This window comes from Protopterus annectens, chromosome 1.part1 (assembly GCF_019279795.1).
Source record: "Protopterus annectens isolate FY-2018-M chromosome 1.part1, PAN1.0, whole genome shotgun sequence".
NCBI classification, from domain to species: domain Eukaryota; kingdom Metazoa; phylum Chordata; order Ceratodontiformes; family Protopteridae; genus Protopterus; species Protopterus annectens.
The window spans coordinates 1,641,099,446-1,641,243,624 of NC_056726.1; positions in this window are offsets into that span (position 1 = coordinate 1,641,099,446).

Here is a 144,179-nt window from a genome sequence, read left to right on the forward strand (position 1 = left end):
CTGTGTACACACTGCGCATACTGCACATACTGTGTACATACTGTGTACATACTGCACAATCTTAATCCTCCAATATCAATAAAATAAACAGCATATTAGTGATTGTACAGTTGGGTGTCACTAGTGTCTTAAATTTAAACTTGGTACCTCCTCAATCACTTCTGGTCCTTGTGATGTCCATACAACTACATGGGTGCAATCAATAACCACTTGTAGATATACGACACCATGAAATATCTCTGTTTTGATCTACTTTCAGGGTACTACACTTTTTAACCAAAAATACAGTTGATCCATGGACAGGCACCTAAGGATGATGCAATTAACTTATAACCTGGGATTCAATAAACTCTGTGCAAGAATAGCACTATTCTTTCACAGAGTGGTTTGTGTCAGTATAGCACAGCAGCACCCCTTGCATATTCATGAAGACGTGCTGCTGTTCAACTATATGGACACAAACCGTGAATAAGTGCAGGGGGCATGTCCAAGTAGTGCACGGACATTGAACATGCCCCTGCACTCAGAGAGTGCCGTACGGCACTTTCTAATAGGATCTGGATTAATATTAGAGAATTACTCTAATGTTATGCCAGTATTTCAGTGTCCGTGGACACTGAAATGAAATAAATGATTATTTCATTCTCTGTGGACACTGAAATAAACACGACATCAGGAAAGATATGCAGGGGGGTGTGTGATGGGTTCTGTGACACACCCCTTGCATTGTAAAAGTGCCGTACGACACATCCAAAATCTGCTAAAGGAGGAAGTGTGTGTAAATGCACAAATAATGAGGGATAAATCCCTCAAAAGGGACACAACATACATATTGCCTCACAAACTTAGAAAGTTTATAAAAAACAGGTCATGCATTAGCATGAATTACCGAAGGATACAAGTCTGAAAGCAATTAAATATACTGATCCCAAGGATATTGCTAATATCCTGGCAGATCGATTCAGTGCCAACTTCATCCCCCTCTCACCCCCTAAAGGGCCCATCTCAATACCAAAAGATTGTCAAATTCCACTAATCATGGCCACACAGGTAAAAAGCGCACTCTCCAAAGCTAGGAATATAGCATCCATGGGACCAGACGACATCCCGGGCTGTGTACTACATGAACTGGCACCTCACCTACGTATCATGTTTAATCATAGCCTCACCTCAGGCTTCATGCCCAATGAGTGGTGCACAGCTACAGTTATCCCACTCCACAAGGGGGGATTCACCTTGGATCCCGGGAACTATTGTCCCATTAGTCTGATGAGCCTGATCTGCAAAGCCATGGAATGCATTATCATGAAACTTATAAATAAAGACAATGACAACCTTCAAACACTGGACCCCACCCAGTTTAGTTTCGTAATGGGACGATCTTGTCTCCTCAACCTGATTAACTTCTTTGAATCAGTCTCCAGAACCATGGACGAGGGTGAGGCTGTCCACGCAGTCTATCTGGACCTCAGCAAGGCCTTCGACACCATCACCCACTCTGGTATCATAGATAATCTAACTAAGCTGGGCATTAATTCCTATGCCACTTGATGGGTTGCCAACTGGCTTACTGACAGAGCCCACACTGCAAAAGTAGCCATGTCAAAATCCAGCTCCAGACAAGTGAAAAGCAGAGTACCTCAGGGTTCAGTCCTGGGACCACTCTTGTTTGGCATCTACTTCTCTGAAGTACAGGTCAGCACTAAGGGGCTCTGGCTAACAAAGTTCGCAAATGACTGCAAACCGGGAGCCATTACTGAATCCCCAAATTATGTGGATATTCTACAAAAGTCCCTTACAGAAACAGATGCTTGGTGCCAGAGCCATGGGCTCAAGCTCAATGGCAAGAAATGTATAGTTATACCCTTTAGGAAAAAACATTTACCCATGAATTACCACATAAGTGGCAGTACACTAAACACCGAAAGTGTGATAAGGGACTTAAGGACACAGGTGGACAGTGGTCTCACCTTCGATAACCACATTGCCACAACAGTCAGGAAATCCTTCTATGTGGCACACATCATCACTAAGGGCTTTTCATCCAGAAAAAAGGAGGTCTTTGTCACACTGTACTCATTTCTCATTAGACCCATTATAGAGTACAATGTCCCATTTGGTATGTACCTCACAGGACATCTGCAACAACTGGAAAGGCCACCGAAATACCTCACTAAAAGAATCACAGGCCTAAAGCAGATGCCCTACGCTGACCGTCTAAAAAAACTCCAGCTATAGTCTGTCGCATTTCGCCTACTCAAAGGTGATCTCTGTTTAACATACAAGGCCATGTCAAACCCAGTGCTGTTGCACATGATACACTTAAATAAATCCCAATCCCTCAGAGCCACATGCTCCAGGGATCTAAACCTGGTCATCACAATGAACAAAACATACTGGAGGGATAAGTTCCTGACCCAGAGACTCCCTATACTCTAGAATAGACTGCCCATACATGTCAGGCTGAGTGCCTCTTTAGCTCTTTTCAAAATGAACCTTGACGATTGGATGGGAGATAGGAAATTCACCCCAGGAATCATGTCAGTCACCCTGCTAGGCAGGGGACCAGGGAAGTAAATATTGTGGGAAGAAATAGCCAGGGAATTGTTATGGCTAGGCTTGTATAGGCCCTAGCGCTGATATCCTAATACCAACCTATGAACCTGTGATATGAACCTATAAATGTATGCCAATATTTCCTGACAGCAGTCCTTGTGGACAAAGGCACAAATAATGGTGGGAAAAACAATAAAATAGGGGCACGTCTGAAAAAATTGCCCTCACACACTTGGAAAGTTGATAGAAAACAGTATATGTATTAACAGGAGTCTCTGAAGGATAGACCCTGAAAGCCAAATGTATGCCATTATTTCCCAAATGCAGTCCTTATTGACTTGTCAGAACACCACAATACTCACTTAAATAATATAATAATATAATAATGATATTATAATTTTTTGTTTCTAGGGTAAGGAATGTTTAAGCGTATCTAAGTGGCCGTGCTTATTATGGCCCTCTGCTTACCATAGCTTAAATATCCCATAGGAGATAAATACAAATAGACAGGTGAAATTTCAAAGCTGCAATAGTGTAGTGGTTAGAGTCCTGGCTTTATATGCAGGCATTCACAATTCAAGTACCAAGACGGACAACTTAATTCTATATGGCAAAGTAGTGTTAAAATTATTTTTGTAAACTTAAATTATGTAGCAACTGTTTTTTGTCAACCAGGGTAGTGTAGCTGGTGTACAATGTAAGTGTGAGTACATATAACATGTGAAACCACCCGTGTACACACAAGTGCCCCATACAAGTATAGTCACACCCCTTGCCAATGTAAGGAAAGCACATAGAGGGATGTCATGTAAACTATATCATACACACTTAATAAATGAAATAATACCTCTGATATATTTAAAAAATTAAAAGTGAGCAATGGTTAGCAATGGCCAGCTATGCTTAGCAGGTGTAACCATTGCTAAGAGAGGAATGCTAAGCAGCAGGTAGCTCAGCTAAGTGGAACTGTGCACAGTTAAGCACTGCTCAACAACTTCCCCTTTAAGCAGTGTTAAAACTGGCTTAGCGGATTTGCGCACTGCTTAGCAGAGCTTAATCTTTTCAAAATGGTCCAATGACAGCAAAGGGTGGGAATATCACACTATTTAAATGGCGCAGGCAGGGATACAGCCATAATCTGTTATAGTCCATCTGTGCAGATACAGTGGCTGGCGTAGGAGAGAGATTGTGTTTTTGGGTGCAACACTGGAGCATTCTGGAGTCCAGGGTCATGGTTGGACTCCTAGTTAAAAACCATGAGGATAAACTGCTGCAAGGCCAGTACCAGGGTTCCCAGTAGAAAGCAGGCCTGGGACTGTCTCACATGTGACCTCACCAGTGCCACTGGCATCCCCTGTACTGGTGAGCAGGTACGGCACCACTATGCTGACCTAAAGTGTAGGAAGGGGACACTCTTGGACCAGTTGATCCAAGATGGGTGGGCCCAGAATGCTCCAGTAGTGTGTAAGTATCACTATCAAGTAGTTTGTAGCAAATACTAGCCTGAGAATGTGATGGGCAGATATGCAAAATGTGTGTTTTTCTCCCCTACAGCTGCAGCAGAGAGGGCTGTGAACATCAAAGCCCATGGTGACAGACTGCTAAGACTGTGCTGACAGGCTGGTGAGTACAAATGTATTTTGCAGTATTTTGTAAAAATAGCTAAGAAGGAGTACATTGCTTACTGCTAGTAGGTATACTGTTACTGTGTGAACTGTATAAATAAAAAAGTATGACTGATGAATATTGAAGCTCAATAAAGACCTTTAAAAAACTGTTTGGTTTATTCTGGTATGTTGTTGTAGACATAAATAGAATGTATACAGGTTCTTCACAGCAAATATGGCTGTGACAGCATACATTAACTGAGGTGCATCTGTGAACAAGCTGTTAGGAGAAACTGTAGATGGTGTAGCTGTAAAATGAAATATAAATGAAATGTGAAATATAAACGCAACTAAGCTCTGAACACTGAATAATAATATGTCAAGTATAATGTGTGTACCATGCAGCATTGCCTTGTGTTAACCTTTGCTTTTCAGGTTGTAGTACTTCAAAAGAGTAATGGACAGTACTATAACTATTTGTCATGCATGCATCACAGAATTACAAGTTCAGACTGGAACCTTGCTGGCTAGGCTTATGTAGGCCCTTGGGCCGATAGCCTAGTACCTGCCTATGAACCTATGAACCTATGAACCAAGAGACTATTAGACAGAAACCATTGAAAGCAGAAACAGCAGTTCCCCAGTAGCTCAGTGTGATGAGAAATAGCTTAGTTATTACTTTTGCACACTCAGACATGGTTTGAATCCAGGGAGTGGTACTAAGATGTGTGCATATCCACACGCAATGAATCAGGAATAAATGTAAAAACAGGCAGTGTTAACAGATATTTTCCACACAGGTTGTACAGGTATATTAATTTTGCCAGTAGCTGTATGAAGGGTGTACTAATAAACTGTGTACAACAGTTAAATTGTCCCACCACATGCCTGCAAATAACAACAGAGTAGGTACATACAATATGCACTTTTTCCAAATCATACCTCTCAACTGTACAGATATTCACTAAATGTGCAGCTCTTTGTCTGAGATTTGTGGTCTGTTTTACATAAAGTAGTGCTGTCATGGCAAATCAGTGGCAAACCATTATAGACTGAAGTTAGAAAATAATGGTAGACATACAAGTGTCAGATGTCATATCCATCAGAAAAGCCATGCAAATGCAAAATCTGTTATTTTATCAACTTTCTAACTTTGTATGAGCAATATCTAAAAATTGTCCATATTTAGGGGCCTTTGTCCCACTCTTATGTATGGCTTTGTCCAGATCTCATGTTCTAAGAGGTTGAGAGGTATGTTTCCGATACACATCTCTCAAGTGGCATGCTGTTACGGCTAGTGGTCACTGCTGCAAATAATCTTGGACACAGATAGAAAACCAGTTGATGCATGCCTGTAGCACACTCACATAACAGTAGTTTAGGGTACCTTTCCTGTGCCAGATATGTAAGCCTGGGATGTACGAGTCCCCTCTAGTCATGTACCCAAAGTTGTCACAGTTTGCCTCATACCATTCTAGGCTTACAGTTTAATAGGCATGTTTGTACTACAGAAGCTATGGCCATAGGTAGATGTAAAGTGAGGGCAGACCCATAGAGTATTAAGTAGTACTGTTGTGGAAAATAGAAGCATAAACAGTTGTTAATGGCTTTTCTATCCCTCCTCCTTCCTCATCTGCATCAATAATTATTACTCATATACTACAGGTATGTTGTGCTCCAACTCAATGCTGGGACTTGTGTTATATTATTCTTAATATGTTTGATTGCTTGCTTTACCAGAAAGGCTCATCCAGACTCTGCTGCACTTTGCTGTGAAGGAAAGGTTAGTTTGCTTTTATTTTTTGTATTTTTGTTACTTTATTGCCTTTCTATATTTTGAATACTGTGGTTTGTTTTCTTTACCTTGTGTTGTACTTGCATTATGCTTCAACAGCATATTAAAACTACAAAAGAGACCACAGCTCTCTCTCTTTTGTGTCAGGCGGAATTTTTTTTTCTGCCCTCCCACCCAGTTACAGTTGTCTTGTTAAATACCACTGTCTTTCTAGTTGCCTGCCTTTTATGTTAATCTGACCATATATCTTATTTCCTCTCTACTTTCACTGGCTTGTGTGAGTAATCACAAAATCATCATTTTTGAAATCCCTCCCCTTCAACTATTTAAATTTATTGGCCATCCTACTGCATTCCATAGTACCAGAATACAAAAGTGACCACCCCTTTCAATCCATCTTGCTGTTTTAAAAATAGTAACTCTCCACTAAACCTTAACTTTTTAAACAGGTATAACTTAAGTTACCTAATTTCACATCTAACTTCTCTAGTGCACACAGCAGTGTGCATTTTTTTTCATCTTACCTTTAAGCATCCCTGTGACTAGCACTTTCTCTAATACCTGCTGGAAAGCACTAGGAAACCTTAAACTGATACAATCACTCAACTCTCCTTGTTAATAAGGAGAAATTAATAGTAGGCACTAAACAGCCTATAATTGCAAAGTACCTTGCTAAGGTAAGGGAAAACAGCTCCTGTACTTTACAAAAAAAAAAAAAAAAAAAAAAAAAAAAGCACCAAACTAGGCATGTCCAAGGGTCAGCTTCCAGTGATTTCTCCTGTCCACCTGGTGAATCTCGGCATGTACACAGACAACCCTCTCCTATCACCCAACACTACAACCTGTGAGAGATGCACTTACATAGCCAAAATGGAAGTAAAGCTCTCTCCACCAAAGATTGTGCTAGACAGTCAAGAGGAGAAGGTTAACACCCACACTACACCTCAAGAAACACATAGCCCTTCTAAACCCACACCACCAACACCCACATATAGCAACACTAAATCCACATATGCAGAGGCCCTTAACTGTAACCTGCCCAAGCAACAAGGACCTCTGAAGCTGAAATGCAAACAAACACCAATCACAACCAAAGAGTCGCATAGTCCACAACACCAGTGTGCCACCCAGCAACCGCCCCTAAGGCAAGACAATGTACCTAACACTTTAGTCATAGGTGACTCTATAGTCCGGCACACTGATGTCCCTCTCACCAGATTGAACAAGGAGAAAATTACAGTCAGCTGCCTGCCGGGTGCCAGGATCCGCCACATAATGCATGCACTCAAGTCACTCCACAACAAGTACAAATATGACTCTGTCATTGTCCATGATGGAGTGAATGACTTGAGACGTACCTCCCTGGACTACATGAAAAGAGACATGGAAGAGCTCTCAGATCATGTGGCCCAGGCAGGTATGACCCTAGCCCTGAGTAGCATCCTGCCTTCGCCCAGAATGATACCACAATATAAGGACAAAATGATTGACTTCAACAATTGGCTAAGCTTCTGGTGTCATTCAAAGGGGATCCAGTGTCTGTCTGCCTGGGACGACATGATTGACAGACCACAATGCTTTGCCAGAGATGGTCTGCACCTGTCACCCCTGGGATTCAGGTTACTGGCCAAGGCTCTTGCCACCCCTATAGTGCCTTTTTTAGGCAAAGTTCAAAGGACAAAACCACCACCATAACAGGTACAAGCATGCAAAATCTAAAGGGAATGCTACTCAATGCTAGAAGTCTAAACCTCAAAATGCACTCTCTCGAGGCACTCCTAAAAATGGAGAACATCAATATCTATGCAGTAACTGAGACCTGGTTCAAGGCTGCAGAGAGCACCCCTGCAATACCAGGCTACAACTCTTACCACACTTTTCGGCCACCAAACCAGGACCGAAACACTAAAGGTGGAGGAGTGTCAATATTCACCAAGGATATTCACACCACCAGGCTAGTTGCCCAACACAATGCATCTGAAATTCTCCAGGTGCAACTAAAACTAAGTAGGACTGCAATCCAAATTGTAGCTTGCTACAGATCCCCCACCATACCCCAAGATTCTCACTACACCTTTTTAAACATACTGAAAAATATTTAGAACCAAACACCCTAATACTGGGTGATTTTAACTACCCTGCCATTAATTGGGAAAACTTTACTCATGTACCAACACCTTTGCCCAACGGTTCTTGGAATTCATAAATTCCAACGCCCTGGATTTACCAGGGAAATAAAATAAATGAATCTGTGGAACAGACCAGAAATATGAGCAATAAACCTGGACATTCTGAAACAATCCAGCCAGTTGAGAGGTAGGCTCAGAACCCCTTACTACAATAAATATGGACCAAGCCTGACAAAGTGGGTGGAGAAAGCCATGAAAATAGGGACATATCTGAAATACTGTAGTAGATAAGGTGACACAGTTGCTGCAGTAACACCGTCCTGTCTGTCCTAACATATATTGACTGAAATAGCACATGTCCAGCACTTAATTACTCCTCACTAATTAGTGACTTAAATCCTCACATCATCCCACTGAGGTGTCAGAAATGCACAACACGTATGGGGGCCAGGCAACAGTACATCCTACAAGTAACTGGACATAATATCACATTAGGGAAACTACACTCAGCTGCTAAGCATGTCACCAAGCACCATCCAAACTACAGTCAGACTGACAAAACACTAACCCAAATCCACTATGGGGAATTACACATGTATTTGCAAATATATCAGACACTACAGGGATGTAACAGCACTGAAAAATAGACACCAGTGTGAAAGTGCGTACCCACAACTAATTCCACCACAGTCACAGTGACATACCAGTAAGCCAAATGAACAGTACAGTATTATAAGGACTGTGTGAACAAAAACATCTCTACATGTTAGCTAGTCACACACTACCCCTACATATACTGGCCCAATTCACAGTGTAGTATGATGCCTGACCAAAGTATGGGACATGTCTCAGTCTTCCCCTACTAACATATACAACCGATAGACCTCTAGAAACTGGAGCATCATGCACAGGCAGATAGAAAAGCACCCATAACACATACATATATCCCCTTCTTACACAGGCCAGATAACATTGACACACTACACTGCTACACAATCCTGACAGTCTGTCCCAATCCCCAGAAATACACATACCCCCCTACTGTTCAGATTTCACAGAATGTCCAGGCTTAGTCCTTATATATAAGGCCTCTTACACATAACATGTCTGGCATTCTGACACATCACTGGTATGGTATCAGGAATGAAGGCACTAAATAATGATATACCCTACCTATCAACCTCTTACTGCATGACATCTGGACAAAGCCTAACAAATTGGGGGACAGAGGCCCAAACACTGGGGCATATGTGAAATATTGCTGTTATAAACTGAGACAGTTGCTGGTGTAACAGGTTTTGTTGTAACATATCTTTTCTGAGGGATATGAAGTCTGAAACACAAATGGATGATACCATTTACTGACTGCAATCCCCACAATATGCTACTGATTTTCCAAAGACAAAAAATGTCTGAAGAATGCATCAAACATGAGACTCCAAAATCTAGCCATTCTGCGGATAGCCCTACAGTTGAAAGGTATGTCAACCACATAACACTGTCAGACTTAAAATCAAGCAGAAAAGCCATGTCCACATATACCTTGTTAAACTAGCACTCATTCAACTGTATAAAACCTATACACACATACTGTCCCTACGTCTGGAACATTCTCCTCCAGTTTGTTGGGCTGTCTCCACAGTTTTTGTTGTAAGAGGTATTTCCAACTACCCTCTGTGATACTCTTGTTCACACACCTCCATGAAGTCCTTTTCACAGGCAAGGAAAATGGGCAACACCCACATGAAGTTCTCAGTTATAGGAGTGTGTTGCCATGCCATTGACTATAAGAATAACACCACAGCTGTTGTGCATGCAATTAGCAAGTGAGAGACACCAATTGGTGCACAGTTCATCAGCTGTTCATGAGCATCACCTACAAAAGGCAAGCTGCTGCCTCTGCAAAACAGATGTATATCCTACATCTGGGGGGGGGAGAGAAACAGACAGACAGACAGACAGACAGACATACAGACAAAGACAGCAAACAACACATATTAGAATCAACCAACCATACTTGGGGAAAAAAGGTATGTCAAACAAGTAACCATGTAATGGAATGCAGTAGGGGATATGTAATAATGGGAAATAGGAAGTTCAACAAATATGCTGTACTGATATATTGCTGATCAAAACCTATGGACATAGCATCTGGGTTTGTCTGCAGTGATATAGATCACAGCTCAGGCCCCTGAGTCACCCCAGGAAAGGATGGCTCACATATGACTACTTCTGGAGTGTGTGTTGAATAATACTGAGTGTGACACTGCTAGACCAGCTACTGGGATGTCATAGATATGTATAAGTTAATTGTGAATACAACTATGATATACATGTTTGTCTCAGAAATGTGAGAGACCTATACAGGGTATATGCATAGTGAAATACTGCTGCAGATGTGTGTGTTGAACTGCATGTGATATACTGAGCACATGCCATTCAACTGTCCAGTGTTATGCACAATGACCATATGTGTGCCTGATATTTGTAGTCATTTACTCATAGATTTGTGCTATGTCTGGCAAATCATTGGCAACCTGTCAAGACTGACATTACAACATCTCCTACTCTTTCTTTTGGCTGTTCCCATTAGTGGTCTTCACAGCGGATCATCTGTCCCCATTTCTTACTGTCCTCTGCATCTTGCTCTGTCACACCAACCTCCTGCATGTCCTTTATCACCACATCCATACACCTTTTATCTTAGGCATTCCTCTTTTCCTCTTACTTGGCAGCTTCATCCTTACCATCCTTTTCCCATTATACTCAGCATCCCTCCTCAGCACATGTCCTAAACAAAATAATCCTGCTACTCTCTGGCTTTGTCTCCAAACCATCCAACCTGGGCTGACCCTCTAACATACATATTCTTAATCCCATCTGCCCTTGGCACACAAAGTGCAAATCTTAACATCTTTAACGTGCCAAGTCCAGCTCTGACTCTTGCATTTTTGTCAATACCACTGTCTCCAACCCATATAACATAGCTGGTCTCACTACCATCTTCTAGACCTTCCATCTCACTCTTAAAGGTACTCATCTGTCAAAAATCACTCCTGCCACTCTTCTCCACCCTCCCCATCCTGCCTGTACTCTCTTCTTCACCATCCCCCACATTCGTCATTACTCTGAACTGTTGATCCCAAGTGTTTAAACTCATCCACCTTTCCAAACACTACTCCCTGCATCCTCACCATTCCTCTATGCTCCCTCCCACTCACACACATATATTCTGTCTTAGTCCTGTTGGCCATCATTCCTCCCCTCCCTAGAGGATATCTCCACCTCTCCAGGGTCTCTTCAACTTGTTCCCTACTCTCACTACAGATCACAATGTCATCTGCAAACATCAGAGTCAACGGGGACACTTGTCTGTCAACCTGTTCATCACCACTGCAAATAAGAGAGGGCTCAGAGCTGTTCTCTGATGTAATCCCACCTCCACCTTAAATGCACCTGTCACTCCCACCACAGAACTCACTGTTGTCACACTACCCTTGTACATATCCTGTAGCACTCTTACAGATCCCTCCACCACTCGTGACTTCCTCATACAATACCACAACTCTTCTCTAGGTACCCTGTCATATGCTTTCTCTAAGTCCATAAAGACACAGCGCAACTCCGTCCGATCTTTTCCGTACGTCTCTATCAACACTGTCAGAGCAAACATCACATCTGTACTGCTCTTTCCTGGCATGAAACCATACTGCTGATCACTAATCCTCACCTCCCTTCGTAACCTAGCTTCCACTACTCTTTCCCATAACGTCATGCTGTGACTCATCAATGTTATCCCTCTGTAGTCACTACAGTTCTGCACTTCACCATTGTTCATATAATTGGTACCCAAACAATTTTTCTCCACTCCTCATGCATCCTCTCATTTTCCAAGATTACATTAAACAATCTGATTAAAAAGACCACTGCCATTTCTCCTAAATACCTCCATGCGTCCACAGGTATGTCATCTGGACCAGCAGCCTTTCCATTCTTAATCCTTTTCATAGCTATCCTTACTTCCTTCTTGCTAATCCGTTGCACTTCCTGATTCACCATACCCACATCATCTAAACTTCACTTTCTCTCATTCTCTTCATTAAACAGCCCCTCATAGTACTCTTTCCATCTGCTCAACACACTCTACTTACTTGTGAGTATGTTTTCCCTTATTATCGTTTATTAGCCTTATCAGCTGCACATCCTTCTTAGCTTGGTCCCTCTGTCTAGCCAATCATTACAGGTCCTATTCTCCATCCTTAGTGTTCAGCCTTTCATACAACCCTTCATACACCAAATCCTTAGCCTTTGCTACCTCTCTCTTTGCCATGCACCTCATCTCCTTATACTCCTGTCTACTTTCTTCGTCTCTCTGACAATCACACTTCTTCTTCATCAACCTCTTTCTCTGTAAACTCCCCTGCATGTCCTCATTCCACCACCAGGTCTCCTTGTCCCCCTTCCTCTGTCCAGCTGTCACACCAAACACCTTTCTAGTTCTCTCCCTTACTAGCTCTGCTGTAGTTACCCAGATATTCGGTAACTCTGCACTGCCATCCACTGCCTGTCTTAACTCTTCCCTGAACTCAACCTCACAGTCACCTTTTTTCAGTTTCCACCATTTGATCCTGGGTGCTGCCCTCACATTCTTCCTCCTCTTCTTCATCACCAACATCATCTCACAGACCAACATTCAATGCTACCTAACTACACTTTCCCCTGTCACTACTTTATAGTCTCCAATCCCCTTCAAACAGGCCCTCCTTAATTGGAGATAATCCATCTGTCTGCATCTTCCTCCACTCTTGTATGTCACCCTATGCTCATCTGCCTGGTTAAAATATGTATTAACCACAGCCATGTCCATCCTTTTTGCAAACTCCACCACCATCTCACCTTCTGCATTCCTTTGCTTAACACCATACCTAACCATCACTTCCACATCCCCTCTATTGCCTTCACCAACATGCCCATTGAAATCTGTTCAAATCACCACTCTCTCACCCTTGGGTACTGTCATCACCACTTCATCCAGCTCACTCTGAAATTTTTCTGTCTCATCCATCACACATGCAACTAGCACAGCATATGCACTAACAACAGTCATCATTACACCATCAATTTCCAGATTCATAAACATCACTCTATCTGACAATCTTTTCACCTCCAAAAACACTCTTGGCATACTATTCCTTCAGGATGACCCCTACGCCATTTCTCCTCCCATCCACTCCATGATAGAACTATTTGGACCCGACTCCAATACACCTAGCCTTACCCCACTAACATCTGGTCTCTTGTGCACACAATATATCAACCTTCCTTCTGTCCATCATATGAGCTAGCTCTGTCCCTGTACCAGTCATACTGCCACAGTAAAAGTTCCTAATCTCACTACCACATTCCTAGCCTTTCTCCTCTCTTCCTGCCATATGAGCATCAGACATCCTCCAGGGTATGTCTGTGAATGCAAAGGCTACTGTGCTATGAAATGGCTTAAGTGTGTTACAGCAATATTAAGAAAGTGTCGCTAATTTGGCCCATCACCCCCCATGTATGCATGGTGTCCTCCAGATGTCCTGCTCTAACAGGTTGACAGGAATGACTGAGCAGCAAGAGTCTAAATACAGTGTGCCAGACTGATAAAGAACAGAAATGTATATCAGGTATTACCTGTGCACATGTATGTATGAGTAGGTGTACCTGGCTGCCTCATAACAACAGACACGGGATGAAACATGTCAGATAAATAAGCTGTACATGTTGTACATGTGTGTAATCTCAGTTTCTGTGCATCCAACAGAGTTAGATTTCTACAGCTACTGGTTGTTGCATTACCCTGACACAGACATGGGTACTAGAATAAGCATGATTATCAGGCTGAAATTGGAGAGGTGTCCAACTGTGTTATGACCTTATGTCCATGCCCACTACAAACAGCTATATGACCACCAACATAGCTGTATGGACTCAGCAATGGCTTACCTGTAAAACCTGTCTCCACCAAAATAGAGTAATCCCCTTTGATGGACAACAGCAATACACAAACCACATAATTTGTCACTATATTGACTGTACAGGACAAAGTAGGAGTAGGCACCAACTTGGCAGCAAGTCATATTTTGTCTGAATGAGCATATAAGGTCACAGGTGTATTACTGCAAGGCTAACTATGACTACAAATTGGACACATCCACCAAGGGCAATCAGAAGGCTGTCTTCACATATGTCTGCAATCTCAGAAGCAACAACCCAACCCACTCTGTAATGGTGGTCAGTTATACCACATACACACACACCATAGCTATAGCCAACCTGCTGCAGACAGGTTTAGGGCAAACATTACCCCCCTAGCTCACCATCAGTGTAGGTGGATATGCACAGCACCTGCACCCCTCCCCACATCATCAGGGAGCAGGTGCATACTGCAAAATCAAAGTCAACAAATGCAAGTCTCCATGGGACCTGATAACATTCCTGTCTGCATCCTACATAAACTCAGGCATTACACACTGTATGCAAGCAAAGCCTGATCACCATTGACATCCCATGTGCAAGGAAGACACCCACTCTCATCCCCCTACACAAATATGAATGATGAATGGTGATTTATGCAATGTACTGGCCCTCATTGGGGGGAACATGACAGTTCAGGACCAGGAGTGCAATGCAGGGTCATACAGTAAGATAGATTATAGGAGTATGATGTGGTTGTAAGTGGTGGCTAATGATAGGCAATATTGATGTGCTAGCTCTGTAAATAACTCTGGGCAATGTATGAGGTCCTGTGATGTGTTTCCCTGTTTATGTCTTCCAGATGCCATGCAGTGTCAGCCGGCATACACTGCAGAGGAGACTACAGCTATTACTGAAGCAATAATACAGCGCCATGCGGTGCTGTTCGACGGGAGCCAACAAAATCTGTGGGAGCAGACTGCCCTGTGGGATGACCTTGCCCACAGAGGGAACATCTTGGGCCACCATGGCTGTACATACGATCAGGTCAGGCATCAGGCAACTGACCTGATACGTTGTGCCCAGCAAGGGGCTGCTGCCGTGGCCAGGGACCATACTGCTAAGGGTGGGCTTCAGCCACACAGGCCCCACTTACAGCAACAGAGGAGCTCCTTGCCAACCTTGAGGCAGCCCCCACACAACACCTAACACATGAAACACCAGTCGTGGAGGTGGGTGGCACCCAGGCAACAGGCGAGGAGCGTCCAGGTAAGACCACAGTGCACATCAATTTATTCATGTATCAGTCATACTGTCTTCAGTTGAGTATCTAGATGCATATGTCAGTTCAAACTGCATTTGTGGGTGGGGTTTACTAATGTACACAAGTGCACATCTATGGTGAGGGACAGCAAATTGTGGACTATCATAGATTTTGTACTGTACCTGTGCAGACACGTAGCATTCATCTTGTAAAAATGCCACATGTGAGTTTGCTGACAATAGCTCTCCCCAACAACTATATAGGTACCTCTGGTCTGCATGTGGGACAGCAGCCTGAAGCTGGTGAGTATGGGATTTTCCTGTTGTGGCTCACCAATACCCCAGGCATGTTAAGGTCATGCATGTGACTATGCACACAACTGTTACTCTCAGCTATTTTGCAATACCTGCATGTTCACTTGTGATGTGGTTAACTGCATTGCATCACAGTGCTCATCACAGGGGCCTATTTGTAGGACATGTCACATATATGTAGCATACCTCACAACCTGTCATTGCAACAAATCTGGACAAAGAGTGACAAAATGGGTGGATGAAGGCCCAAAACTAGGCACATATTTTATAAATTAGTGTTATACAGTGCATATAAATGGTGTACACATACCTGTTAGAATGCCAAGTATTTGTGAAATATAAAAATGACTGCACAATAACACATTTCCAAACCCTTACAGCCTTTCATGTGACCTATAACCTGTACAATTCAATTGTAAAACAAACAAATCTGTTAGGGGAATAATTATGACACATAAAAAACTTACAAGAAGCTAGATCCACACGTGTGCACAGACTGAAGCTAATACTGTGTTGAAGCAGCTGTCGATATTATTACAGCATTACATCTTCTTGGGTACACACCTGCCATCAATTACAGAGACTCTTTGATTAACAGCAAATAACAGTCAGCTATCCTACCAGGATTATCCTAAATTTACTCAGTTGTCTGCTACAGCAACAGCCATGATTTGCATACAGCTTATGAAGCAGCAAAAGGATCTCATTTATGAAAGCCATCACCCCAGAGAAGGGTAAACACACGTTTCCCCAGCATTGCATATACCATGGAACACAGTGAAGACAGTCATCAAATGGTTGTGGAAATATGGGGTAGCAGTGACATTGTAAAGAACTGGACATTCTTCTAAATATGTGGAAAAGAGAAGACCCAAACTGATCAGGGAGGCTGCCAGGAGACCTACAGCAACACTACAGGAATTGCAGGAGTCACTGACAAGTACCGATTCTGTACTACATAGGTTCATAGGTTCATAGGTAGGTACTAGGCTATCAGCCCTAAGGCCTATACAAGCCCAGCCAAAAATTTATCCTGGCTTTTGCCACCCAAGAAAATTATTTTCCTGTGCCACTGTCGAGCAGAGCCACAGAGGTGATCCTCGGGGTGAATTTCCTATTTCCCATCCAATCATCAAGTGTTTTCTTGAAGAGTGCTAATGAGGAGCTTTGTTTGATATAGATAGGTAGTTTGTTCCAGAGTATGGGAAGTCTCTGGGACAGGAATCTATCCCTCCGGCATGTTCTGTTTATTGTGGTGACAAGGTTTAGCTCCCTAGAGCATGTAGCTCGGAGGGATTGGGATTTTAAGTGGAGCATGTCCAGCAGCTCTGGGTTTGACATAGCTTTGCATGTTAGGCAGAGTTCACCTCTGAGTAGGCAATATGCGACGGAGTAAAGCTGGAGTTTTTTGAGACGGTCTGCATAGGGCATCTGTTTGAGGCCGGTAATCCTCTTTCTGAGGTATTTCTGCGGCCTCTCCAGTTGTTGTAGATATCTTGTGAGGTACTCTATAATGGGTCTAATGAGTGATGAGTAGAGGGGAACAATTACCTCTTTTTTTCTGGATGAGAAACCTTTTGTGATGAGGTGTGCCACATAGAAGGGTTTCCTGACTACTGTGGTGATGTGATTATCATAGGAGAGACTACTGTCCACCTGTGTCCCAAGATATCTTATCACACTTTCGGTGTTAAGTACACTACCGCCTATGTTGTAGTTCATGGGTACAGAGTTTTTACCAAAGGGGATGACAATGCACTTTTTGGCATTGAGCTTGAGGCCTTGGCTTTGACAGCAGGCATCTGTCTCAGTGAGGCCCTATTGTAGGATGTCTACATCATTAGGTGTTTCGATTATGGCTCCTAGTTTGCAGTCATCTGCGAACTTCGTTAGCCAAAGACCTTCTGTGTTAGCCTGTACTTCAGAGAAGTAGATACTAAACAGGAGAGGACCCAGGACTGAACCCTGTGGTACTCCACTTGTCACTGGTCTGAAGTCGGATTTGGAGTCTGCTACTTTCACAGTGTGGGTTCTGTCAGTGAGCCAGTTGGCAACCCATCTTGTGACATAGGGATTTATACATAGTTTAATGAGTGTATCTATAATTCCAGAGTGGGGGATGGTGTTGAAAGCCTTGGCAAGATCTAGATAGGCTGTGTGAACCACCTTACCCTTGTCTACAGCTTTGGTGACTGTTTCATGTGACAACAACCTCCCGTATTCCCCACATGTCTGGCCTATGGGGTAGGTTTGGAAGATGGAAGCCTTCTCATACACAGAAAAATATCCAGGTCTGGCAAATTTCTCAAGAAAAATACATCAGGTCCCCAATAGCATGTGGGGAAATGTGTTATGGTGTAATGAGTCCAAAGTTGCCCATTTTGGCCACAATACCAAAAGGTTTCTTTGGCACAAGAACAACATTGTGCGTAACCAAAAGAACACCATCCCCATTGTGAAGCTTGGTGATGGCAGTGTCCTGATTTGGGCTTGCTGTTCATAAGCTGGAAGTGGGCTTGTAGCCAAGGTGGAGGGGATTAGGAACAGTTCAAATTACCAGTCCCTTTTGGCACAAAATTGTCATGTGTCTGCTAGAAAGCTGTGGATGGAGAGGACTTATACCTTTCCACACAACACTGACCCATACCATACATCAAAATCCATAAAAGAATTTCTTCACCAGAAGACAATCAATGTTTTGGAATGGCCCAGCCACAGCCCACACATACATCCTACAGTGAATCTGTGGGGTGCCCTGAAGAGGCTTTGCAGAAGTGATGCCCTCGCACTCTGACAGAGTCAGAGAGCTTCTGCGAGGGAGAGTGTACAAATATTGCTAAGTTGTGATGTGCCATGCTGATACACGCCTTCCCAAGAGGACTGAGTGCTGTTATGAAATCAAAAGGTGCTTTAACAAGGTATTAGTTTAAGGGTGTGCACCATCATGCAACCAGCCTATTGTACATATTTCAATTTCTACATGTTACCCCAACTGATATGTTTGTTCTTCAGTTGGATTGCACAGGTTATAGGTCACATTAAAGACGGGAAATGCTATCACATGATTTCTGTGGTCTCATATTATATATCAGACAAACCTGGCATGTTAACAGGGGTGTCTACACTTATAATATCCACTGTAAGCTGAGAAGGTTGTTAGAGTAACCAGTTCTTTTGTAACACACTTGTATAGCAGGTTTTAAAGTGTGAGACTCAAAATATGTCATTAAATAGTGACACCAGTCCTCATATCATCCTAGTATTGTGTCAGACAAATACAGGATTTATGACGAACAGACCAGAAATATGAGCCACACATGTAGACATTCAGCAACACTCTGCACGGTTGAGAGGTATGTTCTGTAGGAGTTGCCACTGTGCTATAAAGGTGAACAGCAATTATATGTACATGGGTGCAGTGTGCGCTACTTGAAGGCCCATCACCTACCAACTCTACTCACATATCACAGATGTGTATATAAGTTGTAACAGGAAGTGGAAAAGTCTGCACTGCATGATGTTGAGGGCCTGTCCAGGGTGCGTATGTAGTGTTCTGACTGTGTTGTTAATGTCACCAGTTGGCTATTGTGAGGTCTGTGTAATGCCTGTCTGCTACCTCACCTGAATGTGTGTGTCTGCATGTATGTGCATGTGTAGAAGCAAATGATATAGTGCTGGAAGTAATTTACATATGTTGTCTTTCCCCCACAGATGGTCATGGTGGTCACAGTCCCTCCTGCTCAGTATCTTATGTCAGTGTCTCTGCAAATTCTGGCAATGATGATGGTCATATTCAGGCACAGGTGGTGTTGTCAGTTGATGAATCTGGGCCATCGGTTGGCATCCCACAGTCATACACATTGTCCCCTCACACAGTCATAATGCCCACACATGCCCCATCCCCAGCAGCCACAGATCATGGACAGTTGGCAGGTGCTGGCATGGAACAGGCTAGTGTGTTGACTATGGCAGGTGTGAGTGTAGACACTGTCCATAACCAGAGTGCAAGCAAGGTCCCACACAGGCGGATGGACAGGTGTGCTCACAGGAGGACCGCTGCTCATAAAGCCACTGTTGCAAGTGCCACAGCAGGTGTCACTAGACACATGTTTTGGGCTGTCATGGATGCACAAGCATGTAGTGAATACAACACCAGACAAATACTCAGGGTGGTGGATGCAACTCTTCCTGGTTTATGTGGCAACATATGTGACCTTGTTGAGGCCACAGACCAAAATACTAATTTCATGACTAGATGGTGGGGTGAGACTTTGGCAATCCTCGACTGGGCAAGTCTGTGCTAGAGCATGTGGTGGGAGATGGGCATTGGCCATGTGAATTTAGGTCAGCACCTACATCAGCTGAGAGTTTATGGGGCCATGCACCATCACACTCCCATTGTGGCAGTGACACCAGCACTACTAAAGGGGGGTTGCTGTCTATATCACAATGGAGCAGGCTATGGGCATGTGGTCCTGGCCAGTCCTGTCAGGGACACACATCCAGTAAACAGCAGTCACCATCAGGAAGCAGTACTGCATCTGGCCTTGGGCCTGGTAGTGCCAGTGAGAGACCTTGCAGGACCAGTTCATGTGTCCATGGCTGGAGACGGTGAACTGGACACCCTGCCATGTACGGTCCACAGCAATCCAACATACCCCTGTGTAGGGCAGCCACATGGCGTGACTGTGTGAATACTCACACACACAAACACACACACACACACACACACACACACACACACACACACACACAGACACACACACATGCACGCATATGCACACACACACACACACACACACACACACACACACACACACACACACACACACACACACACACACACACACACACACATCTGTATCACAGGCAGGTCACCTCCAGACACACACAGCACCTCTACACAGCCCATCTATAGGATACCCCTCCAAACACACACACACATGGATGTCAAGTGCATGGGCCTGCTTAGGCTTCTGGCAAACCCACACCACACCCTGTGCATATGATGATACGTGTGCCACATCCCTGTCATCCATACCATTGATACATGGACAGGCTAATATGGGTCTGATGCACAGGGTAAATATAATACAGTCTAGCTATGTAATACTATGTAAGGTGCTGTCTGCTTGCAGTTGTTATTGGTAAACATAAAGGTGTATGTACCTTATTAGCCATGATGCATTATTGCTGTTAGTACCACTGACTGAATGTAGTCTGACATGCTGTATTCTGTTTGTGTTCCAGGTGCCTGTGTGTCTGCAGCCTGTGGCCCTGCAGACATTGCCAACATGGAGTATGGCAGAGTGGAGATACACCAGCCATTATATAGGCAAGGTACAGCTTTATATGTATGTTTACAAGGTGTGTAGGCATGCAACAGTGTGTGATGGGCACCATTGTCAGACAATGTGACCTGGCATACATATCTCTTGTCCGCTAGAAACAAGTCACACATTTAATGGTAAAGCTTTCGGGTTAACACCCTTCATCAGTACATAGATTCAAATTCATTACAAAAACTTTTAAATAGGGTAAAAATTAAGACACATGATCCAGCCAGCCAAACAAAATAAATATATTAGAAAGGAAAAAGGATGTCATTAGGTATGTGACAACATATAACGCCTATACTAAAGATATTTGTGATATTGTACAAAAGAACTGGGTAATTTTATTAGCTATGCCTGAACTTAGGAATATATTGGATGTAAGACCAAGTTTTTCCTTTAGAAGTTCAGAAAATCTTAAGCAAAAATTATGTTATAAAGATTTTAAGGAAAATAAAGTAAGGAGCCTAAATAAAACACTCACACAGAGATGTTTTAATTGTACATGTTGTGCTGATATTCTTGATTCAACAAATGTTTTTGAACATCCCATAACCAAACAAAAATTTGAATTTAAATGTCCAGCAAGTTGTAACACCTCATGTATAGTATATTTAGCTACCTGTACGAAATGTGTAGCATTTAACGTAGGAAAAACAACTAGAAAATTGAAACAACGGATTATAGAACACAAATCTGAAATCAGAAGGCTCTCATTGACTAATGCATTAAGCAAACATATAATAGAAAATGAAGGCCATAGTTTTAAATTCAGAGTAGTTAATGAAATTAAGCTAGGCATGAGGGGAGGTGATATTAACAATGCAATAGAACTTAAGGAACTTTAATGGATTATCAGGTTAGATGCAGAAGTAGAACCAGGCTTGAATGTAGCTGCTAGTTTGAAGCCAGTGTTGATTCAAAAACAAAGGGCTTGTATTTAATGAAATTTTATTGAATATATTTTATATTTAATTTCATTTAATCAATTATATAGTATGTAGATATACAAATACATATATTTTAAGTATGCAAATGATTTCTTATATGTAGATTATAAATAATATATACATTTTTAGAAAAGTTTTATTTAGGAGACTTTCCCTAAAATATTTAATTGATGGAGTGTTTTGTTTGGCTGGCTGGATCATGTGTCTTAATTTTTACCCTATTTAAAAGTTTTTGTAATGAATTTGAATCTATGTACTGATGAAGGGTGTTAACCCGAAAGCTTTACCATTAAATTTGTGACTTGTTTCTAGCATACAACAGTGTATTCGTATATTTGGACTATTCAGAGCTGATACCAGTTATTTGTTGGACTTATACATATCTCTTGTCACAGACAGGTAGCCTTCAGACATGCCACCTCAGTGTTGTGTAGTACCACAGGCTCATACATATGGAACAGATTACTGGGGTACTGTCAGTAGGTCCCTCACCAGCTTAGCCATTAAACTGACTGCAACAGATTCATGTGTCAGCACCTGTTGACCCTGCCATTTCTTTCTCATACACCCAACCATGATGCAGTTGGTGAGGGCATGCATGGTTCTTTTGTATGACAGGTTTGTGATATGTATTCCTGAGTTCACAGGGTGGAACAGGGAGACACAATGATATATCCTTTGCATACACACAGTAAAGACTGAACCAGGGGATGTGCATACAGTAACACAAACACAGCTGGCAATGGACAGATTCGTAAACCTACATATCCACTTTAATGTACTATAGTGCAACATACACATGACATGCCCCACATAGATTATATGCATGAGACATAACCCACTACCTCTTACAGCACATAATGTTGTGAATACCTTCATGGATGGTGAGATAACCCAGTAGAAATAGCAACTGGAGTCATCTATTGCTCCTACAAGTGATATGGTAACAGACATTGTATCAACATGATGTTTCAGTCAGGTATGATATCTGATGCTGGCATGTGTGTCAGTACACTATGACTTATTTGGCAACAATATCACATACATGGCCATTGTTAGGGGACACAGACCACATATGGTTTGCAAACATCGAGATATTCCGTAGACATCAGTACAGATGACTGGAATGACCTGTACAACAGTTTAACATGCTGCATGTGAGGCAGTTGCCATTAACACACTATATAAAGTAATACCATCGGGAGGTGGTAACAGGTGTTGATGGTACACATATCAGAATGGTATAACCCACACAGGATATGATTCTCACCAAAACACAGTTGCCAGTATTGAGATTTTTTTTTTATTTAACATTTGTTAACTGGGAAAGTCTGACTTGGAACAAAGCCAATTTTCAGCAGATCCCCAGGGAGAAACACTCCAGACACATGTTTTTGGGGTGACATGGGAGGAAACCGGAGCACCCAGAGAAAACCCACACAAATGGAGGGAAGACATGCAGACTCCATACAGAAAGCACTCCAGCCAAGAATCGAACCAGAGAACTTCTTGCTGTGAGGTGACAATGCTACTACTGCACCACTGCACTATCCATTAGATTAGATTAGAACCCCTACTTATCTAGTTATGTCTACTATAGTGTTATGCAGTTATCAGACATGCCAGAGAGCTTATATGAATTCACCTAGTCCCAAGGTACTTCTAAGGTGAATGACATCAGCAGCCTTATAAAGTAGGGTGATGGGAACTGTACAGGATGGTGCACAACTCAAAATGGTACAACCCACACACGATATGATTCTCACACATACACACACACACACACACACACACACACACACACACACACTTACTTACCAGTATTGAGATTAAATCCCCTGCCTATCTAGTCATTTGTACTGTACTGTTACACAGCTATTGCATAAGCTACAGAGCTTACTGGGCTGACAACTGGCAAAAGGTGCCGATAAGGGGAAAAACATTAGCAGGGCTGATAAACTGGGGCACTGGGTGGGGAACTTATCAAAATGCTTCTTCTTACAAACATGCACACTTATACACACACACATTTGCCAGATCTGAGAGTAGAACCCCAACCTATGTAATGATTTGTACTATAGTGTCAAACAGTTATTGCATGAGCTATGGAGCTTACTGGGCTGACAGCTGGCCAAAGGTGCTGATAAGGGGAATGACATCAGCAAGACTGATAAAGTGGGGCACTGGGTGGGAAGCTTATCAAAATACTTCTTCTTACAAGCATACATATACACACACACACACACACACACACAAATGATAAAGTTGGGCACTGGGCGCACACACACACACACACACACACACACACACACACACACACACACACACACACACACACTCACACACTTGCCAGTATTGAGATTAGAACCTCTATATCTATGTATTTGTACTATAGTGTTATGCAGTTATCACATGAGCTACAGAGCTTATAGGGGTGATAGGTGTCCAATGGTACTTTTAAGGTGAATGACAGCAGCAGATCTTGTGAAGTAGGGCAATGTGAAGTCTACTGAGTGTGAACAGTCTCCTAATACTTATAACTACAGACACAGACACACACACACACACACACACACACACACACACACACACACACACACACACACACACACACACACACACACACACACACACACAGAGGCAGGTGATGTGATATTATAAACCCAACCTCAGTACTATTACATAATGGGGCTCACCTTTTATGCTGGAATGTGCAACTGTTTAAAACTGGTATGCCACTGTCCCAGCAGGATATCACTGTATGCCATTCAGGGTATCCGTGTGTGAGACTCACTCTGTCTGTGTCCCCCTGTGTGTCTCTCTCTATCACTGTCTATCTCTCACTATGCTTAACATATGTCATCTGTTGCCTATATGTGTGTGTGTGTGTATTTCTTGCAACAGATGCAGATTTATCACATATGGGCCACCTACAGCAAGCTGAGGGTAACCCTGTCTGATGTGTGTATGTGGGGGCAGTTGAGATGTACATAGCTGTCTGTATGTGCAGACATATATACACAATACAGTCATATATTCTGATGTGGGTTCCAACATGCCCTCTGATTCTCTAAGTGTAGAAGCATGTCCAGTGTGACCTTCTATAGTTAGAGTGGAACTCCATTCCAGAGATAGGTGTACTCCAGTCCAAGGTTTTGTGTGCTCTGGCCATACCTTTCAGGAGTACACAGGACTTTCCTCAGGGTACTGGGTTTGTTTAGCAGACATTTTCTGACATATCTGTAATCTGACACTGCAGTGTATTGTGTCATTACATAAGTGGCAGACATCCTCAGATCATCACAGTGCTTTACCAGAGGAATACTAGTTGTATGATGCATAGACCAATATTATGAAGGCAGCTATGTACATTCTTGCCCAACAAGGCAATTTTGAGGTGTGGCTACAGCCATTTCAGTGATGACACACTGTGTAAACAGTCCAGAAACCTGGTGATATATGGCTGGGGATCTCCTGCTTGTGTGGTATCTTTCTAACCTGAGATGTCATACCCATGTGTGGCCATACCTCTCACCTGTACATTTTTTGGCAGGTTGTCCAGGTGTTTGGCTAGAGGTTTCATCCTGTCTATGTAAAATTGTGTTTTTATGGCAAGTTAGTTACATATATTTGAGGAGTGATGTTACAAAATAATGACAGACATTACTGTTTCAGACTACATAAGCTTGAGACAATTCCCGCCACTGCAGACCCCTCACCCTATCAACTTTCTCAGTATGTAAAGGTGATATTTACAACACATGCCTATCATTGTGCCTTTATTCCACTTTTATTTCTGCCCTTGTCCAGACATCTTGCTGTCAGAGTTTGGGAGTTATGGCTTTGGGTACAGGATGTATTCTACTGTGCAGGCATGTCCATTATATGTAAAAGCAAACATAAGAAAAAAGGATTATTGAGAATAACCACTGGCAACAGTACCAAAAATAATTTATATTCACCAAAACCTTGGCACCTCAACTATACATCCTTCAAGATGTCCATTATATATGTAGTATATTCCACATAGCACTGTGACTTCACGGTATGCCAGTGGCAGAGCAGTGGGTGCCGCTGACATGCATAACAGTTGGCACTGCAGTTATCTGCACATGGCCCTGTCAAAGACAATACTGTACCTATGGCACTACAAGATGACTGCTAGGAGAATGTGCTGGCCAGATCCTGACAGTATTAACAGCACATGCACATAGCTCATTGACCCCTGCATATTGTGGACAGGCAACATGTTTTCATGTGTACTGGTACAGCCCTGCCAATGTGTGCTATGCTGCTATTTCCCTAAAAACATACATCTTACTGCATTGCTGTGGGTATATGGGGGGGCACACCTGTCAACTGTACACATTTGCACAGACTATGCTGATATTTGCTTTACATTTTGGTTCCATTTACCATAATATTGTGCTCTGTGTTGGAGTCTAGAGGCATATCAGTAATGAGCACAAGTCAGATTGTATTGGCATATATCTGAGTTTCAGACTTCTTACCCTTCATAGCCTTATTGCAACTGTGAGTCCTGCTGTGCTATCACAGTGTGAGTCTGCAGGAGGTAATTCAACATTGCTGCCATTTGTGTGCCTTTACCAGACATTTCTCCCTGTTTTTTAAAGCTAACTTGCTGTGTGTGTGTGTGTGTGTGTGTGTGTGTGTGTGTGTGTGTGTGTGTGTGTGTGTGTGTGTGTGCATGCGTGCGCGTGTGTGCGTGTGTGTGTGTGTGTGTGTGTGTGTGTGTGTGTGTGTGTGTGTGTGTGTGAGGGGTGGGTATGGAACACCCACACTGACATCTATGCCTATGACCTATGTCCCCACACATATACTGCAGTGGGATTTGCCACCTTGGGTACTACTGCATAGTGTGTGGAGGCCGGGTTTGGCCAGGCATTTCTTGATGTCCCACATAGCTGGCAGTTGTGTGCTGCTATCCCAGTAGGCCACCCTATTCCCTTGCATGCATGCAGTATTTCCATAGATATGCTAGCAAAACATACTAATCCATTAATTTATTGTTAAGAAGACTGACTTACCTTGTGCCTGCAGCAGTTGTGAGGACAGTGCTTGAGGGCTGCCTATGTTGGATGCATACAGTACAGTGCCTATACATGTTAAGTTACACATAATGTGATGCGTGTTTCATCCATTTTACTGTGTGTGTGAGTCAGAGAGAGGTGTCAGTCCCTAGGGTCCCTAGAGTGTTAGTGTGTGTGTGCTATGCATTGCCTCTTTGCCAAGGCGTGAGCATACTGGGCATGCCTCCATCTGCCTACAGGAGCTGGCTCAGGGACCTCCTCCTGTGAGTCCCTCTGTTCTTGCGGGACCTTGGCAATGGTGGTGGGCTGTGTGTCCCTTCCCTGTGCTGTTCCTGCTGCAGCTGTTTCCACAGGATCATATTGTGTAGCATGGCACATACTATGAACATGTGCACACATGTAGCTGGAGAGTACTGCAAGGCTCCACCAGATATGGCAAGGCAGTGGAACCGTGACTTGAGCATCCCAAACACAAGCCCTATAATGATCCTGGTTTGTGCGTTTGCCTCATTATGGCATTCGTGTGTGTGTGTGTGTGTGTGTGTGTGTGTGTGTGTGTGTGTGTGTGTGTGTGTGTGTGTGTGTGCATTTCTGATGGATGTCATTATCCATGGCTCCAGTGCATAGCCAGCATCCCCCACCAGATGACCATACGGAATGTGCCCATTGGCAAATGCCTAGTACTGTTGTGATGAATGCCAGATGTGGGAGTCATGATAGCTTCCAGGGATGCCAGCACAAACATTCATGATAATGCGCTGGGCATTTCACATGACCTGGTAGTTGATGGAGGGGAATCACTTGCAGTTTATGTAGATCCTACCCTGTTCACCAAGTGGTGCTCTGATGTGGATGTGCATGCAGTCTATTGCACCCAGTACCTCCGGGTATTCTGCTACACAATGGAAGAGATGCATATTGCTGGTCCTCTCCTCATGGGTGTTGAGGAAGTAAATGTGCTTACCAACATGTGGTAGCATGGCATTCAGGAACTGGTGAAGTACCCTGGATACAGATGCCTGTGACACCACCATGATGTCCCCAGTAGGTCTTTGGAAAGTACCTGTAGCTAGAATTCTTAAGGCTACACATACCTTGGTATCCACTGGGATGGGTTCCCCTCTGTTGGCTCTAGGTCTGAGTTGAGGCTGCCACAGCTCAGTGATTTGCTGAAGTATGTCTCTGTTCACCATGTAGTGCTCTACTATCTCCAGATCATGTAGCCCCTGGTAAGTTACCCTCAGTCTGAACACTCTTCTCCTCCTCCTCGGTCTGTGGCTGTTGTCAGCATTATTCTCCTCACCGCCCTTAGTCTGTAGCACATAATGATGGATCAAAGCAATTGCAGCCCCTAACATTTTTCCAGTTACAATTCCTCTGCATGTGTACACCAGTGGTGCAGAGTTTGTGGGAAAAAACAGACTGTAAGTTGTTTGCATAATTTACTTTTACAATGTTGTGCTGCAGATGCTGCCTGTATGATTGGCTGAATATGATGCAGTCCATCTGCTAGGTATGTAATTTGTACTTGATTGCTTTTATTCTGTTATTTTCCTTTTTTTTCTTTTTTCCCCGTCCCATTTCCACCCCTTTTAAGTCCCGAGACATGCCGCGCAAACCAGGTGCTCAAACGTAAAACAGTCCTGCTATTTCTGTTTTTTTTTTTTTTTTTTTTTTTAAGACCTGGTGCACACCATGCAAATCCGGCATAATGTAAACAAGAAGAAATGGCCCTCCCTGGACACGAACATGCTTTTCATTTCACTGAATAATTCAAAACAATCTCAGACACACACCCTTGCTTAGCTGTGCTTAGCTAAGCTTATCTGGGGGCCATAGGGCTCCAATGTGCTTACATCATGCATGACACACCCCCTTTTCATGTCTGTTGCTCCTCCTGCTTACATGATCATGTTATAACACCTACATGGTTAGGTGCAGTTTGGCACATAGAAGAATTTTGTGATTCAGTAAATTTCCCCTCATTTGCATACCCACTGCCTTAGCCCATAGTCACTGCAGTACGCCAGAGCCTTTCCATTTAACAATCACTGTTCCTTGGTATTGTTTTGATTCTGCATGCCATAATCTATAATGGCAAAATGTGAATTTGCCTTAAACTTGAGTTTTCACATTTTTTTTTCAGCACTATCCCATTTGCTCGCTGCTGCCCTATGTTTAAACGGCCAAGATCAGCAAAAAAAAAAACTTTTAATTTATGAAAATTAAACACTTTTCCATGCCAAAGGCCATATATTTGGCCATTTGCATGCCTAAAGATTATAATACATGCTTTTCTTGGAGATGTCATGCCTCCATTTTCATTTTTGCAGAAATGTATTCGGCTAGTAGCCGAATACATTTCTGCAACTAACACTATTCTTGCACGGATGCCTGCCTACTTGCTGAATTACTAATTCACCTCATTTGCATGGTTTTCACTAGCAAATGAGGTAATTAGCATTATGCAGTGGTGTCCATGCAGGAATAGGCAGGCTCGTGCACAGTAAATAAGTAGTTTACTGGATCACTTGGCATCCATATTCTGTGCAGGAGTGGCTACACTGTTCCTGCATGGAAATATTAGTTTACTGAATCCCGGGGATAGTGTATGTTCATAAACTCTGCATTTGCTGAGAATGTAATCAGTCACCAATATCCTTACCCATTCATTCTCCACCGTATGGTTTTCAAACAGACAGCAATGTTTCCTATCACTTTCCAAATTTTTGCAAATATTTGATAAAAATAATTGAAAAAATATCACATGCTTCTAGGTGCTGGGACATACCATCCAGCTATAGTTTACTTTTTGACAAACTACAATGATTGTGAAAAAAAATATAACACATTTATAGCACTGCTACGAATTCTTAAGCAGATCCTCTCCAATATTAACAGTAGCTTGCTTACTCCTTACTCATGTATCTATAAAGAACATCTGATGAGGGTGCTTTAAAAGTATAGGTTCATTGTTTGATAGGCTCATACTAGACAAATTCATTAAGGACATCTTTACAAACATAGCCACAGCCAGTCTGACTTTTAGTACCCTCTGTCAATAACAGCAAAATGGGGATTCTCAGGGTGACATTTTGAATCCCCTTCCCCTTGTCAGTATTCATTTTAAAGAATGATAGGAATATACCACTCAAAACTTCTTTGCTCAAAAATTCTGCACAAATCAGAAAAATAATGGAGTATCAAAGGCCAGAATCAGGCACAATATTTTGACACACAAAAATACATGTATTTCTATATATGCCATATCAGTAAAACTATGCATCTCCCTTGAACATTTAGAGGGCAAAAACAACTAGGTGAAGATGCTGTTCATAAACTTATATATATATATATATATATATATATATATATATATATATATATATATATATATATATATATATACGCATACATATATATATATATATATATATATATATATATATATATATATAAATATATATATATATATATATATATATACACACATGTATTTCTATATATGTCATATCAGTAAAACTACGCAATTCCCTTGAGCATTTAGAGGGCAAAAACACCTATGTAAAGATGTTGTTCATAAACTTCAGCTCTGCATTTAATAAGATGGTACCAATACTAGCACATTTAGAAATCAATAAACATCTCTGTAACTGGATCCTGGACTTCCTAATTGAGAGACCACAGAGGGTGTGTTCAAGTAAGAACTGCATCACTATTAACACCGGGGTTTCACAGGAATGTGTTCTCAGCCCACTGATATTCACCATCCTGACCCATGAATGTTAAGCACAAGTCCAACCATATCATCAAGTTTACTGATGACACCACAGTCATGGGGCTCATCATAAAAGAGAATGATAGGGCATACAGAGAGTAGGTGGCATCTCTGATCAAGTTAGTGCGAGGGGAACAACCTTGACATGAATGTAAGCAAGACCAAAGAGATTATCATTGACTTCAGGAAATGGAGAACAAACTACCCAGTGCTCAGGATCAATGGTGGGAGTGTGAAGAGGGTTAAGAGTACAAAATTACTGGGTGCACACATATCAGAGGATCTCTCATGGTCAGCAAACATCAAACAACTGGTCAAGAAAGTGCACCAATGCCTCCAGATTTTAAGAATGCTCAAAAAGCTAAGCTTCCTTCTCATATTCTCTCCACATTCTCCAGAGGAGCAATAGAGGGCGTCCTCGCCTGTAACTTAACAGTGTGTTTTGGAAGCTGCACAATTACAGAAAGAAAGGTGCTACAAAGAGTGGTGAGGGTTGCAGAGACAGTAATAGGTTCCAGTCTTCCATCAACATATCTTTATTCTGAAAGAAGCATCTGAAAGGCTAACAAAAATAATACAGGACAGCACACATCTTGCGCATGGTAAGTATCTGGCATCAGGCAGGAGATATCACAGCACATGCTGTAGGACTAAATATATATATATATATATATATATATATATATATATATATATGTTTGTATTTATATATATATATATATATATATATATGTATGTATGTATGTGTGTGTGTGTGTGTGTGCGTGTGTGTATGTGTGTGTGTGTGTATATATATATATATATCTATATATCTATATATATATATATATATATATATATATACAGTGGATATAAAAAGTGTACAAACCCCTGTTAAAGTGACAGGTTTTTGTGATATAAAAAAATGAGACCACAATAAATAATTTCAAAACTTTTCCCACTTTTAATGTGACCTATAACCCATACTATTCAATGGAAAAACAAACAAATCTGTTAGGGGGAAAATATAAAAAATAAAAAATGTACAATACGCTGATTGCATAAGTGTGCACACCTTTAAACTAATACTTTTTTTTGTGTGCACACACTTAAACTAATACTTTGTTGAAGCAAGTTTTGATTTAATTACAGCATTTAGTCTTGTTGGGTGGAAGTCTATCAGCATGGTCTTGACTTGGCAATATTTGCCCACTCTTCCTTGCAAAAGTGCTCCAAATCTGTCAGATTGCAAGGAACAGGTCCTTAATGCTCTCTCTAAGACCAAGAACACTGCATCAATGGGCCCAGACAATATCTCAGGATACCTTCTAAATAACATGAAGCATGACCGATCAGGGCCTTTTGAATTACTATTTAACTGTGGGTTCTAAACAGGCTTCATGCCTCATAAATGGAGAAAGGCAACAATCATCTCTCTGCACACAGGTGGGCAATCTACAGTCCATGGAAATTACAGACCCATAAGTCTCACTAGTCTTATATGTAAATCCATGGAAAGAATTATCATGGAGATGATCAAAAGAGATATAGTAAACATCCAGGCACTGGACCTAACCCAATTTGGTTTCGTCAGTGGCAGATCATGCCTACTCAACCTGGCGGACTTCTTTGAGAAGGTCACCAAAGCAATGGATGAGGGCAAAGTCGTTCACACTGCCTACTTTGACGTGGCCAAGGCATTTGACACAATAGCCCATTTGGATATTGTTGACAAACTCAAGAGGCTGGTTCAAACCTGTATGTCATCCAGTAGATAGCCAACTGGCTCACAGACAGGACGCAGGAAGTTAGAATTGTGGCATCCACCTCTACAGAGGCAAGTTACAAGTGTAGGCCCTCAAGTATCAGTCCTTGGACCAATCCTTTTTGGCATTTACTTCTCAGAAGTCAAGGCCAATGTCAGTGGTCTCTGGCTGACTAAATTTGCAGATGATTGCAACTTAGGAGCTGTCATTGAATTTCACACTGACACAAATATTCACCAGGAGGCATTGACACAGACAAACAACTGGTGTCAGAGCCATGGACTAAAACTAAATGCCAAGAAATGCATAATAGTATCCTTGGGAAGCCATCCATCCCTGGTAACTATCATATTGACAACACACCCCTTAGAGCTGACCCAGTAGTCAGAGACTTAGGGACACACATAGATAGTAATCTAGTCTTTGATCAACACATGTCTACAGTGGTGAGGAAATCATTCTATGTTGTGCAAGTTATAAACAAAGGTATGACATCTAAGTCCAAGGAAGTCATTGGATTCGTCATTCATCAGACCTATCATTGAGTACAATGCCCCCTTTGGTATGTACCTAAACAGGCATATTGGAATGTCCACAGTGGCTCCTCACTAAAATAATACAGGGCATAAGTAATATGTCCTATGCAGACCGCATCAAGGCCCTATCCCTGTATTCTGTCTCCAACAGGCTTTTGAGGGGAGATCTATGCCTGGCATACAGAGCATAGTCAGACCCCACTCTGATGGACCTCCTGCATATCCACAAAACAAACAGCACCAGAATTACCCATTCTAAAAACATAAATATTGCCTGTGATATAAGTATCACCTGCTGGAGAGAGATAGGTATGTATCCCAGAGACTACCCTATCTATGGAACAGGCTCCTTATCCATGTGAAACAGAGTTCCTCCCTAACCCAATTTAAGTACAACTTGGGCAACTGGATGGAAAACTGGAAATTTATCCCTAGTTTGGCACCTATGTCTCTGATGAACAGAGGTAACCTGTGAATGGTTCTTCTCCCAGGCCCATGCTTATACTTATCAAGGGTATCAGAACTTGTCAGAGATTTGGAATGCATGGCTAGACTTAAAAAGGGCCTTGTAGCCATTAGCCTAATAAACACTTATGAACCTATGAACCTATGAAGAAAGCCACAAAAATCGGGACAAAGTTTAAAGATTGCTCTTATATAGTTGCTGGAATAAAAGTTTTGTGTCACCATGCATTTTCTGAAAGATATAAAATCTGAAACTCCAATGCCTGTCATTCTTAGTGAATTAAATCCTCACTGATTTGCCACAAAAGTCCAAAAATGCACATATTTTATGAAGAATACACCAAAAATATGAGGCAAAAATCTGGACATTCTGCAGAAATCTGGACAGTAGAGCAATATGTCAATAGTTCATGGGTGGTCGGCTACAATTACATATGGACTTTTATGAATATATTTACAATCTTTACATGCACCACACATTGATATTTTTCCCACTATTAGGAGCCATTAAAGTCTGTTCTTTCTTCTTTTCAAAATCCATTTCAAATTCAAACCTCTCTTAAACAAATCTAGGGCTTGTTCCTAAAATCTTAGTGTTGGCATCTCTTATCACTGCATTCTTCCATTTTTTTTTCTAATACCTTCCATTACTAAGAATTTGCTCCACTATCCATACTTGGAATAACCATAGTGTCAGAAAAATTGCTATTGTTTTGATTTAGTGCCCTTGAACTAACTTCAATGCTATGTAATAAAGACGTCTTTATTCCTACTTTCCACTATTTCTACAGATAACTCTTCGATGCATTTGTATGGATAATCCCTTGCAATAAACATCTGTTTCATTTTAGCAATATTTTTCAAAAACACCTGATCATTTGTCCTTTTAACATGTTAATTTCCTTCCATGTAGGTAGGTTACTAGAAACATACAGGAAGGCATTGGAATAAGTTGGTTTTCTATATATCAAAAGAAAATAATCTCCTGTTATCATGTCCTTATACAATATTACATCGAAATAATTAATATTGGATGCGTTCTATACAAATTTTAAAAATTATGTGGTAGATTCTAAATATGCAAAAAAATTCTGCTAAAACTATTTCATCCCCTGACTACAATAAATATGATTTAATATGGTATTTGTAATGTGACTGAAATATATAAGTCCCTTCCCATTGCAATAGTAATACATTGGCATATACTGGGGCAAATGCAGTCCCCATAGTCACACCTTGTAACGGATAATAAAATTCACCCTCTAAATAAAAATAGTTGTAATCCAGGACATAATGCATAAATTGTTCAACAAGTCTAATGCCAATGTTTGTTAAGTTATTGTTACTCTTAATAGCTTTCAAATATAATTCCATAATGATGTATTTTGGTATTACTGTGAACAGATTTTGTACATCTCCTGTTATCAACAAACTATCACAGTAATATTCTACTTTCCTGATATGTTGTAGAAAATGCCAAGAATCCTTTAATACATATTTACTATGACTGAAAAATTATTTTAACTTATTGGGCCGGATTCACGATGGCTTGCACGGAGTCTAAGAGTAGAGTAAAACTCCATGCAGCCATCATGTCCGACGAGCGATCCAGGAACAGCCTGTAGGGGTGTGTAAGAGAGCTCCTAAAACGGCTCTTACACGGACAGGGCTGGGACATGCAAATCACCTCAATTGCAGGCGAAAGGCATGCAAATGAGGTAGATTTGCGATTCAGGAAACCCGAACCTGTCTGAGTAACAGCGGTGTTATTTGCAGAAATGTACTCAGTTGACAACTGAGTACCGTTCTACAAATAGCAAAACGGAGCCGTGACAGCTCCAAATAAAGGTTGCATCCAGTGCAAGAAGCATGCCAATGGCCAAATATACGGCCATTGGAAATGTTCCCGGATACAAAATTAAAATAAAAATAAGTTTTTTTTTCGCCGATTTCCAAAGTTTAAGCATAGCGCAGCGCCGCGCAAATGGGCTGGGCTTTAAAACACAGAATACTACAAATTAAAACCCACAAATGTGGATTTTATTGAAAGTGGTAATGTACAATGCAAGGGAATGGCAGGCTGAAGACAAGATGGCCACTGAGTAAAGGTTGCTAAGGGGGAAGCTCAGTCTAAGACATGTAACCAAGCATTAGTAGGCAATCCTATGTAAATGAGTGTTAGGATAGTGAATCGCTAGTTTACATAGCAAATGAGCAGTCAGTGGAGTGTAGGAGTAGGATATGGGGAGTAACAGAGTAGAAGGTAGGTGACATCATGAGGGGGATATGTATGAAATAAGTGAAGCTCATTGGAGCAGAGTGGCATGTGTCCGCTGTCATTTAGACATCATGGAAAGAGGTGTGTCAACAGGTAGGCTAGGGAAAGCCAAGAAATGGAAGGTGTATACTGTGGATAACACCAAAGTTTCTTGCTGAGCATGCATGCATGCGTGTGTGCGCCTGTAAACCCAAGTAAGACAGAGTGCACGTGTGTAAGCGTGAGTCCGCATGTTTAAGCCAGAGTAAGCATGTATAAGGCTGTTTAAAGAGTTGTAAGCGTGTTTGCACTGGTGTGCGCGCGTTTTAACCCGAATAAGCAAGTTTTAGTCCGTGTAAGCACGTGTGCGCGCATGTTAGCTGCTGTGCGCATGTTTGCGCTTGTGTGCGCGGTGCTCCCCCCTGAGGAAACAGAAAGGAAAAAGGAAGCACAACAAATAGTAGGACGCTACCAGGGAGTACTAGCAGAGCTAGCAGGTGAAAACAATCAGAATCAGGCAATTACACAGGCAGTGCACTAGCCCAGCCCAGCCTAGCACTTAAAACTCTACCAACAACAGTCCCTTATGATTCTCACAACAGACACTGCAGTAAGCTAATAGAAATGAAAACTGAAAAAGCTTTACTGAGACAAAGAAATGTTATGGGCTGCCATTGCTGTTATAAGGCGACATATGCAACATGCTGAGGGTGGTGACAATGGAAATGCTATTGGACAACCCACAGTGAGGAGACGGAGTAGACTGCACAGGCCCAGGGAAACCTACCAGGGGCAACATGAGCTGGAGATAGTGGAGCGCTATAGAGTGGACAGAGACCTCCTGCAGCAAATTGTTGAGCTGTGCAGGCCACACCTCACACACAGAACCAACAGAGGGGAACCCATCCCAGTGGAAACCAAGGTATGTGTTGGCCTAAGAATATTAGCAACAGGTACCTTCCAGAGACCAACTGGTGATATGATGGGGATATCACAGGCATAGGCATCCAGGGTACTACACCAGTTCCTGGATGCCACATCAGCACATGTTGGTGATCATGGATATTTCCCCAATTCCCATGAGGTATTGGCCAGCAATATGCGTCTCTTCCAGCAAATAGCAGAATACCCTGAGGTAGTGGGTGCAATAGACTGCACGCACATATGCATCAAAGCACCAGCCGGTGAGCAGGGTAGGGTCTACTTCAACTGCAAGGGCTTCCCCTCCATCAACTGCCAGGTTGTGTGTGATGCCCAGGGCATAATACTGAATGTGTGTGCAGGCTGCCCTGGAAGATACCATGATTCCAATATCTGGCATCTAAAGCAGCTGTACCAGACATTTGCCAATGGGGACATCCCACATGGTCACCTAGTGGGAGATGCTGGCTATGCACTGGAGCCGTGGTTGATGACACCCATCAGAAATGCACACACACCTGAACAGGAACGCCATAATGAGGCACACGTACAAACATGTAATGTAATAGAGCATGTATTTGGGCTGCTCAAGTCACGGTTCCAGTGCCTGGACACATCTGCTGGAGCCTTGCAGTACTCACCAACTACATGTACCCAAATTGTCATGGTATGTGCTATGCTACATAATATGATCCTGTGAAAACAGCTGCAGCAGGACCAGCATAGGCCTGGCCCAAACAGCCCCCCACCATTGCCAAGGCCATCACAGGCAGAGCATGACTCAGAGGAGGAACAACCTGAGCCTGCCCCAGTAGGCAGAAGGAGGTGTGCCCAGTCTGCTTTGGTTTTGGCAAAGAGGCACCGCATAGCACATACACTGGCTGAGTAGGAACTCTGGAAATGATACCCCTCTCTGACTCGCACATAAAGTAAAAGGGATGCCTAAGTTGACACTACCTGCTTCTAAACATTTGCAGGGATTGTAGTATGTGCATCCGACATAGGCAGCCCTGCAGCACCACCTAAGGCATGAATGCAATGTGTTAAGCAATATAAAGCAGTGCTAAACAGCAATTACCACCATGTAGTATATGCAAACAAAATAGCACACACCAACTAGCACAACTGTGGTCAATGTTCAGTAATATTGGGCAATGTCCAGCAATGTTGGTGAATATTGAGCAATGTAGGACAAGCCTGGTCTAAGCAGGGCATAGCTCATATTTGCTTAACAGGCTCTTAAGCAGTCTGGTCTGCTCAGTATGAAAATATAAAGCAGTGATGGGCTTTGAACCCAGGATACTGTGCACTATAGCCAAAGTACTGAACCACTAAACCATGACAGTATTGCAGTGGTCCTCCTGTATGATGGAATGTTGATAAGTCTATGCAAAGTATTCCATGGAAACCCTGCAGGCACAGCATAATCCTTGTTGAGTTATGACACAAAGGTGAGTCCTGCAGTGAGAACAGAACCTGACTTCCAACACACAAAGTATAAATGTTAATATTGGTCATGTTTGCACGCATCAGCAAATGTAGTGGACCTCAGATAGCAACATACTGAAAGGTCACACTGGGCATGCTCACACACTTGAATAAATGAGACAAATGTCAGGCAACAAAACATGGAATATCAGAACTGGGCATGCTCACACACTTAGGCCATGTCTGAGTACAGCAGTGGGCCACGCATATCTGGCAGCTGCATGTGTTAACCCAGGAATCTGTCACTATACAGCAATCCACCCTGTGCACACAGTTATATGACAACAGACACATCTACAATATAGTGTAACCCTGTCATACTCAAGTATGTTCTGCAGATACTGAAGTTCTTCATGGAAACTGGTAAAGCAAAGATGATAAAGACCTGCAAACAGTATCAGCAATAAACATTGTGCATCTTGAACATTAGTATAGGTTCAGAGTTTGATACTAGGCTATCTGCCCTAGGGCATGTACAAGCCTAGCCAGAATGTATTTGGCATTCGCAACCCTGTCAAATTACTACACTGTGTGTGTGAATAGTAGGTCACACAAGATTGCCCATGTACGTTTATGCTAGTGTGCCTCTGTCTAGCAGGGACACAGAAGATATCCCAGGGGTAAATATACAATCACCCATACAGTCATCAAGATGTTTCCAGTAGGTGGTCAGTGGGTGGCTCTGCCTATGTGAAACTGGGATTACATTCTGTAGTGAGTGGAGCCTCTGGAATAAGAATCTGTCCCTCCACAATGTCCTATTAACATCTGTGCTGAGGTATATGTCCCTGCAGTGTGTAGCTCCAAGGGAGTTGGATATCCTGAGGTGGATCATGTCCAGAAATTCTGGTTTGGGTATAGCTGTAAACAACAGGCACACATCATATCTGAGTAGGGGGTAAGCGACTGAGTAGAGCTGGAGTTACTGCATCTGAACTATGCAGGGCATCTGTGTGAGTCCCTAGATCTGCTTGGTGAGGACTGTCCATGTCCAGTACAGTTGCTGCAGGTGTCAGGTAAGGTATACCCCAAATGTGGCATTCTAACCAAGCATGGGTGTGATGAGTATAGGGGCACAATGACCTCACTCGATCTAGATGTGAAACCATATGGGATAAGGTGGCACACATAGAAGGTGTGTCCAACCACTTTGGCAACGTGATTGTTAAAGGTGACAATATGAACAAGTGATGTCCCCAAACCCCTAACAACTCCTACCATATGTAATGGAGTACTACCTATGTGGTAATGTGTGGGCATGTTGTTACTCCCAAAGGGGATGACTATGCAACAAATGGCATTTAGCTGTAGGACATGGCTCAGGCACCAGTCATCCATCTCTGTGAGACCCTGATTGAGTATGCATGTGGCAGCTGGAGAGTTGATCATGGCACCCAGTTTGCAGTCAAGTGCAAACATGTTCAGCCATATTCCCCCATGATAGCCTGTACGTAAGACAAATATATACTGAACAAGAGAGATCCCAGGACCAAGCTGTGTGGGATGCCATGTGTAACTGGTGTATAGTCAGACATGGCACCTGCAATTCTGACCATGTGGGTGCTATCCCTGTTCTAGGTATCAATCCATTGTGTGAGATATGCGTCCAAATTGACGCTGGTGAGCCTATGCATAATGGCCTAGTGGGTTATTATGTTGAATGGTTTTGCAAGTTTCAGGTAGGCTGTGTGGATAGCCGTCCCTATGTCGATGGACCTGTTAGCCATTTAAAGAATACCTACAGGTTCAAGAGGCAAGATCTGCCCACAACAATGCTGAAATGAGTAGGACACAGTGTCTGTAGGTTCCCAATGTCTATGTGTAGGAGTCCAATGACAATATTCTCCATAGCTTTGCAGAACAGGCTACATAGGCTTATAGGGCAATATTGGCTGTGTCCATTGTGACACTAACTCTGTGGAGCGGGACCACTGTCACAGTACGTCATTCCTTGGGTACATATCCTGTGGTAACTCCAATATTGAACAGTGATGTAATATGAGGGTTGCGTTTGTCATGATGCTCGTGTATGATGCAGGCTGGGACACCATCTGGTCACATTGATACTGTGATGTCCTTTTTGGAGACTGTGAAAACACACTAAAAGAGGTACATTACTCTTTGGAAAGTCTGATGATGTCACCATCCTACAAATACTGCAGGAGAAGGGAAACCAATCAATAAAGCAAATAGCGTGCCGTGTTAGTGCATCTCTCTCTAGTAGCATAACATAGTTAGGTAGGGGTTTGAATACTGCAAACAGTAAGTATGAGTGTGTATGTGTGCAATTGTCTTTGAAAGGAGTGCCCTTTTTGGAGACTGTGAAAACACACTGAAAGAGGTACATTCCTCTTTGGAAAGTCTGATGATGTCACCATCCTACAAATACTGCAGGAGAAGAACAACCAGCCAGTAAAGCAAATAGTGTGCCGTGTCAATGTATCTCTCCCTAGTATCATAACATAGTTAAGTAGGGGTTTGAATCTTGCAAATGATGACTGTGTGTGTGTCACTGTTGGTCAACACGGTGTGGGTTTTGCTTTTACTATGGTATGACATAGTATGATGACAACAGTAAGTGCATTGCAGACATCAGGTATCTGCGTGGAAAATATATATGTGTACATGTCCCCTCAGTCAGTACATAGGTGTGAAGCATGCATACTACATGAATACATTTGTTTCCATTGACAGGTTGTGCTGCTGCTACTCAGATCGTAGGTCACATATGTATGTATGTGACACGGCCATCCACTGTCGTGTTCTGTGGCCATGGTCATCTGTGGCACACACACCCATGACAGTTACTTAAGAGTAGTGTGAGTGAGGGTATATGCCTGGGGTATATGTCAGACATGGTCATACACAACAAAGTCTGCCAAGAATGGACAATCTTTATAGGTGTACGACTGCCTTGTGGATATGCATTCAGGCCTCTAATGTCTGTGATACACCTTGGGACTCCACAATACCTATGGATATGTGGATACCAAGGGACACATGACATAACATGGGTCCGTATGTACACAATGGTACCCGACATACATGTTGAGGGTTACCACCGGTGTGGTACTGACGGGATAGTATGTATAGTACATGAGGATGATTATGCCATAGTCGGCTTACTACTATACAGCATGTATCAGACAACAGGTATCTGTCTGTATGATACCCTTGTGTAGGATATGCGTCCCATTCAGGGAATGCACTGTAGGCCATTCCATGCATTCCCAGATTTGGATGGACACATCCCTAGTGTGTCAGCATGTACCTAAGGGGGCTATATGACACACAGGTGTGGTCACAGTAATGGGTGGCGGTCATCACCACTGGTTAATGTTATAGAGTAGCACCGGAAGGATCCAATTAATACTGGGTTCCCTACTACTGTGTGCCATTTGTCAGGACATCATCCAATGATTGCTTATAGTCATGCTGTTGAGGTTGTGTATACTACCAGACTGCAAATCATTGACTGATATTAACGGTATCACCCGCAGCATAGTGTCAACCCATGTCATACACACGTCTACCCATGTTAGTACATAACTGTAGTAGAATGCCTACTGGCCATTGAAAGATGCAATGGGATGTTAATAATGTGTATGACAGGGTATGCCACACATCCCATGTGTCCACTATGCACATACATCCAGACAGTGCGCACCCACCATGTTCACAGATGTACACTTGCTAATCTGTACTGCACACATCACACACGTACTGTCCACTCGCTAACACATGTTGGCAACACATCAGACATCAGCCAAGTGGCACATGGGTGGATAATACTTACTCAAACCTAACAGTGGTGTAAACAAAGCTACATTGACAATCAGAGCTTTGATGCATAATGTCTGCTCAGATATGCCTACAAGGATGTAGTTAGACTTCCTTGTTGACAACTCGCTATTATTGCTACACTGCTATAGTGTCACCCTGTGCATCAGCACCATGTTAGCCTGTCCCTCCGTTGATAACGCAGATGACAGGAGGCGGCACAGGTATCATCATATGCATAGGACATTTTGTTGTTTGCAAGAGCCTGACATTGACCCATCCAATCAACATATCTGTGTGTGTGTGTGTGTGTGTGTGTGTGTGTGTGTGTGTGTGTGTGTGTGTGTGTGTGTGTGTGTGTGTGTGAGGGACAACAGTACAGCATGGGCCAATGTTGATGTAATGTGTGTGTGTGTGTATGTGTGAGCCCTAGTTGTTTGCTTATTGTGTGTGAGTCTGCATGCACACAGCTCCACCATGTGGCTGCCATATATGGTGGTTTGTGGGACAGCCACAGACTGTACCTGCTTGGGTGTACAGATCACTGTCTCTGGCCATGGACACAGTACCTGTGCCTGGCAGTGGTGCTACGGACTGTATCGGATACCAACCCTGACTGGGTACTGTCATCAGAGGCAGAGGTATGATGACTGGACCCATGTCCCTTATGGGACTGGCCAGAGCCACATGCACATGGTCTACTGGGACGGACAATGGACAGGCCAGCCCCAGCATTGTTGGGGCTGGTACTGCCACTATGGGAGCGGCTGTGAGCTGTGGGCCGTCTGCGACCACTGCCAGCTGTTGTTGTTGCTGGCATACATCCACATCAATGTCGCAACCATCCCACATGGTCCTGGCTCGAGGAAGACATGTTGTGGAGGGCATCTATTGTCTCCCCCCAATGTCTATCAATAACCTCGGTGTATGCCCAGATGGCACCGACAAGGTCACGGATGCTGTCATTGATAGTGGTGTTATGTGCCCTATGCGCCCTAAGTCCCTGCCTGGTGTACCGTTCCATATGTGCCTGAGCCTGCATTACAGCCCGGAACATAGTGGTCATCGTAAGACCTATGAGGGCATGCCTGCCAGGGGCAATACGTCCAGTGGTGCTCCCCCCAAGAACCCCTGGACCTCCACCTATGTGGTACCATTCCAGGTCTATGGCTATGGCTGCTGTGAGGGGATGCACGTGCCATGGGTACCACACTCTCCTGGTCAATGCCAACTGTATGCTGTCCCTCCCCTATGGCCATTGGTGGTGAGGGATGTAATGGCAGTACGAGTGTGCGCATAGATGGGGTTGAACGCTGTGTACTGTCGATTGGTGGACCAACAACAGACCCTGTCAAATCTCCCTGTGCCAAAATACAAGTGTCATCATCACCACTATTCGTGGCAGTGGCTTCAGGTCACCTGCTGCTTTTGCCAAGCCCTACCTCAGCACCTGTGAGAAGAAGACAGGAAACACACATTACTGTCTGCACATGCACTCATGCACACACGCACACATGCACACAAGAACACATGCACACATGCACACATGCATACATGAACACATGCACACAATAACACATGAACATATGCACACATGAACACATGCACACAGGCACACAGGCACACAGGAACACATGCACAGAGGAACACAGGGACACATGCACACTCCTCACTACAGCAGATACACGCACACAACAGAAATCCAAATCATACTCAATACTGCTTGAAGATGGGTGACAGTATCACAAGGTAAACAGTCACGCACGCATGTCAGCATGCAGAATAAGTGTTGATCAAGTCCATGCAGTGTGAGTGTAGACAGCCATAGTTAATGACAATGTACATGGCTGTGGTGCATGTGTGTACATGTTCAGTGATTGCCTACACCCTGGAACACAATGTGTACAAGGACACGACATTTCTGTGCAAGTATTATAAGCTCTGCAATGCCCTGTGCTCCATCACACACAGGTATACATACCATGGCTGCATGTGTTATCTGTGTGTCACATGGATTTCCATGTCTGATTGCAGTGTATGTGTCTGTAGCAGATAATTGTGGACATGCATGCTATGTACACGCACGGGATGAGTGGTGCATGTATACGTGATGGGATACCAATCCTGGATATGGCCATTGTAACAGTATGGGGTGTAGTACCATTAGCCATCATCTTCATGCATCATGGTCACTCAAGGCCACTAAAGTGTGCTAGACCACTGCCTAGCATGCTGTACCTGAACCGCAGTGCCGTGGCTAAGTTCACAATTACACAGCCACGTTGCACAAGGGTGTGTGAGTTGTCCAATAGGGAGCATTGCCTAACATGTCTGTGTTATGTGTTGAGGAGTGTTGCACAGCCCCATGCTAGGCCCCTACCCCTCAGGTATAGTATAGTATATATAGTATGTGTGCTGTGTGGATGACATGTGGGATACTGAAGTGTGACTTGGCAGCGGGTGTCTGGTTACACTATGTGTAGTATGTTGAGGTGTACTGCATATGACAAATGTGTTATGTTGTGTACATGTGTGTCAACTATGCCAATCCAATGTGCAGTACAGTGTTGCCACATTTGTGTCTGATGCTCTGTGCATTGCATGTGATTGAGGCAGCTACTGGCATTACTGAGATGTTTCATGTCTCAAAGCAAACATGCACACCATGCATACATGGCCTACACCTCACCTATGACATGCACAGTTCAATACCAAGTTTAAAGTGTTAACACACTCACCAGCATGTAATGTCTGCCCTGCTGTCATACCAGAGGGACCTGCAAGAATATGAGACAGTTTGTCAGTGGCCACAACTGTGGCATTGCTACTGTGAGTGTGTTAAACTACAGTAGAACAGCAGGCATAGGTGTACAGATACTATTCAAATTATCAGTATTGCACACAATAGGCAGTACAACTGCTAAACACAGTACACATCTCACACATGCATAATCTAACAATACAGGTAACAGTAGTCTACAGCTAGGGCATGTTACCTGCATGCTTCATGTCACCATGCTGGGTGGCTCCGGCCTCCATGACGACACAGGTGTGATGTTGTTGTTGCTGTAGGCCAGAAGCCACCACACTTAGCAGCAGTTCCTCCACTCTGGTGAGGGGGGGATGTATGGCCACCCCACCACCTGTGGCAAGCTATTGCCTGTGGATATCAGATGCACACCGCTGGACATGTCTAATTAAATCACTGCAGTGATGGCGTACCTGCTCATATGTCCGGATATGCATGCCTATGTCATTTACCCGATGAACAAGTTCCTGCCACAGTGCACTACGCTCCTGCTGGTGCTGGCTGGCCCTTGGAAACAGCAGGGTATAGTGCTGAACCAGGCTGTGGTGGATTTCCTGTTCCTCTGCAGCTGTGTAGCAGGGGTTCCTATGATGAGCCATAAGCCTGGAAGACAAGTAAACGATATGTGTGAGCAAGTCATGTGGCACACTTAACATTATACAGTACAGATATCAGTTAACTGCCATATTATAGCATCTGTTCGTCTGTCAGAGGATACACACATTCAATACCACATATTAGTGCTCAGCCCACAACTGGCTGACAGTGCCTGCCACACTCCATATGACACACCAGTATACACCAGTACTTGGCTCACTGTTTGGGGTCCAATGCACCGCCTTGCCAGGGGGGTAAATATCAAGATAATGCATGCAGAAATATGTCATCCATTGCAATGAATGTGAAGTACGGTTACAGTATAACCAGTAACCCACCCTAGTCATTGATGCCATACCCTTACCTAACATATGTGCACAGTTGTTAATATAGCTGGCATACTGCTGTAACAGAGTATACATGTTGCTAGGTACACACGCAAACCCTGCATCACACATGTGATTGCGGACATGGTACAAGCATCATTACACACATTACAGACATTCGTACAACACACAAATGTATGCTAACACAGATGAGCATTTGCTATGTACCTTACAGTACTGTGTGCCCCTACTTACAGATACCTATGCCTGAGGAATGTAATCTGTGAAGACTACAGGAACACACAAGACAGTGTTACCAGGGAATGTGAACATACACCATACTGTGCTGCTTAGGCCTACAGCTTCAGGTGGTACAACAGTTCAAATGTTGGCTGGATTCACCAGCAGTACCACTTACTGAGCATACATGTATTGCTTCAGCCTATGATGGGACACCACAGTCGTATACAAGGAACTACATCACAACATATACCATCCTACTATGTCTGCATCCCAATAACTGATACATCTTTCTCTGACCTCACACTTAGGACACAAACAGCCATGACAGAAACAATCTCACACTTAGATATCACACCATCACAGACCTTGCACACATTCACTGTCACACTCATTCCACCTCACATAGCAGGTATTGCACTGTGTGCATGTCTGTGTGCATTGTGTCATAAGTAGCTAATACGCTATTGTCCCTGGGGCTTACAGCAGCCTAGCCATATGCTACCCTGGCCTGAGACACACATGTAATTAGATTTCACTTCTTCCTGTCAACCAGATACACAGAGGTGATTCCCAGGGCGTGTTACCTATCCCCCAGACAATCATCAGTGGTATGTCTGACATCTGCTACTGAGGAGCCTTGTTTGTTCATGCTGGGTGGTTTACTCCAGAGTATGGCATATTTGCCAATAGGAGCCTATCCCTCCAGCATGTGCTGTTTAGTGAGGTTGCAGAGACTAGTGAACTAGGCCATGTAACCCAGTGGGATTATGAGGTGTTGACATGGTGGTTGTCTGACTGCTATGGGTGTGGCATACCTCTGTATGTTTGGCAGAGGTAACCTCTGGGTGGCTGGTATACAACACACTGTAGTTGTGGTTATGTGAGTCAGTCTGCATAGGGTGTGTATTTCAGGGCAGTATTACCCTTTGTGAGGTATGTCTGTGGCCTTTCCACTTGCTGTAGTTGTCATGTGAGGTACATACCACACGGGGCATTGTGGTGAGTACAGGGGAACACTGAGCTATATTTCCATACATGGCACATCGTTTGTGATTACAAGTGCCACGCAGACAGATTACAAGACTAGTGTGGCACTGTGAATATCAAAGGGGAGGCTACTGTCCACCTGTGTCCCATGTTCCCTTCTGACACCTTTAGTGTTAGTCAGGCAACCACCTATCTGGTAGTTAGTGGGTAAACTGTTTTGGAATGGGGTATGGCACTGCAGTATCAACACTGGTGTTCAGTCCATGCCGTGGTCACCAGGCACCTGTTGCAATACGTCTGACCCTGTGTCTCCCTCTCTCGCTATATATAAATATATATATATATATATATTTATACACATATATATTTATATATCACTCTATATGTACATATCTGTATATATCTATATACATATATGTATATATATATATATATATATATATATATATATATATACATACATATCTATATATATATATATATATATATATATATCTATATATATCCATAGATATCCATATATATCTGTATATATATATATATATATATATATATATATATATATATATATATGTATATATCTATATATCTACATATCTATATATCGATATATATATATATATATATATATATATATATATATATATATATATATATATATATATATATATATATATATATATATATATATATATATATATATATATATATATATATATATATATATATATATATATATATATATATATATATATATATATATATATATATATATATATATGTGTGAGTGTGTGTGTGTGTATATACACATATATATATATACATGTATATATATATATATATATATATATATATACACACACACACACACACATACTTGTAAACAGCCACTGCTGTACATATACATGCACATATATGCACATATACTGCCCACCTTTCATGGTTGGAATATAAATTATGGAACAGTTGTGAGACATACAATTATGTAATAATATTGCACAGTGTTGTGCAGAATGCATTTTGCTGTCCTCAGGCCGTATAGCCATAGCACACCTCACTGGCTGTAACTCAGTCCCACAGCATTTAACCACCACATGACATATGCCTGCAATGCTTGCTGTTTTCAATGCCACACACTACAACCTACATAGATATGTGCACATAGCAACCTTCAAATACATATATATGTCCAGCCTTCACTAACAGTTGCAGTATGTCCCTTGCCCTATGCACATCTGCATATGCATATAGATACAGACTGCTACCATATAAGGAGTGTTCACAGAATGTAGAGTACCCTTCAGACACATCATTCGGATGCCAGCAAATACATCTGTGTTACATACCTTACCTTTGTATTTCTCACCTCAGTCTGTTGTACCTGTTGATGTTTTTTTTTTATTTGTTTAGGTTGGTGTCTTCCACTGCCTCTGTTTGTTTTATTTTTTGTTTTGGTTGTTTGGTGTCTCCAACCGCCTCTGTTTTTTTTTTTTTTTTTTGGGGTTGGTCTCTCCAACTGCCTCTGTTTGTTGTTATTTATTGGGTTGGTCTGCAACTGCCTCTGTTTGTTTATTTGTTTGTTTGTCTGTCTGTCTGTCTCACTCACTCTCTCTCTCTCTCTCTCTCCAGTTTCTGCAATGATATCATTGCATGTGTGGACAGCAAGTACAGGCTGCTTTTGCAGGTATCTGCACATGTGCATGTGATGGACTCTGCACCAATTGGTGCCCACCATTTAGTAACTGCATGTAGCCTGCTGTGTGGTAATTGCAGTTCTCACTGTGATTTCAGGACACTGCTATAAAATGATAGGTTAGGTAGGCGTAGGCCTTTCAGTTTTGCAAGTTGGGGACCATGCTTGTTTGCTGTGGACACTGTTGTGTCAGTCAGAAGGTTGGTATATGTCTCATATCTGAAGCTGGGTTGTAGCCAGTGAAATGCATGTTGTACTGAAACCTGACTGTTGCTTTTTCCAGTACACTCTTCTCAGTCTGTAAGTTTACTCACACCTCCTAATGCTAACACTGGATACATGGGAGTATGTACTTTCTTTTGGAATTAGGAGATTAACTGGCATACAACAGTAGTTATTGCAATGTATTCCTATGGCTTTCCTATTTTCCCTTTACATTCAGTCCTTGTAATACATGTTATATTTCTTTATTGCAATGTATTCCTATGCCTTTCCTATTTTCCCTTTACATTCAGTCCTTGTAATGCATGCCGTATTTCTTTTTTGCAATGTATTCCTATGGCTTTCCTTTTTTCCCTTTACATGCACTCCTTGTAATGCATGTTATATTACTTTCAGCACCAAGTTATTGTATATTTGCTGTGGCTTAGTGGTACATCATGCAGACTGGTGAGTCCAAAGTGTGGTGTTTGAGACTGACAATAGAATTTTATTTTGCTGCTGAGCAATACAAGACCCTTGTCATACAGAGTGACAGAGGCACTTTTAAGCAGTTGTAAGCGAGTTGGCACGGGTTTGCATGACACTTAGCGATGCTAAGCGACGCTTAGCTTAGCTTACTGTATTTTAGCAATACTAAGCTAAGCTTAGCTTAGCTTACTTTATGTTAGCAATAGTAAGCTAAGCTTAGCAGAGCTTATCATATCTTAGCAATGCTAAGCTAGGCGCACACATGCGCACACTGGTGCAAACCCGCTCCCTACTGTTTACAAGTGCTCACTCCCGCTAACCCCCACACTCATGTCTTTGACAGAAATGTAAATGGGGAGATAGGAATGTGGTGATACAGGGTGCTCAATGAGGGGAAGACAGTAGGGAAACTAGCTTGGGATATACACGATGGGTGTGGAAAAGGTCCATAGCTGCCCATTTCTTTACCAGCAACAGCTGTGCATATGCAATACATTAGGTGGGATATTTGAAACCTTCCACCCCTGAGAGAGTGGTGAGGACATCTAAGTATGTTGTACTACCAATTATGAATATCAGGCACAGTGAACTGCTATACTGTCATTAGTACGTTATTCACATCTGAACAGTTTGTGGTTTGTGTTGGCATTAGCACAGTCTGCTCAGGACGACTGGACATATATCTGTACTGTGTATGCCTACCTACATCCTTGGTTGTGCCTGACTACACGGGTATATAGTACCTTTGGATAGGGTGCAGAACTGCAGTGTGCATTATTTATTATCGTGTGATGTTTATCTTGCTGAGCATGCAGAGTTGCTGTGTACTTGTAAGTCCATAAAGGCTTGCAGTCTGTCTGAGTAGCTCCCACCTGTGGACATATCCAGATGGTATACAGAGGTCAGCCTAGTATTCTTTGACTGTGCACCACAGCAGTCTTTTCAGCACCTGAACAATGGCATTGTCACAGGTGGTTGCTAGCAGTACATAGCTACATCTTTTGCTATTTCTGTGTTGTACTTCTACATAAGGGCATGCTTGTGGGATTCATTCTACAGCTATTTGCAGAGTGTGTAACAGCAGACAAGCTGATATGCCTGTGTGTTTCTGACTCTTCCATGCCTCAGATACTCTCACGTATATATTTGAACAGCCTCAGGGAAAGGTACATATAACTGGGATACACCTGTGATATAGTTCTGACATTTTTCAGTTCAGACTTTGGGTGATTCAGACCATTTCTATTGCTACACCTTTTCTGACGTGCAAGCAGTGTCTACTCTCACTTATTGACATTTGTTATTAAGTGAGATTCAACACCTTTCTGCCTACTGTTAGTACATTTCGCAGGGAGTCAGAGGGGCACAGCTAACTTTTGTTTACTAATCAGGGTCATCACTGTAGAGCAGTCACTGCTGGGAGGTCTGGCCTGTGACCTATGCTAATATGCCAGTGTATATCCTGCTCTTATACTGTATGGGGTTTGTAAGCTGCTACTGTAACCTTATTCCCTACTAGCATGGCTGATTCTCTTTTCACAGTCATGTCATGCAATTCAACAACACCTGCTGGTTAAGGCCCACAGAACAAGATTTGTGTTATGCCATTCCTATTTTCCCTTTACATTCACTCATGGTAATGCATGATAAATTGCTTTCAGCACTAAGTTATTGTATATTTGCTGTGGTTTAGTGGTACTTCATGCAGACTGGTGAGTCCAAGGTCCCGCGCTCGAGACTGACAAGGGTATTTTTATTTTGCTACTGTGCAATACAAGGGCCTTGTCATACAGAGTGACTAAGGCACTTTTAATCAGTTGTAAGCAGGTTGGCGTGGGTTTGCGCAACACTTAGCAATGCTTAGCTAAGCGCACACAAGCTCATACTCGCGCACCCCCGCTAACTACTGCTTAAAAGTGCTTACTCCCGCTAACCCCCACACTAATTTCTTTTAAAGAAAAGAAAATGGGGAGATACGAAAGTGGTGAAAAAAGGGGGCACAGAGAGGGACAGACAGTAGGAAAACAAGCTTGGGATGTGCAGGAAGGGTGTAGCTGCCCATTTCTTTAACAGCAACAGCTGTGCATATGTTGAAAATATGGAGTGAGTTTTGAGACCTTCCACCCCTGAGAGAGGGCTGAGGACAACATAGTTTGTCGCACTGCCAATTAGCATTATCGGTGTACATGTCCTATGGACATGTGTGCAAAATCGGAAGCTATGTATGGGGCGTAATTTTCTGGTACTTTTTTCAGGTGAGAGTGGTAAGTGAGGTAGGGGAAATAGGTATATTTGGGGAGGTAGGTTGGGGAGGTAAACAGACAAGACAAATAAGGTGCATACAGGGATGGAATTTGACACATGGGGTGCATGAACACAATTGATGGGGAAGGTTGTTTGGAAATCACAAGCCCATGAGCCCACAGATGGTAACAGTGGAACTAAGATCCCCACCCATGGGCAGTCACCACTGCACCTTCACAGCCCCGGGGGTGGCTGTGCTGGGGGCTGAGTAGGACTGGCAGGCTCACACATGAGACGCGCCACTCTTGCCTCAAGCTGGTGTAGGGGATCAGCGACTGAACGCTGGATCTCCCTACACACCACAGCCCGGACCCTTCGAAGGGTGACGGGTGGCCCTTCTCCACCCATGCTTGCACGGGGGGGACGAGCCCCATCCCCTGCAGCGCTTCCATCTGAAGGTGGCACAGGACCAATGGAGGAAGGGAGTCTGGGCTGGGCACCAGAGCCACTGGTGCCAGGTGCACTCGCCAACTGAGGAGGGACAGGTGGGTCCACTGGGACCGGCCTTCCCATACGTTCTGTGATTCGGTGTGTTTCATTACAACATAAACAACAGCATTCCAGATTAGTTGTAATAGCATGCAGTAATATTCCCATTAACCCAACACACCACAGTTCCAATAGTTGAACAGCAAACATAACACATGCATATATTGAACAACAGTGGTTATTCCAAGCGCATGCAGGGATGATTGGTAGCAACATGCCACCATTAACATGGTGTTTGAACAGGGCACATGCATCAACATGAGTGCAAATATTTATGGAACAATAGGACATATATCCTGAAAAATATTTAAGATTACACATACCCATTGAGGTGTAGAATTGCATGGTTTATGCACAAACAGTAGGGTGTAGAAAAATCCTCCATTAACATCTTATAAACACTTTTACTCTAGACTAAATTCCTAGTGACTTCAGGTGTATATTCCCTACTTGTATTATTACACTTGCCACCATGCATTTGGTTGTGTAATGGGTTTGGCTAGTTCAAACAATACTTGACCTATATCTGACATACTAACTGTCCAGGATGCAGATGTTACTGCTGCACATTTCATGGTTGCATTTATATTTCTTTATCTACATATCTGGATGTTTTCACATGACATTTTCACTTCTAATTGTACAGAACCCTGCATTTATTGAAGCACACTTACATTTCTGGAGAACATATTCGCATGCTAATCGTGTGCCAGATTTACTTATGCATACCAGCCAGTAACTGAGTGTTGAGGACTGTATATTTACTTCACAGCTACTAGCACTTCCATCACCCACTTTAGATGGGAATGCAGAACTCTGGGTTGCCAGCACTTTCTAACACATTACTATTTGTATAATGCAAGGGTACAACAACATTTCATACTAAGTGAAACAGACACACTCTGGGTTTTAGACCTTTATTAATGACATTACACACTTTTCCACAGGCTCACTCCTTTATTTGTTTTAACGGTATATATGGCAGACATGTTTATGACATATTATCCCTTTATTAATAGGTTAACACACTCTTTTTTCAGGCTCACTCACATATTATTTTATATGACAGTGCCTGCAGAGATATTATTCCAGACATTTGTTACCTTTCTTAATGGGTTACTACACTCTTTTTCTGCCTCTCTAACGTTTTTATCTGACAGTACATGCAGAGGAGTTATTCAGAACATTTTATGGCTGTATTATTGGACTACAACACTTTCTTTCATGCTCTCTCCCATATTTTATATAACAATACATGCAGAATAATCACTAACTTGCCTGGCGGTGCAGCCTTAGCAGCCTATCATCATAGGCTTGCTGATTCGTAACACAGTCACCTGCAGCTGTAAAGTAAATGAATGGATATTGAGAGATTCCTATCCATTATACATACTCCATTTTAAATCCTTACATACTGCATTCCATGGCTACATACTCAGTTATGGGGCATCCTGCATCCCACGGGCCTCCTGTATCCACTGGTTCAGGCAGTCCTTCTTTCATCTCTTCAGGTCCGCATGGTGGTGATGGACCTGCTCACCAGTCCGGGGAATGCCTGTGGCACTGGTGAGGTCATGAGCTAACCGGTTCCAAGCCTCTGCCTTGTACTCCATCCCTTGGAACTGGCCCTGCAGGAGTCCTGCCTCGTGACAGTGGACAAGGAGCCAAACCATATATTTGGACTCCTCGATGCCCTATCTCTGTGCTCGGAAGCGCACTCCCTCTCCAACACCAGACATTCTGACCGCAGATGTGAGCTACAATCAGTTAGGGTGTGTATTCCTGCCTGTGGGGCTTAAATATGCCACATTTCCCGCACTTTTTTGTGATTGACCATTTTGTAAAATTCTCGGCTGACTATAGACCTGCTTAGTAATGGTTAAACTACCATTCCTAAGTTTATGTATGTTAATAGTTGCTGGTTCACCTATGTTGTCATGGCTTAGTGGTTCTGTACTTTGATTATGATGCAAAGGGTCCTGGGTTCAAACCTTGTCATTCTTTTATTTTAATACTGTCTAGACAGGCTAGGGGGTGTGGCTGCATTTAAGCAACTTAGCTCTACATTGCTCCCCTGTGCCCTACAGAGCCCTGGTTGGCACAGTGCGCACGTCCGCGCAAACACATTGCACTGGGTAAAGCATTTTTAAATGTTGGGCAACTCTATTGCACTGGGTAAAGCGCTATTACACTATGGGCAACTCTGTTTAGCTTGGTGAAGCGCTATTAAACTATGGGCATCTCTGTTTAGCTGGATAAAGCTCTATTAAACTATGGGCACCTCTATTTAGATGGGTATAGTGCTATTAAACTATGGGCACCTGTGTTTAGCTGTGGAAAATGTTGCTTAACGGCAGGCTATTATATATCTGGGTCTTTTAAAAATATATATTTTGTTCGCTGATACATTGGCCATGTCACTGCTTTTAATAACATTTTAATCATATTTGTCTGGTATTATTTCAAATACTGATTTAAAACATAAATAAGAAGGGGAGTGGTGGGACTCGAACCATGAATGCCTTCTCTTTGTGCATACGCTCTACCATTACACTATTGCTATTTGGATTAATTTGCATAAGTAGTTCTTATATGCTCTTCAATGTCACAATTGCTAACTGTGGTTAAGCAATGGGCACACCAATGCAAATAAGCCCAAATACAGGCAGCTATATCGTGGATTTAAAAAAAATAATATTTTTTTCCGTTTTATAACTCTGATGGGGGTTTACAGTGTCAGGGAGTGTGGCGTTGGGTGCAAGTACATTTGAGCAGACTCGCTCTTGTCTTTTGACATTATGCTTTTTAAAACCTTGCAGGGGCGTGGACTTTTAGACTGCTCAGCAGTCGGACACGCCCCCTGCTTGCCTACTCAGTCCGTGTAAGAGTTACAGATGAGTCAGCATGCCCTCATGAATATTCATGGCATGCTGACATCATACCATTCAACTGCAGCCTCCGAGTAAGACATATTAAGTCTTACACAGAGGTTTTGTGAATCCAGCCCATTGACTATAAACTTAGTGAGAGGTTCAGTCTTCAGTCCTGAGTCAGAGACATTGGGTTTTAGTGTGTGTGTGTATCTGTGTGTGTGTGTGTGGGGGGGGGGGGGGGGGTATCTGTACTCTTATCTATCTTAGATATTCAAAAATGTCTGGAATTATTGGCAATGTTACTTTCAAAAAGGTGTACAATTTAATGTCTATTATTTTTTGTAATATCAAATTATTCAACATCCAGTCAATAGTCTTGTAAAATAGATATGTACATTTTATTTATTCTTTATTTTTGAAGAAAAATGGTATCTGCCAACATACAGTCCAGTCTGACGATGTAATCAGTACCATCCACTAAGACCACACCTCCCCCATTGTCTGGTTTGATGATTCTTTGTCAACTGCTAATATACTAAAAATTGATTTTCTTCTTTTGTCAAATTGTGGAATCTCTTTTCTGAGAATTTTGTGGGAGGGGGTTACTGGCAAAGTAAGAATAGTCACGATAGTCAGTGGCCTTGGGATATTTATGAATCTATATTCATAATAGTTGTTGAAAAAATATTATTTTCTTATGCACAGAGTATCAGTATCCCATTTGTCTAAGGAGCCATTCCTGACTTCTGTGGTGACTGGGCATGGAAATGCTCTTTCACAATGTGACCAAGTGAGTGATGCCTGAGATATTTATAGAAATATGATTTTTATACATATATTCATACTCTTTTACTAAACAAGAATAAATATCTGCACAATAGTAACAAAGAGGAAGAAGGTCAATGACATATTTTGCAGTATTAAATAACCTTTCATTTGATACCATGAAATATACTCGATTTGGGTCAAGTTATTAACATAAATCTTAATATTGCACATATTCATAATTTGCTATAAAAAGTCACACTTTCTCACTTGCTGAGCACTGCATGGTCACTAGCCATTCCTGAGCTGTTTGCTCAGTAAATAAAGGCATGAGCTAACTACTGTCCAGTACATATTATCTTGCCATTGCTTTGACACACCAGGTTAGGGGTCTCATTATTTCTCTACACTACATCATCTAAAGCCCATTGACCTTTGTCTCATTAGTTCCATAAGTAACAATTTCTATAAGCTCCATAACTAATTCTCATCTGCTTGCTTGTCTCATATTTTACTTATTATTTTCCTTACAACTCACCTCTTGTGAGACATTCTAAACTTCTTTTAGTAAGTCATAATTATGAGTTTTAGCTGTATCAAAATCTGTTTTTGCCAAAGCATTTCTTTGCATATATCTATTCTTATTGTGCATATTCTGTGTATCATTCAGGCTATTGTTAATAACCATGGTAAATATTTTGTTCTATTTTCATTCATTTTTTACTGTGTACCAGGATTATACATTAAAAGGCCCCATAAACCATCTACTTGCCCATTCAACAAATGTAAAAAATAATACAGGTGTGTAAATAAACTTATCATAACAGTAGATGTCCAAATGATCACTGCTGCAGATGCTTTAGTTATATGGGTTATGTCCTGCATAGGTTCATAGGTAGGTACTAGGCTATCTGCCCAAAGGCATTTATAAGCATAGCCAGAATGTGTTGGCTTTCGCCACCCCCTTAGATTAGTTCCATGTGCCTCTGTCCAGCAGAGTCATTGAAGTGATCCCCGGGGTAAACTTTCTGTTTCCCATCCACTCATCAAGGTTTCTCTTGAAGAGGGTTAGCGAGGAGCTCTGCCTAATGTAGATTGGAATCTTGTTCCAGAGCATGGGAAGTCTCTGGGACAGGAATCTATCCCTCCAGCACGTCCTTTTTATTGTTGTGGTGAGGTTTAGATCCCTGGAGCGTGTGGCTCGAGGGGATATCATTTTCTTTAGGTGGAGCATGTCCATCAATTCTGGGTTGGACATGGCCTTGTATGTCAGGCAGAGATCACTTCTGAGTAGGTGGTATGCAACCAAGTACAGCTGGAGTTTCTTCAATCGAGCTGCATAGGGCATCTACTTGAGGCCAGTGATCCTCTTGGTATGGTACTTCTGTGGTTTTTCCAGTTATTGCAGGTGTCTTGTAAGGTACATCCCAAATGGGGCATTGTACTCTATGATGGGTCTGATGAGTGATGCATAGAGGGGCCCAATGAACTCTTTTGATCTGGATGCAAACCCTTTTGTGATTAGATGGGCCACATAGAAGGATTTCTAACCACTTTGGCAATGTGATTATCAAAGGAGAAGTTACTATCTACTTGGGTCCCCAGATCCCTTATTACATCTTCTGTATTTAGGGGGCTACTACCCAAACCCACTTCTAAAACTAAAGGGCACATTTCATTTGCCAAAACAATCAGTCAAAACAATATTGAGCTTACAAAAAAGACAGATTTGGACAACAAGACTTTCACAGCTTTCCTGCCACAAAAGAATGTGCTCCTCTGAATATGCGTCTCTGAATCTTTTGAGGCAATACAGTCAGCTTGTGCCATTCCTTTGCTGGGCAGGTAAGTTCCCTCTGGGGAAAAACTTTAATTAAAAAAAAAATGTTTTGTTTATTAACGCTTTTCTGTTCAGTGCAGTGATGCAACACTGCAATGATCAATATGATGAATATAAATTAAATAAATACATTATAAACTCCCTAGGTCATGTAACTGAGTCTATATTATATACTTGAACGTTTAGCTTGTAAAATACCTAAATGTTGACAGCTAAACAGAAAAAGCTTACAGATGCGAATGGTCACTTCGGCAAATTTTTTCATAGGGAAATAATTTGTTTGGCCATTGGACACTAAAACAAACTTTCAAAACCTAATTAAGTGGGGGGCTTTGCCCCCCCCGATGTGGAGGGCTGTGCCCCCCACACCCCCATTAAATAAATATACCAACTCCAAGATCGCTCTACATTGGGGAAAAGAGCAAATTCCTTATAATGTCCAGGCAAATATTTTCCCTGTGAAAAAGTTGCGGAAATAACCGTTCGTGGTTGTAAGCTTTCACTGTTAAGCTGTTGATGTTTAGGTGTTCGATGAAATAAACCTTTGCTGTTCTAATATAGACCCCATGTAACTACCTTAGAACTTAGTATTTAGTGTTGCAGTTATTTCATAGTTATACCATGAAATACCTCAGACTTGCAGCATTGCTTCCAACTACTACAACCAACTATAATTTTAATAGAGCTATGCTTACATTACATCCTTAAGGATCACTGTTTATGAATTGCCACATTTTTAACATATAGTCCTATTTTGTATTAACTGTTCATTGTTTGTATATCTATTAATATAATATGTGTCATTGCAGTGGATTGTTGCCTGAAATGAACTTTAGGCCAGGCTAATACCCAGGTAACAAATGAATAAGTGAGTGAATGAATGAATGAATTAATTCATAATAAAAGTATGAGATGATTTCCATTGAAAAAAGGGCATCAGTATAGTTAAACTTATGAAGTTAGTAATGTTAATTTATTAAAATAAACAAGAGCAATTTCAAAATAGAAGCTGAAATTTATAACTTTTAATACATGAAAATTGACTCTACCCTTTCAAATACAGTATAAGTCTGATATCAAATGATATGATAACATTTTTGAGGAAATGTTCTTAACAAACAATGAAAAATGATTAAACAAGCTTAGGAAGGACTAGTTAAGACACCACTATTTTCTATATGCATGAAAGACTATAATGAATTAGAATAGTACCTATAAGAAAGACTGGTTTGTGAATTACATTCAGGTATGGATAATATAAAGGCTTGGTTTGTGAATTACATCCAGTTATGGATAATATAAACACTACTCTCTGTGACATAAATAGTTTATATCTGACTTTATGTCCCATGCCTGAATTTGTTAAATCCAAAGGTGCTAAAATCTGACCTCATGATCCCATTGTATCTAATAGTGCAGTTAGAGAAGATATTGATACTGACTGCAATCAGTAAAAACTGACAATAAACCAAAAGAAGTCAGAAATTCAAACATTAACAAATACATTTTGAAAAGTGTTGTTGTTGGGGGTGGCATAGCGATGGGAACTGTATCAATAATTTAGACTGTTATATTAAAACTTCAAGAGTGTACATGCATCACAAAGGGGGGATATATTTATTTATTCATTGATTATGTTGTTTTAATGTTATTTTATACATATCTAAAGTATTTGTGCCACAAATCTCCCAGGAGAGGGGATCTGAATACAACGATTCAACATTATTTTGTTGTAAAAATAAAAAACACTGGTATTATTGCTTTGTGTTTTGAGATCAGTATTTAATCAAAGTGACTGACATAACACACTGGACTTGATAGGGTGATTCTTTGTAAATCCTGAGTGAGCAAGTTCATTTACACTGATTATGAATATATATTTAGTGAATTATTTTCTAGCATTTCTCTATCCTGTAAGCTGGTAAATACCAGCTGTGATTAATTTTGTAAGTTCCATCCAGCAGGTAGTGACTATTTACTTTGTCTGACAAAGAAAAGAACTGTGACAGAATCCAGAGGTGGTTAAGTTTCTTTTCGACCTTCTCCAAGACGATGGGTTCTTACACTCACCCAAAGTGTGCATACATCAAATTATGAAAAAAATAAATAAATAATTGTTCCTCAAAAAGTGAAAGAAGTACTTTGAGCCTCCCTGAGTAAAAATGAAAATATTTACAGTACTGCACAGAAGAATGACGACCTGCATACTGACATACACATACCTGTATACACACAGATGCGCACATGCACACACACACAAACACACACACACACTTGAAATGATCAAGACTCGGTGCATTATTCTTTTACCTACCGCATCAAATAAACATAATCATTAATAATTATCTTTCTGTAGTTAGCCTCATCCCTACAAAACTGTTGGCAACAATTCAAAATAGGTATCAGTCAAGTATACAGCATTTTCAGACTAATCTGATAATTCCCTAAAGCTAGTGTCTACATTGGTTAGAATGATGCCCTCACTATTTGAGAAGCAGCACACTATAATTACTGTAATATCTATGTTTCAGAATACTTAATGCTCCATTTTATTTAACCTACCTGCAATCTGAGAGTTTTTTCCTGTCATTTTTTAACTAGGTAAACTAGTTAATTTCCAAATGTGACCCAGTACCATTATTTGGCTAAGTGACTTTCTTAGATTTACACAGTAGGGAGGTGGAGACTGAAATAGAATAAACCCAGACGAATTCCCAGACAAATTAATGAAGTTCCTTAATCAACTGCATTACACTACCTGATTTTCTAATTTGACTGACCTCTTCAAATTCAGAATGTTTAGATTCTCTCTGCATTGCATGCACATGCAAATATAAATGTTAAGAGTGTTAATCATTCAGCTTTTCCTGAAAATATTCTCAAAATGTCAAAGTTGCATGAAATGTAAGTCACAAAAAAATTAAAAATAGCACAACAAAAAGTTTCCACTTTCATCAAGTTTCTTAGATACCTTCAGTTGAAATGCATGTTATATTTATAGATGTACAACTGATCAATGCACCACGGTAAATTTGAAGCAGTAATACGTTATCAAGAAACTCGTAAGACAATGAAAATAAATAACTATACAGCACAGGTATAAGTGAACAACTGAAAAGCTTTCATGAGTTTTAAGAACTGATGGAAGAAGTATTAAATTAATTTACAAAGATTTGACGTGAAAGGTAATGCATTTTCGCAAGGTTACCCTCTCCAAAATCAATCTTAAGAAGAGTTTATTTAAAGAATAACAGCTGCTTATGGACTGCATCCAAAAACTAGATTATCACACTGTAGGTATGACCAAATATGCCTGTAGAGCTGCAATGTGTTTCTGTGCAATATGTTATTTGCTTATCGCTAATCTCTACAGCATGAACATAATTAGTCTCTAGAAGATAATCTGAACAACTTTCATATGCATGGATTATGCATTTATCGAGGTGGCAGATGGAAAATATCTGCAGTTTAGTGCCTGGTCTAGACTAAAACAGATTCTGATACAAAGAGGTAGGATGTACAAAGAAAATATTTAACATCTGGTTACATTTTCATGTATGTGAAAATTGTTATGTGACAAATCTCAATGAAGTATATTGCTCCATCATGTCCAATGAACACACAAACATTTTCTTGTAAAGTTATACCCAAATACTAGGTAAGAATGCATCCAGCAATGTAGATAGCTGTAGAATAGGGCAGAAAACCACAGGGTCATCTGGAAGAACCCTGCACTTGATATATCCTTTCATCGAGCTGTGGGAAGTTCAGGTTATTACTAGTAATTTTTTTTTCAGTAACTACATTGTCTATTGTTTCCTTAGTTAAAAAATGAAGCTGAGAACAAAAATTACAATATTACTGATGGCAAAAAGTCTAATTCAACTAATTATTTAATGCGATCTCATAGCCTTTAGGAATGGGAGCATCTTTACTGTTCACTTTAAATGAGTTTAATCTTAAAAGGAAAATCTTTATGAATGACTACAGCTTGATTTTTAGAAGTTTTAGCAAAAATGATTCAGCATATAATGCTGCCTTTTCTAAGTGACACTCTCTTATAATTTGTACGTGTGTAACAGCAGGACCTTACTGAAGAAAGGCACCATACAGGATGCAGAAGGAAAACTCATAAAGGCTTAAAAAAGCTTAATTACAATGGAATAGGAAAGTCCTCTTCCATGACAATACTGACAGCAAGAGGTAAATCAGACAGTGGATCAAACGCCTGACTCCTAAATTAGAAGAAATGCTGGGGTATAGAAATCAGTTGTCAAACTGTGCTAATAACAGTGAATGTGACCAGCAAGCACCTGTGCCTTGGCAAGTTGACACCTTTTGTTTGCCAGAGTCAGGAATTCCAAACTGGCATTTCCAGACGGAGATCACTGTGACACAGCAGGTATTTTTTCCTACCATGGCAAATGCTGCAGTTTAATTACTGGCTCAGCAAAGAGCACATGTTGAGTGGTCATAGATCTAATTGATGTTTTTTTCACTCCCAACAGTCTCTGTCTTTTTACTTCTGTTACTTCCTGCTGGTGAGAGCCAGGTTTCTTGTTAATCCCTGTACAACATGGGTAATAGCAGAACATTTTTCAATCAGCTATTCTTAAAAGAGTTTGTTGATTTATGTCTATTTTTAACCCTGACTTTGTCAGATCTCATGGACTGTGATCTAGTATGGCACTTCTATGATTAAAAATGTCAACACAACAAAAGGATAAATGAAAGAATTTATTTATGCTTCTTCACTTTTTTCCCAGAACACTGTAAAACTACTTACAGAGCTAAATACCATATTATGTTGAGTAAACACAAAGAATGCTGACTATTTTTTATTTAATCTTAGATAAGCTTGACAGGTAATAAATTCAACAATGCAATACTAGAATCTTGCTGCCTAAGAAACATTGACATTTGAGGAAGTATCAGTTTATTTAAAATACAAGGAGTGAATACTTAGAAGTGAATCTTAACTTTCTTGTTTTTAAATAAAAAATAAGAAAAAGCAAAGGATAAATAAGCCCACAAATATATAAAATGAAATAAATACTTGGACAAACAAAACTAAGTTTGTGCCACACTAAGGGAAGCAGAGACATAGCAATTTTATGGCACTGTGATAGCAAAGACGCAAAAATTATGGTTCAAGCAAAGGATATTTCTTTTGAAGAAAATCTTTTTTTCTGATTTTTTCAATATGTTCACAATTCTTGTACGGTAATTGTATACTTTAATAAAGAAACTCAAGTACTGACTCCATAATATGATGCTAAGAAATATTGACAAGCTATAACAGTATTTGCCAGCATTGGTTTGCAAGTTGATGGCCTAATGACTGAATCATAAGCCCATTTATAAATATAATGTGTGCGATGTCTATTTCTTAAAAGCACATTGCATATCACAGGGTGAACAATGGCATAGCTGAGATGTCTACCTTGTTCTGAACAAATGGCACAATTTCTGGGTCTTCTATAGGTGCTTGAGTATTAGTAGCTCATGACACACCTGTTCACTGCCATTTGCTCGAGAAAGCAGATGCTCAAACTCCTGCTAGTTCAATGTCCCACTTGTATATAGTCCTCCTCACAGCTGAGCCTATACAACTGTATAGCCCTACCATAACCTAAACTCCAACCTCAAAACTCTCACCTAGTTCTATACCCAGGTTTCCCTCTCTTAATCTAAATCTCCACTCCTCCCATAATCTTAATTCTCTAATTACTTCCTTAACCTAAAACTCCAACACTCCCCCCTAAATCCCTACATTTCCTAATCACTCCCTAAGCCTAAAACTTCCATTCTTGTTCCTTAAACTTAAACCATGTTTTTCTGCTTCTGAATCCTAAAATCCCCCTCTTGCTCCATCCCCATGTCCCCTTGCCAAACTCATATTCTAGTTCCAGTGTGAGCAGCAGGCTAACTGGGTTGCAAGGAGCTTGAGTTCCTGGCTTCAAGACAGTGGTTTTTGAGCACTTGTGACTCAAGCACCTATACCACTCCATCATTTCTTATGCTTCATGCAACTATCTGTAAGCTGCAAATGTCTACTTCCCATAACGAGCCTTAGCACATTAAGCATGCATTAACCTGCGTTATGAAATACAATATGAGTTACAAATTCTATAATGTCTAAAAAAATAATATATGGGCATATTGTCGAGTTTAATATAAAAGTGTGATAATCAAAAAAAATTGCAATAGCTATGGCATTTTATTGCCCTTTGTGAGTCTGAATTAGTGAAGCTATTGATGGGGGTCAGGTTATGCATGGTATCCTTAATTTTAGTTGCTGCTGGCCAAACAAACTTTGTCTTACCCTGTTGCCTACAATGGAATTCATCACAATTATGACTTTCTGCTTTTCCTAAAATATAATAGCTGTGAGATACAGAGTACAGAACAGGGGTTTAAGAGGTGACTGTTTGCATGATGGTTATTTGGGCAAAGACTCCCACAGAAAATGTTAATTTTCTGTGCTATTATTATATTTCCAAGCACTATTTCAACTAATATGGCTATGCTGAAACAGCACTTAATGAACTCAGCTCTGCTAAATTGTTGGGTAATCTCTCCACAGTGGTACACACAGGGAAAGCAATCTACAAATGATTTAGTACTACATGTGCAGACCTTACTGCCAAAATTTAAACAGAAACCATGAAAAAATAGTGATTAAATGCCTATGCAAAAAATGAATAAATAAATACAACAATATGACAAAATAAACATTGATATGGAAGAGAACTTTTATGAAATAACAGCTACTTAATTTTGTCGGTTAGTGGACAAGACCCGGAACAGGCCATTTATGTCCTCAGCCTAGGCCAAGAGCAAAAGAAATGCAAAGCAATGTTTAATGTACAAAAAATAGATCACAGTGTAAACGAAACAGGCTTAACAAAGAGCAATTAAACTAAATATTCAAAAACTAAAAGAGGAATTAAATGCATAGAACACACATCTGCTTCCAGGTTTAGAGAAAAAGTAATAATTAAACAAAAGCAGACTATTTTTAATGTGATTCATTCTTTCATTCATTTATTTAATCATTTTTCTTTCTTTCATTCATTATTTAATTGTATTTTAACCTTCTTTCATACATTCTTTGATTGTATTGTAACCAATTCTGGGTCATATGTAAGCCAGTTTATATCTCAGCACACATTGGGGTCAAAGCAATAAAGCTGTTCCTGTGTAAGATGTTAGGAAATCAGTTCACCATAGGATAGATGCACACACACACACACACACACACACACACACACACACACACACACACACGCACACACACGCGTGTACATACACACACACACACACACGCACACACACGCACACACACACACATACGCGCGTGTACATACACACACACACACACACACACACGCACACACACACGCGCGTGTACATACACACACACACACACACACACACGCACACACACACACATACACGCGTGTACATACACACACACACACACACACACGCACACACATGCACACACACGCACACACATGCACACACACGCACACACACAATAGTTTATATATAGCATCTCTTTTTGTAGGTAGGAAGAAATCTAGTTATACCGTGAAAATATAAGCAGATGGACAAAGGACAGTCAGGCTCTGCACAAAGGGCATGTCATCTGATATCTGAATCAGACAAGCAAGCTTTGTTTCTGTTTTAATTAAGTTAGCATCTATTTAAATTCCAAGTTCAATGTATGACATAACCTTTGTCATTAGAATTATTGGCCATCGGCTGGCTAGCCACCTGGTGGTGTAAACACTGGTTCTAGATGATTTGGCTACAGTGACTATGACTAATGTTGATGTGAAATCCCAATACAAAATGCAGAAAAAAAAACAAATTAAGTCAGCCTCAATCTAATAAGATGACTTTAAGTCAGGAAGTTAACTACATAAAAGTTACTCTGAAGCAATGCAAAAAAAAAAAGAGAGAGATTAAGGCTAAATGCCATAGTATGCAACTGTTCTACTGAGCTAAGAGACTAATTTCTTGCAAACTATTAGCAAACAGGTATGCTGAAAGTCATAAGGAAATGGCTGTTCATGCCTTACACAGTAGCAATGAGGACTTAGTTACAGACCCCTTAGAAATTAATCTGTTCTTCTTGTTTTTCTCATCTTATGCCCACACAGTTACGAAAAAGCCTCTTAAAAATGTAGGGGAAACTCTGTCTTATCTATAGTAATTTGATTTTCCTTCCCTCACCCCTCCCCAGCAGTCCCTTCTTCCCAAGACCATTTCTAGAGCTAAGATTGCAGCTTCCATCAAGGCTTTACCAGCAAGTGAAGAGCCAGGGCCTGATGGTTTTACTGCTGAATTTTAGAAGTTTAGGGATGACTTAGCCGATAAGTTAGCTACTCTTTTTAAACTCTGCATAAAGTCAGTCTCCTTCCCAGAAGAGATGACTAGAGCCAAAGTTGTTATGTTTCCTAAACTTCAAAAAGATCCCCTTAATCCCAGTAACTATAGGCCTGGGATTCATCAAGGGCCATTAGAGTTCAGTTGGCCCTGTCAGGCTTTGGCTTAACATGCAAAAACTTCATGAAGATAGGATTAGAGCCACCATCATGCTTGATTTTATTAAAAGGCATTTGACTTTCTACAATGGAATTTTATGTGGACGGCTCTAGGAAGGTTAGGCTTTCTAGTAGAATTCATTAATATGTGCAAATTGTTGTATAAGAAACCTACTGCTCAAGTCTCCTCCTGCCATAATCTATCAGTGCTTATTGAGCTCAAGAGTGAAACCTGACTGGGGTATCCATTATCCCTGTTTGTTTGTCTTGATGGCCATAGTATTAGATATTCTCCTCATGAATAGGCTCACAGATAAAGGCCTTGTCTGTAGGACTACTGGTGTCTCCTATTAGTATGGTTTGCTGATGATTGTGCCTTTTTGTTAAGCAGTCCAGTATAGGATGTAAAGCCCTTGGTCACAAAAATATAGTGGCCAGTCAGATCATATTAAAATCGGCTAGCAAATACTGCATTAAACCTGCAGTAGCTAAACATAATGCTGTATAATGTGACAGAGAAAAAAATCAAAGGAAACAAGTTCACTTATCAAGGCTCAATGTGATCTGAATGGCCATTATATTTTTGTAACATACATTCATTGGTCCTGGTGTAATAGGGGCTGGGTGTTCTGGGCCTCTATTTCATTACAATGTGATGCAGATCTAAATGATCATTAGTACATTTTGATTGGATGCTATTGTTTTAATGAACTGTGATTGGTTATCATGTGCATCCTGAATCCAATTTAAAGGTGTATTTTATTGATATGTTTACTCTCATTAGCATGGAGAACATCGATATCTGTGCAGTAACAGAAACCTGGTTCAAGGCTCCCGAGAGCACCCCAGCACTACCAGGTTATACCTCATATCATGTTTTTCGGCCCCAAAACTTGGACTGAACCACAAAAGGAGGGGGAGTATCAATATTCATCAAAGATACCCACACCTCCAGGTTGGTGGCACAGCACAAAGCATCAGAGACTATCCATGTGCAACTAACAGTTAGTAAAACTGCCTTCCAGTTTATAGCCTGCTACAGACCACCCTCCCAAACCCAGGAACCCCACTCGGCCTTCCTGAGGACACTGGAAAATATGAAGCTCTCTCCAAACACCATTATATTGGGCGACTTTAACTACCCTAACATAGACTGGGAGCATTACTCTAGCTCCAACACCCTAGCCCAAAGGTTCCTAGAATTTATAAACTCAAATGCTATGGAACAACTTGTTGCCACTCCCACAAGAGGGGAAAACATACTGGACCTGATCATCACCAACATGGGGACTCTATGCTCCAGACCAGAAGTGTATCCCTCACTGGTAAGATCAGACCATAAACTAATCTCACTAGATATTTACATCCCGACCCCAGCCCCTAGCCAGAAAATCACAGTGAAAAACTTCTCTAAAGCAAATTTCACACTCCTCAAAACCGAGGTGGAATCCTTCAAAGCCCCTGAGCCTGTGGAAAATACGGGCCAGACCACAGAATCCTTTATAAACGCATTCTATGAACACCTTCAGGAATGCATAGATCATGCAATCCCAAATAAAACCAAGACCCAATCCTCCAAAGTTAGGCGTCCTGTCTGGTGGACCCCAGCCATAAACAAACTATACAATAGAAGGAGGAAGCTACTACATGATAGAGCAAAATCCCAAAAAGGGAAGGCATCTCTGATCAGTATTAGCAAAAAACTATGGGCACTCATAAAATCATCTAAGGCCAGCTTCGAGAGAAAAATTGCACAGGACACTAAGGAGAATCACAAGGCTTTCTTTAGTTATGTTAGGAACCTGGGTGGGAATTCCCAGATATGCTCAGAATTAGTCCAAAATGACAAAAAATACACCGAGCCCGCAGACATTGCCAACATCCTAGCTGAAAGGTTCAGCGCAAACTCCCCCCCCTTCCCCACCAAAAGGGCAAATATCTATCCCAGTAGAGTGCTGCCCCCCTGACATCTCAGATGCTCAGGTAAGAGCCGCCCTCTCCAAAGCAAAAAATACAGCATCAATGGGACCAGATGGTGTCCCGGGCTGCGTTCTACATGAACTCCAAGAAGAACTAAACCCAAACATAAAACTACTGTTCAATCTCAGCCTTACTACAGGATATGTACCCAAAGAGTGGCGTACAGCAACAGTGGTCCCTCTCCACAAAGGTGGTGCCTCAACAGATCCTGGAAACTATCGCCCCATAAGCTTGACTAGCTTGGTCTGCAAAGCTATGGAAAGGATCATCATGGACCTCATAAATAAAGATATTGGGGACCTACAGACACTGGATCCTACCCAGTTCGGCTTTGTTAAGGGCAGATCCTGCCTCTTAAACCTGGTTGATTTCTTTGAAACAGTCACCAAGGCCATTGATGAGGGGAAGGTGGTCCACACAGCCTACCTGGACCTTGCAAAAGCCTTCGATACAATACCCCACTCGGGCATTATAGATAAGGTCACCAGCTTAAATATAAACACCTATGTCACTAGATGGGTTGCAAACTGGCTCAAGGACAGATCCCACATGGTTAGAATTGCTGGAGCCATGTCAGACTCCAAACCAGTTACAAGTGGCATCCCACAAGGTTCAGTCCTGGGACCTCTCTTGTTCGGTTTATATTTCTCGGAGGTACAGGCTAACACGGAAGGACTGTGGCTGACCAAGTTCACAGATGACTGCAAACTGGGTGCCATAATAGACTCTCCAGCCGACACAAGCATCCTCCAAAAGGGCCTCATAGAAACAGATAGCTGGTGCCAGAGCCATGGCCTCAAGCTAAACTCCAAAAAGTGTATAGTCATCCCCTTTCGCAAAAACAAAGTGCCCACAAATTACCACATAGGTGGTAATCCATTAAGTATGGAAGAAGTAATTAGGGACCTGGGGACCCAAGTTGATAGCAGTCTCTCATTTGACAACCACATGGCCAAAGTGGTTAGAAAAACATTTTATATAGCCCACCTAATCATGAAGGGATTCACATCTAGATCAGGGGAGGTCATCGTGCCTCTTTACTCATCCCTCATCAGGCCCATAATTGAGTACAATGCCCCTTTTGGGATGTACCTTACCAGACACCTGCAGCAACTGGAAAGACCCCAAAAGTACCTCACCAAGAGGATCAAAGGGCTCAAACAGATGCCATATGCTGCCCGGTTAAAGAAACTCCAGCTCTACTCAGTGGCATACCGCCTGCTCAGAGGCGATCTGTGCCTGACGTATAAAGCCATGTCCAACCCGGAATTAATGGACATGCTGCACCTCAGAAAATCCAAATCCCATCGAGCTACACGCTCAAAAGACTTGAACCTCAGCACTGAAATAAATAGGACATGCTGGAGGGACAGATTCATAACCCAGAGGCTCCCTTCACTCTGGAATAAAATCCCAGTCCAGGTTAGGCAGAGTCCCTCATTGACTCTCTTCAAGAGGAATCTTGATGAGTGGATGGGAGATTGTAGGTTTACCCCGGGTATCAATTATGTGTCACTGTTAGACAGAGGCACAGTATACTAACCTCTAAAAAGGGCATAGCAAAATTCATTTAAAATGGGTGGCGAAAGCCAAACACACTCTGGCTAGGCTTATAAATGCCCTAGGGCAGATAGCCTAGTATGAACCTATGAACCTATAAGATCTGAAGAAGTGTCATTAAGATACAAAAGCACTTATCTTTTGGAATAAATAATTTGTGCAACTTTTCTGTGCCATGGTTTCCTCTTTTTTGCTGTATAGAGCTAAAAGGATATTGTTTCTTTACTAATATAGGCTAATAAAGACTGGTCCATTAGTCTGTACCACCTTGCATATATAAATGATGTAAATTCTGAAAACTCAATGGGTAACCAAATAAATTTTATCTAATCAATTTTATCTCTGTGATGTACGTACTTAGACACAACTTGAGAATTTTGGCATACTAATCTAATCTCAATGCTAAATGTAATAAAGATTGGCAAAGCAGTATCACAATCGATTCTTGCTTATCTAGAAACGAACACATAAATTTGGAATGGTTCTGTAATAGTACAAAACTAATAGCATTTTGGAACAGATATTATAATTGCTTTCTCTGGGATTCAGAAACCTTAACAGCACTGTGGTAAGTGTATTAATGTGATGGGCAGCCAAGTGCAGGATGAGTGTGATGTTGAGACGTACTTGGGTGGATTGGTGAATGGATAGCAGCAGAATTGGCTGTGGTATATGCAAGTGGTTGTATAAACAATAGGCAATGAGTAGAAGTATTAAAATGAGGGACAGAATTTCTGTAAGCGAGGTAAGCTGAGATGGTGGAGTGATTTATAAATGTATGAAGACCACAATGTATTGCTCTAATGCCAGTGTTGTTAAATGAAAATAAAGCATTGACTTCATGCCACTGCACTGCGTGACTATATTAAGAGTTGCTGCAGCTTTAGTAAATGCATATATACAAGATGCTACTACAAGTCATAGTCATACTCATTGTTACCTCAGAGACTCCATGTCATCTGACTGCATTTAGCATTCCATGGACTCCGTGACACCAAGATTGTGGGCCTGTACCATGTGGATAGGGACATTCTGCAGGACATAGTAGACATATGACAGCCTTATATGCTGGCCAGTGGGAGTCATGGATTATCCACACCAGTGCATACTAAGGTATGTGTGATATTACAGTTATTAGTTACAGGGACCCTTCAATGACCAACAGGGGACAAAGTGAGGTCATCTCAGCATCTACCTTAACAATACTCTATTAATTGCTTAATGCCATGCTGCAGCATGTGACAGAACATATGTGGTTCCCACATACCACAAATGAGAAAGACAACACCACATGGGATTTTTTTTTATTTTACAACATAGTCCCTGTCCCTTAGGTGACAGGGATCATACACTCTACCCACATTGAAAGGAAGGCACCACTTGGTGACCTGGTACGAAAGCATGTGAACCATAAATGTTATTACTTTACTACATGTCAAGTGATGTGTAATGCACTGGGTATCATTTACAAAGTGTGTGCAAACTAGCCAAGTAGTTATCATGACTCCCACATATGGTATATGTGTGACCTCTACTGATGATTTGTGAGGGATGACTTCAACAGTAGCATTTTATTGGCAACATAGGATATGTTCTGGAGCCCTGGATGATGACACCAATTATTAATCCAGAAATAAAACCAATGAGGGATACAAGTATGCCCTATAGCAAAATTTGGGTTTGGCATAATGGTTAAGGTGTTTGCCTTACAAACACAAGATGCAGGGTTTGATTCTCAAATGGAATAATTGGCTAGGCATAAAATGACCCACAATGGGAGTTAGCCTAGTACTGACCTATGAACTTATGAACCTATGAGCATGTGTCTGAGCTAGTGAAGGAATGCTTTCTCAGTCTGGAAGCATCAGGTAGTGCTTTGCAATTTGACTGCCACATATGCTAAAATGTTTTCAGTAGGTGCAGTGTTATACAATATTATACTTGGGAGGAATAACCACTGGCACACCAGGTAGTTGAGGCCGAGCAAGATGAGGAGTCAGTGGAGGACCCAGCAGCAAAAGATGAACATACTAGATGGAGGCAGGAGCAGTATGCCATGGATTTGGCAAAGAGACAGACGTGTGCATGCAGCTTTGGCCTATAGCTCAGTATATAACCTACAGTAAAAGAGATGTGTGCCAAACAGACTGTGCTTACCAGTGCATAGACTGGTCAGAATGTGCATTAGATATAGGCAACCCAAGCAGGACAGTACACAGTACAGGGTACAGTTATTATCATTTGCACAGAAGGGAAAGGGGGTCACAATTTTGCAATACCTTTCACAGAGAAATGTGTGGGTACTGACAATAATGCAAAGTGACAATATTCATAGCGTATACGAGCAGGTGTTTTTTGGTAGGCTGGATTAATATAGAAGACTAGGTAAAAAGCCAATGTCTTTGGATGCCTGAGTGTGTTGTGTAATGGAGGCTGTTTTTTATGTAGTGTATATGTGTGTGTGTGTGTGTGTGTGTGTGTGTGTGTGTGTGTGTGTGTGTGTGTGTGTATTCCTAGACAGCATCCTCAGCTGTAGTTGCAGCACTGTGGCTTGGTCTGCTGGCTAGGTACAAGGCATGCATAGCAGCGAGTTGAGCACCATGTCCTTACCAGGTTAGGTAATGTCCATGGCCATACAGTGGACCTGGTCATATGTGCAGTCCTGGCCACCAATAACATAGGTGCCTGTTACATGACCTTCCCATGCGCTGTCTTGGTAGGGCTGGTCAGCATCATCTTGTCCAGAACAGCCAACAATAGCAACTCATTCCCATTGCTGAGACAGGTGCTCCCTTGCTGATCCTTGCCAGGCATATTGCTGTGTGTATGGAAAACACTTGCTTCATTATGGTGGTAATTACTGTCCCAGCCACTCATTCCCTCACTGTATCCATGCTTTTCTGTATACCAACTGACATTATATCTCACACACCTAACAGAATCCACATACACTTCTCACAATGACAATCCTAGAAGCACCACTGTCATCATTTCTACTCTGATACAAAAACATTACTACAGTTATCTGAACATATTAAAAACAATGTCACCCTCTCATAGTTACATCCATTGTATATATACAGTACACATACCTATACCCCATGAAACTGTACGCTATCATGTCCTATCTGAAGGCTTAAGATCTGTACTGCATAGTTCTGTTGGGTGTGTCTCTTACTACCTCTGAAATCTCTCATGCACAACACTCGTATAGGTGTCACATACTGCTTTCTTTTGACCTGCTCAAGATTTCACAGCTACTGCCAAAAGTAATGTAGCAGATATCTGACAGCATGAACATTTATATGCTTATATTTGCAAGTAGTATTTGAAAAATAAATGCACTTACCTTTAACAAATTGTAATCCAGCACTTTTTCCAGTGCTTAATTGATAGCACCTGTATCATTTTCCTGAATAAAGCTGTAACACCTTTTCCATAGCATAATAATGCTTTTTGAGGTCACTTTGCTCTTTTATTGCACTAATTCAGACAAATAAGCATGGAAGTTATGCAGACAAGGGTTTAATTTTTTATTATACCATGACCCCCTCAAAACGTGAATGCTGATTGGCCAGCGTGCACATTGTAAATCGAGTTATACTAATGGAAAAAGGTCCGGTCGCCCGGTCTTTTTTCCATTAGTATAACTCTACTTTTAAAACACTGTCTCGCTATGTTAAATGGGTTTAACATAGCGAGACAGCTTTAAAATAAGCAACGGAGATCTCCGTTGCTTATTTTAAAGCTGTCTCACTATGCTAAACCCATTTAACATAGCGAGACAGGTTTTAAAAAAAAAGCAACGGAGAAAGCAAGATCTCCGTTGCTTTTTTTACCGTTTCGGTTTCGCTATGTTAAATGGGTTTAACATAGCGAGACAGTTTTAAAATAAGCAACGGACATCTCCGTTGCTTATTTTAAAGCTGCCTCGCTATGTTAAACCCATTTAACATAGCGCAACAGTAAAAAGCAACGGAGATCTTGCTTTCTCCGTTGCTTTTCGCCAACTCTGATGTACTGCGCAGGCGCGCAGTACATCAGAACTGCTGCGGATGCCAGACATCTGCGGAAGGGCAGTAAACAGGCATTATACTATGCCATTATTTAAGAAAAGTAATAGTTTCTTTTCTTAAATAATGTCATGGTATAATAGCAATAACCCACTTCTGGGTGTGGGTAATGCTGTATTTACCCACGGTTGGCTTTGTTTGGTCCCTCGGGCTTCACCCTCGGGACCAAACCACGCCAACCGTGGGTAAATCCAGCATTACCCACACCCAGGCATGGGTTATTGCTATAATATCTCTGAATTGCTCCACCTGCATGGTTTTTACACATCATGCCCATTTATACATGGTGTTATGCACATTCATCACACGTGTACACTAAGCACTATCACACACAGAACTTACATATTATTCAATAGTTTATCCAATTGAAATGGTGTCACTGTTGCTTTAATGCATATCGTTTTACACTCAAAAGCCAGATTTCTTTGCAGAGGTATTGTATGTTTCACACTTCACTGTCTACTGTACCAAGGGTCTATATTGGATGCTCGAACGTTTAAATGTTCGATTGTTATATGGTGACACCATATGATCGAATTTTTAAAAGTATGAACATCCAAAAAAAATAAATAAACAACACAAATAACCTACCTGAACATTTTAAGCATCCCACATGTGGGGCTGCACCTCCCACACACCCCGCCCTTTAAATATACCAACTCCAAGATTGCACTACAGTGCAGAAAAGGGAAATCTTCCCATTATGCACTGTATGGAGATCTCCGTTAAAATGTTCAAACTTTCAAAAGTTCGATCATACAGTGTCGACCATATGACACTCGAAATTTTGAAAGTTTGAGCATCCAGTATAGACTCTGCACCAACTGCACAACTATGTTGCCCATTGTTGCATGTCAGATCATGAACTGTAGCATGAGTGGGGTCAGATGTGGTGAGAGCAAGATTTTCTTCCATTTCCTCCATCCTGACCGCTGTCAACATTTGTACTTCCATTTACACTCATTCGTCTGATCAGAAGATAGACTCATATGATGGCGAGCCTTTTCAATTGAAGACCCACTTTCCCCAGCTTGCCACTTTTGTGTGCACATGAATGTGCAGAGGCAAAATGAGGCATGTTTATGCACCATAATCACCTGACCTGCCTGTACTGTCCCTGTATAACTACTGGGGCCATATTCCCTCACCACAGGCCTTGTTCTGGCTGTAGATAGAATTCCTAATGTGTTCCAATTTCTACACAACCTTTAATCTTTGTTAATCTTTAATGTTGCTTTATTGACATCCCATATAACAAGTAAACAGTGGTCAACTCAGTGTAGTCACATGTGGCATGTTTCTGAATCGCAGGGTTTATGAGACAGATTCTGGAAAATTCCCACATCATAGTAAGGGGATTTTCATGAAGAGCAGCCAAACACAGGGTGCGTGTGATTCAGAAGCACATGCACAGCAAGCAGGAATGGATGAGCAGCATGGTCAGACATGGTATATACTAATGGCCATAGCATGACATGGTGATGAGCAACATTATTACAACATCATTACAATGAGCATCTTAAGGTATGCAAAGGAGGCAAGACAAGATGGCAGAGCAATTCATAAATGTATAAATGTCGCACAACTGGGCCACCAACTGCATTACCATATACGTCCACTTATTGGCAGGCAAAGTCCCAGTAGGATTGCTCGGCAGCAGTATCCATGGGGAGGGAGGGCTTGGTGTAGCACATCACTCTCCACATCAGATAAGTTCCGCTTGTGTTATCATTTCACTAGAGCTTGCAGTTTGTTTCTGTTTCCTCTGATTTAGGCATTGTTCTGTAGGTATAGAAAACACTGGATTTAACATTCTTTTTTCATGAATGGCAGTGCAAAATCCTTACACCACCAGTTTCCATCTAGCCCTTATAACATGCTATCTATGTAAGAAGAACAAAACGAAAGAAGGCAGGGTACGGAGTAGTGCAGGAAAACAAAAGCCAAATAAGTAAAAAGTACTGCACTAAGCCTGCAGGCTAGAAACGTTCTGTAAACTGTTTATTCAATAAAACAACAAAGATACACACAAACTAAGCGCTTTCACGACATCCAGTTGCTTCATCAGACCTCTGATGAAGCGACTGGATGTCGTGAAAGTGCTTACATTGTATGTATCTTTGTTGTTTTATTGAAAAAACAGTTTACAGTACGTTTCTAGTCTGCAGGCTTAATGCTATCTATGTGCCTGACATTTAGACTTCTATATCCACATTATTTGTGAAATGCCAGCCACATAAGTGTACTTAGCAAATGTTTCACACAAAACAATACTATAGCATTTCAACTGAGCAAGGTTAAATGTCTCAGGGTTAGAAAGATTTTTGTAAATTATATATATATGATATATATATAATATATATATATATATATATATATGTGTGTGTGTGTGTGTGTGTGTGTGTGTGTGTGTGTAATATGTCAACAGACATTTTTTTTTAGTAAAGGTGTATCACAAGGCCAACCAGAAAGTATTGCAATGTGCCATGATTATGCGCTGAAGAGTGTGTCTCCCATTATGCTTGACAATCCCTCGGCCCAATAACTGCCTTATCCTTGCAGTCCCCTTCTCAATTACACCTTCCCAAAGCACTTACAAGTATTGACTTCCTGTGAATTTGAACTTGATTTTTTCATTCCCAATGCCTGGATTTCCAGTGTAGAAGCTGCTTCCTCCAGCTTTTGACATCAGACTCTCTTCCATTATCATTCTTAGCAGATGTCTCCTGCAGCTTGAGCAGAAGTATCTTGAAAGTACATTATGCAGATAACCATTTGTAATTTCTTTGCAACTGGGGACCTAAATTTTAATTTAAAAAAGTTCATATTAAAACCTAATGACAAGCAAATTTCTGATTATGTCAATGAGTGTAACTGAAAACAGAGAATAAACTCCCACATTTTGCCAGACAACACAGTAGACCAACTAATAGTGCCCCATTCAGGAATTAGAAAAGCTGAATGAATGTTGGCAACATTAAGGTTAATGCTAGCAAACTACTGAATAACTTTGAAAATAAGTTATTGAAATATAAGACTGGTGAGACAGCTATGTGTCTCAAAGGATTCCCATGCTCTGGAATAGACTCCCAATCCATGTGAAACAGTGTCCGTCCCTAACCCTATTGAAATGCAACCTTGACCATTGGATGAGAAATCAAAAATTCATCCCCATTCTGGCCCCCTATATCTTTGATAGACAGAGGCCGACAATAAATATTTTTTAACTAACATACTCCCTAAACCTCCTAAATAACATACCTCTCCAAACAGATGCCCATGTTACATGGGGACAGATTTGGGTTGGGTTGCTTAGCTAGGATTGTGAAGGCCCTGTGGTCATTAGCCTAGTATGTAGCTATGAACCTATGAAATTGCAGTTGGGCAGTTTTACGTTTTCTTGAATATCTCATGACAGGGCGTATTCCAAAGGATGTCCAGGCAGAAAACAATGCTGTTTTGGAAAGTGACCAACACATAGCTGTTGAGTGAATGGGAGGTTGTAGCTGAAGACCCAAGTAAACATTTCATGCATTTTCTGATAAAGAATAACAAAAGAGATTTAACAGGAATTCACATTGAATATGAAGCTATGCAGCTGCAGTTAAATTAATTAAGTTTGGCAATGGACTCAAAATATTTTAGACAAAATTTCAATGTCACAAAGACTGCCACTAAAAAGGTGGGAAAAACTCCTTTGGGATCAAAGAGAAAAAAGTTACGAGTGATAAATGAAAATTAGCTGTGTTTAAGGTCTTAAGTTTTGACAAGTCAGGAACATCTGGGTATTAGGTGTCCCAGCTTGTGTTAACAGAATGTTTTTTTTTTTTTGTTTTGTTTTTTTGTTCAGGGCAAAATCAAGTGTCTCCTCCCTCTTTCAAACAATTTTAGAATGTGCAGAAGGAAACTTTAAAACTGGCTTATAAGGAAACTATGGTGGTTGAGGATCAGACATCTGTTCTAAATGACATCAAGGAATTCACCAGTCATAGTACATGAAACCTTTTCACATAAAAAAAACAAAACAAAACAAAAAAAAAAACAAAATAGAACAACAAGACATGGACGAAATAGATGGACCAATCATGCAAATTTGAGTTCTTGAATATAACCTGAATTAGGGACTTGGGTTTTGAGCTGAGTAATCATTTAGATGCTATCAGTGTCTTATATTTGGTCAAAATGTTCGAAAAAGATTTAAATTTAAAATATCTGCCAGTTAGCAGATGAGACATGATTCCTTATTATGAAGTCAGCTCAACACCTAAAATGCATCATTACACTATCCTGTCTCTGTCTGAGATACAGCATGAGAAGATTGTCATTGTTTTGGTCACTAGAAGTTAAGTGCAAATATTTTACATCGTCAGTAGAAGAACATGAAGCTTTAAATGTCTTAGTAGGAGCAGCTCATTCAGGATCATATTGGCTGGCAATTTTTTTGGTGTTATTGGCTACTAGGCAATATGATGAAAGCATTAATGACCTCTTAACTGACAAAAATGTGTTACAAAAATATAGGTACTATGGATGTAGTAAAGCAAATCAAACCAAATGTTTATTTAGAAGATCTGCTTATCAGTAGCACTGCTTTTCATGAAATGTATTACTTTTTGATGGTGAGGCATACGTGTCTTCATTGTCTTGTTTGGAATATCTAATGCTCTTACCCTCTTTCAGTGTTAAATTTACTTTCAGGGGACATATAACAGGGCACCTGATAGCTTTTGTAGGTAGGTCATTTTTAGAAGCTTAAAGTGAAATAAATATCCTGCTTTATTTAAGGAACACATGGTTTTATCAACAAAGTTTGGAGTATCCCTATGAAAAAGTTTGGAATATCCCTTTTGAAAAAGATGCCATGTTAATGACAGTGACTGGCCTAACTCTCCTTTGAAATGAGAAGCAGGACCTAAAGGTGGATACTGGCATGGTAGAAATAGCCTGAGTCTGAGTTGCCTTGTAACATATATGATCACATGATCTAGTTTCTCTAAATACCAGTCAAACTTCAGTGAATTTTCAGTTGTTGTGAATTTTATTTTTGATGTAATATAATCATTTAGGGAAAGTATTTCTTTTCAACAATCACTTTATCTTTCAGCTTTTGGGACAGACATTCATTGACAAATCCCAATTTGCCAAGCATCTTCCACTTTTATTGTCAATTTATTGATTACTTCCTTTTTATTGTATTATGGCAATTTGCATGAGATGGAGGCATTTTGCATGAGATGGAGGCATTTCATGATTACCTGACTGGATCCACAAAACATTTAAGGGTTGAGGGGCTACAGCTATAAAAAATCAATTATTTTGATATACCCATTTGGCTAGATAAAGCCAGTAAAATACTTTGACAAAAGAAAATTGCAAAAGGAGTGAGAAGGAATAATTATTTTACTAAAGACAGTATATCAACTGTTGTACATATAATGCAGGATTCCAAAGTAAGAACTTGTAAGGTGTTCCCATCTCAATTTAAATGTTAGTTTTCGTGGCTGACATTGAGTAACTTAGGAAATTGTTCCTGAAGAAGGGATAACAGTATAATATGGCTGCCAAAATAATTAAAGTTAATATTGACTTGACACCCATTTTATTAGGCATCTTCCAGGAGGAGGGAGGGTGGCAACACAGGTGATAATTTGGAAATAGTTCCATCCATGATGAATATTACTTTTACACCTGACTCCAAAAATCAGCAGTAGTTCAAAAGAAAAATTTCAACCTTTCCAATACCCTCACCTGCATTTTTTTTTTGTGTGATTAAGAGAGCATTGTGTTAATATCCCTAAAGGTACTGGGGCTAGGGATCAGGAGAAGAAATAAGCATTGTTCAGTATAAATAGCACATCTAGCCAAATAGAGAATGAGATTTAGGTTTATACTAACAGTGAAGAATGAGCATGCATCAGTTATGATGGCTAAGCTCTCCTAACTATGACTCAGATGACTAGTAAGTCTGGTACTGGAGAAGAATGGCAGACAGAAGTAAATGTATGAGGGTTATACATGCTTTGATTATGCATATTAGCATTGGTGCCTGCTTTTCAAGTTTTTTTTCTTTCTGCAAATAAAAATAATTCACTCTAAAAGGAGTATTCCTTGCAATGCTATACATCAAATTCCTGAAAAACAAAATAAAAAAATGTATTTAGTTTTGCTGACAAAACTGAACCCATACTATGAAGGTAGATGATGTATCCTCAAAGAGGAGGAAGGTAACCAGTCAAGTTTTTCTGGGATCCATACTAGGACTGCAGCTATTCAGCATATACTTTTCTGAACTCCAAATCAAAAATGGAGATCTCTATTTTGTCAACTCAATGGATAATTGTAAACTGGATGTACCCCTCAAATTCCCTCTTGTCAAGAGGAAGCTACAACTTGAACTTAGACATATTAATAGACATCTTCACACCAGCACCACTACGTAAACCAACAAAATAAAAACACTCTCTGTGTACCGTACTGTTCCCAGCAGTTCACTCCATATATCATTCAATTAAATCGTATTATCACAAGTGAAGATTAAAAACGCACTTTAATAAGCAAAAGAGTCATAATATATATATATATATATATATATATATATATATATATATATATATATGGATTCACTTCAGAAGCTCGAATTACCAAAATCTCGAACTGCAAATAACCGAAACCAAAAGATCGAGTTTCGGAAACTCGAACTTCTGAAGCGAAACCAACAAATAAAAAAAAAACACAAACCTCGCTTTTGCAGAGGGGCTTCGCCCCCCTGCACCCCCCACACCCCCCCTACTTAAATATACCAATTCCAAGATCGTGCTACAGTGGGGAGATGGGAAATCTCCCGTCTTGCGCTGTATGCGGAAGCGCAAAATGGGAGATTTCTCATTTCCTGTCAACACCGCAAAACAAATAAAACATTACGTACACACAAAGCGTACAACAATACTTGCCTCTGTGTGCACGTAACATATTAAGGTAATTAAACTCTTATTTTTGAACACTACACATATTCAATTTACTGAAATCTCGATCATATGGTCTCGACCATATGAAATTCGAGATTTCAGTCATTCGATTATATATATATATATATATATATATATATATATATATATATATATATATATATATATATCTGGGATCCGGACACATGCTCGACTAGCATATGTCCGAATCATAAAACATTGAACACACATACACGAAAGCGCTTAACATCAACAAGCACTTCCGTGTATGTGTGCCTGTTTCGTAGATCGGACTACAGTGTGGGTAAGGGAAAATTCCCTTTTCCCCACTGTAGTGTGACCTCAGAGTGAGAATAATAAAGTAGAGGGGTGTGGGGGTGCAGAGGGGCAAGCCCCCCTTGCAGAAACGTAAATTTTTTTTTGAACTATACATACACGGAAGCGCTTTTCGATGTTAAGTGCTTTTGTGTATGTGTGTCCACCTGGGTCCCAAGGTCTCTTATCACACATTCAGTGTTAAGTAGATTGCTGCCTATGTGGTAGTTCATGGGTACAGAGTTTTTACCAAAGGGGATGACACTGCACTTTTTGGCATTGAGCTTGAGGCCATGGCTCTGACACCAGACATCTGTCTCAGTAACGCCCTTCTGTAGGATGTCCACATCATTTGGGGACTTGACTATGGCTCCTAGTTTGCAGTCATCTGCAAGCTTTGTTAGCCAGAGGCCTTCTGTGTTAGCCTGTACTTCAGAGAAGTAGATACCAAACAGGAGAGGTCCCAGGACGGAACCCTGTGGTACTCCACTTGTCACTGCTTTTAGTTCAGATTTGGAGTCTGCAGCTTTTACAGTGTGGGTTCTGTCAGTAAGCCAGTTGGCAACCCATCTTGTGACGTAGAGATTTATACCTAGTTTAGTGAGTTTAGCTATAATTCCAGAATGGGAGATAGTGTTGAAAGCCTTGGCAAGGTCAAGATAGGCTGTGTGAACCACCTTACCCTCATCCACGGCTTTGCAGACTGCCTCAAAGAAGTCGATCAAGTTCAGGAGGCATGATCTGCCTTTCACAAACCAGAACTGGGTGGGATCCAGAGTTTGGAGGTTACCAATGTCTTTATGGGTTCATAGGTTCATAGGTTTATACTAGGCTAACTGCCCTAGGGCATTTATAAGCCTAGCCCAAAGTTATGTGGCTTACGCTGCCCCTTATGTTAGAAATACTGTGCCCATTAGTTTGTTGTGCCCCTGTTCAGTAGTGACACAGAGATGATTTCTGGGGTAAACCTACGATCTCCCATCCACCGGTCAAGATTTCTCTTGAACAGAGCCAGCGAGGTGCTCTGCCTCACATGGACCGGGATTTTATTCCACAGCATGGGGAGTCTCTGGGTGATTAATCTATCCCTCCAGCACGTCCTATTTATATCCAAGCTAAGGTTTAAGTCTCTTGCTCTAGTGGTTTTGGTGGATTTGGATTTTTTGAGGTGGAGCATGTCCATTAATTCCGGGTTGGTCATGGCGTTGTATGTCAGGCACAGGTCACCTCTGAGCAGACGGTATGCAACTGAATAGAGTTGGAGTTTCTTCAGTCTGGCAGCATATGACAGGTTTTGGAGTCCCTTTATCCTTTTGGTGAGGAACTTTTGGGGTCTCTCCAATTGCTGCAGGTGTCGGGTGAGATACATCCCGAATGGGGCATTGTACTCTATCATTGGTCTGATAAGTGAAGAGTACAGGGGAACAATGACCTCACTTGATCTGGATGTGAATCCCTTCATGATCAGGTGGGCAATGTAGAAGGTCTTTCGAACCACTTTAGCAATGTGAGTGTCAAACGAGAGGCTACTGTCAACCTGGGTCCCCAGGTCCCTGATAACCTCTTCTGTGCTTAGTGGGTTGCCACCTATATGGTTGGTAGCTTAGGGTTACCTTGTTTCTCCCGATGGGTATGACTATACACTTTTTTGCGTTTAACTTCAGGCCATGGCTCTGGCACCAGCTATCAGTTTCCATGAGACCCCTCGGAAGGATGTCTGTGTCCGATGTACTATCCACTATGGCACCCAGTTTGCAGTCATCCGCAAACTTTGTCAGCCATAGTCCTCCTATGTTTGCCTGTACTTCTGAGAAGTAGATGCCAAACAATAGGGGGCCAAGGACTGAGCCCTGTGGGACTCCACTTGTAACCGGCTTGGAGTCTGACATGGCTCCAGCAACTCTAACCCTGTGGGTTCTGTCCTTTAGCCAGTTTGCAACCCATCTTGTGACATATGGGTTTACATTTAAGCTGGTAAGTTTCTCTATAATACCCGAGTGGGGTATTGTGTCAAAAGCTTTTGCAAGGTCAAGGTAGGCTGTATGAACTGCCTTTCCCTCATCAATGGCCTTGGTGACTGTTTCGAAGAAGTCGACCAAGTTCAAAAGGCAAGATCTGCCCTTGACAAAGCCAAACTGGGTTGGGTCCAAGGTCTGCAAGTCCCCTATGTCCTTGTTTATGAGTTCCATTATGATCCTCTCCATAGCTTTGCAGACCAGGCATGTTAAGCTTATGGGGCGGTAATTACCAGGGTCCGTAGAGGCACTGCCTTTGTGGAGTGGGACCACAGTTGCCGTACGCCACTCCTTGGGCACATATCCTGTGGTGAGGCTAAGATTAAACAGCTGCCTTATGTGCGGGTTTAGTTCTTCATTGAGTTCATGTAGCACACAGCCGGGGACCCCATCCGGTCCCATTGATGCTGTGTTTTTAGCTTTAGAGAGCAGCTTTCACCTGCGCATTTGAGATGTCTGGGAGGCTACTCTCAGTTGGGATAGTTATCTCTCCTTTTGGGGGGAGAGGGGGGTGAAGTTTGTGCTGAACCTGTCTGCCAGTATGTTGGCAATGTCTGTGGGTTCAGTGATTTTTGTATCATTTTGGACTAATTCTGAGCATATCTGGGAGTTTCCACACAGGTTTCTGACATAGCTGAAGAAGGCCTTATGATTGTCTTTTGAATCTATGGCAATTTTTCTCTCAAAGTTGGCCTTGGATGATTTTATGAGGGATCGTCGTTTCTTGCTAGTGCTGATCAAAGATGCCTTCCCTTTTTGGGATTTTGCTCTATCATGTAATAGCTTTCTCCTCTTATTGTAAAGTTTGTTTATGGCTGGGGTCCACCAGACTGGACGTTTGCCCTTGGTGGAAAGAGTCTTGGTTTTATTTGGGATTGCCTGATCCATGCAGTCCTGAAGGTGTTCATAGAAGGCATTTGTAAGGGCTTCCGCAACTTGGGTTGTGATTTCCATTGGCTCAGGGGCCTTGAAGGATACCACACCTGTCTTGAGTAGTGTGAAGTTTGCTTTAGAGAAGTTCTTCACTGTGGTCTTTTTTGTTTGGGGTGGGGGCGGGATGTGGATTTCTAGTGAGATTAGTTTATGATCTGATCTCACCAATGAGGGATATACTTCCAGTGTGGAGCATTTTGTCCCCATGTTCGTGATGATGAGATCTAGTATATTTTCTCCTCTTGTGGGGACGGTGACTAGTTGTTCCATGGCATTTGAATTTATGAACTCCAAGAACCTTTGGGCTAGAAAGTTTGGGCTTGAGTAATGTTCCCAGTCTATATTCGGGTAGTTGAAGTCACCCAATATGATGGTGTTTGGTGATACATTTATACCCTCCAGTGTCTTCAGGAAGGCTGTTTGGGTTTCCTGAGTTTGAGAGGGTGGCCTGTAGCATGCTACAAATTGTAGAGCAGTTTTGCCTATGGTTAATTGCACCTGGATGGTTTCCGATGCTTCGTGCATAGCCACCAACCTGGAGGTGTGGGTATCCTTGATGAATATGGATACATCCCCTCCTTTTGTGGTGTGGTCCGGGTTTTGGGGCTGGAACGCATGATATGAGATGAAACCTGATAGTGCCGGGGTGCTCTCAGGAGCCTTGAACCAGGTTTCAGTCACAGCACAGACATCGATGTTCTCCATACTGAGAAGGGCCTCGAGTGCGTGCATTTTGAGATTTAGACTTCTGGCATTGAGCAGCATTACCCTTAGTTTCTTCACGTTTTTGTTTTCTAGGGTGGTAATATAAGTAATGATGGAATGTTTATGAGTTCCATGATGATATGTTCCATGACCTTGCAGACCAGGCTCATCAGGCTAATAGGATGATAGTTCGCTTCCAAAATAAATTTGCAATGAGAACAGGAACCACATTTTTTCATCATTCCCTGAATTTCTCTTTTTGTTTTTATTTCAAATATATTTTTAAGGTTTTGTCCTTTTCTGTATATCATGGGTGTTTTTTCCCCTACGCATTCTCTTATTGCTTTATCATCTATTAATATTTCCCAATTTTTACACAATATACTTTTTATATCATAGCTTTTAGACCCAAAAGTAGTAATAAATGTACTCTTGTAATTTTTACCAATGGGGGAGGGGTAGGTAAGTGTTCTGTACCTAATATTTCATGATCTCCTCTCCCAAACATTTCTCTGTCATGATCATTTCTGCTTTTATCCCCATCATTACTTATATTGCCGCCCCATAAAATAGTCTTAAAATGTCCCTTTTCCCTCTTATTTATTACTTCCATCATTACATCATTGACTAGCGTCAGGGGATAACCCCTTCTCAAAAACATCACCTTTAAGCAGTCCCACTCATCCAAGAAGGACTCAAAAGTACTCACCATTCATTCAGCACACACAAATTGGTTTTTTATTACCGTCTTTTTCTGTTGTGGAGTATGGGCACTAAAGAAGTTTAAAACCCCATTAGAGTATGTCTTTTTTCTAAAAATGTCAGAGACAAATCTTTTCTGCTGGCAAGCTTTTTTTCAGCCATACATCCAAGTATGCTATTTCCATATTATTAGCTGTATATGTAAATCTTAAAAAACATCTGGTTTCATTCAAATAACTTAAAAATTGTGGAATCTCCTCACTGTTCCCTGTCCATAAAATAAAAAAAACATTGTCTAGGAAGTGAGTATAAAATCAACAGTAGGTAAAATAGGGGTATTCAAATAAAAACGTCTTCTCCCACTGTAATATGACAATATTAGCATATAAGCCCCCACAAGGGACTCCCATTACCACACCTTGTCTTTGCAAGATGTATTCCTTTTCAAACAATATTAAATTATTAAAAAGCACCATGTCTAATAGTTGCTCATATACAGCAACTCCAGTTTCATGGAGAATAATGGAATATAAATCTTTAACTTCAATGGTTAGGAAGATAAAACTCTCACTGATGTTAATATGTTTAACTATATTAAGAAAAGCCAAAGAGTCTTTACAAATACTAGTTTCTTTAATGACCAACTCTTTCAATTATATGTCCTAAAATTTAGCTATAGAATATTTTATTGAACCCCTAGCATCCACTATGGGGTGCATTGAGGGTTGTTGTAAATCCTTATGTAACTTCAGGACCCTATAATATTGCAATACCATTCAACTCCAGTTTCATGGAGAATAATGGAATATAATCTTTAACATCAATGGTTAGAAAGATAAAACTGTCACTGAAGGCAATACTTTTAATCATATCAAGAAAAGCCCAAGAGTCTTTACAAATACTAGTTTCCTTCATGAACAACTCTTTCAATTATATGCCCAACAATTTAGCTATAGAATATTTTATTGAACCCCTAGTGTACACTATGGGGTGCATTGAGGGTTGTTGTAAATCCTTATGTAACTTCAGAACCTCATAAATCATTGGGGTCACTGGGTAGAGGACATCCAAAAAATTAAACATCAATTGTGATACAACCTTTAATAAATAAGTCATGTAAATCCCTCTTAATTTTTCTGTATGCCCCATTCATCTCATTAAGTGAAACTTTAGTGTAAGTGTCAGTATTAAGAATTTCCAGCATCTTCTTACTATAGTCATCTTTGTTGATGACTACCATAACCCCTCCCTTATCAGGTTTCATAAATCTCACCCGTTTGTCATTTTTCAACACATTCAATTTTCTATTTTCTTCTTCACTAAATTATTACAGTGAAAATGTTTACACTTCCATATATTGCAAATATCTACCTCACAAATATGCTCAAATAAATGAAAGGTAGGATGGGTGGGGGGACTGTAATTGCTAGAAATAGACAGTTGTTTTATAGCCCTGTCTATACCATGAAACAATACATTTAAATTAAATTTTCTGACAAACTATTTCAAGTCAATTAAAATCTGAGATATACCAGGCTTCTTCTCGGGGACAAAAGTCATTCCTTTTTCAAAAATGTCACAAGTAACTGCATCAATAACTGTAGAAGAATATACACTTTAAAATCATTTAGTGTATTATAGCAAATGTCACAAGAAGGCAACAAAAATTTCCCCAGATGGTCAAGTGGTACTACACTCATTTCCTTCTTCCCCTCTGTTTCCCCCTCCAACACCCTTGCTGGGTGGCAAATGTTCCCAATTGAGTTCTCCTACAAAAAGTCTGGTTGCTGGTCTTAATCTTTCCATTCTGGTGTCTGTTTCTCAGCCTCTCCAAGCATCTCAGTTCTGGTCCTTGATTGTGGCCTAAAAAAGCATCATCCCCCATTTGGTCAGGCACTCTACTCACAGGATTAGCATCATGACCTGGGAACTGTTTCATCCCCCAAACTTGTGAGGGTGGGGGGCTGGGGTAGGCAGTATTACTACGATAGGCATTTTTATCTCTAGTTTTTTTATTTTATTTATTTATTTTTTTTATCTTTGACACTTGTTCATAAATGCTTTTAAAAATGTGAATGTATTCAAACTCATTATTTAAGTATTCGGGGTCTTGTAAAATAAAAATGTACAAATCAGCTATCTCATTATTTAATGTATCAATATATCTCGCATTATGTTTTACCACCAAATTGATATACTCCAACCCCCTGCCTATCAAAGAGTTGGAGCAATTCTTTATGGAATGTAGAATCTGGTTCCAAACCAGTAGGGTACTGCCACATGCAGAGACCCTTTGGCATGATGTTAAATTTAATACATTCCATGAAATTGTATTTATTTTATTTTACAGATGTTAACCGGGAAATTCTGACTGGACCAGGTCCATTTTCAGCAGAGGCCAATGAAGAAAAGCTTCGGCATCAAGTTTTACAAATACAGTATATCCAGCATAATACACAAAACAAGTTACCTCATGTATGCTGAGCATAGTAATATAACAAGAAATTAATAAAACACTCCAGATAAAAGAAGATATTGAACATAGGTAAAAAACAATGTCGGTTACAGTACATCCAGCATACTACACAAAACAGGTTTCATCATGTATGCTGAGCATAGTAATATAACAAGAAATTAATAAAACACTCCAGGTAAAAGAAAATATAGAACACAGGTAAAAAGACAATGTCAGTTATACATTGGTAAGAGAAAAAAATATATCAAGTAAGATTCCACAGTTAAAAGTACCCTTTCAGATGACAAAGCCTACAGGGGATCAGAGATCCAGCATGTAATCAGAGAGGAGTTTGGGGAGTTAATAGCAGTGTGGGTAGGGTTATGTGATACAAGGGCATAACCAGGTACTAAGAAGATGCAATTTGAGGGAGTTTTTGAATATGGACGTGGAGGGAGCAGTGGACACGGATAGGAGAAGAGAGTTCCAATTTCTTGCAATGGTGTGGGAGTAGAGCACTTTCCCTGCATTATTGTTAGCCTTGGTGATGGAGAGGAGAGATGTTTCACTATATCTTAGGTACCGGTTTGCAGTATAGACAATAAGTAGGTTGGATAATGAGGAGTTTTTTTTCAGGATATTTGAGAATATTGTAGGCTGTGCCCAGCTGGTGATAGTTATGTAGCTGTGGTAGCTCAAGCCATTTTAGTTTTTTTTAGTGCAGTACAGTGATGGGTTCTAATGGTTGAGTTAGTAGCAAACTTGGCTATTTCATAGCAGCAAGATTCTAGTTTGTCTATGTCACATTGTCTGATTTGGGTGAAGATTGGTGCTGCGTATAATAGAGTTGAGAGGAGGTGGCTTTGTGCAAGAGTGACTCTTGCATTTTGTAAGAGAAAGGACTTATGCCTGTATAGGGAGCCTAGCTTTTTGTGTACTAGTTTTATGGTATATGAGATGTGATCATCAAAGTGGAGATTATAGTCTATTTCAATGCTCAGAAGTTTGGTGTGGTTAGAAGGGGAGATGGTGGTGCCGTCCTTAGATGTTATGGCAAAGGAGAGGGTTTTTTTATCTTTTAGAGGTAAATAGTAGCAGTTTTGTCTTTTTGGATTTAGAATTAGTTAGATACCCGATATCCATTTTTCTACTGAGTTAAAGGTATCTTCAGTGAGTGTATGAAGGATGGTGGGAGATGAGGTGGAGCAGATCAGGGTTGAATCATCCGCATATTGTATGAGTGTGGCATGTTGTGTTGAGCTATTGAGCTTATTTGTGAAAATAGAGAACAATAGTGGGCCCAGTATAGAGCCCTGTGGGACTCCTATGGTGGTTGGATGTTGTGTAGACAGAGTTCCTTTCCACTGGACTGATTGTTGCCTGTCAGATAGGTAGGTTCTGAACCAGGCTATAGTAGAGGAGGTGAAGGATAATGATGTTAGTGAGTCTAGTAGAATGGAGTGGGAGACCATATCAAATGCTTTTGAGAGGTCTAGGAAAATGGCCGATACATATTTGTTATCATTCCTGTGAAGGTTTGTATGATTAGTGAAGGACAGAAGGGCTGTGGTAGTGCTGTGATGTGGACGGAAACCGTGTTGTGTGGCAGATAGTAGATTGCGTGTGTTAAGAAATGTCATCACTTGCAAGTGGATGCATTTCTCAAGAATTTTGGATAGGGGGCAAAGGATAGCAATACGTCAGTAGTTGGAGAATTTGTAGGAGTTTTCTCCTTTACACTGGCTCCAGGTGTTTCTTTAGGCTTTGGTAAGTATGTAGTGTTAGCTTAAATGGTTATATGTCAAACTGAATTTTAAACTGAAATGTTAACTGTATTTTAAACTGTATGTTTGCACTATGTTATAGACTATGTTATGGGCACAGAGTATAATTTTCTGAAATTCTTAAAAGGATATAAAATGAAAGCTGGGGTCATTTACAGATGAAACAGGAGAGGCAATGAAATGCTATTTATAAATTGTCAAGTTGCAGTTTCTTTATTTTGGTGAGTTTGTAATCAAGTTCATCCAGTATGCTTATTAAATTCCCATTATAAACATTTGTATTACCAGTCTCTCCTTCTAAACTCACATTAAGTCATAGCCATTCACTCAAAACAGGAGCAGCTGAGTCCTGTCTAACTGTATTTAAAGTAGGGTTACTTACTTGGCCATTGCCGATCAGTTTAGTCATTTGTAAAAAGGGATGTAAGCTACTACGTACATTTCCATGATGAACCTCTGAGCCATACTGTTCTTCCATGTTACTACCATTTAATTGTGAACCTGTTCTCCCATCACATTCATTTCTATGACCAGGAGGTTGGTTATGTCCATCTGAACACTGGGGGTATGTCATCTTCTTTATATGATCCAGTCTTTGGGACAATTGTTCTATCAGCAAGATCAAACTCCCAATAAGTTCATTAGTATATTATCAAAAAAGATGCTGGGAAGGATCCAGAATGGAACCAGAGGCCATAAACAAACCTTCACATCAGCAAAACTATGTAAACCAACAAAATAAAATAAAAACACTCTCTGTGTTCTTTATGGTTCCCAGCAGTCCACTCCATATATCCATTCAATTAATTCCACAAAATGCATGTATTATCAAAGTCCCATTCACAAGTGAAGATTAAAAACACACCTTAATGAGCAGAAAAGTCATAAAAATATATATACATTCAATAAGCACTTTCATCTCAATAGTTTGAAACTTCATCAGATACGTACTTCACAGGAAGTTTTATAGCAAAAAACAATCATGTGACCACCTTCTGCAATGACATCACTTCCCCAGACACACCCCCCAGCACTTGGTGTTCCTAGGTAGTTCTCCATCCAAATACTAACCAAGCCGAACCCTGCTTAGCTTCCAAAAAATTCCCTTTTCATATAATGTGATATCTAAAGTGAACTAGTGTCTATTATATATTTTGACACCTATAAAATACATATAACCCACACAAAAAAATTTTTTTTTAAACTTCCTTTAATTTTTTGATATAGAGGTTATAGAGGTTTTAGACATCTCTGGAGGAAGAAGGGGCTTGGACACTCCTACTAGGAAAAACATGAATTGATTTGGCAGTTGCGGCTAAATGCAACATCCTGGCCTGGATTAAATGAACAACTATCTATATCTTGCATATTAAAATTAAAAGCTCTAGAAAGATAGTTATTTGTATTGCATACACCTTTGTAAAACATTTTTAATATTTTAAAATGATTTATATTATATTATATTATATTATATTATATTATATTATATTATATTTATATCTAAAAATATTTTCTCTTTGCTTCAACCTCATAAAAACTGTCTCTTGTTATTTTTTGATGATTTGTTATTATATTATATTATTGTTGGAATGTTTCAACATGCATTTAAGTTTGAAATTTGAATTTTTTATCTTAAATGTATTCAGTTATATAGTTTTTTTGTGTGGGTTATATGTATTTTATAGGTGTCAAAATACTAGTTCACAATAGGTATTATGTTATATGAAAAGGGAATTTTTATGGAAGCTAAGCAGGGTTGGGCTTGGTTAGTACATGGATGGGAAACCACTTGGGAACATCGTGTTGGGGGTGTGTCTGGGGGAAGTGATGTAATTGCAGAAGGTGGTCATGGGATTGTTCTTTGCTATAAAACTTCCTGTGAAGTATGTAATTATATCTGATGAAGAATCAAACTATTGAGATGAAAGTGCTTATTGGATGTACAGTGGATATAAAAAGTCTACACAATCCTGTTAAAATGCCAGGTTTTTGTGATATAAAAAAAATGAGACCACAATAAATCCATTTCAAAACATTTCCCACCTTTAATGTGACCTATACCCAGTGCAATTCAGTTGAAAAAGAAACAAATCTGTTAGGGGAAAAATATAAAAAATAAAAAAACGTACAATACGCTGGTTGCATAAGTGTGCAAACCCTTAAACTAATACTTTGTTGTGTGTGCACACCCTTAAACTAATACTTTGTTGTGTGTGCACACCCTTAAACTAATACTTTGTTGAAGCCCCTTTTCATTGAATTACAACATTCCATCTTCTTGGGTAGGAGTCTATCAGCACGGCATATCTTGACTTGGCAATATTTGCCCACTCTTCCTTGTAAAAGCACTCCAAATCAGTTAGATTGCGAGGGCATCTCTTGTGCACAGCACCTCTTCAGGTCACACCACAGATTTTCTATTTGATTTAGGCCTGAGTTCTGGCTGGGCCATTCCAAAACTTTAATTTTCTTCTGCTGAAGCCATTCTTTTGTTGATTTGGATGTATGCTTTGAGTCATTGTCATGTTGAAAGGTGAAATTCCTCTTCATCTTCAGCTTTCTAGGAGATGCCTGAAGGTTTTAGGCCAAAAGTGATTGGTATTTGGAACTGTTCATAATTCCCTCTACCTTGAGTAAAGCCTCGATTCCAGCTGAAGAAAAGAATCTCTAAAGCGTGATACTGCCACCGCCATGCTTCACCTTGGGGGTGGTGTTCTTTTGGTGATGTGATGTGTTTTTACTCCAAGCGTACCTTTTGGAATTATGGCCAAAAAGTTCAACCTTGGTCTCATTAGACCATAGCACATATTCCCACATGCTTTTATGAGACTTGATGCATTGTTTCACAAATTTTAGCCTGGCCTGGATGTTTTTCTGCGTAAGAAAAGGCTTCCATCTTGCAACCCTACCCCATAGTCCAGACATATGGAGAATATGGGAGATTGTTGTCACATGTAGTACACAACCAGTATTTGCCAGAAATTCCTGCAGCTCCTTCAGTGTTGCTGTAGGTGTCATGGCAGCCTCCCTGAGCAGTTTTCATCTTGTCTTTTCATCAATTTTGGAGGGCCGTCCAGTTCTTTGCAATCTCACTGTTGTCCCATATTTTCTCCACTTTTTGATGACTGTCTTCACTGTCTTCCATGGTATATCCAATGCTGTGGAAATGTTTTTATATCCTTCTCCTGACTGATACCTTTTAACAATGAGATCCCTTTGATACTTTGTAAGCTCTCTTCGAACCATGGCTTTTGCTGCAGCAGGCAACTGAGTAAATGTCAGGAAAATCCAACTAGGACAGCTGAACCTTATTTGAGGTTAATCAGTGTCTCTTTAATTGATGGCAGATCTGTACCTAAGAAGACTGAATGGTGTAATTAAATCAAAAGGTGCTTCAACAAAGTATTAGTTTAAGGGTGTGCACATACAACAATGTATTAGTTTAAGGGTGTGCACACTTATGCAACCATTGTATTGTACGTTTTTTTATTTTTTATATTTTTCCCCCTAACAGATTTGTTTGTTTTCAACTGAATTATACAGGTTACAGGTCATATTAAAGGTGGGAAAAGTTTTGAAATTATTTATTGTGGTCTAATTTTTTATATCACAAAAACCTGGCATTTTAACAGGGGTGTGTAAACTTTTTATATCCACTGTATGTATATTTTATGACTTTTTTGCATTAAAATGTGTTTTTAATCTTCACTTGTGAATGGGCCTTTGATGATACACACATTTTGTGGATTTAATTGAACAGCTATACGGAGTGAACTGCTGGGAACCATAAGGAACACTGAGAGAGTTTTTATTTTTTATATTAATAGACATGTTAATGGATGGTTCACAAAAATAGGCTAAAACTAAGTGCTAAAAAGTGAAATATTGCTGCATTTCGTAAACTGTCCCTCAAACTCATTTTATACTATTGACACCACCCACTCCAAAATGAGGATGTCGTGAAGGACCTTGGAATGTGGGGAAATAATTCCTTATCCTTTGATCATTATGTTGCCGAATTGGTTAGGAAATATTTCCATGTGGCACAGCTGATCTCAAGGGTATCTCCTGTAGATAAAAATAAGTCCTTACCCCTACATATTTTGCACTAATCTGGCCCATCATAGAATACAATGCCCCCTTTTGGCTGTATCTTACTCTACATATTAGGCAGTTGGACAGACTAGAGAGATTCATGACAAAAAAAAGATTATGAGCCTAAAAGACCAGAGCAATCAGGAGAGGCTGTATGCTTTGTCCCTCTAGTTAGTGTCTTATAGACTCCTTAAGAGTCTTCTATGTAATGCTTTTAAGCCTATTTGACATCTGGAACTGTAAATCCTCTTATATCTCCACAAATAAAACAGTGCATTTAACACTAGGAGCATAGATCTGAACCTGAGTCAGAAAATAAACAAATTACTGCGGAAAGACAGATTACTCAGGCAGTGACTATCCTTCTATGGGACAAACTCGAGATAAAGCAATGTCACACATTATCTTCTCTTAAGAAGGACTTAGCCAATTGGCTGGGTTTTCACAAATTCATTCCCGGCCTGACTGGCCTATCTCTCCTTGAAAAAGTGAGGTAAGGACTCGGCTGGGTAAAAAGAGGCCTCATATGACAACATGACCCAGCTACGTTGTACTTCCTATGATTCTATGATAACATGACTACATGATTTGACTGGAATGCATTCAAAACATTGAATGTTCCAAATGTCAAAAGTAAAAACATTGGGCAAAAATGGATCAAAAAACAAATCATCTACAGGCTTTTCCCACTAACTAGAAAACCAAACCTGAGATCGCAATAGATCAGGAAGTGGATTTTTGCCCTTTCTATCTACTGTAGCAGGGTGTGTGGTGGATGTGGCAGGAGCTCCTACATACAGTGTATAGTGTGCTGACATTTATTTAGCTGATGTTTTGTTTTTTGATCCTTTTCCATTCCATGTTTTGGCTTTCAATACTGAGAACATTTGAGATTGTGAATTTGTTCTATATTTATCATATGGTTCTCAGTTATTTCAGTATATTTTCTGTAGATCATCTTTGGCAAAAACTTAAACTGACCATAGTTATACTGGCAGATAAAGGTTAAAGGCACTGCCAAAAAAATCATTTCTAATGTGCTGATAGTGTCAGTCCATTGCACCTTTCAGTGTTTTCAAACTAATTTGGAATTTCTCAGTGATGTGCTATCCTGACAAATAATACTTCTCTGTTTCCTTAAGTTGTCCAGAGAAAACCATTACATGCAGTATGTTGTCTCTGACAGCTATATATATTTTTGGTATTTGGGAAACACTAACATGTTTAAAGAATCATATCTATTAGTATTTGGTGTAACATCCCAGTGGTTTCTATGACTGCGTTTGTAATGTTTCTGTTTATGTAAGAGTAATTTTGTTAAAGACATTCTTCCATTTTATCTTCTTTGTGACATAAACTGAATGCAAATGTTTTGCAGATGATTATATGACATGTTGTTATTTTCTTACAATTTCTAAAATCAGTTCTGAATGTTGTGGTTTGGTTGAAGTTTCTATGGCATGGCCAGTGGTTTTGTCTTTGTTTGTATTAATAACAACTGGCCTACTTCCAATGCAGCAACTTATTTGGCCTTTTTTCTGTGGAGGAGTTAAATTTTCCTTTCAAGTCTTGCTGTGTTGAAACTTTCATCTCCTAAATCATATTGAATCTTGAACTTGCTATTTTTGTATAGCTTCATTGTCAATGAGAGAACTGTCGTGATACTATATTAGCTGTCCCTTCTTATTAATCCTGGAATGCGTTGAATGCACCTAGATAATTTACTGCCTTACATTTGAGATTCTCTAAATATATTTAAAGTAAAAACTGCTAAATCAACCAATAGGGAAAGGGATAATAATAAGGGGACCATAGGCCTGGTGTTGTATCTTCAGGAACTATAAAGTGAAAAACATGCAATACATAACACAAGTACAAAGGGAGAAAAGGGAAGCATGACAAACATTCTGCAGATAGGTATGGAGCAAACAGATTGCCCATCTTATCTCCTAAAATGTCGCCCTACTCTGGAGTTAAAATAATGACCAACATCACACACAGATGATATGTCCTAGCCATTACCTCTTTCCTCAGATCAAATGCTGCTAGGACCTTGGCATATGTAGTCAAAAGCTTGTGCTTCTGAATAGCTGAATAGTTCATACAGCAGAGATACCCAGCATCAACTTGAACGGCTCAGTGAGGATGTTCTGAACTAGGTGGTATAACACAGCAGTAAATTAATGTCAAAGGCTGTGCAGATGCCAAGTATAGGACCACAAAAGCATAGTAAATACTTTGTGCAAAATGTTTGTAGGGATTATTTCTTATAGAACTTAAAGACTGACTTGCGACTCTAGAGATGTCTGTTTTCCATAACCTTGGATAACATTGTATAATATTGTTGTCACGTCTTTCTGTTATTAATATTTAATTGCTATACTCAGTGTAGGTTCAATGACAGGATGCAGTTTGAAAGGGGACATCATTAAGTTAAGGAGGAGGCAGGACATCCTATGTATCCAGGAGAGAAGATGGAAGGGCAGTGCAGCAAACTCATTTGTCTTGGTATCTAGACTCTACTTCACAAGAGAAGGACAGCCTGAAATGGTATGGGAATTGTGGTGAGAGAGAGAGGTTTCTGAAGATAGTGAGGGATGTCATCAGACTTTGTGATAGACTCAAGACAATCAGACTGCAGTGTAAGGATAGGCCTCTTTTCTTAATCTCAGCCTATGCCCAGCAGCAGGGTATTGATAGTGAAGAAAGAGTGCATTCATACAGCAGTTGTAGGACCCACTAGATAAAGGAGGAGAATACGAATTGGTGTTAATAAATTGTGACCTGAATGTACATATCAGGATAGGCAGAACAGGATATGAGGACTGCCTTGGTCCACATAGGTGGGGTAACAGGAATGAAAAAGGAGAGGCCCTTCATGATGTATGTCTGGCAAAAGGCTTGATGGTAGCCAACACATGGGTCAGCTAGAAAGGCAGTCATAAATTCACATGTAAGAGTGGTCAACATGCAACTCAGATATACTTTCTCCTAGTAAGGAAAGGGCACAAGGGTGAAATCAGTGATTGCAAAGTCATCCTCAGTGAATCAGTCGGCCAAAGTATATATCACTGGTTACCACAATCAGTGGTCAGTGAAGACCCTAAGATCAACAGTGACTAGACTGCAGAACTGGAAGTTGAAAAGAGATAAAGCACAAGGGTTCAAGGATTTACTCAGGACTGTAGCACCTTAGGAAGAAGGGAAAATAGGTGGAGTTGAAGAAGAATGGCTCTGCCTCAAAACAGCATGTGTGAGGACTACAAAACATGTATGTGGCTCAACCAGGTATGGAAATAAGGTACCCAAGGAAAGCTGGTGATGGAATGCAGAAGTCTAGGAAGTCATCATGAAGGAGTGCTGGAAAAAGTGAGAGAAGGAACAGATGGGCCAGGTCAAGAAGGAATGCTGGTTGGCTAACAAACAGGCTAACAGAAGAGTTGCACTGGCAAAGAACAATGCATCAGAAACACTCTACTAGCTTCTGGGAAGTGACCTGATAAATGGCATAATCAGGTTGCAAGACAAAGACAGAAAAATACAAAAGATAGTCAAACGGCCTTTCATAAGGGATGCCAACAACCACCTGCTCACCAGCCCACAGGAAATCAAAAGCAGATGGAAAGAGCAATTTCAGCAGCTTGCAAATGAAGAATATTGCCACAGAAGCTGTACTGTGCCAGGCAAATTCTAAGGTGAATGGAGGAGGAGGAGTCCACCCTAGAAGAAGTAAGAACAGCACTTTGAAAATGAAGTAAGGGAAAGCAGCAGGCTCAGATGAGGTCACACCAAATATGATCAAGATATTAGGTAAGATAGGGGTGAAGTGACTCCTGAGGGGACTCATAACAGTATGAAGAGAAAGGTTTAAACTGGGTGACTGTTGAATAAGCATACTAGTGCCAGTGCTCAAGAACAAAGGGGACATCCACAACTTTGTGCAGTACAGAGGTATCAGACTCCTGTCACACTGCATGAAAGCTCTGGAGAGGGTGGTTGATGGATGCATATAGCAGAGCAATAGAAAGTAATATGGGAGATGAGTAGTTCACATTCAGGTTAGGAGGCAGTACAACAAAGCTGATGTTTGCAGTGAAACAGATAGTTGCAAAAAAGCTAGAGATGATAAAGAGTCCACATGGGCATTCCCAGTCTTGAAGAAAGCATATAACAAGGTTACAAGAAAGCTGAATTGAGTAATCTTGTGACTGTTCAAAGTCCCAGACACATTGATAGAATTAGTGCAGGTTATCTCCAAGGACCCTATGACTCAATTATGAACAATGTTCAGTCACACATAGGGGTTCCCAGTGGGAGAAGGTGTGCATTGGGGTTCAGGTTTGAGGCCACTGTTGTTTGAACCAGTGACAGACTGCATCAACAAACAGGATGCAGGGGACAGATCGACAAATTTTCTGCATGCAGACAATGTGGCATTACAGCCAGACTCAGAGCAAGAACAGCATCAAAAGATATAGGAATGGAATTCAAAACTAAAGGGACATAGGATGGAAGTAAATACAGACAACACAGTTATTATGGCAGCAAACTGGGGAAATGATAAGACATTGAGAACTGAGTTAGAAGGGGAAATGGTGGAACAGGTTAATAGCTTCAAGTATCTGTGAGGGGTGGTTAAGGAGAAGGGAAGTCTGAATGAGGAGGTCAAAGCTAGAATCAGTGGGGCTACAGCCAATTGACACAGAGTGTTAAGGATAACGCATAACAGAAGAATGCCAATGAAGCTGAAGAGTAAGGTGCATAAAACAGTGGTGCAGCTGGTACAACTGTATGATACAGAAACCTAGACAGTAAAGGCAGAGCAGTTGAAGAAGCAAGACTTGATGATGACGAAGTGTCTGTCATGGGTAGCAGGATGCACACTGCAGGTTAGACAAAGGAATGAGGACATCAAAACAGAAGCCAAAGTAACTGCAATTGCAGAAAATGTCAAAGGGAACAGATTGCAGTGGTTCGCACACATGTGAAGAAAAGTAGAAGACAATCTAGTGAGAAGATTTGGCAAAGAGGAGATGAAGGTAAGAGGAAATGAGGGTGTCCAGCTAAGAGATGGATGGATTACGTGAGAGAAGACCTGTGACAGTTAAGCATGACTGTTGAAAAAGGTAGGAAAATGGAAATGAATCTAGACAGATGGCGACAGTTGACTTTATACTCCAACCCCATGTAAAAAAATGGAAAATGAGGGTTTTATGATAATGGTGATGATACATAGAGGATATAAACCAACACTGACTCACAGTTGTCATAATGGTTAAGGTCTTTGCCTCCCACCAGGGGCTCCAATATCCTAGACCTGGTCATTACCAACATGGCAAATCAATGCTCCATACCTATGGTCACCCCCTCGTTAGTCAGGTCTGACCATAAGCTAATCACCCTTAACATCCACATCCCACCCCCACCCCCCAGTAAAGAAACCACCATAAAAAACTTCTCCAAAGCCAACTTCATGCTACTCAAGTCAGAAGTGACAAACTTTATGACACCCATGCAGACGGGAACTGAAAGTTCAACTGCTGAATCCTACACTAAGGCACTGTATGAGCACATCCACTCATGCATGAATTGTGCCATCCCAAATAGAACCAAAATGCTCTCATCCAAAAAAGGAAGCCAATCTGGTGGTCCCCTGCCATAAACAAACTTTACAACAAAAGGAAGAAACTTTTGCAGAAAAGAGGAAAATCCCAGGATGCAAAAAACTCCCTTACTAGCCTCAGTAAGAAACTGAGATGCCTCATAAAATCCTCCAAAGCTAGTTATGAAAATAAAATTGCCAAAGATTCCAAAGACAACCAAAAAGCATTCTATAACTATGTCAAGAATCTAAATGGCAATGCTCAGATCTGCTCTGAGCTAAAACAGAATGGCAACAAATATACTGATCCAAAGGATATTGCCAATATCCTGGCAGATCGATTCAGTGCCAACTTCATCCCCCTCTCACCCCCTAAATGGCCCATCTCAATACCGGAAGATTGCCAAATTCCAGTAATAACGGCCACACAGGTACAAAACGCACTCTCTAAAGCCAAGAATACAGCATCCATGGGACCAGATGACATCCCGGGCTGTGTACTACATGAACTACAATATGAACTGGCACCTCACCTAAGTGTCATGTTTAATCATAGCATCACCTTAGGTTTCATGCCCACTGAGTGGCACAGAGCTACAGTTATCCCAATCCAGAAGGGGGGATCCACCTTGGATCCCGGAAACTACCGTCCCATCAGTCTGACAAGCCTTATCTGCAAGGCCATGGAGAGTATTATCATGGAACTTATAAACAAAGACATTGGCAACCTTCAAACACTGGACCCCACCCACTTTGGGTTTGTGAAGGGCCGATCTTGTCTCCTGAACCTGATTGACTTCTTTGAATCAGTCTCCAGAGCCATGGACAAGGGTAAGGCGGTCCACACAGCCTATCTAGACCTTGCCAAGGCCTTTGACACCATCCCCCACTCTGGAATCATAGATAAACTTACTAAGTTGGGTATTAATCCCTATGTCACCCAATGGGTTGCTAAATGGCTTACTGATAGAACCCACACTGTAAAAGTAGCCGACTCCAAATCCAGCTCCAGACAAGTGACAAGTGGAGTACCTCAGGGTTCAGTCCTGGGGCCGCTCTTGTTTGGCATCTACTTCTCTGAAGTACAGGTCAACACTAAGGGACTCTGGCTAACAAAGTTTGCAGATGACTGCAAACTGTGAGCCATTATTGAATCCCCAAATGATGTGGATACTCTACAAAAGAGCCTTACAGAAACAGATGCTTGGTGCCAGAACCATGGGCTCAAGCTCAATGCCAAGAAATGTATTGTTATCCCCTTTGGGAAAAAACATGTATCCATGAATTACCATATAGGTGGCAGTACACTAAACACAGAAAGTATGATAAGAGACTTAGGGACACAGGTGGACAGTGGTCTCACCTTCGATAACCACATCGCCACAACAGTCAGGAAATCCTTCTATGTGGCACACCTCATCACGAAGGGCTTTTCATTCAGAAAAAAGGAAGTCATTGTCCCACTGTACTCATCCCTCATTAGACCCATTATAGAATACAACACCCCATTTGGTATGTACCTCTCAAGACATCTGCAACAACTGGAAAGGCCTCAGAAATACCTCACTAAAAGAATCACAGGCCTAAAGCAGATGCCCTACGCTGACCGCCTTAAAAAACTCCAGCTATACTCTGTCGCATATCATCTACTCAGAGGCGATCTCTGCTTAACATACAAGGCCATGTCAAACCCAGAGCTGTTGGACATGCTACACATAAAGAAATACCAATCCTTCAGAGCTACACGCTCCAGGGATCTAAACCTTGTCATCACAATAAACAAAACATGCTGGAGGGCTAGGTTCCTGACCCAGAGACTCCCCAGACTCTGGAATAGATTGCCCATACATGTCAATCAGAGTGCCTCTTTGGACCTCCTCAAGAGGAACCTTGACGATTGGATGGGAGAAAGGAAATTCACCCCAGGGATCACGTCAGTCACCCTGCTAGACAGGGGTCCAGGAAAGTAAATAATGTGGGAATAAATAGCCAGGGAATTGTTATGGCTAGGCTTGTATAGGCCCTAGGGCTGATAGCCTAGTACCAACCTATGAACCTATGAACCTATGAACGAATCACTAGGGATAAGGTTTGAGACTATCTCTGGTCAAAGGCCGTATGCAGTTTGCATGTTGTCTCTGAGTCACTTTGGGGTTCCTTCTCACCTCTCAAAAATATGATGGACATATGTACATATGTGTGTATATATATAAATATATATATATATATATATATATATATATATATATATATATATATATTTTTTTTTTTTTTTTTACTCCTTCTTTCATACCATATGTTTACTATAACCGGGGTGCAGTTAACTTCATTATATATTCATTTGCGATACAAAAGTCATGCTATCTTACCATTAATTCATGATTTCCAAAATAAAGCATTCAGGGTGTTAGTGGTGGGGTAACATTTTAGATTTTACTGTTTAGTCTGTTATGATTACACTGTATGGTATCCCCACAACAAAAGTGCCCTTAGGAGATGGTTTACTTGAGATAGTTTTGTTTCCTCTTGACATTTTTGAAAGCTCATGATTAATATATTTATGTCTTTACTTAAAATCTGCATTTCTTAGTGTAATATATCAACATTCAGTGCTTTACATTAACTAAATGCTCTAATTTTAATTCTTAACCTAATTTAGTTTAAGGGATGTAAATGATTGATTTATGGGAAAAGTCTTACTTTCCCAACATTTTTAGAGAAGGGCTGTTCATGTTTTTTTCACTGTGGAGGCTGCTCATACACTTTTTATGCTTCTTTAGAATGGAAAAAACTTAGTTGTTTGAAACTCCCACTAAAAATACCTTTTCTAAGCCTATGTGGCTGTTTCTTCACATGCATGAGCATCTACAGGGCACTAGCAGCAAGCTGCAGAAGCTGGAGGCAAGAATACAGTGAGCAATGACATCACATGACCTTTGAACTCATGCATGACTCAGAAACCAGGAAGTAAAGCTGAAAATGAAACTAGAAGAAAAGGTAACTGAAGGTAACTGTTCTTTTTTTTGGTTGTTTTTTCATCTTTTATGCATCTAAAGGTATGGAATCACTTTAAATATGCATTTTTAACAAGCTAGGACTTTAACGGAGTGATTATTTTACTAGTCTAGTGAGGAATATTGCATTTGAATGCTACTGTATGTCTGTTGCTTTGAAACACTGAAGTCTGATAGGATACCATTCCTTGCTTTGATAGCATAACCTAAATGATAATATATTAATATTTGACTACTTAAACAACCAATTTCTTTAATATTCTGAATGCAAAGATATATATTGTGTTGAGTCTCCTTTTCCTTCTGTTGCTTTCATGCTTAAGCAACTTTAATCTATATTAGATTTTCTCATTGATGCAGATTTAAAGCAATATACTCAGACTCAGTTGCAATGATAGTTATGATACTATGATTCAAATCTTTGTATGACCACATACACTGTAAGAATGGATTGTTAAAATGTTTTAGGTCACTTTAGTCTGTTCAGTTAGTATTAATAGACCAACATATGGTCCCCCCCTTTTTTTTTTCTTTTTTCTTTCTGTATTGCTTTAGTTATAAACACAAGAGACTGTAATACAGGTATAAAATATATAAGTATTAGAAGCTTATGCTGATAAAGCAACTAGGTTAATTGGTGAAACTGACTCCTTATTTTCCAGTACCAAGTAGTGGTTTACACAATATTACATATGAATCCACTGTGATTGCCTCTTGGACTTTTTATGTTCATATTTGTTTGAGTTACCTAAGAAATGCTTTGCTGTTTGTATATACTACATTTAAAGCAGAAGCTATTTATGTATGTTTTTGGTGTGTAAGATGGTGTTAAAGCGTGGTTTAGTAAATTTAACTAAACCTGGAACTTTAGGTTCCATGTATGTATATTTTCTTAGTTATTGGTTTCAGAATTTGTATCTAAAGATTTCTGACTCATCCATGATACATAATTTCATGAATTACTTCAAGTTATTATACTTGGAAGGTATTCTTGATGCTCTAAATATAACTTCAACAAATGATGATATATAATTGTTTATCATTAAATACTAATGGCTTAAATAACAATGTCAAAAGAGCTAGCTTAATTAACTTCATTAAAATGCACAGAGCTCAGATAATCTTCTTGCAGGAAACCCACTTGCTGTAGAAGGATTTGCAAAAACTATAATTTAATGGTTTTACAGTTCTCACGGATTCCTGCTTTAGAGCCAAAAGGAGAGGTACTCTTATACTATGGAATAATACACTACCTAAAAGTTTAAACACCTTTTCAGGTAAAGAAGGAATGTTAAGCTTAGTAGTGCTAGAAGTTAATAAGAAATGCTTCACACTGGTAAACTCATATTGGATTCCTGGTCTAGGAACTAAATATGTGGATAAATACTTGGATGTCATTACTTTACATGCAAAGGGAGAAATAATTCTGGCAGGAGATTTCAATTGCTTGTTATCAGATGAAGACACCTCTAAAAATAGTAAGGTTAAACTAATGACACAAGCTAAAAAGGTAAACAGTATATAGCCTCAATGAATTTTAGAGACATACATAATTTAAGAGTTCAAAATTCACTTCAATGCACTCATTATTCTTTCCAATTTGGCACACAAACTAATATTGATAAGATTTTTGTGTCTAACACTCTTTACTCTAAAATAAGTGATGTTGCAATACAGTCATGTCCACTCTCTGACCACAATGCCTTTTTGTTCAGCTTGACTGTGAAAAAGATGATATGATAATTTTTCAAATAACCCCAGCCCATGTTACTAAGTTAACAGGTTTTATGGAGAGGTTATTAAAAAAATAAACACATTTATGGAAAACAACAATAATGGTGAAGTAACAGATATACTCTGGGATGAATTAAAAGTTCACATCTTTAGTGGAGTTAAAGCTTGGTATTTTCAAAGGAGAAAGGAATGGAACAAGGAATTTTCTGATTTACAAGCCAAAATAGATGAGTTGAAACTAAATTTAAAATCAAATGATAAAGCAGTATTTACTGAAATTTCTAAGCTAAACCACAAATATTTAGAAATATTGAATCATAAGGTTGCTATAAGCTTAGAAAAGATTAAACTACAGTCCTATTCAGTAAACCCCAGACACTTACATAAACTAGCTATCAGATCCAAACAACAAAATCACATTAATGAAATTAAATACAAGAATAATAACACAGTAAAAAGAACAACTGATTTAGGAGATATATTAGAAGCCTTTAGAAATCATTATCGGTCAGTCAATGATATGCAATCACCACTAGATTCAGATGATAGAATAGATACATTTCTGTAAGAAAATATAAAGACTAAACTATCAAAACAACAAAATAGTACCTTGAATAAACAAATAACCTTAGCAGAAGTGAAAAAATAAGTTAAAAATCTGAAGGATAATAAAGTCCCAGGGTTAGATGGGATAATCCCAGAAATATATAAAATTCTTCCAGAGCACACAATAAAGTTATTATTAAATGCATTCCCCATGGTTAAACAAGACTTAATTTTCCCTCCATCATGGACGGACTCAATAATTTCCCCCATTTTGAAACAAGGTAAGGACCCCCAAATTTGTGCATCCTATAGACCCATATCATTGTTAAATATTGATTATAAAATGTTCATGCCTATCCTGGACAAAAGACTAAAGAATATATTACCCAATCTAATACACTTTGATCAAACTGACTTTATCTTACATAGAAAAGTACACAGCACTATTATTAAGCTACTATCTTTAATAGACATTGCAAACAAAACCAAGAAACAATTAACTATTATTAGTCTGGATATTGATAAGGTGTTCGATTCCCTTAGTTGGTCATACTTACAAAAAATCTTTAAAGAATTTAACTTTACTTCAGATTTCACTAAATTGATATTAGATATTTATAGTGATTCTAAAGCATTTGTTCAGATTGGTTATGTCTATCATCCCCAGTAAAAATTCATAAGGGAACTAGACAAGGTTGCCCTCTATCCCCACTATTTTTCACTTTATCACTGGAACCTTTTGGTTCATTTATTAGAAATAACCCAAATATCAAAGGATTTCAAGTAAATGATGGATACTGTCCAAAAGTTTACCTTTTTGCTGATGATATTCTACTAACATCCAGTGACATAGAAGGCTCTTTACAACAGATCATGAATACCATAACTCTATTTGGAAAAATCACAGGGCTCAATTTTAACCAAAATAAAACTCAAACACTTTTAATCAACAAGAAAATAAATAGCAATTTGCAAAAATACAATGCATTCAACTGGGAAAACAATAAGATAGATTATAGGTTCATAGGTTCATAGGTTGGTACTAGGCTATCAGCCCTAGGACCTATACAAGCCTAGCAATAACAATTCCCTGGCTATTTCTTTCCACATTATTTACTTTCCTGGACCCCTGTCTAGCAGGGCGACTGACGTGATCCCTGGGGTGAATTTCCTTTCTCCCATCCAATTGTCAAGGCTCCTCTTGAAGAGGTCCAAAGAGGCACTCTGCTTGACATGTATGGGCAATCTATTCCAGAGTCTGGGGAGTCTCTGGGTCAGGAACCTATCCCTCCAGCATGTTTTGTTTATTGTGATGACAAGGTTTAGATCCCTGGAGCGTGTAGCTCTGAGGGATTGGGATTTCTTTAAGTGTAGCATGTCCAACTGCTCTGGGATTGACATGGCCTTGTATGTTAAACAGAGATTGCCTCTGAGTAGACGATATGTGACAGAGTATAGCTGGAGTTTTTTAAGGCGGTCAGCATAGGGCATCTGCTTTAGGCCTGTGATTCTTTTAATGAGGTATTTCTGAGGCCTTTCCAGTTGTTGCAGATGTCTTGAGAGGTACATACCAAATGGGGCATTGTATTCTATAATGGGTCTAATGAGGGATGAGTACAGTGGGACAATGACCTCCTTTTTTCTGGACGAAAAGCCCTTTGTGATGAGGTGTGCCACATAGAAGGATTTCCTGACTGTTGTGGCGATGTGGTTATCGAAGGTGAGACCACTGTCCACCTGTGTCCCTAAGTCTCTTATCACACTTTCTGTGTTTAGTGTACTGCCACCTATATGGTAATTCATGGATACATGTTTTTTCCCAAAGGGGATAACAATACATTTCTTGGCATTGAGCTTGAGCCCATGGCTCTGGCACCAAGCATCTGTTTCTGTAAGGCCCTTTTGTAGAGTATCCACATCATTTGTGGATTCAATAATGGCTCCCAGTCATAATCCCAGATTATCTAGGAATAAGTATTAAGAATAAATGGAATGAGACTATTAAATTTAGCTTCACTAAACTGGTAGATATAATCAGTGACTTGACTAAAAAGTGGAACAAAATGTTTTTCACCATGGAAGACAGACTTACATTACTAAAAATTATTATTTTGCCCAAGATTTTATTTTACATACAATCATTGATTTTACCTCCTCCTAAGAAATTCTTTAAACAAATAGATTTCCTATTACTAATTTTTCTATGGTTCCCAAAGAAACCAAGAATAATCTATAAATGGCATGTTAGAGCCTGGGCAGTAATGGGATTGACTTTTCCAACATAGAATTATATTCCAAATCTATTATTATTAACATAATACTGCACTGGATTTCATCCATATACACCTCTAGCTGGAAAGAACTACATGAAATACATATAACTTCCTCTGAGAACTCAGAAACCCAGTTTAAGGAAACCTTTGGAATTAACAAAATATTTTGGATACTCCATGAATATTGATTATATAATAAGACATTTAGCCACTTCTCACATGGTATAAACCAAATATTTTATATTTTCAAAAATATAATAGACAGCAATTATAGTCTAAATAACACCTTTTTCATTACATTTCTCATAGCTTATACACCGGATTGCCTAGATACCTTCAATATCAATAAGATGCAGAATCTTAAAGAGAATAATCTAACGTTTTGGCACCAGTTTATAGACAATAAGAACATCCAACCAATTAACTTTCTCTTAGCCAGATATAATGTCTGTCAAGATAATTGGCTCTGTAATCAATCTTTAAGACAGTTTGTTGAAAATAAAGTGAGAGTGTCAATAAATCCAGAAACTGATATTATACCAAGATTGATACAACTATTCATATGGTGCAGTTTGATGAACATTGAACATAAATTAAGCATATCACCTGTATATAAAATCCTACGAGAAGACTTGATTACTTTTCACCAAGCTTTTTGGACTTACTCCATAAAGATTAATGGTGAACCTTTATCTAACGATAATAAAAAAACAGTTATTAAATTCAATAAAAACACTTAATCGTCTTTATATTGGAGACTATATACCTGGAGATTTATTCATAGAAGCTTTTACACACCACTCAGAATTGTCCTTATAACCAAGTGTAATGAAAGCAAATGCTGAACGTGTGGTGATATTCTTGAAGCCAACTGGGTTCATATGTTCATCGAATGTAAAACTCTCACACAATACTGGAGTGATTTTAGACATTTCACAAAAGCTCTGTGGTCTGACAACTGTCAAATTACTAGCTCTTTGATATTATTCAATGTCCCTACCCCAAGTGTAATTCCTAGACATCAGTTACCTGTTCTTTGGTTAATTCTAGCTATTGCTTGAAAAATAATTACATTGAAATGGAAAAATAAGCAGGATCTTATGTTTACTGAGTTTATTTGAATAGCAAAATCTGTATGTAAAAATGAAATGCAAACTATTTATCAGAGATCATCAAATGTAACACACAAAAGACTAGCTTGCTAAAAATTGGAGATATTGTAAGATAAATATTGATTACCTTTCTTGGATAAAACAAATGTTTATCATGGATGTTTGTGTATAGTGTAAACAGTTATGTTTTATGTTGTTTATTTTTAGTACTTTATGTCCTTGTTTATTAACAAAATTCAATAAAAAATATTTTTGGAAAAAAAAATATGATGGATGTTTCCATTTAATGCTCACTCAAACATGAATGGAGTTGTTGTGCTTCATGGGTAAAGACTATAGACCATAACTCAAGTGAAAACACAAGGTAAACATTCACTAAGGATTGTTACACTGAAACAGCTTCACTAACAGGATGGATGACATGATGATAAGGAGGATATTGGACATCCTGAACATCCAGGTAAAAGGAAGGCTCAGGTTCCAGAGTCTATTAACTCAGGGAGGGAATAAGGAGAGTCCTCTGGTTTGTCATCAGAGCTGTCAATAATAATCTAGTCATGGCAACTGGACTCCAAGTAATCTGACAAACAGAACAGGATGAGAAGTCTGCTTGAGTTCTCATGGATAGGAGAATCAGGAATAAAGAAGGAGAGGCTATTCCACACTTCAGTCTTGTTTTAAAAGGCTTGATGGTGACCAAAACATGGTTCAGCAAGACAAACAATCACAAGATCACATTCAGGAGTTGTCGATATGGAACATACAACTCAGGCAAACTTCTTCCTAGCAAGGAAAGACTCTTTGGATAGAATCAGAGATTGCAAAGTCTTTCCCAATAAAAATGACGCCATAAACTACTGACAGCCAGCCTGTGCTGTTAAAAGCACAAAAGTTAAGTGGTCCAGCATTTAAGGAAAAAGATAAAATAGGTGGAGTGAAATTAAATGGTAGTGTCTCAAAACAGCTTGTGAACACCCAAGAATAGATATGTGACATGCCACATATGAAAATAAGGTATAAGGAAATTTGGTGGTGGAATGCAGAAGTCCAGGAAGCCATCAACAGAAAGAAGGAGCACAGGATAAAGTGGGAGGCAGAATAAACAGACTAGACAAGGAAGGAATACTGGAAGGCTAACAAAGAGATTAAGACAGGAGTTGTAATAGCAAAAGAGGTACTCTATCAACTTCTGGAAAGTGACTCAGCAGATGACACAAAGAAACTATATGAGGTTGTGAGGCAAAGACAGAAGGATAAGGGAGATAGTCAGGTACCTTCATAAGGGATGCCAACAAAAATGAGAACAAATGGGGCATTCGCATCTGTGGGCAATAGACAGTTATCAAACTCCTTTCACACTACATGAAAGCAAATGACTATATAAAGCAGTAGAAAGTTAGATGGGAGATGAACACTTTAGATTCAGATCAGGATGCCACACAACCAACCTGATATTTGCAGTGAGACAGATAGGAAAATGCTACAGATGAGGAAAGAGTCCAACTGGGCATCCCTAGACTTGGAGAAAGCATATTATGAGGCAGTCCTGTGGTGGTTGGAAGTAGAATTAGTGCAGACTATGTGCAAAGACCCGACAACTCAAGTATGAATAGTTTTCAGACTCAGAGGTTCACAATGGGAGTGGGTATGCATCAGGGTTTGGATCTGAGCCCACTGCTGTTCATACTGGTGATGGGCTACATTAGCAAACAGGTTGGAGGGGAGAGTTCAGCAAACTTGCTTCATGCAGACATCGTGGCATTATAAGCAGACTCTGATCAAGAACTTCAGCAAAGGATAGGGGAATGGAACGCAAAACTGAAGAAACATGTCTTGAAACTGAGCGCAGATAAGACAGTTTTAGTGGCAGCATATGGGGTAAATTAGAAGAGATTGAGAACTGATATAGAAGGGAAAATAGTAGAAAGGGAGAGCAACTTCAGGTATTTCATGTATCTGGGAGGAGTCATTGAAAAAAAGGGAAGTCCGAATGATGTGGTCAAAGCTAGAACCAGAGGGGCTACAGCCAACTGGCATAGAGTGTCAGGGGTAATGTATGACAGATGAATGCCAAAGAGGCTAGAAGGTAAGGTGTACAAAACAGTAGTGCATCTATATGGTACACAAACTTGGGCAACAAAGGCAGAGCAGTTGATGAAGCTGGAGTTGATGGAGCTGAAGTGCCTGAGATGGGTGGTAGCATGCACACTGTGGGAAATATGAAGAAATGAGGACAGCAGTGCAAAAGACCGAATAGCTTCAATTGCAGAAAAGGTCAAAGATAACATATTTCTGTGATTCAGGCACATATGTAGAAAAAGCAAAAGACAATCTGGTGATGGAGATTTGGGACAGGCAGGAAGAAGGAAATAGGAACCAAGGGCATCCAGTAAAGAGATGGATGGATTGTGTGAGAAAAGATCTGTGATAGTCAGGCTTAACTGTTAAAGAAGGTAGGAGAGTGACATTGAACTGAGAAAGATGTCTACAGTTGACAGACACCCCATGTAGAAACTGGAAAAATGGTGTTGGTGATGATGATGACTTACTGTTTGCCAGGGATGGCTTACATCTCTCTCATAATAGAGCTTTAATATACTGACTAGTCTTTTTTGCACTCATACTGCCTCTTTTTAGGCAGAGGCTTTCTTTATGTGCATTATTGCATCTCAAACTCCAGTTAAGACAGTAGCACTACTCAGTACTAGGAGTTTAAGAAGAAAGATGTCTGAAGTTGCAGCCCACCCAACTTGAACACATTCATATATGTTTAGTTAATGAGATATGGTTTCAGTGAACTCACAGCACTCCCTTTTTACCAAGGTTCATAGGATCATAGGAGATTCATAGGAGTTTACTAGTCTATTGGCCCTGAGGTCCTTATAAGCCTAGGTATATTTTCTGTTTCCCATCCAGTTATCCAGGCTGCTCTTAAAAAGGGGTAAAGAGGTACTCTGCTTGATGTGGAGAGGGAGTCTATTCCAAAGATGGGGGAGTCACTGGGACACAAATCTGCCCCACCAACAAGTCTTGTTGATGTCACACTCCAGGTTGAGGCCGCACACATGGGTTACGCGAATGGAGCTTGACTTGCGGATATACAACAGTCCCATCAATGTGGAGTCCGTGAATACCTTGTATGCCAGACAGAGGTCACCTCTGAGGAGTCTGTATGAAACTAAGTAGAGGGATAGGGCTTTTTGCCTATCTGTGTATGATAGATATTTGAGGCTCTGGATTCCCCTAGTGAGGAACCTCTGTGTCTCTCCAGCTGCTGCATGTGCTTTGCGAGGTACATGCCAAAAGGGATGTTGTACTCAATAATGGGCCTTATAAGGGAAGAATACAGAGATGTTATGATCTCCTTGTCCCTGGATGAGATACCCTTACTTATGAGGTGGGCCATGTAGAAGTCTTTCCGTACAATGGAAGCAACATATCAAAAGGCTTTGTTTAATAATTGTTTTTAAGTATGTGGGTATTGAAACATGTACTAGTTTTTATCATATGTATTTATTATATTGTATAAGGTAGTGAATTTAGAATTTGTAGGCTAAAAATGCCTTAAATGGTGTTTTATGAAATCTAAACCATCAGCTCAGTTTTATTAGTATATTTATGTGAATTTATATAGCTATTTCAAAAGCTTAATTTATTTTTATACATTCACATATTCTTATCTTATTAGGACTAGTATATTATCCTTGTGTTTACTACTGTAAATTACAAATTTGAATGAATGATAATGTCATTTTAAACTTTTGGGAGAATATGACATCATTTTCGTGTGCCTTCGTTGAAGGTTCGGCATCGGGCTGGCAACTCGGTACCGTAAAATCCACTACCAATCATGAGCAGACCAGAGTTCCGCTGTGGCGACCCCTAACCAGGAAAAAGCCAAAAGACAAAGGGCCAGATTTACAAATGCTTGCACGGAGTATAAGAACAGTGTAAGATGGCAGACAGGCAATATGTCTGCCGAGCGATTCAGCAATAGCCGGTAGGGGCGTGCATGAGAACTTCTAAAGCTACTCTCGCACGGACAGTGTTATGGTATGCAAATTACCTCATTTGCTGCTGAAAGCTATGCAAATGAGGTAAATTTGTGATCCAGGAACCAGTAACCTGTCCATGTAAGAGTAGTGCTATCTGCAGAATTGTACTCCCTTGGTAAAGGAGTACCGTTCTGCAAATAGCTAAATGGAGCTATGATAGCTCCAAATAAAGGATGCATCTAGTTAAGGAAGCATACCAATGGCCAAATATAAGGCCATTGGCATTTGGAAATGTTGTAAATCTGCAAAATCCAATGCAATTTTTTTTCCCCGATCGCCAATGTTTAACCGTAGCGCAGCGTCCCGCAAACATGCTTAGCTTTAAATTAAATGAAAAAAATGGAAAAACATCCACAAATGTGCTTTTACACTAAAAAGCTTGTCCTGCCACGCAGGTGAATGGCAGGCTGCAAACAATATGGCCACTGAGTAGTGGTTGCTAAGGGGGGGGAGCTCAGTGTGAGAGATGTAACCAAGCATTAGTAGGCAATCCTATGCAAATGAGGATAAGGATAGTGAATCCCAACTTTTCCTGGCATGTGAGCCATGTCCCTAGAGTGTAAGTGTAGGAGTAGGGTAGTAGTCGAGTAGAAGATAGGTGACATCATGAGGGGGTATGTCTGAAAGACTGTAAGGTGATTAGAGCACAGTGGCATGTGTTTGCCCTGAGTTGCTCAGGATTGCAAGAGGCGTGTTTACAGTGGCAGTAGCTGAAAACAAGAAAGCAAAGGCATACGCCGTGGATATATCAGAAATTTCTTGCAAACGGGCATACAGCATGTGCGCGCATGTAGGCGAGTGTGCGCTAGTGTGCACGCGTGTGCGCTTGTTTGCACGCCGCTGCCCCTTGTGGAAACAGAAAGGGAAAAAGAAGGAAAAGCAGTATTAGGAAGTTAACCAAGAAGAACTAGCAGAGCTGCCAGGTGAAATATAATACAATCAGCCAATTACACAGGCAGTCGACTAGCCCAACCCAGCAATTTAAACTTTGCAAACAGCAGTCTAACCTGTTTTCTCACAAGAACTATGCAACACTGCAGTTTAGAAAGAGTGAAAACTCAAAAAGCTTAAGGCTGACAAAATGTTAGGAGCTGCCATTGCTATTATAAACCAACATGTGCAAGGTGCTGAGGGTGGTGATGTTGTGAATGCTGCTGAGCAACCCACAGTGAGGAGATGGAGAAGAGTGTACAGACCCAGGGTAACATACCAGGGGCTACATGAGCTGGAGATAGTGGAGTGCTATAGGATGGACAGAGACCTTCTGCAGCAAATTGTTGAGCTGTGCCAGCCATGCCTCACACACAGAACCAACAGAGGGGAACCCATCACAGTGTATACCAAGGTATGTGTTGGCCTATGAATACTAGCTACAGGTACGTTCCAGAGACCAACTGGTGATATGATGGGTGTTTTACAGGCATCAGCATCCAGGGTACTGCACCAGTTCCTGGATGCCATATCAGCACATGTCGGTGAGCATGTATATTTCCCCAATTCCAGTGAGGCATTGGCCAGCAATATGCATCTCTTCCACCAAATAGCGGAATACCCTGAGAGGTGGTGGGTGCAATAGACTGCATGCACATACACATCAAAGCACCACCCGGTGAGCGGGGTAGTGTCTACATCAACAGCAAGGGCTTCCCCTCCATCAGCTGCCAGGTCGTGTACGATGCCTAGGGCATAATAATGAATGTGTGTGCTGGCTGCCCAGGAAGCTATCACGATTCCCACATCTGGCATCTGATGCAGCTGTACCAGAGATTTGCCAATGGGGACATCCCTGACGGTCACCTAGTGGGGGATGCTGGATACACACTGGAGCCATGGCTGATGACACCCATCAGAAATGCACAAACACCTGAACAAGAACTCCATAATTAGGCACATGCACAAACAAGAAACGTAATTGAGCATGTGTTTGGGATGCTCAAGTTGCGGTTCAGGTGCCTGGACACATCCGGTGAAGTCTTGCAGTACTCACCAACTACATGTACCCAAGTTGTCATGGTATGTGCCATTCTTCACAATATGATCCTGCGAAAACAGCTGCAGCAGGAACAGCATGGGGCAGGGTCAAACAGCCCCCCACCATTGCCAAGGCCTGCACAGGCACAGCGTGACTCGGAGGAGGAACAACCTGAGCCTGCCCCAGTAGGCAGAAGGAGGCATGCCTAGTATGCCCTGGCCTTGGCAAAGAGGCAACGCATAGCACATACACTGACTCAGTAGTAACCCTGGAAATGACACCTCTCTCTGACTCACACATACAATAAAAGGGATGCTTAACTTGACACTAACTGTTTCAAACATGTATAGGGAGCGTATTATGTGCATCCAACATAGGCAGCCCTGCAGCACCACCTGAGGCATGATTGCCCTATATTAAGCAATATAAAGCAGTGTTAAGCACATTTTACCAGTATTTAGCATGTTTAAGCACAATTGCGTGGAGCTGCGCACCGTGCCAGCTAGTGCAACATCGGTCAATGTCGGGTAACGTTGGGCAATGTTGGGCAAAGTCAGGCAAAGTCGGTTAAACACGCTCACACCTGCTTTACTGTTCCTTACCCAGTCAGGACTGCCCAGCAGTAAAATAAAAAGCAGTGACAGGGCTCAAACTCAGGATACTGTGCACTATAGACACTGTACTGAACCACTAAGCCATGACAACATTTCACTGGCACAGACACAGCAGGCCAATTGTAGAATAACGCAAACACAAACAAATGCTGTATCATGCCCTCTGAACTCCCCCCAGGCCTATGCAGACAGATAGCAGGCCAGGCAGTGTGATGTGGGTTGTATAGGCTATGAAGTCACAAACTAATAAATGTGGAATTGGAAGCTATGTCCTGTAGTACAGTAGTATGCCTCAAGCCAGTATGATAGGCAACAGTGCACACATGAAATGGAGTACCTGACATAGCAGTGCAGGCCTAGCAAATGTGTATAAATGTCAGGTGAACCCCTCATCCAATGTACACCTACAGTAACAATCAGGTGTTCCCCCTGGGTAGAAATGTGCAAATAATAGCTGTCCCCCCTGTATGTAGAAATGTTGATAAGTGTATGCAAAGTGATTCATGGAAGCTCTGCAGGCACGGCATGCTTCCTGTCAGTGTACAACACAAAGGTGAGCCCTGAAGTAAAAAACAACTTGATTTTTCACACACATATAGTATATATGTCCATACTGGGCATGCTCACACACTTCAATAAACGAAGCAAATGTCAGTCAACAACATACTGAAAGGTCATACTGGGCATGCTCACACACTTAGGCCATGTCTGAGTACAGCAGTGGGCCACACATATCTGGCAGTTGCAGTTCTCACCCCAGAAACATGTCACTATCCACCAATCCTGCCTTGCGCACACAGTGATATGAAAACAGACCCATACAATATATTGGACTCCTGTCATAATCAAACTATGTACTAAAATACTGAACTTATTCAGAGAAAGTGAAAATTCAGAGAAGACCAATAAATCTCCGATCAGTATCATCAATAAACAATGAGCACTCCTAACATTATCCAATCCATGTTCTGGCAAAAATATTGTCAAAGAGTCCATAGAGAACCATGAAGCTTTATTTCGCAATGTCATAAATATCAATGTAAACACATATATGTTCTGAGTCATTGCAAACTGTAAATTAATACATGTACATGACTGACACCGCCAATATCTTGTCAGACAGGTTCATACATATTTACCCCCCTCTGACTGACAAAAGGGCCCATTATCATACCTGGAGACTGTGAAATCCCAGAAATCACATATATAATGGTTAAACAGCACTTTTCAAACCTAAAAACACGGCGTCTATGGGATGACATGGCTTCCCTAGCTGTGTCATATGTGAACTTCAAAACAAACAGACCCTGCACCTGAACAGTCCGTTGAGACTCACCCTCTGTACAGGATATGAAACTGCTGAATGCATTACAGCAACATTTGGCGCACTCTACAAGTGTTGTTGCACAACAGACCATAGGAACTATTGTCTTATAAGCCTATTAAGCCTGATCTGCAAGGCCATGGAGTTCATCATGATGGAACTCATAAAGAGAGCTATTGTGAGCCTACAAACACCCAACTCTACCAATTTAGGTTTGGTCAGGGGCAGATCATGGTTCCCAAACCTGCTAGACTGTTTTCAAGGCAGTCACCCAGGACATACATCAATGAAATGAGCTACACACGTCCCACATAGACCTTGGAAAGCCCTCTTCCAACATCCCAGGCACAAAATCAACAACCAGTGCATAAATATGTATGTCATCTGATGGATTGCCAACTGGGGCACAGATAGATCCCTCAAGGTAAGAATTGTGGTCTCCTGTTCAAGCTGGTAACAACTGCTGTCCCCCATGGCTCAGTCCTGGGACCCCACCTGTCTTGTGTATACTTTTCAAAAATACAGTCAAACACACGAGGACTATGTTTATCAAAGTTTGTGGATGACTACAAAAAAGTTGTCATAATCGATGTGGGGACAACAGAGACATCCTTAAAAAGGGTCTCAGTCAGACATATGTGGTGTAAAAATTATGCCCTCGAGCTACAGTCATACAAATACCACATAGGTGCCAACACCTTAAATATAGAGGTGATAATAAGGGATCTATGGACACATGTGGATAGTCATCTCTACTTCCAAAAATATATCCACAAAGTGGTTAGAAAATCATGCTATGTGTTCCCACAAACTGCCAAGGACTTTGCATGTAGGTCAAAGGAGGTTCCCTCTACTCATCAGTCATCAGACCCGTCAGAGAGTACCACAACACACTTGCGATGAATCTGACTAGGCACCTTCAGCAGCTGGAAAGACCACTGAAGTACCTCAACAAGAGGATTACTGGCCTCAAACAGTTGCCCCATGCAACCAGACTGAATTTAACTCAATCTGTACTCTGTTGCATACTGTCTACTCAGGAGATCTCTGCCCAACAGACAGGTCCATGTCCAATGCAGAATTGATGTACATGCGCTATCTGACGTAAACCCAGGCTCACTGTACCACATGCTCTAGGGATATCATCATCACAACATTAAATAGAACATGTTGGAGGGATACATGACTAACTCACAGACTTCCCTTGCTTTGGAACAGGCTCCCAACTGACATTAAGCCGAGATCCTCAGTGACACTTTTCCAGAGGAGTCTTGATGAGTGTATGTGAAACTGAACTGTCACACCATGGATCACTTCATCAGCTCTACTACACAGAGGCCTAGGGAACTAACTCCATGGGTGATGATAGCTGCACACTCTGGACATACTAATATATGCCTTCAGGCAGATAGCCTATCACCTACCTATGTACCTATATGTATATATATATATATATATATATATATATATATATATATATATATATATATATATATATATATATATATATATATATATATGTAGGGGGAACACAGTATAATAAGCCAAAGATGGATGGGCACAGATGTGTGTAAGAGGGTGACCATGACAGGGAGCCATCCAGGACTGTCCCACCCAGCACACATCCCAATGGCACGAAAGACATGAGGTGCACCTCTCTTCCACTGTACATATTAGCCACCAGTATCTGTAAGCATTACAGTGTATGTGTTCCATGTGCCTGCTGTACAACATGACTGTACAATGAAGTACACATCTGCTATCTGTAGACATGTACCTGTCACATAGGTCCATAGGTATGTAGTAGACTATGTCCATGAAGGCATATATCAGCCTACGCAAGTTGTGCAGCTTTCACCACACTATTGGGTAGTCTCCCAAGGCCTAGTTCTAATAGTTAGTACCCTAAGCCCCTTTCTAGTGGGGCTGCTGATGTGAAGCCTGGCATGAACTGTCTGTTTCCCATCCACTCATCAAGGTTCCAATTGAAGAGTGTCAGTGAGGGGTTCTGTCTGATGTACATTGGGACTCTGTTCCACAGTAAGGCAAGTGTCTGGGATGGTACTGTATCCCACCAGCATGTTGTAATCATCATCCTGATGAGGTTCATATCCCTGGAATGTGTAGGGCAACTCAGTGTTGTTATGTGTATATGGAGCATGGTCAGCAGTCATGTGTTGGACATGGCTTTGTATGTTAGACAGAGTGTGCCTCTGAGTAGGTGGTATGCAACGAAAAACAGGTGTAGTTTTACCAGTTGTGTTGCATAACACAACTGTTTGAGGCCAGTAATCCTCTTGGTGAGGTACCTATGTGTTCTCTACAGCTGCTGGATATGCTAAGTCGAGTACATCCAAAATGGTGCACTGTACTCAATGATGGGTCTGATGATGTAAGAGGAGAATGCCAACACTACCTCTTTGGATCCTGATGCAAACCCTTTGTTGATTAGGTGGGCCACATAGGATCTCCCAATCACTTTGGCAACATGGTTGACAAAGGCAAGATGACTATCTACTTGTGTCCCCAGATCCCTTATCACCTTGTCATATTTAAGGGGGTAACACTCATGTGGTAGTTTGTGTGTATTTTGTTTTCAACAAAGAGGATCACTATGCATTCCTCCACATTGAGCTTGAGGCCATGATTCTGACACCACACATCTGTCTCATAGAGTCCCTTCTGGAGAATATGTCTGTATTCCGGGGAATCTGTTATGGCAAACACTTCACAATTCCCAGGAAACTTAGTCAACCACAACTCTCCTGTTTTGGCATGTACATTTGAGAAGTCTATACCAAACAGGAGGGACCCCAGGACTGAACCAAAATGCTCTCATCCAAAAAAAAGGAAGCCAATCTGGTGGTCCCCTGCCATAAACAAACTTTGCAACAAAAGGAAGAAACTTTTGCAGAAAAGAGGAAAATCCCAGGATGCAAAAAACTCCCTTACTAGCCTCAGTAAGAAACTGAGATGCCTCATAAATTCCTCCAAAGCTAGTTATGAAAATAAAATTGCCAAAGATTCCAAAGACAACCAAAAAGCATTCTATAACTATGTCAAGAATCTAAATGGCAATGCTCAGATCTGCTCTGAGCTAAAACAGAATGGCATTAAATATACTGATCCGAAGGATATTGCCAATATCCTGGCAGATTGATTCAGTGCCAACTTCACCCCCCTCTCACCCCCTAAATGGCCCATCTCAATACCGGAAGATTGCCAAATTCCAGTAATAACGGCCACACAGGTACAAAATGCACTCTCTAAAGCCAAGAATACAGCATCCATGGGACCAGATGACATCCCGGGCTGTGTACTACATGAACTACAATATGAACTGGCACCTCACCTAAGTGTCATGTTTAATCATAGCCTCACCTCAGGTTTCGTGCCCATTGAGTGGCACAGAGCTACAGTTATCCCAATCCACAAACTACTGTCCCATCAGTCTGACAAGCCTTATCTGCAAGGCTATGGAGCGTATTATCATGGAACTTATAAACAAAGACATTATCAACCTTCAAACATTGGACCCCACCCAGTTTGGGTTTGTGAAGGGCCGATCTTGTCTCCTGAACCTGATTGACTTCTTTGAATCAGTCTCCAGAGCCATGGACAAGGGTAAGGTGGTCCACACAGACTATCTAGACCTTGCCAAGGCCTTTGACACCATCCCCCACTCTGGAATCATAGATAAACTTACTAAGTTGGGCATTAATCCCTATGTCACCCAATGGGTTGCTAAATGGCTTACTGATAGAACCCACACTGTAAAAGTAGCCGACTCCAAATCCAGCTCCAGACAAGTGACAAGTGAAGTACCTCAGGGTTCAGTCCTGGAGCCGCTCTTGTTTGGCATCTACTTCTCTGAAGTACAGGTCAACACTAAGGGACTTTGGCTAACAAAGTTTGCAGATGACTGCAAACTGGGAGCCATTATTGAATCCCCAAATGATGTGGATACTCTACAAAAGGGCCTTACAGAAACAGATGCTTGGTGCCAGAGCCATGGGCTCAAGCTCAATGCCAATAAATGTATTGTTATCCCCTTTGGGAAAAAACATGTATCCATGAATTACCATATAGGTGGCAGTACACTAAACACAGAAAGTATGATAAGAGACTTAGGGACACAGGTGGACAGTGGTCTCACCTTCGATAACCACATCGCCACAACAATCAGGAAATCCTTCTATGTGGCACACCTCATCACGAAGGGCTTTTCATCCAGAAAAAAGGAGGTCATTGTCCCACTGTACTCATCCCTCATTAGACCCATTATAGAATACAACGCCCCATTTGGTATGTACCTCTCAAGACATCTGCAACAACTGGAAAGGCCTCAGAAATACCTCTCTAAAAGAATCACAGGCCTAAAGCAGATGGCCTACGCTGACCACCTTAAAAAACTCCAGCTATACTCTGTCGCATATCGTCTACTCAGAGGCGATCTTTGCTTAACATACAAGGCCATGTCAAACCCAGAGCTGTTGGACATGCTACACTTAAACAAATCCCAATCCCTCAGAGCTACACGCTCCAGGGATCTAAACCTTGTCATCACAATAAACAAAACATGCTGGAGGGATAGGTTCCTGACCCAGAGACTCCCCAGACTCTGGAAGAGATTGCCCATACATGTCAAGCAGAGTGCCTCTTTGGACCTCTTCAAGAGGAACCTTGATGATTGGATGGGAGAAAGGAAATTCACCCCAGGGATCACGTCAGTCGCCCTGCTAGACAGGGGTCCAGGAAAGTAAATAATGTGGGAAGAAATAGCCAGGGAATTGTTATGGCTAGGCTTGTATAGGCCCTAGGGCTGATAGCCTAGCACCAACCTATGAACCTATGAACCCTGGGGGACACCAGTCATAACCAGTGTAGAGTCTGACATGTAGCCAACAACTCGTAATGTGTGTGACCTATCTGTGAGGCAGTTTGCAATCCATCCTGTGATGTATGGATTCATGGCCAGGTTGGTGAGTTCATCTATAATACCTGACTGGGGAATAGTGTCAAAGGCCTTAGCAAGGCATAGGTAGGCTGTGTGGATCTCATTTCAATCATCCATAGCCTGGGTAACTGTCAAAGAAATCCTCCCAGTTCAGGAGGCATGTTCTGCATTTGACCAAGCCAAACTGTGTGTGCCCAACTATGTGAAGGTTCCCAATCTCTGTATTGTTGACTTCCATTATGATTGGCTTAATTGCCTTGGAGAACACAATTGTCAGGCTCATAGAGCATGAATGCCAAGGGGTTTTCATGGCCTCACCCCTGTGGAGTGTGAAGAACATTGCTGTGCAACATTCTATGGGTACATATCCTGTAGAGAGCATGTAGAGAGAGGTGTAAGTAACTTTGATGAATATGAATACATCCTCACCCTATGTGCTATGATTCAGGTTCTGATGCTGGAAGGTATGGAATGAGTTGTATCCTGGTAGTGCTGGTGTGCTGTCTGGAGCCTTGAACTAGGTTAAAGATACTGCACAGATATCAATATTCTCCATAATGAGAAGTGCCTCGAGTGTGTGCATCTGGAGGCTGAGACTTCTGGCAATGAGTAGCATTTAGCTCACTTTGTGGTTATTTGTGTTGGTTATGGGGTTTGGTTTGCCCTGCCTGACCGGTGTTCCACACCTGATGTCAGCACCTCATTGGTCCCATCTGACTATAAACTAATCACCCTACATATCCACATTCTGGACCCACACCCCCATTAAGGAAACCATGTTAAAAGATTTCTCCAAAGCCAATGTCATGCTTCTTAAGACAGAAGTGCTGAACTGCAGGACACACATGCAGATGGACAATACAGTTATGACTACTTAACCTTCTCAATTGCACTTCATAAGCACTTACATGACTGCATGCATCGTGCTATCCCAAACAGAACCAAGACGTTAACCTCCAAGAAAAGGAAGCCAATCTGGTGTTCCCCTGCCATAAACAAACTGCACAACAGAAGGAAAATACTGTTGCAAAACAGGGTAAAATCCCATGAGGGGAGGAGCTCCATGGTCCACATCAGTAAGAAGCTGTGATCCATGATAAAATCCTCCAAAGCTAGTTATGAAAACAAAATTGACACTGATTCTAAAGACAACCACAAAGCATTCTATAGCTATGTCAAGAATCTCAATGGCAACACTCAGATCTACTCTGAGTTACAGCACAATGGCACTAAGTATACAGACCCAACTGATATTGCCAACATCCATGCAGATAGGATCAGTGCTAACTTTACCCCCTCTCACCCATGAATGAGCACATGTCCATAACTGAAGACTGCAAAGTTGCTGTCATCACGGTTGCACAGGTAAAAAACACTCTCCAAAGCCAGTAACACAGCATCCATGGGACCAGATAACATCCCAGGCTGTGGTCTACACAAACTACAGAACGAACAGGCACCACACCTACATACCATGTTCAGTCATAGCCTCACCTCAGGCTTTGTGCCTGCTGAATGGCGCACAATGACGGTTATCCCACTACACAAGGGGGGAGACACCACGGTCCCCAAGATCTAGCATCCCATTAGCCTGATGAGCCTGCTCTGCAAGGCCATGGAATGTATCATCATATAACTTATAAAAAAAGACATAGGTAATCTTCAAACACTGGACCACAACCATGTTGTGTTTGTAAAAGGCAGATCATGTCTCCTAAATCTGATAAACATCATTGAAGCAGTCACCAGAACCGTAGACAAGGGTAAGGTGGTTCACACAGCCTATGTAGATCTTGCCACGGCTTTCAACACCATCCCCCACTCTGGAATTATAGATAAACCCACTAAACTAGGTATAAATCGCTATGTCACAAGATGGGATGCCAACTGGCTAACTGACAGAACACACACTGTGAAGGTAGCTGACTCAAAGTACGACATTAGACCAGAGACAAGTGCAGTACCACAGGGTTCAGTCCTGGCTCCTGTCCTGTCTGGAATCTACTTCCCTGAAGTAAACTTTAACATGGAAGGTCTGTGGCTAATGAAGTTTCCAGATGACTGCAAACTATGAGTCATAATCAAAACTACTGAAGATGTGGACATCCTACAAAAGGGCCTCACTGAGACAGATGCCTGGTGTCAAAGCCATGGCTTCAAGCTCATGGCCAAAAAGTGCATTGTCATCCCCTTTGGTAAAAACTCTGTAGCCATGAACTACAACATAGGCGGTAGTATACTTAACATTGAAAGTGTAATTAGAGACTTTGGGTCACAGGTGGACAGTGGATACAACTGTGATAATCACATCCCCGCAGTATTCCAGAAATCCTTCTACATGGCACACCTCATCACAAAAGGTGTCTCATGCAGGATAGAAGAGGACATTGTTCCCCTCTACTCATCACTCACTAGATCCATGCTATGTACCTCACAAGACATCAACAACAACTGGAAAGGCTGCAGACATACCTCACAAATAGCATTAGTGGCCTGAAATACATGCCGTACACAGAAAGTCTCAAAATGCTCCAGCTGTACTCTCTCGCATATCGCCTACTCAGAGGTGATCTCTGCCTAACATACAAAGCTATGTCAAACACAGAGCTGTTGGACATGCTCCACGTAAAACACTCACAATCCCTTGGATCTTTGGCCCCAAAACCCAGAGTGAAATACAAAAGGAAGTGGTGTATCCATTTACCCTATGGATACCCACACCTTCAGGTTAGTGGCACAGCATGAGGCCTTGGAGACCATGCAAGTACAATTAACATTGTGCAAAACTGCTTATCAGATTGTAGCCTGCCACAGATCACCTACCTTGTCTCAGGAACCTCACCCAGTATTCCTGAGAACAGTGGAAAATACAAATGTCCTACCAAACACCATTATATGAGGAGAGTACAACTACCAAAACACTGACTGGGAGAATTACTCATGTACAACGTCCTTTGCCCACTAGAGGTGACAACATACTGGACCTGATCATCACCAACACGGGGTACCAGTGTTCCACAACAGAGATAAACCCCTCGCTGGTAATATCAGATCACAAAGTAATCACACTGGACATTCACATCACGCCCCCCCCCCCTCCACAGTCAAGGAAACCACTGTGAAGAAAGTTTCCAAAGCAAACAGCACACTTTGCAAGACCAAAGTGGAAAGTTCTAAAGCACCCTTGCTATAGGATAATGCTATACAATCTGCAGAATCATTTACAAGTGCATTCTATGAGCATCTACAGGGATGCGTGTATTGAGACATGCCAAATAAAACCATGAAGCACTCCTCCAAATATAGGAAACAAATCTGGTGGTTGTCGCACATAAATGAGCTATACAACAGAAGGAGGGAACGAACACATAATAGAGCAAACTTCACATAAGGAAAGGCATCACTGATCATTATTAGGAAGAAACAATGATCGCACATAAAATAATCCAAGGCCAGTTTCTAAAGACAAATTGCCAAGGAATGTAAGAATAACAGCCACAAAGCCTTTGTTAGCTCTACCAAACATTTAGGTGGAACTCTCAAAAATGCTGTCAGCTACTGCAAAATGGAAAAAAGATACACTGAACCAACTTACATTGCCCACATCCTGGGGGACAAGTTCAGTGCAAACTCCCCCACACATCACCCACAAAAGGGCCTGTGTCCATCACAGAAGAATGCAGAGCACCAGACGTCATGGACATGCAGGTAGAAACAGCCCTCTCCAAACCTAAGAACACAGCATCATTGGGACTTGATGGTGTCCCAGGCTGCGACTTACACCAGCCCCAAAAGGAACTACACCCTCACCTACATTCACTGTCCAGACTCAACCTTACAACAGGCTATGTACCCAAGGAATGGCATACGGCAACAGTCATCCAGCTCCACAAAGGGGGTGCCACATGGAACCCATAAACAGAGACAATGGGGACCTCCAAACACTGGACTTTACCCAACTTGGCTTTTTTAAAGGTAGATCCTTTCTCCTAAACCTAGTTGACTTATTTGAAACAGTTACCAAGGACATAGATGGAGGTGAATGTAGTCCACACAGCCCACCTGGACCTCACTAAGGCATTTCAACACCATTCCCCACTCTGGCATCATGAACAAGCTTACCAGCTTAAATGTTACCAGCTATGTCACAGGATGGGTGGCCAACTGGCTCACAGATCAAACACACATGTTCAGAGTTGTGGGTGCCATGTCCGACTCTAAACCAGTCACAAACGGCATCCCACAGGTATTGGTCCTGGGACCCCACCTGTTCAGTAGATACTGCTCAGAGGTACAGGCAAGCACGGGAGGAGTATAGCTGAACAAGTTTGCAGATGACTGATAACTGTGGTCCATAATCGACTCCACAGCTGACACAGACAGATACCTGGTATCAAAACAATGCCCTCAAGCAGAATGCCAAGGAATGCATAGTCATCCCCTTTGGATAAAACAAAGTGCACACAAATTACCCCATAGGTGGGAATACAGTATGTATGGAGAATGTAATTATGGCCCTGGGGACACAGGTAGACAGTAAACTATCCTTTGATGATCACATTGCCAAAGTGTCTACAAATTCCTTCTATGTAGCCCACCTAATGTCACCTAATGTAACCCACTTTGTCAAGTCTGATGATGTCACCATCCTACAAATATACCTGTGGAAAGGAGAGCTCCCAGTAATGTGTATAGCATGTTGTGTAAATGTGTACTGCTCTAGTATCATTAATTAGTTAGATAGAGCTTTAAATCCTGCACTTGACAATTGTATGAGTGTGTGTGTGTGCATATCTCCTTGTAGAGGAGCAACCTTTTTGGAGACAACTACAACACCTCAAAAGTGGTATACTTATCTTTGTCAAGTCTGATGATGTCACCATCCTACAAATATACCTGTGGAAAGGAGAACTCCCAGTAACGTATATAGCACATTGTGTAAATGCATATTGCTCTAGTATCATGAGGTAGTTAGGTAGATGTTTGAATCCTGCACGTGGCAACTGTATGACAGAGTGTGTGAATATCTCCTTGTAGAGGAGCAACCTTTTTGGAGACAACTACAACACCTTAAAAGTGGTATACTTATGATGTCACCATCCTACAAATATACCTGTGGAAAGGAGAGCTCCCAGTAATGTGTATAGTGCATCGTGTAAATGCGTATTGCTCTAGTATCATAAAGTAGTTAGGTAGGGGTTTGAATCCTGCACTTGGTGAGCTTGTGAGTGATGCAATTGGTGACTGTGTTGTGGGTTTTGCTTTTACTACTGTATGACATATCACAATGACAACAGTATGTGCATTGCACGTCAGGTAGCTGTGTGGCAAATTAATATAAGTACATGTGATCTCAATTATTTCAGAGGTGGGAACCCTGCTTTCTCCATGAACACATCTGTTATCTTTGCCAGAGTGTGCTGCTGCTTTCCAGACCTTAGGTCACATCTGTATGCTTGTGACAATCCCAGCCACTGCAGTGATCCCTGGCCTAGGTCATCTGTGTCACGCACACTCATTACGGTTTCTATTGAATAGTGTGAGTAAGGGTTTATGCCTGAGGTATATTTCAGACCAGTTAAAATGCAGCAAAGTCTGTCAATGATGGCTATTCATTATAGGTGTACAACAACCTTTGTGGATATGCATGCAGACCCCTTATTGCTTATGTGATTCACTAAGGAATTTCAAAATACTTTTGGAAATGGGATTACCAAAGGAGATATGATGTAACACTTGGCTGTATGTACCCATCGGTACCTGTCAACATGTTGGGGGCTACTACCTATGTGGTACTGTGGTGATACTATGTTTTGGAAAGGTGGATGACCATGCTTAATTGCCTTATAGTTTTACAGCATGGGTTTGACAACAGGTATCTGTCCGTATGATACCCTTGTGGAGAATGTGTGTGTCATCTAGTGAATGCATTATAGGTCACAGTATGCATTCCCAGACGTGGATGGACATATCCCTACTGTGTTTGCTTGTACCTAAGTGAGCTATATGGCAATCAGGAGTGGTCCTGGGAATGGGTGCAAGTGAACACCACTGGTTACTGGCATAGTATAGTTCCTGAAGGGTACAAATGTTACTGTGTGTCCTACATCTGTCTGTCAGTTGTCAAGACATCATCTAACTATTGTTTATGGTCAGGCTGTAGAGATTATGTATACTACCAGAATGCAAACCAATGACAGATAGTAACAGTGTCACCCACAGCACAGTGTCAAACCATGTCATACACACATGTGTACCCAAGTTCCAAAATGTGTGTAGTACAATGCATACTGGCCACCAATAGAAACTATGGAGCGTTAACACTGTAATACAGGGCATGTCACCCTGCCCATGTGTCCACTATGCACGTACATGCAGACAGTGCACCTCCACCATGTTCAAAAATGTACACCTGCAAACCTGTGCTGCACACATTCCACACATACTGTCCACTCTCTAACACATGATGCCAATACTACACACATCAGCCAAGTGGCACGTGGGCGAACAATACACTATTGGGATTAACACTGGTGTAAACAATACTCCATTGACAATCATAGCTTTAATGCATCATGGCTGCTCAGCTACACCTTCAAGGATAACATTACACTTTAATGCTGACAACATGCTAACATTGCTATAATGCCATAAAGTTACCCTGTGCATCAGCACCATGTTAGCCTGTTCCTGCATCAATGTTACAGATGACAGGAGGTGGCACAGGTTTCATCATATGCACAGGGTGTGTTGTTTGTTTGCCAGAGGCCTACATTGAGCCATACAATCGACATGTATGTGTGTGTGTGTGTGTGTGTGTGTGTGTGTGTGTGTGTGTGTGTGTGTGTGTGTGTGTGTGTGTGTGAGGGCCAAGAGTACTGGTATGGGCCAATGTTGATGTAATGTGTGCGGGTATGTGTTAGCCCTAGGTGTCTGGTTTATGTGTGTGTGTATGTGTCTGAATGTACACAGTTCCACCATGTGGCTGCCATATACAGGGATTTGTGGGACAGCATGCAGGATGTGTGTTGTTCAACAGAATGCAGTGTGAGTGTAGACAGTCCTTGTTAATAACAGTATACATGGCTTTGATGCATGTGTGTTGTTGTTCAGTGATTGTCCTCACCCTGGAATGCAATGTGTACATGGACACAACATTGCTGTGCAAGTATTACAAGCTCTGCAATGTGCTGTGCACCATCACTCACAGGTATACATACCATGGCTGGATGTTTATCTGTGTGTCACATAGATATCCATTACTGATTAGAGCATCTGTGTCTTTAGCAGATAATTGTGGACACCGGTTTAGATCATGCATGCTATGTATACATACAGGATGAGTGGTGTGTGTATACCTGATGGAATACCATTGCTCAACATAGCCATTGTACAGTAGTTATGGTGAGTGGAGAACATATTGTGGACATGCCAGTGCCAGCCATGACATGGCATGCTACAACACAACTGCAACATTAAACATCACACATACCCAATGTGTGTCATGTGATCTATACACTCAATAGCATTACAAGACATATATGTGTCACTTTGTGCAAATGGTGATTGCTATGCATATTGTGTATAGGTGCATATGTTTGCACACACACACCATTGAGGTGTATAGCAATGAATGCTATGTGTAGTACTGTGGTTACTGTAATTGGATGGCGTGTTGTATCATGAGCCAGCATCATGCAGCATGTGGTCACTCAAGGCTACTTATATGGTTCAGACTGGCACCTATCATGCTGTACCTGAACCGCAGTACCATGGCTACATTCACCATTTCACAGTCAGTTGTTACATGGGTTTGTAAGGTGCCCAATAGGGAGCATTGCCTAACATGAATGTGTTGCATGTTGGAGAGTGTCGCACTGCCCCATGATAGGCCTCTACCCCTCAGGTACATTATGTGTGCTGTGTGGATGACATTTGGGATACTGGAGTGTGACCTTCAGTGTGTGTCTGAATACGCCATGTGTAGCATATTAACATGTACTGCGTATGACGGAGTTGTGTATGTCGTATGCATGTGTATCGACTGCCTATCCAATGTCCACTATAGTGTAGCCAGAATTGTTTGGGATGCTCTGTGTATTGCATGTGTTTGAGCCAGCCACTCACGTTACTGAGATGTGCATAGTCTCACAGCAATCATGCACAGCATGTATTATGCATAGGTGTGTTACATGTGTACATGGCCTACACCTCACCTATGACATGCACATTTTATTAGCGATATTAAATGTAGAACACACTCACCAGCATGGGTCTGCTGCCTTGCTGTCATACCAGAGGGACCTACAAGGATATGAAACAGTTTGTCAGTGGCAACAACTGTGGCATTGCTACTGTGGGTTTACAGTCTTGCAGTAGCAGAATGGTTAACATTCACAGGCCTACACATCATGTTCCACATTATCAGTATTGAACAACATCAGGCTCCACATCTTCTATCTACACAGTACACATCTCACATATGCATGATCTAACAATAGAGCTAACAGTAGTCTACAGATATGCCATCTTACCTGCACGCTCCATGTGAACTTGCTGGGGGGCTCTGGCCTCCATGATGGTGCATGTGTGCTGTTGTTGTTGGCTGGGAGCCCCCAGGCTCAGGAGCAGCTCCTACACTCTGGTGAAGGGGGGATGTGTGGTAACCCCACCACCTGTGGCAAGCTGTTGCCTACGGGCATCAGACGCACGCTGCCGGACATGTCTAAGTAAATCACTGCAGTGATGTCGTACCAGCTCATAAGTCCGGTTATGCATGCCTATGTCATTTATCCTATGGACAACATCTTGCCACAGCGCAGTCTGCTCATGCTGGTCCTGGCTGGTTCTTGAAAATAGCAGGGTGTACTGTTGGATGAGACAGTTGGTTAGTATCTCATCCTCTGCATGGCTATAGGCAGGATTGCGATGGTGGGACATGACCCTGGAAGACAATAAAACAATATGTGTGAGCAAGTCATGTGGCACACTTAACATTCTGCAGTACAGATATCACTGAACTGCCATAAATAACAAACTATTGTCTGTCAGAGGATACACATTTTCAATATCACCTATCAGTGCTCAACCCACAACTGCCTGACACTGTCTGACACGTGCTATATATTAAAACATTTTCTGCACAGCAACAAAGATAAACCACTGTGTAAGACTATGCAGCAGTACATGGCACACTGTATGTGACACAATGCATCACCTAGCCACAGGAGGTATATATTCAGCTAATGCATAACGAAATATGTTATCCATTGTAATGATTGTAAAGTCCAGTTACAGTATTACCAGTATACCACACTAGTTGTTGATGGAGAACCCCTGCCTATAATATGTGCACATTTGTGAATATAGGAGGCATACTGCTGTACTAGACTATACATGTTGCTAGATACCCACTTATATCCTGTAACACACATATGACCGAGGGCATGTTACAGGCCTACACACACACACATCAGACATACATACAGGACAGAGGTATGGCAACCCAGATGAGCTTTACGTGTGTACCATACAGTACTGTGTGCCAGTACTTACAAACCCTTATGCCTGAGGTATGTAATTATCTGTGAGGACTACAGGGAACACACAAAGCAGTGTTTCCAAGCAATGTGGACATACACCATACTGTGCTGTTTAGGCCTACAGCTTCAGGTAGTACTACAGTTCATACAGGGGTTTGATTCACCAGCAGTACCAATCAATGAGCATACATGTACTGCTTTGTCCTCCAATGGCACACCCCAGTTAGCACAAAGAGACTATGTCAGACCGTATGCCATACTGCTTTTTCTGGCTAGCAATAGCATACATCTTTTGCTGGGATCAGAGCTAGGACACATAATACCATGACAGAAACAGTTTCCCCACTAAGCTATCCGACATATACACAACTGTGACACATTCACCATCACATTCACCATCACACTCAGTCAACCTCACATAGCAATTATTGCAACAAGTACATGTGGGTGTGTATTGGTTCATAGGTAGGTTATACGCTATTGGCCCTAGGACCTATAGAAGCCTAGTCAGACAGTACCCTGGCCTTTGACACCCAACTAATTTAGTTTCATGTGTCCCTGTCAAGCAGAGCCACAGATGTGATTCTCGGGGTGTATTTCCTATCTCTCATCCAATCATCAAGACTAGTCATGACGAGTGCTACTGAGGAGCTTTGTTTGCTATTGATAGGTAGTTTTTTCCAGACTATGGGTGTCTCTGAGATAGGAATCTATCCCTCCAGCATGTTCTGTCTATTGAGGTGACAAGGTTTAGGTCCCTAGACCGTGTAGCTCATAGGGATAGTGATCTGTTTACGTGGAGCATGTCCAACAGCTCTGGGTTTGACATAGCTTTGTATGTTAGGCAGAGGTCACCTCTGGGTTGCTGGTATGCAACACAGTCTAGCTGTGGTTTTGTGAGATGGTCTGCATAGGGCACCTGTTTGAGGACAGTATTACTCTTTGTGAGGTATGTTTGTGGCCTTTCCAGTTGCTGTAGATGTCTTGTGAGGTACATACCAGAAGGGGCATTGTACTCTATAATGGGTTTTGTGAGTGATGAGTAGAGGGGAACACTGACCTCTTTTTCCCTGTATGACACAGCTTTTGTGATGAGGTGTGCCATGTAGACAGATTACATGACTAGTGTGGCACTGTGATTATCAAGGGTGACACTACTGTCCACCTGTGTCCCATGGTTTCTTATCACACTTTTGGTGTTAAGTCGACTATCACCTATGTGGTAGTTCATGGGTACAGAGTTTTTAGCAAAAGGGATGTGAATGAATTTCAGACATTGAGCTTGAGGCCATGGCTTTGTCACCAGGCATCTGTCGCAGTAAATATGACTCTGTCTCTCCCTCTCTCTCTCTCTCTCTCTCTATATATATATATATATATATATATATATATATATATATATATATATATATATATACACACATACATATAAACATCCATTGGTGTACATATAGATATACATATAGGCACATATACAGTCCACCTTTCATGGTGGGAGTATCAATTATGCAAAGTATGTGAGTTATACAGTTATGTGATGATATTCCACAGTCTTGTGCGAAATGCATTGAAGATGTTCTCAGCCCATGTGGCTTTAGCAGGCCTCACTGCCTGCAACACTGCAAAAAACAAATCACACCCACAGTGTTTAACCACCACATGTCATATACCAGCAAACAGACATTGTCCACACTACTGTACAGAACACAGATGACATGGTTCAGATGTTTGACATTTTATGCTGAGCTACATATGTCACAGTTATGTCCCACTGCACACAGCTACACACTGATTTGTCCATGGCAGTAGTTATGCAGGACATCTGTGCATAGATACGTACTGCCGCCACATATTGACGTTTCAAAGTATGTAGAGTAGTCTTCAAATACATCTACTACATGCCAGTAAATACATATCTGTTACATACTTTTCCTTTGTATGTGTTTGTAGTTTTCAGTTTGCTGTATCTTTGGCTTGATTTGAATACTTTTTATTTATTTATTTATTTATTTATTTATTTTACTTATTATTCCCCCCCACTGGTGTGGGTGGGGGTGTGCATCTCTCTCTCTCTCTCTGTCTCTGTATCTGTCTCTGTCTCTGTCTCTGTTTCTCTCTCTCTCTCTCAGCATCTGCAATGGGATGATTGCATGTGTGGGCAGCAAGTACAGCCTGCTTTCATAGGTATCTGCACATGTGCATGTGATGGCCTTTGCACCAATTGGTGGCCACCATTTGGTAATTGCATGCAGCCTACTGTGTGGTAATTGCAGTACTCACTGTCATAGCAACCCAATGCTATAAATTGCTATGTCAGGTAGGCGTAGCTCTTTCAGCTTTCCAAAGTGGGGCCCATTCTTGTTTGCTGTGGACACCGTTGTTTAAGTCAGAAGGTTGGTATACTTCTTATATCTGAAAGCTAGGGGTGTAGCCTGTGATTTGAATGTTGTACTTAGACCTGAATGTTGCCACTTCCACTACACAGTTGTCAGTGTAGAATTGTACTCACCCCTACAAATGCTAACACAAGATACATAGGTGTATGTAGTTTCTTTTCTACTTATACAATTAACTGCCATACAAAATTTGTTATTGAGATGTATTCATTTGGCACATGAACTGTTTGTGAACTGCTATACTGTAAATATTAATTTACTCACTTTTGAACAGTTTCTGCTTTTTTAGTGTTGACATTAGCACAGTCTGCTCAAGAAAACTGGACAAATTCCAATACTGAGTATGCCTACCTGCATCCTTGATAGACCCTGAACACACAGGTTTATTGTACATTTGGGTAGGGGTGCAGAAGGACAGAGAGCATTATGTATTAATGTGTGAACTTTATCTTGCTGGACTTAAAGGGTTGCTGTGTACCTGTTAGTTTACCAAGGCAAGTAGTCTGTCTGTGTAGTTCCCAACTGTGGACCTATCCAGATGGTAGCCAGAGGTTAGCCTGTTATTCTTTGTCTGTGCACCAGACCGGTCTTTTCAGCACTGGAACAATGGCATTGTCAGAATTGGTTACTACCAGTACATGGCTACATCCCTTGGTATTTCAGTGTTGTACTCCAACATAAGGGTATGCTTCTGGAACTCCTTCCAAAGCTATTTGCACAGTGTGTAACAGCAGAATAGCTGATATGCCTGTGTGTTTCTGCCTCTGCCAGGCCTCTCAAACACTCAGGTACATATTTGAACAGACTCAGGGAAAAGTAGGTAGAAGTGAGGTACACCTTTACAGTATTAGAGACATTAAGTTGAGACTTTGAAAGAACCAGAGCATATGGATTAATACACATTTCCTGAAGAACAAGCGGTGTCTAACTCTTACTTATTGTCATTATTCATTAAGTGTAATTCGCCACCTTTCTGCCTAATGTCAGTAGCTTTCAGAGGGATTCAGAGGGACACAGCTAAAACCTGTCTCAAAATCAGGGACAAGCCTGAAAATTTATCACAGTTGGGAAGTATGGCTTCTGCCCTAATCAGATATGCTAGTGTTTGTCCTGCTATGATACTGTGTGGGGGTTGTAAAGTGCTGCTGTAACATTATTTCCTGCTAGAATGGCTGGTTCTCTTTTCACAGTCATGTAATGCAATTCCACAAGACCTGCTGGTAAAGATCCACAGAACAGGATTTGTGTTATGGCATTCCTATTTTATTTATTTATTTATTTATTTTACATTTGTTGACCGGGCTAGTCCAGCTGGATATATGTCCATTTTCAGTGGAAGCCCGGGGAGAAAAGCTCCACAAATTACAACAACATAAAAGGTCAAGACAAAGACAATAACAGTATAATTTGGTACATAAGAAGTTTTAACAATTATAGTACAAGCCTCAGATTATATATTTTATATTTCAGTAGGAAAAATGAAAAATGTATCTAAGAATAGATGAATAAGACTAATACATTTGTATTAGAAATGGTGTAGTACAAATCTTTATAACATACTACAAACTTAGATACACCTAGTAATTTATGATAAGAGATACTAAGGTCTCACAAAAACCTAAGAAAGAAAAACACTAGAGATCAATAGATAGAGTATAGAAGAACAGCAAACAAGGATGGATTTCTAGTGTTATTCAACACATAGGTTGTGATACTATATGAAGGTGTTTGATCATTCCACAGTATATACTTATTTACATGAGAAAAAATCCTAAGGAAGGTTAAGCTCACTAAAAATTAGTGAGACAACACAAGATCATGATCATGGGAGGCTAGGAATTGTGGGAGTCTAGTTAATAGTTAGGTACTTAGTCTGGGTTAACACAGGGGCATAACCAGTGTGATTTGAGGTAGGGTTTAAGCTTGCTTTTAAATAAGCTGACAGAGGATATTGAGGTTAGCTGGCTTGGGAGGATGTTCCAGGCTTTACCTACTGTATTGGAGAACAAGGTGTCACCAGCTAAGTTGTTGGATTTTGATATTTGTACAAGTAGGTTATTAGCTGAGCGTAAGGTCTTGAGGTTATTATAGGGGATGACTAAGGATGTAAGTATGGGTGTATTTTGAGGTAAATACAGGATCTTATGGGCTACTATTAATTGATTGAAAAGTATTAAATTTGGCAGCTCTAACCATCCGAACTGATTCAGATTGATACAGTGATGAGTTCTATAGGAGGACCCAGCTGCAAATCTGGCAATATTGTTGTAGGAGGATGTAAGTTTACTCAGATTACTTCTACATATTTTGGTATAGATAGGCGAGGCATAGAGCAAGGTAGAGATGAGGTGGGTACGAGCAATAGTAACCCTGGCTGGAGGTGTAAGAAAGGGTTTTATTCTATAGAGGGAACCTAGTTTCTTGCTTACTATTTTTATGGTGTTATTAATGTGAGGTTCAAAGGACAAGTTGTTATCTATTAGTACCCCGAGTAGTTTGGTGGTTGGTTCAGGAGATATTATAGTTCCATCATTTGAAGTAATAGTAAAGTTAAGTGGGAGGTTCTGGTGGGGGTAAATAGTAACATTGTTTTTTTGGGGTTAAGGATAAGACGTCTTTGTAGGAGCCAGTTTTCAACTGTACTAAAGGTCATTTGGGTTAGTGACCGAAGTTCTGATTGAGAAGCAGCAGCGCATATGAGTGTGGAGTCGTCAGCGTATTGGATACAGTCAGCTTGAGGAATTACAGAATGAAGGTCATTTGTAAAGATGGAGAAGAGTAATGGGCCTAATATAGATCCTTGCGGGACCCCTAGAGTGACTGGGACGTGGGAAGATAAAGTATTTTCCCATAGTACAGCCTGTTGCCTGTTATATAGGTATGATTGGAACCACTGTATAGTATGGTTGTCCAATGACAGGTTTTTGAGTGTGTCTGTAAGGAGGTGGCCTTTACATTCACTCATTCTGATGCATGATATATTGATTTCAGCACCAATTTGTGGTATGTTTACCATGGCTCAGTGGTACTTCATGTAGTCTAGTGTGTACAAGGTCCGGGGTTCGAGACTGACAGAGGTATTTTATTTTGCTGCTGAGCAGAACAAGGGCCCTGATATAGAGTGACTAAGGCACTTTTAAGCAGCTGTAAGCGGGTTTGTGCGATGCTTAGCTAAGCACACACAAGCGCACACAGGTGCACACTTGCGCAAACCCGCTAACTACTGCTTAAAAGTGCTTACTCACGCTAACCCCCACGCTCATTTCTTTGAAAGAAAAGAAAATGAGGAGATAGGAAAGTGGTGAAAAAGGGGTACAAAGAGGGGAAGACAGTAAGGAATACAGCTCGGGATGTGCAGGACGGGTGTAGGGAAGGCCCATAGTGGCCCATTTCTTTAACAGCAACAGCTGTGCATATGCAATAAATTTGGAGGGAAATATGAAACCTTCAACCCCTGTTCGAAGGGTGAGGACAACAAAGTTTGTACAAGACTGGCCAACATGCAACTCAGGTAGACTTCCTCCTAGGAAGGAAATGGTACTGGGGAAGAATCAATGATTCCCAGTAAAACAGTAATCTATATTATAAGTCACTGGTTGCCATAATCAGCTGTAAGCATGGGTCAGATAAGGTTGTACATTCCACAAAGACTAGGCAGAAGACATTGAAGCTGATTGGAAAGAAAGTACAACAATTCAAGAGATCTACCTAACACCTCAAATGGAGGAAATAGGTGGAGCTGAAGAAGAATGACAGCACCTCAAAACAGCATGTGTGAGGCCTACAGAACCAATATGTGGCCAGTCCAGGTATGAAAATAAGGTACATAAGGAAAGCTGGTGGTGTAATGCAGAAGTCGAAGTAGTAATCAAAAAAAAGGAGTACAGAAAAAAGTCGAAGATGGAAAAGATGGACCAGGCTAGGAAGGAATGCTGGTTGACTAGCAAAGCGGTTAACAGAGGAGTTGCAATAGCAAAGAACAGGGCATCAGAGGCACTCTAACAGCTTCTGGAAAGTAACTCAGTAGGTAGTACAAAGAAACTGTTGCATGGCAAAGATAGAAAGATAAAGAAGATAGTCAGACGCCCTTCATAAGGGATACCAGCATCAACCATGCTCATCAGTCCACAGGACATCAAAGGCAGATGGAAGGAGTCCTTCCAGAGCTTCTGAATAAAGAAAACCCCACAGAAGCTGTATTGTTTCAGACACAACCTGCAATGAGAGAAGAAGAGGAGCCCACCCTAGAAGAACAGCGCTAAGTAAAATGAAGTTGGGAAAAGTAGCAGATAGGATAAAGGTGCTGGAGAAAAATAGCTCCTGAGGGCACTGACAGTAGTGTGGAGACAAATAATGAAACGATGGCATCCAGTAAAGAGGTTTTTGGATTGTGTGACAGAAGACCTGCGACAGCCAGGCACGGGTGTTGAAGAAGGCAGGAGTGTGTTATTGACTCTAGAGAGATGGCAACAGTCAATACGACACCCTGAACTCATGTAGAAAATGGGAAAAAGAGGGCTGATGATGATTGTCATCATTATCTTAGTTGTAAGATTACTGGGTAAAATGTCCTTTATAAAGGGTACTGCTGTTAAGTTAGGGAAACCTGTTCAAAAGTTCAATATTTTTGACAATTGCTGGGTTTTATGTTAATAACGTTTTCTGTCACAAAAAAGTCTGGGTAGACCTGTTTCCTCTATTTTCCTATCTCTAGCATCACATTTGACTGTAGTGTTTGTGGCTTTAATTGTGTCAGAGCTGATGAAAAACAAGAAATGTTAAGAAAGAGAATGGGTCTGTCTAGGAGGTAACCATTTGAAGTGCCAGGACTCACAATGCTCAGTCCAAAATATGGAGGGTGAATGACAAAAATCCAGAATTACATATATTAATTCCAAGATTGCCATTTCTCAGAAAATTCCCTTTTCTTCTAACATATAGAAATCTGAAAGTTGGTGTATATAAGTTCAGGTAGAGCTCCCACATCATATCACTAGTGCAGGGATGCTTGCCCCCCACAAAAAAACAAGTTTGATACATATTAAACTATAGGATATTACAGTGTGCACAGGTATGCGCATGGGGAAGAAGCTATGAGACTACTCACCGCCAAAACAGGTGCATTATATGTTATTAAACAGATGGATTAGCCACCCAAATACAACAGGAATTGTATTACTACCTCTACTGATGAGTTCCCATCAGTAAAACGACTCCATAAAGGACTGATGTGGTAGAGTCTGGTGTTAATGAATAGGACTAACTGTACCTTAAAGCTGAGATGGCATCAGAGAATGATATTACACAATCTGCTTTGCTTATTGAAGACATAGCAGAAGTCAAGATGACTCTCATTGGGCTGGCTGATTTAATAAAGTCCACTGCACAATTCATACAATAAAATACAGATATTACTGCAAACATGAAATCCAGTTGTCCACTATCTAACAAGCCCTCTCACATCACCAGATCTAGCAAATGAAGCAGTGAAACATGGAGGGAAGCTCTTCTCAAGCCATTCATAAACTAGAAAGCAAACTAGATGACAATGAAAAAAGAGCAAGACAGAGTCTTCTAAGGCAAGAAGTTAAGAAGCCCTGCCTAGTCCCACAGGGACCTATAACGGAAGGAGACACACAGAAAGCTGATAAATAAGAATCACCACCCAGTCCTACAGGGACCTATAAAAGAGAAAGCATACCTCAAAACCTCTTAGTGCAAGAAATCTGAACAAAACCATAAATAATGGGGGGACAAAGGTTCAAAAATAGGGACAAATTTTAAATATCACTCTTACAAATTTAGGAAGTTGATAGAATAACAGGTGTTGCATTAGCATGAACTTTCTGAAGGGTATGAAGCATGAAACTCAAATGTCTGTCATTATTTTGTGACTTCAATCCTTAATGATTTGCCAGAAAAAATAACATTTTATGAGGAACAGACCAAAAATATGAGGCAAAAATCTGGACATCCTGTGAAAATCTGGACAACTGAGAAGTATGAGAGAAAGACACACAGAATTAAGCACAGGAATAAAGCTAGTAATTGTGAAATGTATAGACTACAATGACAGAGTAAAACCAATTAGAAAAACTAGAGAGATGTTCATAGGTTCATAGGTTCATAGGTAGGTACTAGGCTATCGGCCCAAGGGCCTACATAAGCCTAGTCAACAAGGTTCCCTGACTTACGCTACCCAAGAAAGTTATTTTCCTGTGCCACTGTCGAGCAGAGACACAGAAGTGATCCCCAGGGTGTATTTCTTATTTCCCATCCACTCATCAAGATTTTTCTTAAAGAGTGCTAATGAAGAACATTGCTTGACATAGATGGGTAGCCTGTTCCAGAGTATGGGAAGTTTCTGGGACAGGAATCTATCCCTCCAGCATGTCCTGTTTATTTTGGTGACAAGGTTTAGGTCCCTAGAGTGTGTAGCTTGGAAAGATTGGGATTTCTTTAGGTGTAGCATGTCCAACAGCTCTGGGTTTGACATTGCTTTATATGATAGGCAGAGATCACCTCGGCATAGGCGATATGCTACGGAGTAAAGCTATAGTTTTTTGAGACGGACAGTGTAGAGCATTTGTTTGAGGCCAGTAATCTTCTTTGTGAGGTACTTCTGTGGCCTTTCCAGCTGCTGCAGATGTCTTGTGAGGTACATTCCAAAAGGGGCGTTGTACTCTATAATGGGTCTAATGAGTGTCGAGTAGAGGGGAACAATGATCTCTTTTTTCCTGGATGAGAACCCTTTTATGATGAGGTGTGCCAAATAGAAGGACTTCCTGACTACTGTGGCGATTTGACTATCAAAGGAGAGACTACTGTCCACCTGGGTTCCAAGGTCTCTTATCACACATTCGGTGGTAAGTATGTGACAGAATGTTACTATTGCTTGGCAGTGGGTGAGAATTGCTCCTGACCACAGTGCATCTTTGTACTTAAAGAGAAAAGCTCTGGCTCCCTTCCTGTGACCATGTAGGGAATTTGGATTTGTGCTACAGTTACCATTTCCCACACTTTTTTCATTGAAGAAGGATGATATGGTATACGCACTTAAACTCTCAGATGAGGTGGAAGCTTTCTAAAGTGATGGAGGTATAATCCAGGGGTAGACATATGATGAAGCATCCAAGTCAGTTTTAGGATCAGGAGGAAACAAAAATGAGCAATCACAAGTTTCCTCTCAGAGCAGGATGCAGAACAAATCCCCTATGTCATCACCTCTCATTAAAAAGGGAAGGAACACGGTGCACAACCACTTCAAAAAACACCTTCAAAGCTCAAACAAATGAGGTTATTTTAATCCTCAGTGCTAACTTTTAACAGGTTTGACCCTTATTGGTTCACAGGGTAATACTAGACCAATAGTCTACAGGCCATTGCAAGCCCTGCTATAGAGGGCAAGATAACATAGGCTGGGGGAGAATTTAAGATTAGCCATCCAGTTAATTAAGTTGACCTTGAAGGTTCCAAGGGTGCTACTCTTCTTGACATGTAGTAGAAGTTTGTTTCAGAGCTTAGAAATACATTGGGATATGAATAGATCATGTTGATGAGTCTTTATTTACCTGCTGATGAAGGTTTGGTTTCTTTAACCAAGTTTTTCAGGCACCAATAGTTCTGCCAAGGAATAGGAGGTCAAATAGGGCTGGATCTTGCATAGCGCAAAAAACTAGGCATAGCTCTCTACAGAGGAGTCTGTAAGAGACTGAATATCTCTCTTTATAGCTAAGATTTTTGAGGCCACTGATCTTTTTAGTTATGAATCTCTGAGGTCTCTCAAGCTGTATGATATGTTTAGACAAATACAAGCCAAAAGGTGCATTATATTCAATAGGTTTGATAAGATACATGAAAAGGGGAATTAAGACTTATTTGGATCAAGTGAAGATGCCTTTGGAAATTAGGTGAGCCAGATAAAAGGCTTTCTGAAATACTGTGGAGACGTGCTTGTGAAATGACAAGGAATTATCAACAATAGTGCTTAGATCCCTTACAGCAGTGTTTAAGTTGAGGAGTACATCCCCTATATGGTAAGTGAAACTGTTTTATTTAACAAAATGAACTGTGTTACAGTTTTTACATTTAGTTTGAGACCATTGTCCTTGCATCAGTTGTTAACCTGGTCTAAAATATCAAACCAAAATCATTTCCAAGTAGACCACAGCAAATGCATAAAACACTAATTTAATAGCAATATAAAATACAGATAAGCGCTTTCGCGGTAAGCTTCATCAGAACTAAAAATACATTTCTAAATTCATCATTATAAAACACAAAGACTATTCAGGATAGCCAATCAATTCAAAGTGCATCTAGTATAATTAATTGCCATAGTAACTTAATGACAGTATATCCATGCAGCCGGCTCTGAGAGCCAGACCCTTGAAAAATAAATAAAAATTAACAATTGTAAATTTATAAATGTACATTCTTAAGCGTTAATATTTACATATAAGATGTTTCTTTCTTACACAGGATGTATTTTTGTATTGCTTTCCATTGCTTGCAACTTTAAGACTGATTTATTAAGTTACTATGGCAATTAATTGTTAGATGTTAATTCTCTGTTCCTCACGTACTTAAAGAAAGATTTGTATTAATTTTTGGTTTTAGTGGCTATTTTAAGTTACTGCTCAGCTTTCTGCTTCCTAATGGTTCCCTCAAGTTATCTGCTTGCTTGTTTAAGTATGCTCTTAAGGTAGATAAAATGAGATCTCTTATAAACATTAAGGAGTTTATTTCTCTTGGTATATACTTTCCCCGGGATTCATGAAGCTCGGCACAAGGCCGGTGTAAGGCTTGCGCCGGTGGTGCAGTGAATAGTCGGCGTAGCAGCGCCATATGCATAGTAATGAGTGCGCGCCGCAACCACAGACACGTGCGTAGGGCACGTGAGCGAGCCCAAGTAGGAAGTGTCCGGAGGCGTGGCCAAGCCGGCAGGCGATGAGCAACCTAAAGTGCTGACTTCCACAGGCCGCCCGTAATAGTAACCGCACCAGCCAGGGCCCGTGGAGAATGAAACGTACGCAGACTATGCAACATAGTACCCGTCCCAACAAAACGGAGAACCAAACTTCAACCCACGAAGCCCTAAGTGTACCCGTCCAAGGAACAAAGGATACGCGTAATACCGTGTCCGTCCCGCAATGCACTGTCAGTGGGCATACCCAGTGAAGGTGTACCGCAGCATGTCAGCGCGCCGCACCGACATAGAAGTAGCGACATGGGCATGGTCACCAGCAGTAGTGAGAGTACACAGCCGGGTAGCCGTGTCGAGATAACAACAAGAAGGAAACAAGATACCCTAAACACAGGCAAACATGTGCATAGCAACATGTACCACACCCAGCAACGTGCTCGTCACATACACATAGGACGGCGTATGTCTAAGCGTAATATCCAGAAGCAGAACTCATGCATGCAAATGTAATACACAATAGCCCCAGCATAGCATGTATCCTGCACCCATCTACGACCGTGCACCCAACCCAGCTAGCAGCCTTGCGCAGCTACACACCTACACACAACGGGCATACCTGAAATGTGGTAAGAAGTATTGTCTCAAGCAGTGCCACGCGGGCAAATATGTACCCCACATGTTAACAACCCACCTCAGGTACAGATATCCAAATGGCTGCATGTGAATGTGTCGGCAGAATGTGTACATCCTGCATGTGGTATGGACCTGTCGAAACCCCGTAGGTGTGCACACGCCACGGTGCACATAACCGTACACATCTGGACAAGGCGGTATGTTCAACCACCGTACCGATGATTAGCTATGCAGACATGTCAAACACAACACATATAGCGGAACATCTGCCTACCAAACAGGACGCCCTAACAGGGTGCCACAGGCACAGAAGGGGAAGGTGGGACATCACATGTTGAGAGTAGCGTTGCCGGACGGCCAAACACCCACGGCCAACGCAAAGGATGGAATAACATGCATATGCCTGGATGGATGTTGTTAGAAAAATATATATCTAAACATATATGAAGTGCTAGTTTAGAGGCAAATAGTATATAATGCATTTTATTCTATTTTACAATATGGCAGTAGAAATTATCTTGCATGTAATTGCCTGAAGCTTAGCTGCAGTGTGATTGAACTCTGACCCTGGCAGTAACCAGTTCAGCAGGCTTATGTCTTTCAGCATTAATTATCTGCTGGGTTAGAGAAAAATAAATGTATGTACATGTATATCTTTCTTTCTTCCACTGAGGAGGATGGCCTTGTGAGCTCTATCGAAGATAGAGTACAGCTGCTTACCAGAGAGACAAAGGAACGTATTAAGAAATGAACTGACTATTGTATTCGAACAGGCCTGGAACCTTGAAAGAGCAACATTTACAGAAGGACACTTTAATTGACCAGGTGCCTTGCAAGGCTGTGTTATTTTCATGGGAAAACTTTTAAAAAGTATTACCCCAGCACCTTCGTATGAATAGAATATTGTGGACTATAGTGATGGAAATGCCCTGTGACTGACCACGTCAGTAAGGTGGGCAAAAGCTGATTGTAAACACTATATAAACAAAGTTGCTTCCTGTATAGAGTCAGACAAAACTCTATACTTGTACTGTATACTTTTTTGCCTCCTGGTGTACACTAGTAAAACGTTTTGAACTTCAACTTCCTGTGTTATTGACTGTCATTTTGAAAAGCCTAATGATTTTTACAGTCTGATTTTAACAACTTATTTGACATTGTGGTCCTTCTTAGCCGGAATTCCCTTGGTAAGCTACAGGTCAGAGTGCATAGGTGGTAATAAATCTGCACAGGAGAAGTTTCCAAAATGGTTCTTCTTGAGTGAAAAGACCTCCGACTGAATTGTTGTGTGTAAATAGGCTGTCCACTTTCTGATCTGTGGCTGAAAAGCGGAAAACTGGATCCCAAGAAGAAAACATGCAGTCATAAACGGGAGGCTCAGGTAAGGAGAGTTTCCCTCTTTGTCTTTGTTTTAGATCAGGGACCAGGTTACAGTGTGTTGTTGTTAAGATTTGTGATAGCAGGTCGAGAATGAATTGAAGTACTGTATATTTGGTCATAGATCAGGGGAAAACAGAGCAGAGTAAACAGTCATTCTAGACACTACTGTGGATACAGGGAAGGAGATACCACGTGGTACGAGAGAAGGGTTACGTAACAGTCTTTTTTAAGACATGGGAAATCAGTGCACTAAGAGATCGCGAGATCCGCCCTTGACAGATGATGCGAAGTATATGCAATTGCAGAGAGCAGATAATGTGAGATATTTTGCAAAATGGGTTGATAAATATGACTTTGATGGTATATTAGACAAAATTTCGTTAGTGAAACTTTTGAAACAGTTAAAATCTGACGCAGATGGT